This window comes from Eretmochelys imbricata, chromosome 1, assembly GCF_965152235.1.
Source record: "Eretmochelys imbricata isolate rEreImb1 chromosome 1, rEreImb1.hap1, whole genome shotgun sequence".
Classification (NCBI taxonomy): Eukaryota; Metazoa; Chordata; order Testudines; family Cheloniidae; genus Eretmochelys; species Eretmochelys imbricata.
Window position 1 is genome coordinate 219,191,576 of NC_135572.1, and position 144,179 is coordinate 219,335,754.

Consider the following 144,179-nt stretch of genomic DNA (forward strand, 5'->3'; position numbering starts at 1 on the left):
TAGCATTACACTGTTGACTCCTATTTAGCTTGTGATCCACTATGACCTCCGGATCCCTTTCCGCAGTACTCCTTCCTCGGCAGTCATTTCCCATTTTGTATGTATGCAACTGATTGTTCCTTCCTAAGCGGAGTGCTTTGCATTTTTCCTGATTGAATTTCATCCTATTTACTATGTTACCAGATTTGCCTGTTACTTTGGGGTATGCTCATTTATTAGGGTTACTCTTCTTGGGGGGGGAGGTGTTTCTATAATTCTATTAATGTACTGTTTGTGTCACTTGTGTTTTTATATGCAGCTCTACCTTTCCCTTCTGCAAGTACCCTCCCAATGGAGCTATCCCGCAGGACCTAGGTTCCCTAGGGCTGGGTTCCTCCAGCCCCAGAACCGGATGAACTCACACACACACACACACGTATTAACAGAGTAAGTCTGAGCGGACCGGGTCAATCAGCACTTTCAAGCTGTCACCCTTATATGTCCCTGGACTCAATGGGACCACCAGGTCACTGTGCTCTGGAACTACCCTCCGGCCCTCAAGGGAAACTTGATCCAGGACATGCAAGTCCTACCCCACTTCCAAGTACAAATAGTTACATGCCATGGATGGGGCCAAGCTGATTGCCTCCCAGTGGGCTCTGATCAATTCCGAGGCTCCTGATAACTTCATAGATGCTCAAGATGCTCAAGTGCTACAAATCCCTCTCTGTTTAAAGCTTACAGCTTTTCTTGTAGAAATGATATAGGGGTCCCTCCTGTCTTCAGGGCCAGTGTTACAGAAACAGTACTGCTAGGGACCATAATTCAGGGCCATTGGGAAGTGCTACAGTTCAATGTGATCTATTCTCCACACTTCTCCCTAATTCTCTGCATCACCTGACTTGAGCAGCATAAGCCTTGCATCTCCTGGTGAGAAAAGAGGATCAACTTCCTCTCTGAATACTGCCAAAGGGTCTGACTGCATGCACCTAGCCCCAGCCTTCTGGTCTGGGTCTCCTGCAGCCCATTTGAAGTATCTGTGTGGGAACTCCAGTTCATGGGGGCTAGACTGAAGTGGTCACTCCCAAGCCTCAGTCCCCATATCCCTGAAAAGTATTGGGATTATGCAGACATTTTTAAAAGAAGAATACAGACATGCTGCCTCTGCGCTGGGACTATGACTGCCTCATAGTCCTGCAGCCCAAGGCAAATGTCCCTTATGGACAGATCGATGCGATGTCTGAGCCAGAATTAGCAGCCCTTCATGTATACATCCAGGAGAACCTGGCCAATGGCTTCATCTGGTGCTCCACCTCCCCAGAAGGGGGGTGTCATAAATATAAAGGAAAGGGTAACCACCTTTCTGTATACAGAATGATAAAGTCCCTCCTGGCCAGAGGCAAAACTCTTTCACCTGTAAAGGGTTAAGAAGCTAAGATAACCTCGCTGGCACCTGACCAAAATGACCAATGAGGAGACAAGATACTTTCAAAGCTGGAGGTGTTTGGGGGGAACAAAGGGTCTGTCTGTCTGTGTGATGCTTTTGCTGGGAACAGATCAGGAATGCTCTTCATAACTTCTCAGAACTTCTGTTAAGTTAGTAAGTAATCTAGCAAGAAATGCATTAGATATCCTTTTGTTAAATGCCTGGTAAAATAGGTTGTGCTGAATGGAATGCATATTCCTGTTTTTGTGTCTTTTTGTAACTTAAGGGTTTGCCTAGAGGGATTCTCTATGTTTTTAATCTGATTACCCTGTAAGGTAGTTACAATCCTGATTTTACAGAGGTGATTATTTCACTTTTTCTTCTATTAAAATTCTTCTTTTAAGAACCTGATTGCTTTTTCATTGTTCTTAAGATCCAAGGGTTTGGGTCTGTGTTCACCTATGCAAACAGGTGAGGATTTCTATCAAGCCTTTCCCAGGAAAGGTGGTGTAGGGCTTGGGGGGGGGGATATTTTGTGGGGGAAGATGTCTCCAAGTGGGCTCTTTCCCTGTTCTTTGTTTAACAGGCTTGGTGGTGGCAGCACAGGCTTCAAGGATAAGGCAAAGTTTGTACCTTGAGGAAGTTTTTAACCTAAACTGGTAAGAATAAGCTTAGGGGGTCTTTCATGCAGGTCCCCACATCTGTACCCAAGAGTTCAGAGTGGGGAAGGAACCTTGACACGGGGCCAGTCCTTTGCTTTAAGAAAAAAGACCGAAAGTGACTTTGCATAGTCTATCAGGCCCTAAACTGGGTGACAGTCTGAAACCTGTATCTCCTGCCCTTAATCTCGGAGTGTGCAGTGTGCAGATAGTATGCAGCGTGCCTGAATTTTCACCAGACTGGACCTCTGTGGCACGTGTAAACTAGTTTGTATCAGGTCAGGAGACGAATGGAAGACTGCCTTTTGATCCCGTTATGGGCACTTTGAATATTTAGTAATGCCATTTGGGCTGACCAACACTCCTGCGACCTTTCAATACTTCACGAATGACATATTTAGAGATGTCTTAGAGCAGTAGGTAGTCATCTATCTCAATGACAATGTTACGTTTTCACATAATCCTGAACAGCATTGTTACCATGTTCATTCCATCCTGGAAAGACTACAGAAGTATGGCCTCGGAGAAGGGGTCCAGATGGACCCCCAGAAGGTATTCATAGTAGAAGCCAATGCCTCTAATGTAGCCATTGGGGCCATAGTCTCTCAGAGCCATGGTGCACAGCAAGTATTGCATCCGTTTGTCTACTACTCCTGAAAACTCATCCCTGCTGAGTAGAATTAGGATCTATAAGGAACTACTCACAATTAAATTGGCCTTCAAAGAGTGACAAAATTATCTCAAGGGAGCCCAACACACAGTGCAAGTCTTTTCTGACTGTAAGAACCTTGAATATCTGCATAAGGCTCGAGCCTTGAACTAAAGACAGCTCAGGTGGGCATTATTTTTCTCTTGGTTTGATTTCATCATCACCTATCACCGGGAACCAAGAATGGGAAAGCCAATGCCTTATCCTGAAAGGGGGAGTGCTACCAAGAGGGTGAGGAGCCTAACAAAGAACCACCCTGTCTCTGAAAACCTCACAACTTCCTTAATGCCACAATATACTAAGACCTGCTTGATCTGATCTAATCTGCTTTGTGGGGAAGTCCATTATCGCAGGAGGTGACAGAACAGCCTGAGCAAATGAGAGACAGAACCAAAATGCAATGTTCCACACATGATGGGATCACTTACCTCGATGGGTGCATATTCATTCCACCAGGATGCCCTGGCTAGAAGTGCTCCATCTCTGCTCTGACCTTTCATTGGCAGGCCACTTTGGCTACCTTAAGACTTTCCACACAGCTTTCCATTTCTTCTGGTGGCCCCACATGTGAACTGAAATCTGTGATAACATTGATTTTTGTGACCTGTGCGTGCACACCAACAGGCCGTGTACTGAACCCCTTAGTGCCCTAGTACCCTTGGAGACTCCACCTAGATCAGAGGTTACCACCCAGTCCATTGCGATCTCTGGATGCTAAAAGTCTGGTGGTGTGGCGGGGCTGCCGCTAAGGCGGGCTCCCTGCTTGCCCTGGCCCCACGCTGCTCCTGGGAGGGGCCAGCACACCCCTGCAGCCCCGGGAGAGAGGGGAGGCAGGGGTCTCCATGTGCTGCTCCTGCTTGCAAGCACCACCTCCGCAGCTCCCATTGGCCAGGAATGGGAAACTGTGACCAATGGGAGCTGCAGGGGTGGTGCCTGCAGAGGGGCAGCGCATGGAGCCACGTGCCACCCCAGGGGCCGCAGAGACATATCGGCCCCTTCCGGGAATGGCGTGGGCCCTGGGCAGGCAGGGACCCCGCCTTAGTCCTGCTGTGCCACTGCTTGGAAGCAGCCCGAGGTAAGTGTTGCCCAGCAGGAGCCCACACCCCAACCCCCAGCCATAAGCCCCTTCCTGGACCAGCACCCCATACTCTGTCCTTCACCCTGAACCCCCTTCTACACAGCAAGCCCCAGCCCTGAGCCCCTTCCCAGACCCAGAACCCTATACCCCCTCTTTCACCCCATACCTCATCCTGCACACCAAGCCCCTGCCCCAGCCCTGAACACCCTCCCAGAGCCAACACCCTGTACCCCCTCCTGAACCCCAACACTCTGCCGCAGCCCGGAGCCCCCTCCTGCACGCAAACTCCATCCCAGAGCTTGCATCCCTCAAACCCTCCTGCACCCCAACCCCCTGTCCCAGGATCAGCCCAAAGCCCTCTCCCACACTCCAAACCCCGCGGCCCCAGCCCAGAACCCACACCCCCTCCCGAACCCCAACCCCCTGCCCCAGCCTGGAGAAAGTTAGCATGGGGGAGAGTGAGCGGCAGAGAGAGGGAGGTGGAGTGAGCGGCTTGGGGCTTTTGGGAAGGGGCAGGGCCTAGCAGAAGGGGCAGGGTGGATCCTGGGCTGTACTTAAATTCAAAAAGTGATCTTGTGCATAAAAAGGTTGGAGATCACTGACTAGACCTTGGACCTCCATCACCTTGGACTTTCACGGTGGAACTCCCTGACTCTCATAACCACATGGTGTTCTTGAGTGTGGTGTGCCATTTTGATCAGTTGGTCTACTTCATCCCCTGTAACAGCCTGCCCTCTGCTGACTCCAAATGGTTCATGTGATCCATCTTGATGGACTTCCAGAGTGTATCGCATTGGACTGAGGCCCATAGTTTGCCTCACACTTTTGGCATGAAGCATTCAGGCTAATGGATATTCTCGTTTTTAACTCCTCCATGTACTGTCCCCAGATAGATGGGCAGACAGAGACGGTGAACTAAGTATTCGAGCAAAACCTATGGTGCTTTGTTAACTACCATCAATATAACCGGTTCTGCCTCCTTCCTTAAGCTTAGTTCTCATACAACAAGCTGAACACACCTCCATGGCCACAATCAATTCTTTGCAAATTATGGGTTCCACCCTAGCTTCCACCCAGACTTGATAGCAGCCTCCCCGAACCCAGCAACTGCCGACTGGATGCAACAAATTCACCATATCCGGGAGGAGCTTAAGGACCATCTCCAAGATGTGAAAAGGGGTGATGTAAGAATTCATTGACTAGAACCCAGGTCTGCAGAGCCCGGGACAGCTGATGTTCCCACAGTAGCACTGGGAGGCCCTGTGAGCCACTGCCAGGGACCACTGTGGACAGTAGGTGCCGCAGGAAGTATTGCTCAAGGGATCCAGAATGACAGTACCCTGAGGTCCTCTTATTGGCCAAGTGCTTTATTTAACCCTGGAGAGAGCCCCAGGAAGTCTCTGTCATGTGGAGCCCAGCCCAGCAGTGACCGCTAGGCCAGACCACCTACACCTCAGCCCCTAACCCTGCTGTTGGGCTGGAGGAGCGATGAGGAGGGCGGGATGGGGAGCAGTGAGATGTGGCTACTTCCTGGGTGAAGTTGGGGGGCCCATTCCATCTCGCTTGCGTCTCTGGGGGCTGGTGCATGTGCACCTCTTGGGAGGTGGTTCCCCCCTGCCTGCGCAGGGCGTGTGTGCTTGGGTCACACCGGGTCTGGAGGAGTCTGTGGCCTGTGGGTGGTTTGGACGAGGGAGTTCCATGGGTAACACCACAGAAAGGGGAGCCAATGGGCTGTTTTTTCCTACTCGGGCTGCCCACCTGGGGCATGTCCGAAGCAGGGGGTTCTCGTGGGCTGGGACCATTAAGGCATATCGGCTGATGTGGGCTCCAGGGCCCCAGGCATCCATGAAGTTGCTGTTTCTGCTTGGAGGGAGGGAGGCGCCTGGGGGACATGGGTCTCTGAAGCACGGTGGAGAATGACAGAAACATTTTGGGAATCTCTGAGCTAGTGAGTGTCCAGGATCCATTTTCCAAGGACCTGGTTTGGGGATGGAACTGAGGAAGAGCCTGGAGAAGGAGCAGCACAAAGCCAGGGATTGGAGTCACAGCGTGGTAAGGATCAGATCTGCCCATCATATTTATTATTACTTTTGGGGAAAGTGTAGTGTAAGAGGGAGGGATTTCTGTGTTGTGACCAATACAATTGTTGCAATGGAGGATATTGCTGGCAGTAGGATGGGTTTAGCTTCGCCTGAGGGTGGAAGCCACAAAATTTCCCTGGCAACCGTTTCCTCCCCCGCCCCCTCCGCGCTGCTTGTCCTTCTTCTTCTGTACATTTGTGTCATGCTGTATGGGCTGGAGTGGGAGGGGGAAGAAGGGAGAAACTGCTCTGTTACCTCTGCATCCTAATTCAGCATCCTGGTAATGTTGGCCCTAATTTTCCCCCACTCAAGGCAGGTGATGCCTGCACATATTTCATCCAGGAGAAATTCTGGATGGTCAGTCAAGTTCAGGCACAGCATAAAAACGCAAAAATGGCCCGACAGCGTCAGACCAAAGGTCCCTCTAGCCCAGTATCCTGTCTTCTGACAGTGGCCAGTGCCAGGTGCCCCAGAGGGAATGAACAGAACAGGTACTCATCAAATGATTCATTCCCTGTCCTCATTCCCAGCTTCTGGAAAACAGAGGCTAGGGACACCATCCTTGCCCGTCCTGGCTAATAGACATTGATGGACCTATCCTACATGCATTTATCTAGTTCTTTTTTGAGCCCTGTTATAGACTTGGCCTTCACAACATCCTCTGGCAAAGAGTTCCACAGGTGCATTGTGTGAAGAAATACTTCCTTTTGTTTATTTTAAACCTGCTGCCTATTAGTTTCATTTGGTGACCCTAGTTCTTGTGTTATGAGAAGGAGTAAATAACACTTCCTTATTCACTTTTCCACACCAGTCATGATTTTATAGACCTTAATCATATCCCCCCTTAGTTGTCTTTTTTCCAAGGTGAAAAGTCCCAGTCAGATTCATCTCTCCTCATACAGAAGCTGTTCCATACTCCTAATCATTTTGTTGCCCTTTTCTGAACCTTTTCCAATTCCAATATATCTTTTTTGAGATGGGGCAACCACATCTGCACACAGTATTGAAGATGTGGGCCTACCATGGATTTATATCGAGGCAATATGATATTTTCTGTCTTATCTATCCCTTTATTAATGATTCCCAACATTCTGTTTGTTTTTTGCCTGCCGCTGCACATTGAGTGGATGTTTTCAGAGAACTATCCATGACTCCAAGATTTCTTTCTTGAGTGATAACAGCTAATTTAGAGCCCATCATTTTATATGTACGGTTGGGATTATGTTTTCCAATGTGCATTATTTTGCATTTATCAACATTGAATTTCATCTCCCATTTTCTTGCCCTGTCACCCAGTTGTGAGAGAGCCTTTTGTAGCTCTTCACAGTCTGCCTGGGACTTAACTATCTTGAGTAGTTTTGTATCACCTGCAAATTTTGCCACCTCACTGTTTACCCCTTTTTTCAGATCATTTATGAACATGTTGAAGAGGACTGGGCCCAGTACAGACCCCTGGGGGACACCACTATTTACCTCTCTCCATTCCGAAAGCTGACCCATTTATTCCTACCCTTTGTTTCCTATCTTTTAACCAATTACCAATCCATGAAAGGACCTTCCCTCTTATCCCATGACAGCTTATTTTGCTTAAGAGCCTTTGGTGAGGGACCTTGTCAAAGGCCTTCTGATAATCTAAGTACACTATATCCACTGGATCCCCCTTGTCCACATGCTTGTTGACCCACCTCAAATAATTCTAGTAGATTGGTGAGGCATGATTTCCCTTTACAAAAACCATGTTGACTCTTCCCCAACAAAGTATGTTCATCTCTGTGTCTGATAATTTTGTTCTTTACTATAGTTTCAACCAGTTTGCCCGGTATTGAAGTCAGGTTTACTGGCCTGTAATTGCCGGGATCACCTCTGGAGCCCTTTTTAAAAAAATTGGCATCACATTAGCTATCCTCCAGTCATGTGGTACAGAAGCTGATTTAAATGATAGGTTACAAACTAGAGTTAGTAGTTCTGTATTTTCACATTTGAGTTCCTTCAGAATTTTTGGGTGAATACCATCTGGTCCTGGTGACTTATTACTCTTTAGTTTATCAATTTGTTCCTAAACCTCCTCTAATGACACCTCACTCTGGGACAATTCTTTAGATATATCTGAGGTTGGGTGGTCCATGAACAACTGTATGAGCTAGAGTGTAGAGATGTACTCCATGCACCCAACCTGCATCGTCTCTACAGCCACGTGCAACTTGGGCAACACATTCTGTTGTGGGCAGGAGAGCAAGGGGCACCCATCTGGCACCAAGTTCCACCACCAGGGTGACTGACTGTGCTGCCTCAGTTTCAGATAATTGCACTGAGCTACACTACTTGTCTTTCACTGTCAGGCATCAACCAGCAGTTCGTTTCTCTCTGCATATTGGTCAGTAGTTATTTGTGGACAAGCTGTGCTCCATCTGCAATGGCTTTAGTCATATTTCTTTTCTTTTCATTAGTTAGTTGCCTTAATAAGTCGGTTTGGTTGGAGAATACGAGGGTGTGGGGTTGTTTGCTAAAGAAGGAAGAGGCAGGAAGTTTTGTCTTAAGCTTTTCATAAAGTATTCAAATCTCATAATCATGATAAACGGTTACCTAAGTGAGAACAGTTGTTGTGATAGGTTTAGTATAACTGTATGAAACCTTACTGCATCACGTTCCCCCAGCACATGCCCCATCACTGCATTACAGGCTCCTATCCCGGGACCACATCTCCTCATCCCTGTCCACCCTGGATGTGGGCACACAAGGCATCCCTCATTTCCTTTGCTGGCCTGGATCCCGCCCCCGTGATGATAGAGGCATTGTCTGGTTGCTAGCAGATGGGGCAGGTGAACCAACAGGAAGCTCCAAGCTCAGTCAAAGAGAAGCTGCTGGGAACCCAGAAAGCAAAAGAACTCAGCTAGCGCACAGCCCCTGGAAGGAGAGCTGTGAAACCCTGATCTAAAGGGGTGAAATTACAGGCTGGAGAGGATTTGAACCTTACAGCCCCAGAAGGCAGAATGTAGAAACTCTGACCCGAGGAGCTCAGAGACCCTAAGAGATTAGGACTATTGCTTTGAAGACCTCTTGCTGTGAGTGGATTAATTTTGGGAATCACAAAGGGAAACTGAAGGGCCACCCCAGACCACAAAGGGGTGTCCTGGGACAGCACCTGTCTCTAGTCCGAATTTGAGATGGGATCTACATTTTATATTTTGAAAATTTGCAGGATGGGAAAACTGTTCCCCACCCACCAGCTCTACTATTTAGATTTGCTTGTTTCCTGGGTCCCCGTAACAGGGTTGCTGCTTCTGAGCACCCATCATGGCTTGGGATGGTTCTGCAGGTGCCTCTGCCTCAGTTTCTCCTCATCAGGGTTTTCCGTCTCTCCCAAGAATTCACATTTCTCAGCCCTCTGGCCAGGTCACTCTCAGAGTTCAGCCCCATTCAGGATACTCCAAAGTTCAAAATAAACACCACCTTCAGCAATAGTCTCAAGTTCTTCTCACTCTCATGGGAGCACAGACTCTCTGGGCTTTTCCCCACTGGAAGTCCAAGTACAACACAAACAGAAACAGTCTCCTGCCCCCTCCTGGGCTTCACACTCTACTGAAACAAACATTTTCTTACTCCTTACCACAGCCTGACTCCCAGGGCTTCTCCTGGAGCCTGGCCTCTTCTCTGCCTTGGCAGGTCACTTCCAGCATGACCTAGCAGGAGTCCTTTTCAGGGTCTCCTGCAGGAACCTTCTTGCTTTCTGCAGTTCCTGCAGCCATTTACCACTGTGATTCCCCCTTCCTGCCCATGCTGCTGGACTAAATGAGGCCAGATTATGTCATGTGACCCTCTATCATTGTCCCCACCTGGAGAGTGTCACAGGTGGGTTGGGCCCATTTCCCCTTTAAGGGGCTAGTCACTCTGCGACAATCCCATTTTCTTGTCACCTGTGGTTTTCATGGAGAAGAGGTGGGAAATATGACCTGCAGATTCATCCCTGGAACTTCACTGGTGATAGACATTTGTCTCCTGTCTACAATTCATAGACTCAGAGATTATAAGGCCAGAATGGACCATTGTGATCATCGAGCCTGACCAACCTAACACAGGCCACTGGAATTCCCTGAATGAACTCCTGTCTCAATAGTGCTTAACTTTTAGAAAAACATCCAATCATGGTTTAAAAATTACTTATGATGGAGAATTCACCACTGAACGTTTTAGGTTGTTCCAATGGTTAATTGTCCACATTATTAAAAAATAGTGCCTTATTTTTAGCCTGAATTTATCTACCTTCAACTTCCAGCCATTGGATCTTGTTCTACCTTTGTCTGCAAGATTTAAGAGCCCCTTATCATAGAACCATAGAGAGACTTTAGAAGGTCATCTCGTCCAACCCCCTGCTCAAAGAAGAACCAACCCCAACTAAATCATCCCAGCCAGGGCTTTATCAAGCCAGGCCTTACAAATCTCTAAGGATGGAGATTTCACCACCTCCTTAGGTAACCCATTCCAGTGCTTCACCACCCTCCTAGTGAACTAGTGTTTCCTAATATCCAACCTAGACCTCCTCCACTGCAACTTGAGACCACTGCTCCTTGTTCTGTCATCTGCCACCACTGAGAACAGCCGAGCTCCATTCTCTTTGGAACCCCCCTTCAGGTAGTTGAAGGCTTCTATCAACCCCCCCCTCACTCTTCTCTTCTGCAGAGTAAACAAGCCCAGTTCCCTCAGCCTCTCCTCATAAGTCATGTGCCCCAGCCCCCTGATCATTTTCGTTGCCCTCCGCTGGACTCTCTCCAATTTGTCCACATCCTTTCTGTAGTGGGGATCCCAAAACTGGATGCAATACCTGAGATGTGGCCTCACCAGTGCCGAATAGAGGGGAATAATCACTTCCCTCGATCTGTTGGCAATGTAGGTTCTTTGATATTTCTTCTTAAATATTGGGCACCAGAATTAGACACAGTTTATCCAGTAGTGGTAAAATCAATGCAAACGTCAGAAGTAATTTAACCTCCCTGCTCCTGCTCATTATTTCCCTCTTTATACATCTGAGCAATAATTCTTTTAGCCCAAGCATCACACTGGGAGGTCATGTTCAGCTGATTATCCACCATGAGCCCCACGTCTTTCTAGGGTTGCCAAATGTCTTATCACACAAACCCAAACACCCCTGCCCCTTCCCCAAGGCCATGCCCCTGCCGCACCCCTTCTCTAAGGCCCCACCCCTGCTCAATCCATTGCCCCTCCCTCTGTCACTCGCTTTCCCTCACCCTCGCTCACTTTCACCGGGCTAGGGAAGGCGGTTGGGGTATGGGAGGGATGCAGGCTTTGGGCTGGGGAGTGGGGCGGAGGAGTTTTGAGTGTGAGAGGGGGCTCTGGGCTGAGCCTGGAGCAGGAGGGAGTGAGGCATGTGGGTGCCAGGAGGGCGCTTGGATGCAGGAAGCGGCTAAGGTCTTGGACTGGGGGTTGGGGTAGAGGAGGAGGTGTGGGTCTGGGAGGGAATTTGGGTGAGGGAAGGAGCTCAGGGCTGGGGCAGGGGTTTGCGGTCCATGAGGGTGCAAAGGGTGCAGGCTCCGGTAGGGAGTTTGGGTGCAGGAGGGGGCTTAGGGCTGGGGCAAGGGGTTGGGGTGCAGGAGGTAGTGAGGGGTGCAGGCTCTAGCTGGGCGGCACTTACATCAGTTGGCTCCCGGAAACGGCTGGCATGTCTGGCTCCTAGGCTCAGGGATGGCCAGGTGGTTCTGCATGCTATCCCTGCCTGTAGGCGCTGCCCGCACAGCTCCCATTGACCACAGTTCCCAGCCAATGGGAGCTGTGGAGTTGGTGTCCCGGGCTGGGGCAGCGTGCAGAACCCCCTGGCCGTGACCCTGTCTACGAGACTGCCTGCTCCGCTGCATTGCCCGGCTTTTAGCCACCTAAAATCTCCTGGATTGGCTTCAGTAGCCTCCAGGAAATCGAGCCTGCTTCTGGGAGACTCCTGGCCAATCCAGAAGGGTTGGAAACCCTAAGTCTTTCTCAGGGTCACTGCTTCACAGGAAAAGTCCCCCATCCTATAAGCATGGTCTACATTCTTTGTTCCTAGATATATAACTTCACATTTAGCCATATTAAAACAATATTATATGCTTTATCAGTTTACCAAGTGATCCAGAGCATTTTGTATCAATTACCTGTCCTTTTCATTGTTTACTACTCCCCCAGTCTTTTGTCATCTTCAAACCTTATCAGAGATGACTTTATTTTTTTCAAGGTCTTTGATAAAAAAGGTTAACTAACATAAGGCCAAGAACTGATCCCTGTGGGGCCCCACTGGAAACACACCCACTCAATGATAAATCCCAGAATACAGTTACATTTTGAGACCTGTGTTGACCTGTAACACTGACCTAATCTGAGTGTGCAGGATTCGATTATATATCACGTGTTAAGGCATATTCAAATGCTTGAAGATCGTAAAATAGAAGCTATTGGAGCTGTAATGCAAGACTTGCTAGTAGGTTGACATAAGAATCTGTGTAACAACTAAGGAGGGCTTAAAAATAAGCTGAGGCCTAGTGGGTCTCTTAGTAGTCATGACAGCCTATGTAGGAAAGGGGTTAGCATGACAGCGTAACCTAACATTATAAGATTTAACAATAGTTCACAATACGTAGCTTGGGATACACAGGGACACCACAGAAGCTGGAAGTAATGGATTTCTAGGGGATTTATGGGGATTTGTAACATGGAGAAACCACATTTATGTATTGCAACCACTGAAAAAAGAATGACACCAAAAGAGCTAATGCTAGCAACCAGAATCTAACTTATTGGCCCCGGAATGACAAATATGGACAATGGGCGGAGACCTAAATCAAAGATGTGTGGGGGATGTGAGGAAAATGGTATAAAAAGATGTTTGCAGATAAAGATATTATCTCACCGATCTCATCCCTTTTATAAACAGATGGTCAGACCAACCCTTACTTGAGACATCGGGATGACAGTATGGTGGAAACAGATTGTCACAGCCAACTTTGGGTGCTCTCCACTTACTGTTCTCTTCATCTTTATCTCTAATGGTCTCCATAAGATTTCAAGAATGTCAGCTGTGGGGGTGTTGTGTTATATGTATTTGTTTTCATATAATTATGCTTGGATTTATTTGGATTTTAAATAAATGTAAATAAAATCTTCCTATTTCTATTTGTCTGATTCACCAATCTCACTTGATAATAATCTCAGGTAGCTCCCTGAGTAAGAAACCTGTTATTAGTGACCTGTGCAATGTGCACCTTAAACTTATCAATGGCTTCACTTTTTCAGGTAGCCAGTTTTTAATCCATAACCACGGTGATGCTATTTATCAACGAAACTTGTAATTTCACCAAAAAGAGATATCAAGTTAATTTGACAGGATCCATTTTCCATAAACCCACATTGATTCACATTAATTATATTACACTCATTTAATTGTGTCTTAAATGAGTTCCATATTAGAAGTTCTATTATTTTGCCGGGAATCGATGTAAGTCTCACAGGACTACAATTACTTAGGTCATACTGTTCAGCCTTTTTAAACATGGGCAAAACATTAGCTTTCTTCCAGTCTTGTGAAGCTTCAGAAGTGTTCCAAGAGTTCCTGAAAACCAATGTTTATGATTCAGGCAGCTTCTTGGCCACTTCTTCTAAAACTCTTGGTTGAAAGTTATCCAGACCTGCTGATTCTAAAATGTCTAATGGTAGCTGCTGTTTAACATTCTCCTGAGTTGTTTCTTCATCATCATCCTTATCTTCATGTGATATGACAACATCATCTGACTTTGTCTCAAATATGGAATAAAAATATGTAGGGAACACTTCTGGTTTTTTTCTGCATTGCTACTGATAATTCTACCTTTTCCATCTAGTAAATAGACTGATACCATTTTTAATATTATTTTTGTTGCTAGTATACTTTACAAATTGCTTCCAATTGTCCTTAATTCTGCTGGCTATAGATTTCTCCTTGTATGCCTTTGCTTCCCTTATCAATTTTCTACAGTTCCTGACTGCTCATATATACTCATTCTTATCATGTATATAATTTTAATAAAAGCCTTCAATTCCCCTCTAAGGGTATGTATACACTTTGAAATTAGGTAGATTTTATAGAAGTCAGTTTTTAGACAGGTTGGTTTATTTTTAACAAGTGCAGCCTTCTTCTTCTTTCAACCTCCTGGTAATAAAGCAGGAGGTATATTAATTATTATTAATAATCAAATAGTTATTTCATGTATATTATTGTAGCACCCAAACGCCCATTCAGGTCACAGATATAGACAACTCCAAGATCCAGAAAGCTGTCAGACCCATCAGACCCACTGATGTTAAAACACTCAAGAACAGTTGCAGGATTAGATATGGGAGAAATAACAAACAAGCAAATTCACATGGTGATGATTGGTGAGTAGTATAAGGGCACTACCCCCAATGAACTGTTAGCCCCGCCCCTTGACCCCTTAAATCCCAAACACCTGTCACAGGTAGTCCCGCCCCTGGGGGTATTATTCTGGGGTCAAGCTGGAAGTAAGGTGTGTCATGTGACCCCTCTAAGAACTCCTCCCACTGCCCTCTACCAATCAAGAGGGTTTTCAACAACTGGGGACCACCCCTGAGAGGAGATTTGACCAATCACAGGGAGTTCTAGGGTGGGGTGACCCATCTGGAAGTGGTTCATGTGACCCCTCTAAGAATTCCTCCCACTGCCCTCTATCAGTCAGGATGGGTTTCAGCTGCAGAGGACCCCCTGAGAGCAGATTTTACCAAAATAGGGCAGGTTCTGGGGCAGGATGAACCACCGAGAAAAGGGTCGTGTGACCCCTCTAAGAACTCCTCCCACTACCCTCTGCCAATCAGAGTGCGTCACCACCACCCCATAAGTCCCAGAGCCTGGCAGAAGAGACCATCCCTTATCAAGAATGCGTGTTTTAGAAATCATGGAAATGGGATTTCTGAGAGGAAACATGGACTCCTTCACCACCCCCATGAGAACTTCAGACTTTGTTTTAGCCCCGAGCACTTTTGGATTTGCGTGGAGAAAGCACTACATCAGCAACAGTTCTGATGAGGGCCCTTTGACTCAACTGTTGATGGATATGCCGGAACCTAACCCCAAAACCCGACCCCTAAACCCAACGGCTCATGAGGAAGACCGACGAGCATGACGGTGTCTCATTGTCCACCCCTATGGTGGAAGGCGACCCTGGCTCAGGGGCGTCACTGGTGGACAAGGTGAATGGAAAAGATGTCACTCAGGTAAATGAACAATTAAGAAGTAATGTTAGAGGATTTGTGTGTATAATGAGGTTAGGAACCAGGGTTACGTAAATCTAAAACAAGCAGTGGGAACTTACACTGTTTCTTTTCTGAAAATCTCTTGGCAGCTCGACTATGCCTTTCTAGAGGTCTTTGCGAACTTACACATTGGTAGCCCTGTGGGGGTAAATTTATCCTGTGTCAGCTGTTTTTGCTCCTGCCTGAGACAGGGACCTGGACAATCCCGAAAAAAAAACAAAATGGAGGAATGAACCAGCTCAGACTCCCTAACAGTAGAGGTCATGGCATCCATTTTTGCAGGCAGCTGTGAAAGGTCATGTTAAACCAAGCGATTAATAAAATTTATTTCAATGTGTCAAGGTGAATGTGTCCCCGCTCCACACTCGTGTTAGTAAAAGATGATACAAGTAACAGTCATGTCTACGCATACGGCTCTGTGAAAGAAAATATATTACACCCCCAAAGGAAGTTGGGAGCTTCAGTGGAGTGAACCCTCTTTTTCAAGTGGCCAAAAATCATATTAAAAGTTTAAATATAAGACAGGTAACAGCTTGGCTTTCAGACCAGGATGCTTACACCTACACACACTGGCTCGAATACGTTTTAAAAGAAACAAGACCTTTGTTTCAGATGTGGAAGTGCAGTAGCAGAGAGATTTGGCGGACATGCACCGGTTCTCCAAACACAACAGTGGTTTTAAGTACATCTTAACAGTGATAGACATTCTATCCAAATACGCCTGGGTCTTAGGCCTAAAAGACAAGACGAGTGGTGAGGTATCCAAGGCCTTTAAAGCTATTTTCAGTGAAGGTCGTGTGCCTCAAAAATTACAAACCTATCGGGGGAAAGAATTTTTCAACAAACATTTAAGCAGATTGATAAAACAGCATGGCATTCACCATTGTGTTACTAATAACTAAGTCAAAGCAGGGGTTGTGGAGCGATTTAACAGAACTTAAAAAATGAGGATGTGGAGTTATTTTCCGCCCATAACACCTTTTGCTACATTGACATGTTACCTGACTTTATGAAGAGTTACAACCACAGCTTTGACAGAACTGTGCGTACCAGACCCACTGATGTTAACCCTTCAAATTCTCTGAAGGTATGGAAAACATTTTATGGAGATGGTTTTAAAATCAAACTGGTTGTTTCCCCTTTTAGAAAAGGCGAGCATGTGAGACTGTCTAAAACCAAAGGAGCTTTTGAAAAAGGTTATGAACAGATGTTTACTGATGAGATATTCATAGTGGATGAAGCCTTAACCAGGGGCCAGAGACTTGTATCCTGATTAAAAGATTACAAGGGTGAGACAGTTACTGGATCTTTTACCCTGAAGAATTAGAAAAAGTAAACCCCAAACGAGACAGGATTTAAAGAATTGAAAATTTTCTCGCGGAGAAAGGAAAAGGGAGAAAAAAGCAGCTACTGGTGAAATGGTTGGGATGGCCTGGTAAGTTTAACAGCTGGGTGGAAGCGTCTCAACTCTTTGACATTTAGACACGAACAGAAAAGATTCCTCCTGCAAAGACAGAGAGAGAGAGAAGTGAGCGATGGTGGGTTTTACATCATTTTGCCCTGCAATGCCAGGTCTTCAGCTTTTCCCCAAAACACCAGCTCAAACTTTACAATACAGCTAATTAAGCCCTTTGATCTCCCGGGTGCCTGGGAGGTGTGGTTAGTGGAAATACAATACCCGCACAGCTGGAACACGGTCAATGAAGACACCCCTTTCAAAATCACCTTTGGAGATATGACGTGGAGTTTCATCCTGTGACGAGGTTATTACTCGTTCACACACAAATTACTGGATCATGTGAACAATACCGTGGCTTGTCACCCAGGATCGCCTGAGGTAATCATGAACTATGACCCCGTGGGTAGAAAAGTTAGACTTAAATCCATCGATTTTACTGACCTGTTTTCTACTGGCGATAAACCTCATTACATCCCTGTCAGTAAACACCACAATGACACCATCACCATTGAAATAAAGACAGATCAGGAGAAACACGTCTCATTTTGCTTCGACAAGGTGACCATCAAGCTGCACCTGCATCCCCGGAGATTTCTAAAAAGCAAAACATTATTTTGGCAATCCTAAAAATTATGGTGACCCCACCAACTACAGAAACTTTTCCAGAGCTCAGGCTGGATACGCCCTACCTGGATATCATGGGGCCCCCATGATGTACAGGGCTGGCATGGGCTGAATATTCCATAACCTCTTTCGAAAAGCCTTACCGCCTTTGAGGAGGGGGCTAGAGATTATTAAACCCTATGTAAAAACCGCCACTCAAAACATAGCTAGAGACGTGGTTGGCCATGTCTCCCACGCTGTTCTGGAGAAGGTTGGAAATCCAGCTTCACAGGAGGGATCGGGGCTGATGTACATTAAAAGGGGGAAGAGAAAGAGAAATGTGTCATACCCACGACGCATAGATCCCCCAAAACCCTTTAAAAGAAGGGCTTCGATGCGCAGGGCCCGCCATAAGCGAAAGTCCAAGAGGAAGCCTGGTAAAGAGGAGACGCTCTCTGCCTGTTAAAAGAGAGATATTTTAATCAACATGGCTTTTGTTCACTGCACGTCTGAAGAGTGCACCAAATCTGAACGAGACTTGTTTCAAATACCACTATGCAGACCAGCATTGAGAAAAGCATCTACATCCAGATGCAGCCTCTATAGGCTGTTACGGACAGTGGCGTAGGTAGGGGGGGAGCGGGGCAGTGGCCCCTCCCCCGCTGAGCACAAGTGGCGCCTTGTGAATGTCTTGGCGCCTTTTCAATTTTCCCCAGTTGAGGATCCCTCTTACTCACCCGGCGGTGCTCCGGGTCTTCAGCGGCACCTCAGTGCCGCCGAAGACACCCGGAGCGAGTGAGGGCCTGCCTCCGGAGTGCTGCTGGGTGAGTAAAAGCGCTGCAGCGGGTGGCCCCTTTTTTTTGGATCGCTCCCCCTGTTCCCTCCACCTGGCTACACGGCTGGTTACGGAGTCTGCCCCATTGACTTTTTATAGCAGGGAATGGCATCGATTTAAACAACATGCTGCTGTACCTGTGTTGCAAGATTGTAGAAGGAGACAGAACTGGACTTGCCAGGGACGCCGAGGTGGGGCCTGGTGAATTACCCAGTGGCCTCTATTTTAGCCAGTTGGACGTTCCACTAGGAGACCGCCCAGTAAGCCAAAGCGACAACTGTCACCCTGTAACGATGTGGCCTCTGGCGGGACGCAACTGAGAGTATCAGTTCAGGACAAATTGCTTAGAGCAGGGCAGTTACTCTCAAGGTTCTCCCAATCCCAAAGGACCAAGCCCCAGACCCAGGTCAATATACAAGTCGGATCTGACCCACAAATCATGCTGTTGCCAATCCTTTAGAATCTAAAATCTAAAGGTTTATTCATAAAAAGAAAGAAATATAGATGAGAGCTAAAACTGGTTAAAGGAATCAATAACATACAGTAATGGCAAAGTTCTTGGTTCAGGCTTGTAGCAGTGATGGAATTGACTGCAGGCTCAAATCAAATCTCTGGAGAACATCCACAGCTTGGATGGGTCATTCAGTCCTTTGTTCAGAGCTTCAGTGTAGCAAAGTTCCTCCAGAGGTTAGAAGCAGGATTGAAGACAAGATGGAGGAGATGCAGCAGCCTTTTATAGTCTCTTGCCATTTGGCCTCTGCTTCCTTTGTTCCAAAAACAAGCTATCCAGCACATGGCATGGAAAAACCTTAGAGTTCTGTTCATAGGCATGTCCCTGCATGCCTTGCTGAGTCACAAGGTGTATCTGCCTTCTCTCACTGGGTCACTTGAATAGCTGATGGTCCTTAATGGGCCACCAAGCAGGCTAGGCAGTGCTGACTCCAGCTTTTCTGGGGTGTCACCCAGAAGCATAGCACAAATTTGAAATACAGACAGTCTAGAGCCAATACTTATAACTTTAAATACAAAAATGATACATGCCTACAGATAGCATAATCATAACCAGCAAACCATAACCTTGTCATAGATACCTCATTTGACCCCCTTTATACAAGATTTGGTGCCACTACAGGACCTTGATTGCAACAACAATCTATACGGTCCCAGTTTGTGTCAATAACGTCACATACCCTTTCAGGGCCTTTATAGAATTGGTGCTCAATTACAGTTACGACACCCTCACCACACAATTTTCTGCCAGCCTGTTTTACAAAGACACTCCTGGACAAACAAAGAAAGGGAGTTGGATGGCGGGAATCTAGGATTTGTGAGGGGTGGAAAGCTGATGGCCAAGAGCAGGATGGTAGAGCTATTGGGTCATTTACACAGCGACCTGTTTTTTCAAGAAAACTTTTGTTGAACAGAGTGTATGTAAAAATTAAACTGACACGCAGCAAAGACTCCTTCTGTTTAATGGGTGATGTGGCCGAAGTCTTTAAACTGCCCATTTTATCAGCGTCCCTTTTTTATGTGAAGAAAGTACGAGTGGCCCCGGGCATCCGTCTGGGGCACACGGTGGCCCTGCTTACCACTAATGCTAAATACCCCATGGACCATGTGGGAATGAAAGTGTTTAGCATCCCCGTGGGCAGCAGGGTCAGTAACCAGGAGAATCTGTTTGGGGACAGTTACCCAAAATGCTTGTTCTAGGGTTTGTGGATAATGATGCCTTTAGCGGAAGTTACACTAAAAATCCCTTTCATTTTAAACGTTACGATATTAATTTTGGGGCTTTGTATGTGGATGGTGAACAGATACCAGCCAAGCCTCTGCAACCAGACTTCGAGGCCAGAGGCTGCATCAGACAATACATGAATCTGCTACAGATGGCTGGTAAACACATGAAAGATTGTTTTCTGTTAATCGACCGTGAGGAGTTTGCACAGGGTGACACCTTGTTTGCCTTTGACCTGTCTCCCGAACAGGAATGCGCCGATCACTATTCCCTGATTAAAAGCGGGAACCTGAGAGCAGAAATACGTTTTGGGATGGCTTTGACGGTCACCGTCAAGATGATCGTCTATGGGGTTTTTGATAATGTCATAAAGATAAATCAGAGGAGAAACGTTCTGTTTGAGTACAGGTGAATATGGACACCATGCAGCTCTCACGTGTCTTATCAATGGACCCTTACTCAAAAAAGAATTTCTTAGATGTGTTCCCTTGTGATTGGCTCCCTTGTGTCAAACTGTCTCAGAGACCCCTAGGTTTGGGGGTCAACACGCATCTGCACAACCAACAGGCTAAACACTGGCTCACCTTGTATCTGGTGGAGCGCAACCATGGAGAGCTTTTGACTCTTACCGGCATCCCCCAAACAGTGTGTTGTTTCCTAGAAGCAATATGAATTTTTTAAACAAAAATGCCACTGACATTGTGTTTCACAATAGTCAATTACAAGACCCCCGCTCCATCGCCTGTGGCTATCACTGGGTGTTTTTCTTTCATCTTTGTAGCAAGGGTTTATATTTTGACCAGATTTTAAAATTGTATTCTAACGACTTAGTGCAAAACAACCAGATGGTGATGAATTTTGTAAAAAATATAAAATGTAAATTCTCGGGCATGCCTAGCCTCACTCAAAACATGTTTCAACAAACCCAGACGTGTGTATCTTGCAAAGATTTTCATAGCTATGTTACCCAATAAAGCACCCCAGGTGAGGAGTTTAAAGACGATTGATGTTTGGTGGGTTTTTTTTTTTTTGAAGAATGACCAATTCAGAAAATTACACGTAGATTTTTTTTTAAGAAAAAAAAGTATAGAAATGTTTTATTTAAAGCAAAACATTGCCAGTTTTAAATATTTTTTTTAGAACATGAAAAACGTTACACACTGAGCCATTTGGGTCTTTTCGCCAATTTTTGTTTTTTAGATCGCAAAAAATGGGTGACGGTTTCTCGATCCACCCCCGGTGTTGGCAGTCAAGGCCTTTGAGTGTTCCAAAAGATCTCTGTTGGCCATGTTGCCCATGACGGAAGATGACACATTCAGTTCTGCCATGGCATTCATAAACACATCCCATCCTCTAGGTACACGTCTGCTAGGAACAGAGTGCATCTGGGTGATGGCCCTGACTAAAAGTCGAGCATGTTAGAACCATTAACCACAGAGCCTTTGTACACAAAAGCCCCTTTATTGTTATACGAAGAGATATTTTTATCCTGGCCCAGTTTATTTAGCAATACTAATGCATTTTTTCTTATTCACATTATCCAGAACCTCCTGAGCCACACAACTCTGAGGTCGTTGGTGTTTCTGGGGGTTTGGCAGTCACACTCTGTTCCTGTTCCGGTAGAAACAGACTTATTTTCCCTTTGTCCACATCACTCTGCTTCACATACGTTAGGTACCTTTGAAGCACGGCACTGTAAAGTTTAGCCTTATTGTATTTTGTATTCGGCTAAGTCAGTTCTTTGAAGAACAGACTTCATTTCAGCATCCAGGAAGTGAGTTCTGATATTTTCCTCCACAGGAAGGGGAGCTCTTAATTGCTCCAACTGGTGGCTGGGCACCAGGTAATTTTTTTCTGCATACTCCATTATCAATTAATCACATGCTCCGTTATCAGAGAGGTAGCAAAACTTAACAGAGGTCCAATAAACCGCCCACACTGCTTCACCAGATGCTTCTTTCTTTTAAGTGAAACCCTTTGCTTACACAGAGTTTTTATAAGCGCACTTGATCTTGTGTCAAAGGTACATTTCCTTTTAATGTACTGAGTGCTTTTTCTGAGATGGCCTCCACTAAATCGTCAGACGCCAAACACATTATAGCCCTCCTTTGCTGCAGGGACGATTTGCTAAGTAATTTTCAAAGGACCAGGTTTCTCTTCACGCAGCTAGACATGTTTTCGGTCAGCAACCCTGGCTGTTAAAAAGGGCCCTGCTTGTAATTCATCTCTTTTTATACCTGGCTGTTGTTCTTTTCAAAGTATAAATCGCAGGCCAGTCTGGAGGGAAAAGATCGGTTCTTAGGCTCTATGCTTCTGGTGTGGAAGCGTTTAAATCCACCACCAGGTAGCCATAAGGTCTTTTGGTAGCATCCTCAAAAGCTTCTAGACAGAACTGAGCTTTACCGGGGTACAATTGCCAAGCTAGCATTGCAATTTGTAATTCATCCCTGGGGTTTTTGAACAGAACCATGTACTTTGTGTTTAGGTTAATCGTACGACTCTTTTTTCCCTGACAAAATACGTTCCGGACTATATACATAATGCTCAGGTTCCTGTGATGCATGTACTTGGTAAAGACGTTCTTGATTTCATTGCTTTCACAAGCACAGTTCATCAGATCATCCATGATAATCATATTTACTTTATTGGTAGGAAACAAACGGTCATCCTCAAAAGCATCAGGTAGCCCCTCCACAAAATTGATAAAGGGATATTTACAGAGCAGTTCTTTATACAGAGGTTGCCAACAACTGTAACATCGCACAATAGTATGGAGGGAGAAGAGCTACTGTGTTAGGCTTAAAAAACATAAACCTGTACATAGCCATGCAGACAGATGCCAGCATTATGTACTGGAAAAGATCTAGACACAGTTTTATCTTGGTAAATTTACCAGGGCCTCGCTCTACTATATTTCCCATCTCCATCATTTTCATAATCTCTTTTCTGTGGAGGATACAGGCCTGTCTCAAAATTTTGACCTCCTGCTGACAGTAATATGTGGGCTCTTTCTGCAAGTCAAATGTCTCATATCTGTAGTCCTAATAACAGTTGAGAAACTCTGCTTTCTCCCTTGGCATTATGCTTTCCACACCATAGTGCTCAACACTGGGCATAGGCCCCATGTAATTTTGATTTTCTAAAGTGCTAAGAAAATGTGGAAAATACCCTTTGCACCCTTCAAACCCCATCGCCTGCAGGAGCTTGCTAAGCTTCATGGGCAAGAAGTTTAAAGAGTCTATAAAACGAATGCCCAGGGCCTTAACTTCCACACACATTAGTTTACTACCCTGAGTGATCAGTCCTATGCATATCTTTTCCTTCAGTAACTGTCTAACGACGAAGTACTCATCGTAACCTTTGGTACTGTGCGCTAGGAATGTGTAGTCCTGGAACTCTTTGCCAATAAAGGTCTTCACAAAGATAGAAAGACACTCACAGCCCTTAAATTCCCAGTTTTTTTCCAGCTTTGGGACATAGCAAAAATGTAATTGGGCACATGCAACCCTGTCTCCTGTGTGCATTCAAAATCGTAAAAAATATACTTTTGGGCTCTCTAATGCGATCCATAAAACAGAGGTGGCTGTGTACATCACCAGTGATCAAACCCTGGCACGGCTTACAGTGCCTCCCTTTACACCTGTGCCGCTTGTCCACCTAAGACTGACACTTATCACACAAAGTTTTAGGCCGGCATTCGACTGTTTTTTTCGATGCACAGTCGACGTGTCTGTCTAAACACTCCTTGGACCGACAATACAGTCGCCAGCTAGGACACATCAGCGGCACGCCCACGCTGTCCGAGCACATTACGCTCAAGCAGAGGCGGCAACGATACCTGCAAGAGTGGTTGTGACTGTACACCGTGTGGCAAAACTCACAATTTTTCTCACCCAACAACTTTTTCACATCCAGGACCCCATAGTAATGCTTATTGTACAACAGGATCAAAAAAGTCTTGGGATACACCGGGCCCCCCAGTTTAAAAAAGCCCCATCTCCCTTTCGCCGCATAAAGCACCACCTGTATGTTGACTCCTAAATGCTGTTCCACATTGCTATGTCACTGAGAAGAACCTTTTTTTGATCTGACTGTCCCAGTTTCTCATGCAACTTTCTCGCCCCCACTAACAATTCCGTGTCCGTAGGTTTACGGTCGGACATGACGGCCAAGAGCCCAACCGCAAAACACAGGTTGGTACCGGTGTAAGTCAGGTCTACTAAACATTGTCTCTTTTTATGGACGATTTGAGTACTGAGGATAGAATTTAAAACTCTACGACCGCCCACACCCCTGTTTTTACAACTGTCACAACAAGACGCAACATCCCATCGACATGCAACTCTCTATTGCTCTGTAGCAGCTTTGAGGTCTGGTTGAAGAAATCCTCATTACCTCTTTAACCCTTTCAAAATTTTTACAGTGACCCTTGCCTGGAAATTTTTGGCAGCCATCTGCTTATCCCCCAAGCGCTGTCCCCCGTTTTGTTTACACCTTAGCTGAGACTTGAGAGTGCCCTTTTACCCAAGCCCCTTTCCACGAATAGTCAGGCCTGCTCAGAGCCACCCTTGGAAAAATTGAAGTATTTTTTCAAAAAGTCACCCACAAGAGCTTTTGGATTTTTGATGTAGTTTCCAGCCCTCCCTTCTTTTAGAACCCCCGAGGATACAGCGTCCACCAGTTTTCTGAATGAAGCATCAGACTTTTCCCAAATACTAGAAAATGGGGGAGCTGTGATGATCTTATGGTGTTGAGAGAATGGTTTGTCAGTCCTTGTTTTTTTATTCACAACCCCTAGAGCGTGTGCTCCATGTTTGTGAATGTGGGCGCTTTCGCTCACAGTTTTCTGAGGGCTTGGTGTGATGGTGACCACTGAGGAACTGGAGTTGTGTTTGCATGGTTGCAATACCTCAGCATCGCAGCTTTCAGTCCTTGTTTTTTTATTCACAACCCCTAGAGCACGTGCTGAAGGTTTGTGAATGTGGGTGTTTTCACTCTCAGTTTTCTCAGGGCTTGGTGTGGTGGTGACCACTTAGGAACTGGAGTTGTGTTTGCGTGGTTGGTTTTTACCCAAGTCTTTTGTTTTGTCCTTGGGTTTGATGTATATGAGGTTTGGACTGCCCTGATGCTTCATCTGCACTCTTGTGCTGTTTTGTGTTGGTAAAGGTCTCAAAGGAGATTCCTGGCTCTTTGGCGGTTCTGCTGGAGGTGCCCCTCTAGCTCTGACTACAGCATTGTCAGGAGAGCTGCACATGCCTGATTTGGGGGAAAAAACATTTCACAAAACTTAACTTTACCATCTTTCTCACCCACCCCTGTGTATTTACTTAAAATACACAACCTCATAAAACAACCAAACCAATAAGCAAACTACATTTACTGGGCTTCATCCATCCATCAGTCACTGATGCTGGTGAATTTTCCTTTTCAGCTGTCTCTTTGCTTTTTCTTTTGAGCTTGTTTACCCTCTGGTCTAAGGATCTCTCATGTTTTGACCGTACTGTGGAGCAGACAACATGATTATTATAAAACACATGAAACTGTCTTGTAAACTTAAAAAATAAAATACTCATTAGGGTGTTTTTCTATTTAAAAAGTCATAGCTTTAAAACAAAATAATCCATTTCTGGCTGTACAACGAACACAGGTTTTGAGTTTATTTCTACCACTTTAAATTCATCTCATTTTGCAGAATAAAAACCAAACTGCTTTAAAAAACAATTTTTAAAATCCATTTTAAAACACATTTTGCACAGAAACTCCTGTTAGTTTGAAACACACCATACCATCAGCTTGCAGCCATAAAACCCCAGCAGTTTAAATCCAACAGTTTGCAACAATATACTTTTCAATAAACCCACATGCATTTAAAAGCCAATTGCAGAAAATTACCTTCTACCACAGGATGAAGGGTTGCTGGCACATGGTTGTTCTGTTTTCCCCCATGTGTCTTTGGGCCTTTGGGTTAAAGAACAAGCACAAATTTTAGTTTGTATTATTCCCGAAATGCATCAACCCCCTACACAATCTGTGTAATACCTGAAGTTTTTTAATTTAACAGTATTAAGCACAACTTTTGTTAAAAATGGTTTTTGGCTTTTACCACCTTGGCCTGGTGGTGAAATCAGCTTAAAGTTACTAGTTCTGTGCTAAACAGATCACACTGCAATTAAGATAGGTACCATTATTTAGTAAGGACAGCATGACCAAAGAGTGACATAATATATGTAATCCTTCTGCCCATCTGATTTGGCAGCAACAAGGGCCAGGTTCAGTATCTAGGGGTTCTGTTTCAATATCACGATGCAAAACCGTCTCAAGCCCCCACCTAGGGACCTGGGATAATTACATACCACCCACCCGGTGCACCTCTCAGAGGCAATACTTCCCCTCTCGCAAGCGCAGAGTCTGAATGTAGCAAAAGCCTTTTAATAAAGGAGGGAAACAATGTGGCATTATGTTGGGGAAACACCACAAACAGGATTCATAACACAAATCATGAGCAAAAGACCCACCCCCAAGTATGTTTGGCAGCGTCCTTTTCCCCTCAGGGTCTTAAGTCCAGCAACCCAAGTCACCCCACCCACAGTTTATGATCTTGATCAGTGCAACCTCTAGAGTTCAGAAGTTCATCTGCAGAGTTTACCTCCTAGCTTGGGTGGAAGCGGAGGGAGGTATGGGGGGCATCATACATACTCCACTGCTCGGGTCGATGGCCGAGTACCACACCTCTCCATAGAGTCCTGATGCAGTCTTCACCGCCAGCTGCACTTCTCTGCTGCTATCCTCTCTGCACGCCTCTCCACAGCCATCCTGCTGTCCACTCCACTCTGTGTGCCTCTCCACCAGCCATCCTGCTTTCCACTCCTCTCTGTCAGCCATCCTGTTATTTGCACCTCTTCACTAGACACCCTACTATCCACTAGCCACTCTCCAACTTGTCTTTAGGCTCCCCCCAACACAGCTCTCAGCAAGTTTAGTTAATAGTAGAAGAGCCTCAGTGCTGGTGCACCACTAGCCCAAGGTAAGTCTAAAGTTTAGACTTAAATATCACTGGTTTCAGCTCTACAGTATGTAACGAGACTCCTAATGAAGTCAAAAGGATCACAGTAAGGCTTAGGACTCTCAAAAGGCACCCACCCTACTAATTACACCTATCAATGCCCAATATCTCTCAAGGCATGGGTTTTGGAACCCATGTCCCTTGCCTAGCAAGTACTGCTTAGTGGAGGGTGAGTCCCTCCATCATAAAATGCCAAGTACAGTTCTACTGTTCTTGATTCACATAACCAGGATAACAACCCTCTATTACTCCTGCCCCAATAACAAAGAGATTGGGGATCCCACAGCAGCCAAAGTGACCATTTCGGCAGGCAGTCCATCATGCTAGGCAGGGTGGGTATGCCCATAGAAACGAGATCAGCCCCTGAAGTCCTTTTCCACAGCTCACCACCAGACGTCAGGGTAGAGCTCATTCTGACCCTGCTTACATATAATATATATTTTCAGAGTAAAAAACAGGGAGCATACCTCCTCTGGCAGTCCAGGAGCAATTCAATTCAAGATAGTTTCTGTTGAAAGAGGACAGTCTAAAAAAAACTGAGGTTTTTATACCATCCTAACTCTTTGTTTCAAACAGACTTCAAAAGTCTGCAGTTAGCAGGTTGATTCAATCACAACTCTGAATTAATAGATACTTAAGGACTTTAGGCCCCCTGTCCCTAACATTCCCTTTTGTGATCTGGGGTAGGGTAATTAAGTTGTCTGTACAAATGGGCTGCTTTTGGCTATTTTTTTTTCTTTTAGTTAAAATACATTTTTCTGTTTCAATGAAAAAAACAGTAAAGCACCATATACAACAATCCTTAATGTTATTGTACCCCATTCCCAAGTGTGGGGTCCCTTACAGATATCAATGAATGTCTTCGGGCTTGTTTGTTTGTTTTTTAAACATGTTTCTTTCATGCTTAAAGTTTGGAGGTTGTTTCTGAAATAAAATGTGTGTACCACAATCATAGTAAGCACCCTACAAATACCCAGAGCTTTTAAATGTTTGATTGTCTTTAGTGCAAATGCTTGTTCTAACAGATGGTGGAGGTTTGTGAATGCTTGAAACATTTCAGTTTTGGGTTAGACCCTGTCAAGGTTCCTCCCCCACGCTCAACTCTAGGGTACAGATGTGGGGACCTGCATGAAAAACCTCCTAAGCTTATCTTTACCAGCTTAGGTCAAAACTTCCCCAAGGTACAAAATATTCCACCCTTTGTCCTTGGATTGGCCGCTACCACCACCAAACTAATACTGGTTACTGGGGAAGAGCTGTTTGGACACGTCTTTCCGCCCAAAATACTTCCCAAAACCTTGCACCCCACTTCCTGGACAAGGTTCGGTAAAAAGCCTCACCAATTTGCCTAGGTGACCACAGACCCAAACCCTTGGATCTGAGAACAATGAAAAAGCATTCAGTTTTCTTACAAGAAGACTTTTAATAAAAATAGAAGTAAATAGAAATAAAGAAATCCCCCCTGTAAAATCAGGATGGTAGATACCTTACAGGGTAATTAGATTCAAAACATAGAGAACCCCTCTAGGCAAAACCTTAAGTTACAAAAAAGATACACAGACAGAAATAGTTATTCTATTCAGCACAGTTCTTTTCTCAGCCATTTAAAGAAATCATAATCTAACATGTACCTAGCTAGATTACTTACTAAAAGTTCTAAGACTCCATTCCTGGTCTATCCCCGACAAAGAACAGAATATAGACAGACACACAGAGCCTTTGTTTCTCTCCCTCCTCCCAGCTTTTGAAAGTATCTTGTCTCCTCATTGGTCATTTTGGTCAGGTGCCAGCGAGGTTACTTTAGCTTCTTAACCCTTTACAGGTGAGAGGAGCTTTCCCCTGGCCAGGAGGGATTTCAAAGGGGTTTACCCTTCCCTTTATATTTATGACAGACCCTTGTTTATTTTTGTGACTGTATTATTTTAATGACTTTGAGTTGCTAGAAAGAGTGACCCATAGCGTACAACTAACTCCTGGGTTATATTTAAACTGTCCAATAGCATTCAACCAACTCCTGGAGATATATTTAAACTGTCCAATAGCATCTGCAAACTCCTGAGGTTTTATTTCATTTCATATTAATCAGAGCTCCCCATCCTCACCCACCCACCTCCCTTACTGTGGGTGTACACCCATCAAATTTAATTACTGATCACTAATATGATTAACTCTGATGGCAACAAGGGTGGGTAATCTCAGTCACCCTGTCTATTCAGCAGGGGAGTGGTTAAAACCATTCAGTTCAACAGGGTGTGTCAGCTCTCTTGTACTCAAACACATGTCTGAACCATCTCTGTTTTTTTTAATTGTAAATGTTACCTGAAATTGAGCCAGCTGGTAAGCTTAGGGAGGACTAATGATCCACCAGAGTTTGGCAGAAAGCAGCACATTTATTATTCTGATAGCTAAACTCAAAAGAAGGGGGAGGGGGTCACACTCACATCCGCATACTCATGCTCACAGAACAGGCACGGCACTGGAAATGTCAGGATCCTTCAAGGTAAGTGTCCCACAGCACAGCGATGGATGGTGAGATGAAGGTAAGTCTTCCCGAGGCACGATGGAACGCAACACGGCGAACCACTGGCCAGGCGGTCTGGGTGAAGGGCCTTCATGGGAGGTACAAGCTTGTGAGTGCACTCCTGAGCACATGGCCCCTTCCCCTTTGAAGGACCTGCTCCTCATGGCCTGAGACTAGACATGACTTGGTTGCGTCTGGTTGGTCACACTCCACCTCAGGCAGTGTCCATCCAGTGTCCCTGCATTGGGTGTGTGAGTGCTGCCTAATTAGAGTCCCAGACACCTTGTCTACCTGGGAGCTCTTCTGATCTTCCAGCTGTTCAACCAGCCCATTCGTCCCACAAGCATTCCAGGAGGGACAGGGAGGGGGAAAGCCACTTCACAGGTATTCGAAGAGGGAGAGGAGACACAGTGGGGGAGGGGAATGTAACAGACCTTTTGAGCAAACAGGTTATACATAGCATAGCCATACAGAGCATACAGATCACTGCTGCTCCTAAAACAGTAAACACACTTTTAGGGTGTCTCCCCCTCACAAGATTCTACAACGTACATTTCAGCTTTTTGCTGTAAATGGGTCTCTTTTACACAAAGACACAAGAGCTAGGTTCTCACAAACTATTTTTTTTATTTGAAAGACATACAGCTCCTTGAAAACAAACCAAGATGCTCCATTAAAACTATTAGCTCACTCAAGGGCCACAGAGACCTTCTAACAGAAACACAGATAGTCACAAAGCCCTTTCCAATAGATTTTTTTACTTACAGCTACCAAGTTTTATATGGCATGTTTGTCCCCTCACCATTCTCTAACTTAATCCTTTTAGATTTCTTAAGCAGGGTTCTGTAACTTTTTGTGTGGACCAGATGATCAATATAACGCTATATAGATATATATAACACATCTTCCAGTTTGGTCATTTTCTTTAAAACACTTCAGGGTCTCCACTGAATTGCACAGCATTTATCAAGGTCACCCCTTGCACTAAATATTCTTGAGTTCAGCACAGACATTGCATAGCATCACCTATGGCAATAACAGTGTTTAAGAAGCTTTCCAAACACAGCTCAGCACACAAGCCCCGGAGCTTGCAGTTGATATCCACTGAAGTCCAGGCTACACAGTCATGGTGTCACTGGCCTCGTGCATCTATGACACAGCCCTCACAATCTTCGAAAATCTTTCCCTAAGACAGTGATTAAGGACAGCATAAACTGCAATGCGTACAAGAAAAGTATGACTTTTTTATGCTCACGACGTGGCACTGGCTCAGTTAGTTCCATGCCAAGCCTCCTCTTAAACTCCTCATAGCCGTCATCCTCCGAGTCCTCTTCAACAATTTGTGTCGGTATTGAACAAAAACAAGGCAGGCCCGGTTCGTCTTTGCTGTTTGATGCAACGCTGTCCAGGGCCTCCAGGGACTCGAGAAAGGCATCGTCTAGCTGTTGAGAGATTTTCAGAAAAGAAACAAATGTAAGTTCCCACTGCTTGTTTTTAGATTTACACAAGCCCAGTTCCTAACCCCATTACACACACACACTCCCACGCCCACACACACACACAAATCCTCTAATGTTCCTTCTAAATTGTTCATTTACCTGAGCGACATCTTTTCTGTTCACCTTGTCCGCCGGTGACTCCCCCGAGCTGCGTTTGCCTTCCTCCTCCAGAGGGGTGGACGATGAGAGGCCAGCACACTTATCGGGGTGTCTCATGAGCAGCTGGGTTTCGGGGTCAGGTTCTGGCATATCCATCAATGGCTGGGCCAAAGGGCTCCCCTTGGCTGCTCCCTCCTCCTCCTCAGAACTCTCGCTGTTGTAGCACTTTCTCTGCTGATAGTCGAAGGCCCTCAGTGCTAAAACAAAGTCCAAAGTTTTCATGGGGCTGGTGAAGGAGTCCATGTTTCCTCTCAGCATTTCCACGATTTCTACAACATGTGTTCTTAGTAAGATGCCTCTTCTGCCCAGTGCTGGGACTTATGGGGTGGTGGTGCTGCACTCTGATTGGCAGAGGGTGGTGGGAGGAGTTCTTAGAGAGTCCACATGACCCTCTTCTGGGCAGTTCATTTTGCCCCCAAACCTGCCCTATTTTGATCAAATCTGTTCTCAGGGCAGTCTTCTGTGGACAAAACCCATCCCAACTGGTAAAGGGTGGCGGGGGGAGTTCTTAGAGGGGTCACACAAACCACTTCCAGATGGGTCACCCTGCCCCAGAGCTCCCCCGATAGGTCAAATATCCTCTCGAGGCTGGTTCCCAGCAGCTGAAACCCATCCTGATTGGTAGAGGGCGGTGGGAGAAGTTGTTAGAGGGATCATACGGCCCACTTCTGGATGGGTCAACCCTCCTTGGAACTCCCCCCGATTGGTCAAATCACCCCTTGGTGCAGTCCTACTAGGGCAAAACCCATCCTGATTGGTAGAGGGCAGTGGGAGGAGTTCTTAGAGGGGTCACATGAGACACCTGGCTTCTGTTCATGTGTCCAGGTTGATCCCGGATGTAATACCCCATGGGTGGGACTTTCGGTGACAGGTGTGCGGGGTTTAAGGGGTTAAGGGGCTGGACTAACGTTTGATTGACAGTAGGACCCTTGTACTACTTTGGTGCAATTTCCTGTTTTGTCATTACTGTTTGTTTAAATAGTTGGAGGGCAGAGTGAGGAGGAATGGCATGATTGGGGCAGGGAGTTTAGTAAAAATAAGGAGAGGGAAGGATGGGGAAAAGGCACAGCCACACCTCCTCATCTGCCAAGCTAGTCACTCACTGTCAAGTGTTTTTCTGGAATCAAAACAGAGCGGAGTCTCAAGGAGGGATTCGAAGGAGGATCAGGTGTTGCTTGCACAGATTTTCTGAGGGAGTTTTCTCCATACAGAAAGGGCAGCATGTGAGAAAATGCAAAGGTAAAGAGTTAAAGACGTTTCCCTTAATCCAAGTATTTGTAAGAGTTCTCTTGAGGAAGAGCAGGAGGTAGGTGTGGTGCCAGCCAGTCATTATTCTGTGCTATTCCCTTCCCTTGTGCCTGTTCCTTGAATTGTTTGTCCCATGAATCAAGTAAACTTGTTTCCAAGGAGCCCTCCTGCTGCTGATAGCACTGATGGCCATGGTGTGTGCAGGACCTCCTCCTACTGCAAGAGAGGGTCATGGCCTACTCAGGAAGCCCTATGCTCCGCCTCTACCACTAAGAATCATGGTCTGGACAGGAAATCCCAAGGCTGGGGTGAAAGTAACATAAAGCCCTTACTGGTACAGGGGCCTGACTCTGGGCCCCTGGAAAGGGCGGGGCCTTGGGCAGAAGGGGTGGGGCTGAGGGGTCAGCCTCCACCAGCCAGCCCATCCGCGCTCCCTGGCCTGTGCTGCCTGGGGCTCCGTCGGTGATTTAAATTTTAAATTGCTGGCCCCGGGGCAGCTGCCCCTTTTGTGTCCCCCATTGGCAGCCTGGGTGGGGGGGCAATGATGTTAAAGCGCTGCCACGGCAGCGCTTTAACATCATCTGCGTACAGGCCAATACCGGCAGCCAATTTTTACTGGTATGTTGTACCGGCCCACTTTCCCCCCTGCCCCAAGGCCTATTAGTGGAAGAACTGACAATATTTCAGATGCTGCTGAGTAATTCTTCTTCTATAAAGCTGATCTGAGCAACACAACCTGGTTCTAGTGAGTTGTCTTTGTCTGAAATTGGGCATGTCCTGTACCGGGAATTGGTCTTGTAATGATCACCTTTGGCACAAGAGATTTCTTTCCTAGTTTATAAAATAACCTGCCTCGAATGACTCCCAATTCATGTTTAATATGATATAGAATCTATCAGGGCGAGAAACAGCACGGCTACAGTTTGTGCAGAACTTTTCCTTCCGGCTCTGGAGATTGGGGGTTACCCGATGATCTGAGGCTGTGGTAAACCTGACATCAGGAGGGGGCTCATCACTCATATATGGTGATGTTTGTTGCTTTCGAGTTTTATAGGATGTTTTAGCTGCATAAAGTCACAGATAAAACCACTGATAATAACTAAAAAGGCAGATGGGTTTGCTATTGGTTCCTTCCCGCAGCTGATGCCAGTCTCTGAATCTATATATTTCCCTTCCACTGCTTTGTTGTCACTTGTCAGACACAGAGGAGCTCTGGCAGGTGCTTAGGTGCAGCCAGTGCAGTGTGAGGAGGGGACAGCAAGTCAGGCTGGCAATGAAGGGACATCTCTCCACTCCAGTGCTGTGGCTTCTTCTCCTCTCATTTCAGGACACAGCAGGTAAGTCTCCTCTGTGCTTCACCAGGGGAGCTGGGTTAACTGGAATGAGGGTGGTAACTTTTACAGTCCGCTTTTTACCATTGGTGCCCATCTAGGAGCTTGTGACTTTTCCTTTCGGGGTTGGATCTTGACACTGTTATCGAGGCTTTTGTTACCTTGAGATTGGACTATTCAAATGACCCTAATGTGGGGCTGCACCTTAAAACCATTCAGAGAACGAAGCTGATGAAAATGGCAGCAACTCACTGAGCAGGGCATCATGCTGGGAGCATGTTACAGCCGTGCTGCAGGATCTGCACTGGCTGCCCAGCTCTGGGTGGAGGTTAAGGTGTTGGTTAGAATTTATAAAGTCCTTCATGGCCTGCGACCGGCCTCTCTGAGGGATCACCTCTCTCCATACGGACACAGCTATGGTTAGCAGGGACACCTGAGTTGGTTCCCCCTTTTTATAAAGGAGAGGGGTGGCTGGCAGGGTGTTCTCTGTGAGGCCTCCGGGACTCTGAAACTTGTTATCCTGTTTGGGCCATAATAGACCAAATTGGTTGACATTCTGGGCACACTGCAAAAGACACTCGTTTGGGGGTTGGGGGTGCGAAGGACCCAGGCTGTGCATCACATAATGAGAAAGGGGTGGGAAGGAGTTTCTGTAGGTATCTGGCTAGCTGAGTTCCTGTTGAAATGGTCACTTCATGCTGCTGGGATTTGAGTGTGTTATCAATGTCGTCCAGGTGCCAACAGTCTCAGTCCAGAATCCAACAGCTCCAAGGGCCAAGTCCTGGCTCCTCACTCCCCCATTCACTCACTGAAGCCAGTAGAAGTTTTGCAATTTTGAAGTGAGCAGGATTTATCCAAATAAACCCAGAGCTAATTCCTCCCAGAGAAGGGGTGTGTGCATGTGTTGGGGTGCAGTGTGCAATGCCCTGTTCCCATGGGGGTATCGGAAGCTCTGCCAGCAGGAAGATTTATCCTGCAGGAGCCCTGCCTCCCTCCCCCAGGGTTTCTGCTGGAGCAGAGAAGCTTTGAATCCTAGCTGGAGGTGAGAGAAGCCCGTCCAGCACAAGCTGCGTGGCAGAGGTGCTGTAGCAGGGCCTCTCACGGCCACATTGGTTTCATTCCCTCAAGGCCGCCCCTGCCCAGTTTCAGGGCTGCTCTCATTCCTCCAGCATAGAGGGGGCTGCAGGCTCCTTGCCATCCAGTGTCCCAGCTCCAGGAAGACTTAACTGCAATGGGGGAGGGGGGAGCAGATCATGAGGTACATCAGCATTTGCTGGTGCGTCTTAGGGAGTGAATCTGGCCCAAAGACTCCAAAACTGATCAGCAATAGGATTCAAATTGAATGTGGGACCCAGATATGATTCAAATAATGCAGTGATTGGAACCTGCTGGGCTGGTGTTAGCAGCACGAGAACGATCCATGTGTCTGGCAGGGCAGTGAACTGCTCAGCAGTAGCTGGTTCATGGGAACCCGATGTGCTGCTGCGCCAGCCTGAGAAACTGACCCTGACCTTGATAATCAGCAAGGTCAGTCTCAATTATTGTCTTCAAGAAAAACCTGCCCTGATGTATATTTCACAGACAGCTCAGTAACTGTGCGGTGAGTAGGGGGCTGGAACCCAGAAAATCCTGACAAAACCAACCCTCTAGCAGGTCACTTGAACTTATATTTCAGATTCCCAAGAAGTTCCTATATAATGTGCTGGGATTAGAGCCCATGACACAGCTGTACATGACCGGAAAGCATGGAATTCTGTGGTGACTTCTGCTGATCAGACTGACATTGCAGGGGATGGACAATTATTACCACGTGCGGGATAAATTACTGCACGATTGTGGGATGGTGTCATATAGTGATGCCAAGCACATGTTCAGCTCAATGCATTTTTGTTGGATTGCTGAGGAAATGTCTATCATCCCTTTGATATTTTTTATTTTCTATGGGAAATTTGAGTTTTCTTCACATGAACACAGACACAGTGATGTGTGTGGGGGGTGGTATACAGTATAGGGGATATCACCATGTAGCTTTCCCTTTCCCTCAGTGCCCGAATCCTCCTCCCTGAGCAGAGGCCAGGTCAGTCTTTGCCAGAAGATTGTGTTTCACAATCATTGACCTCTTTACATTGTGTGGGAAAACAAATTTGTAAAACGATGTGGGGTCCAGGCAAACAAATGAGAAAATATCAGGGGTGGGCCAAAGCGGCAGGTTTCACTCCCAGACCCAGATCTGAACTTCCCCAATGTTCAGAGTGCTCAGTGGGGTCATTATTCCAAGTTGGGTCACAGAAGTGGAGCCAGCATATGAGAGGTGCAGTATGTAAATGTGATTGTTATCCAGAAAGGTGCTGATGGCTGCCATTGAGGAGTCTTCGATCCTAAGATAATCACAGACCTCATGAAAGCCAATGGCAGGGCGAGAACTCTCTTTTAGGCTCAACAGACAGAGCAATCAAGATCCTTTACATAGTGAAAACAGATACAGACAGTGGGGGCTACTGCCAAAGGCACTGGGCACATGGGCAGGGCAGAGCTAAGCCAGGAGTTTCCATTGTTGCCAATGCAGGGGCTAGGATACTGGCGTCAGACTGTGTCTGTTGGGGGAGAAGCCAGTAGAAGGAGTTGTGACCGGGATCTTGGAAGCAGAAAGAAAACAAAGCCAGTTGGAGCTCACTGGAGGGGCAGGCTGGGGGATTTCTGAGCAAGGAAACTGCCGGCTGTTCTTAGTTTCTACTGGGTGCAGGGAAACAGAACTGTGTGTGCACTTAGCTAGAGCAGTGTTACAGCCTTTCCCCCTTCGCCTGGGGGAAGTGCAGGCTTCTCTAAGTGCGGGCTTCTCAATTGCCACAATTTGAGGCTTCTTATTCCTGGAAGTCTTAACTCGGTCAACGGTACTTTGCAGCTCAGCTATCCATTCCATCAGGACCTGCATTGGTTGGGCAAGTTCCTCTCTGGTGCTCACCATCAGTACACTGGCCATTTGCAGTGGTGTTGTGCTGGCTGGCTCCGATGTTTGGGCTTCCCAAGACTCACTGGCAGCCTGCCTTTCTTCCTCCTCTCTGACCTCTTTTATCAGCTGGGAGTAACGGGGGATGTTCCCGTCGTTCTCTTAGCTGGAGATGAAGTAGAATCGGGTTCTGATACTGAGTTCCTCTTACAATTTGAGCCAGTCTGGTCTGATCCATCTGCTCAGCAGTCACTGCTCCCCTCAGAACAGCTCTCTGAAGCAGTCTCTCCAGTCTCCGTATGTAGGCTGAAGCCTTCTCGCCCTTTTGTTGTCGGGAATTAAAGAACTTACAGTAGCTGTCTTCAGGGCCCTCTACGCTCCCAAAGTTGTGTTCAAGGGCCTCTAGGCAGTCCTTCACACTGATCCCAGGGTCAATGAGCTTCAGGGTGAGAATCACATCTAATGCTGGGCTGCCAAGGCTCTCTGTAAGGTATCTTCCCTTTTCTGCATCTGGTACGGCCCACTCTTGCAGCATTTCAGTGGTATGCTCTAACCAGGGTTCAAACTCCTCCTCCCCAGCAAATAATCTTAACTTATGACAAGAGTCTGACTCAGCATGGGACAGCACAACCTTTTCCAATGTTTGCCCCAGAGCTTTTGTCCAATCATCAGCCGAGGCTGCGGCCTCTGAGATAGAAGCTGCTGAGCCAGGGCCCAACAAACCTGACATATTAGCCATTATACAAACAGTAATTTCCTCAAAATATAAGCACAAACAAAAAAATATAAATTGTTTCCCCATGTAGTGGATCACTCAACAGGTGCTTGCGAGGGGTACTGACCCAGGCGATCCCGGACGAGCCCCCCAAAATGTAACCCTTCTGCCCGTCAGAGTTGGCAGCAACAAGGGCCGGGTTCAATCTCTAGGGGATCCATTCCAATAACACAATGCAAACCGGCTTGAGCCCCCACCCAGTGACCTGGGACAAATACATACCACCCCCGCTGGGCGCCTCCAGGAGGCAATACTTCCCCTCTCACAAGCACATAGTCTGAGTGTAGCAAAAGGCCTTTTAATAACAGAGAGAAACAATGTGGCATTATGTTGGGGAAACACCACCAACAGGATTGATAACACAACCCATGAGCAAAAAAAAAACCCACCCCAAGCAAATTGGGGCATGCCCTTTTCCCTTTGGTTCTTGAGTCCAGCAACCCCAAATGACCCAAAGTCCCAAAAGTCCAATGACCCAAAAGTCTCTGTCCGGGGTCAGGGCAGCCCCAGAGTTCGAAAGTTTATCTGCGGAGCTTTACCGCCCAACCTGGGTGGAGATGGGACAGGGGTAAGAAGCACCTTACATGACCTGAAGCTGACCACCCCATAGCTCCATAGCTTCGCTCCACTCCGCCAGCCGCCCCACGAACTCCTTTGCTCAGCTCCGCTCCACAGCCCACAAGCAGCTCCTGCCATCCACAAACCGCTCCACATCAAACTGCTTCACGAGCCTGTCCACAAGGCACTCCAGCCATCCCGCAATCTGCTCCACAATATACGTTCAGGCTCCCCCACTACATAACGCAACACTCAGTGATTTCAGCTCTTAGGTGAATTCAGCGTGTAGTAGGGGAGCCCCAGTGCTGGTGCACTGTTCGCCCAAAGTGAGCTCAGCAGCCTATAACTAGACTTCTAATGAAATGAAAATTAACTCTGATATTTCACAGTGGAGAGAGGAGAAAGTGGAATTAGCATGTAAGGCCCTCACCAAGGGGCCCATGCCACAAAGTATTAATACTTGACCCCAACCTCTCTCCATTCATAGAGTTTTGGAACCCATGACCCTTGCCTAGCGAGTGCTACTTAGTTGATGGTGAATCCCTCCATCATAACAAAAGGCCACATACAGTTCCAAGCACAGTTCCCATAATCAGGTTAATAACAATTTATTCTTCCTGCCCCAATAACAGAGACACTGGGGATCCCACAGCAGCCAAAGTGACCATTCGGGCAGCTATGGTCTCATTCTAGGCGGGGTGGGAGTGCCTATGCAAATGAGATCAGCCCCTGAAGTTCTTTTCCACAACTTGCCACACCTCACCACCAGATGTCAGGGCGGAGCTCATCCTGACACTGCTTACACAAACAACTCTAGAGCCAACTGGGGGCAGGAGGTGGAACTCATTGCTACTGGGAGAAAAGCAGCTTGCAGGGAGTGGGGGCAGAGTCTGCTGCTCATCTGGGGAAGGAGCAGCCTGTACATGCAGGCCAGAGAGGCTACGTAGAAAGGGGAGAAGAGGAGGGGGAAGAGCCCAGGGGAGGAAGGTGGGAAGAGACCAGTGGAAGAGGGAAATGTGTGGGGCAGGTGGGAAGAGGAAGCTCTGGCAGGGAGCACAAGGCTGTAATTCCAAGCTCCACAGAACAAAAGTTGCGAGGTTAAAAAAAAACATCCTGTCTCATTTTTCCATCCGTCTTTGGACGTTGGAACCCCCCCTCTAATCCTCTGCCAGTGTGGGGGCGAGAATCGCAGGCTGAAAAGTCACTCTTTAGTGCACCCGAACTGCATGACTCTCCCTGGCTGCTCAGCTGGAGACTGCGCTTACCCTCCCCTCACCCCTGAGACGGGGAACTGCCGTCCATTGCCCAGCACTGCCTTCGCTCTCCCCTCCTGGTTCAGTTCCTCTGACAGACGAAGGTCTGGCTGGGAAATAGCTTGACAGCCACTGAGCTAATTCATGCAGCGTAGTTCACACTCACACACAGAGCTTCTGTTACTTATCAGGGGTGAGTTACAGACAGAGATACCTCACTCTGATCTGACATTAATCCTTCACATAAATTATGTCACAGTATCACGACAGGTTTGGTTTAGCCTTTTGCAAACAGCAACACTTCCCTGACTTCCTCCACCCCACACTGCACCTGCAACTTCTCCACCTGAGACCGGGAAGCATTGCCCCCATTCTAGAGACCCCTACCCTTTCCTGCCCGTGTTTCCTTCGCTCTTGCCCCCTCCCACTCCTGATCCCATCCCCTGCCTACGCCAGACTCCATTCCCCTCCCCAATACTCCCTCCTGTCCCCCTTCCCCACAACCCCTCCCCTACCTCCTGTCCACTGGCTCCAGATTCCCCACTCCTCCATCCTCCCCAATCCTCCCTCATGTACCCCTGCTCCAGGCTCCCTCCCATCCTCTATTCCACACCCCTCCCCTCCTCACCCTCTTGCTGCCCTGCTTCAAACCCCCTCCCTCCTTCCCCCAAAAGTTCGCCCTTCCCCACCCCTCCCTCCTCTTCCCCCCTTATAAGACTCCTTCTTCTCCCCAATGCCTCCTTTTGCCCCCTCTCTCCTCTCTCCCCCTTCCCCTCTCTCCCTCCTGCCCCTGATTCCTCATCCCCTCCTCACTTCTCACTCCTGTCCCCCACACAAGACCCCTTCCTCTCGCCATGCAGACTCCCTTCTCTAAACACCCTTCTCCTCCCCTCCCTCCTGCCCCCTGCTCAATAACCCCCTCCAGCCCCTTGCTCCCTGCTCCCCACTCCAGACCACCCTGTGCTCCATCCTGCCCCAATTTCAGATCCCTGTCCCCTCCCCTCCCTTCTGACTCTCTTTCCTGCCTCCCTGTTAACTCCCAATGCAGACACCCATCCCCTCCCCACTTCTCCCTCCTGCCCCTGCTTTCTAACCTCCTTCCTGCCCCCACTTCAGTCCCACCTCCTCGCTCCTGCCCCTTCCTACGCCCCTTTCCAGACCTTCCTACCCTTTCCTCCCCTTCCTCCAGAACACCCTCCCCACCACTCCCTCCGGCTGTCTCATCGTCTTTACCCCATTCCCTTGCAACCCTTGAATCTGCCTCCTGTCCCCCCAGTGCCCTGCTCCCCTCACTCTCCCCATCCTCCTTTCACAGGGTCTCTGCTGCCCACCGGGGTCCCTGGGTCTTCTCCAGCCCCCTCAGCCACACAGAGACAGCCGTGTTCCCAGTGGGCTTTAAGTGAGAAGTGGCAGCCAGATTTACTCAGGGCGGCCTCACTCCCACATCCTGACAGACTGTAGGGAGATGGTGTCTGTGATGGTGCCCCCCATAAGTCTTTATGGAAATATACTTATGAATGTATATATGGCATAATTAGAATGTGTTTTATGCTACATATGCCATGTAACATATCTCTGTAAAGGTTATGAGCTACTGAATCTATTCATCCTATTTGTATGCATGTATCATTTTTGTATTCGAAGTTATGACTATTGGCTGCATACTTGTTTGATTCTGAGCAGGTTTTAGTGAAGCAGTTGGTCTATTCTCAGTAAGTGCCCAGTAAAGAAGCCCTTAAGCTAACAATGAACTTGGAAATGCCAATCCACATCTGGGCTTTCCCAGGAATGTGTCTTGGCTGGTAAGGAACTCAGTCATGCAGGGACATGTGACTTGCCCAGGTGACTCCAAAACTCCATTTTGTCTTCAGCTGGCTAAAGAGAGAGCCTCTCCACCCCCAAAGATACCTGAAAGAACCTGGAACAAAGGACAGTAACTACAGGGGGTGTAAATGATTGTTGGACCCAGACTAGAAGGAGAATAGTCTGTAAAAGAGAGTGTATGGAACTGGTGAGGTTTTCATCTGTATTCAGTTTTACTATGGTATTAGGCTTAGATTTGCATGTTTTATTTTATTTTGCTTGTTAATTCACTTTGTTTTGTCTGTTACTTCTTAGAACCACTTAAATGCTACTTTCTATATTTCATAAAATCACTTTTTACGTATTAATTAACCCAGAGTATGTATTAATACTTGGGGGGGGGGGGCAAACAGCTGTACATATCTCTCTTTCAGTGTTATAGAGGGCAAACAATTTATGAGTTTACCCTGTATTAGCTTTATACAGGGTAAAATGGATTTATTTAGGGTTTGGATCCCATTGGGAGTTGGGTATCTGAGTGTCAAGGACAGGCACGCTTCTGTAAGCTGCTCTTAGTTAAGCTTGCAGTTTGGGGCATGTGGTTCAGACCCTGGATCTGTGTTGGAGCAGACTGGAGTGTCTGGCTCAGCAAGACAGGGTGCTGGAGTCCCAAACTGGCAGGGAAAGCAGGGGCAGAAGTAGTCTGGGCACATCAGGTGGCAGCTCCCAGGGGGGGTTCTGTGATCCAACCCGTCACAGCAGCATCTTGCTGGCTTCAGCCCCAGTGACAGTGACAGGAGATGGCGCCATTTGGAATAAGGGAAACTCAGTGAGTTGGCACCTTTCAAAGTGTTATCATGGGATAGGTAAGAACACCCCAAATTGCCAGAGTGGGGATAAAATGGTGAGAGCTGCAGCAGTGACAGCCCCGAGTGGGAGGCCCTGAGACGTGGGAAGGTGGCGCCATGAGGCAGCTCTGGGTGTGTCCCATTATCCTGGCTCTTGGCGTGGATTCCCTGCTGCTGGGCATGGACTCTGCTGTTATAATGCTGCGGAGGGGGCTCCCTGCTCTCTCTGACCCTTCTCTGTGTCTCTCTATTTGAAGGTGCTGATGAGCTGAGGCTGGCGGATGGAGGCAGCCCCTGTGCCGGGAGAGTGGAAGTTAAACACCAGGATCAATGGGGGACAGTGTGTGATGATGGCTGGGACATGAAAGATGCTGGGGTTGTGTGTAAGCAGCTGGGATGTGGAGCTGCTGTCAGTGCCCCTGGAAATGCACGTTTTGGACAAGGATCTGGAATAATTTGGTTGGGTAACGTTCCCTGTGATGGTACCGAGTCTGCTCTCTGGCACTGCAGGATCTGGAGATGGGATGTGACTTACTGCGATCATGGAGAGGATGCTGGAGTGACCTGTTCAGGTAAGAATAATCCTGCTTAGTCCTGAAAGGCAAATCCCCTGAGAAAAAAGGGCTTGAACTCAGAGAGCGTCATGTGCCTGTGACCCTAACGAGAAATGAACAAAAGCCAGAGCAAGTCTTGTCATTGGTGTTATTACTGAACTGTAATTATTACTGTTCATGTCCCTGGCAACTGAGGATCCCCCTGTGTGACTGAAGCATTTTTGTTATGTCATTTCCAGTTGTTTTAATGCCACATCTTTCCTTTCCCTTTAAATGGCTCCCATTTTGCAGTTTGTTTTCTGAATATGAGTCAGTGACAGGGAGGGACCTGTGGCCAGTGGGTCAGGGCTCATTTGGGAGAGGTCTGTGACCCAGCCAGGAGCTTCCGGCTCTGCAGGGCTGAAGGTTTCTTTAGGATGCAGTTGTTCATGAGGGCACTAGCCGTGCTGGGGCTGTCTGTCCCACAGGGGCCTGTGGTGCCGTTGGCAGCTGCCATTTTGGAGGGAAAATATCTGGGAAACGTAGCCATCGTCAGGGAAAATTTTAAAGAAAATCATTGAATTAGCAAACTTGCCTGTTTCCCAATAATGTGTCTGTTTATCTATAGCCATTAACGTCTGTTTAAAGCTTTTATGTGATTTTCCATTGGGATTCCAAAGAGTCCAACAAGAGTTTGGTGCCCAACTGGCTTTTACTTTGAATAAGACAATTGATTCTAAGTGCCTACAGGCCAGATTTTTAAAGATATTTAGGTGTCTAAACCTGCAGATAGGTGCCCAGTGGGATTTTCAAATGTGCCTGGTGCCAAACTCCCAGGAGTTTTGGAAAATCCCACTAGGCACCTTTGTGCATTTCCAGGCAGCTGAATGCCCTTTGAAATCTGATCCTGAGTCATTTTTGAAAATGGCACATAAACCCCTAAGTCACTGAGGCACTTTTGAAAATGTTACCCTTAGACTCAAATCCAGACCCAGACGCCCAGCCAAAGGAGATGGGGAGATGCACAGAGGGTGGGGCATTTATGAAGATTCTGACCTCCGCTCCCGCAGAGGGTGATCAGGGAATGGGAGGATACTCCTGGCTTGACCGGAATTAGAGTTAGCTCAGAGCAGTCTCCAAACCCCCAGCCTGTTTTGTTACTTTTCATGTTTTGGACCAACCAGTACTAGAAAATTACAAAATCTCTGATACTCTCTAGGCCAGATCTACAGGGTATCATATTATGGAGACATTTGTTGTGACTTAATAGTTAACGTTACAACTACGGGCCCCTTAGAAGTTTTATTTTAAACTCTTTTTCTTAACATTTGTTTGGAATAATATCTTCCTCTGAATATAGCACATGGAAGAGAGGATATTTTCCTATAGTTCCAAAAGTTTTAGCAGCTCCCATGGTGATGATAGCTAAGGGTTGTGTTTAATCTTGGCCCTTTCTTGGATTTTGAGTGTTTCAATGACAAACCTTGAAAATCTCTTAACATGGGGGGAGGGGCAGTAGCGGGGGTGAGAGGATTTTATGCACTTTCCTAGTCTTTAAAAATAAATAAAAAAGATCGGAGAAAAGAACTTAGCAAAAAGGCACTTCATTGCCAGGACTTTGAAACTCTGCAGACGTAAAAAACAGTGGTCTCTTGCAGATGTAAACCCCCTAACCTGGTCCTAACAACGGCTCAATGCCTGGTGCTGCCCACCCAGCAAGTGCCCAGCAGGGCGTCCCTTTCCTCTGTACCTCAGCAAGAGGAGGGAGCTGCACACGAACCAAGGGGTATCAGAGCAGACGTCCCGTCTGTGCACCTTTCTGTAAAACGGCCGCTGCATCTCCGCTGGAGCTGCACCTTTGCAGTGGGGATAAAGTGAGGGTTGTTCCCCATCCCCGAGCTGAAGGCTGGAGAGGAGGAGGAGTCTTTCCATGCCCCGCATAGTTATGTCCATTCCTGTCACTAAGCCCCATCTTCCCTGGGTAGAGGTGCAGGGCAAGGATATAGGGCCAAACCCAGGGTTCTTTACTCAGGCAATCAGCCAGTGACTGTAATGTGAGTTTGCTTTGTACAGATTTAGTAGAAACAGAATAAAGGACTCAGGACTGGGACCATTCAGAATTATTCCAGAAATAATAAGTCATCTGTCTAGAAACTAGCCCTGTGCACTGGATATCACTGAGAAAAAACCCATACGGGAGCTGTGACATTTCTGCACCAAGCGATTTTTGAGAGGTGCTGTCCTGGCAGAATACTAGAAAACTTTCCAGAAAGGGTCAAGTATCAGAGGGGTAGCCGCGTTAGTTTGTATCCACAAAAGCAATGAGGAGGCCGGTGGCACCTTAAATCTGTTAGTCTTTAAGGTGCCACCGGACTCCTTGTTGTTTTTCCAAAAAGTGACAGTGATCCTCGTATATGCAGTGTTGTTGTACCTGGGTTAGTCCCAGGATATTAGAGAGACAAGGTGGGTGAGGCAATATCTTTTATTGGACCCACTTCTGTTGGAGAGAGAGAAATGTTTGATCTGACAGAGAAAAGCTGTGTGTAAGCTGAGAAGCTTGTCTCTTTCACCAACAGGAGCGGGTCCAATAAAAGTTATTGCCTCAGCCACCTTGTCTCCCTCAACCCCTTCTCATCCAGCTTTCACTTCTCATTTCCAGTTGGATTAATACCAAAGTTTGACAAAACGTTCTCCTCTGGCAAGGTCCCTGCCTCAGTCAGTGCACAGGCTGGATGGTGCCCTGGGAATGAATCAAGGCGGAGTAGTGAAGGAGGCTGTTGTCTGGAGGCCCACAGCCTCACTGGTTGCAGCAGTGGGAAGGTGCATAGCCAATAAGGCAGGGGATTGCAGGAAGACGGAGACTTTCCATGAAGATTTGCTCCTGGCTGCTGTGGGCGAGAGTGACGCCAGGCACCAGAACTGAGACAAGGGAATGTACCAGGATGTGCCCTTGCTCCTGTCTTCTTACCCTGCAGAAACGGCACAGACTCCACTAGTTGTGCATTGACCGTGCCATTGATTTTGAGTTAGCTCGACCAATAACGCTATAGTCCACATGCAACGGTCTGTTTACAATATCCTCTGTGTTTGGCCCCCTCGTCAGGACCTGAGGAGAAGAGAGATCTCCCTTCCCTGAGGCCTTTCAGTGACTGGGCTCAGCTCGCCCTGTTCTCCCTCTCTCTCTTCTCTCTGGGGCATCCTTCCTGTGCCACTTTATTAGATCAAGGCTCATGGGCTACTTGGCTCTTTATCCGACCCAGCCCACCAGCCTTCTTATCTAATTACTTTCTTTGGGGTACTAATTGGCGTCTAAGTGTTCAGAGTGCAGGCTCATCTATTTGCTCCCGGCCCCCTGTCCCAGGGAGACTGTCTTCCGCTATTGGGCCCAGGCTGTGCAGAGAGGAAGCCTCCTGAATTGAATGCAGAAGGGGCAAGAACCAGACTGGGGTTAGAGGGGGAGAGTAGATTGGCACAAGGAGCCTGTGGGGTGGCAGGGTCTGGGGGGATTCCAAGACTAGATACTGGTGTGGGGAGAGAAACTGGGACAGGGAGGGAAAGGGAGAGATGGGGACTGGCTGGGCAAGGAGACTAGGACAGGGAGGAGGGAAGGGGGAAGAGACTATTAGTGGCTAGGCAGGGTAAATAGAACAGGGAGTCGGGGATAGAAACTGTGACTTGCTGAGCAAGGAGATTGGGAGCTGGGGGAGACTGGGACTGACTGGGTGAGGAGTCTGGGACTGGGAACCAGTGGGGAGGAACTGGGGGTGGGTGAGGAGAGACAGACCAGATGAGGACCCAGGGTGTTGGGGGAGTCTAAGACTAACTGGGCAACAAGACTGGAATAAGCAGGCAGGGTGGGGTGGGGGACACTGAGAGCAGATCTACATGAACATTTAGTTTGTGGCAAGCTGGGGGGGTAAGTCTGTTGCATAATAAGTGTCCATGTGGTCCATGCTCGCAGGGAACTAACAGTTCCCTCATGTGCTTTGATCTACTCCCATTTTAAAGCTCAAAAGTCAGAGGTTGTGTTCCAACCCTCCTGATGACTCACGTGGGTGTCAACATGATTCCGCATCTTGGAAGTCTGTTTTTTTCAGTTTGTTTTTTTTTTAAATCCAGGGAATTATGCACAAAACATTACATGTAAGGAACATTAAATTTGCAAATTTGAACCATAAAAAAATAAGGAAATGGCAGAATTAAAGTTGTCTTTGCCACTTTATTTTGGCCCATCTGTACATATGCATTAAGATACAGTCTTTCATTACACGAAAACTTGCTATTTGCTCCACAGGACCCCTGCCTCATGCAGTGAACAGAATAGACACTGCTCTGAATCAGGGCTGTGGAGTGAAGGTTGCTGTTGTCTATAGGACCCCTGCCTCATTTGTTGCAGAAACTGTGTGCTGTGTGTGAGGCCGGGGATTGCAGAAAGAGAAAGGAGGATCTCTTGTTAAGGTGGGTGAATGCTGCCCTGGGGAACTGGATTCTACCCCTGCCTTTGCCACAGAGTTCCTAAGTGATACTTGGCAAGTCGCTGAAACCAAATATTTCAAAGGTGGTCATTAATTGTGTGTTCCTCATTTTATGGGTGGCCCACTTGTAACCAGGGGGGTCTGGTTTGCAGAAGTGCTGAGCACTCACTGCTGTAAACTGAAGTCAGTGGGAGCCGTGCTGCACAAGCCTAAGTACTCTGAAAAACCAGGACCTAGGGGTCTCAACCCAAAATCAGTGGATGCTTTTGATAATTTTGTCCATAGTGTCTCTGGGCTTCAGCTCCCTATAGGTAAAATGGAGAAAACAACACTTCCCTGCCTTCCAGTGATGTTGTTAAGAGACATTCTTTAATGTTTGTGAAGCACTCAGGTGGTATAGAAATAAGTACCATAGAAAAGCCCATGAGGAAATTAACAATTCTGTTGTGGGATTTCAGTTTAGATGGTGTGCAGTACATAAGGGCTGGGGACACTCATTGAAGCCATTCAGTGAGCACCATTTCTTCTGTGCACTGAACGAGGTGGGGGTCCTGTGGAAAAAATAGCATACAATCATGTAATTAAAGACAGTATCACAATGCAGAGTCACAAAATGGACTAAAAATGGTAAGTACAAGTCTGGCATTCTGAATGTTTGAATGCTTCTCTTTGCAAACTTTAACTTTCATTTTGATTCATAGCTATATAGATTTTAGGACCAGAAGGGAGCTTTAGTGTGACCTCCTGAGTAACAAAGGCTATGGAATTTAACCCAGTCACTCCTGTGCTTAATCTAATAACTTGTGTTTGGCTAAAGCACATCTTCCAGAAAGGCATACAGTTTTTTTCTGAATACTTCAGGAGGTGGAGAATCTTCTGTTTCCCTTGGTAGTTTGTTCCAATGTTTCATCACTATCACTGTGAAAAATGTATGCCTTACCTCTAATAGGAATTTATCTGACTTTAACTTCCATCCATTGGTTCTTCTTATGCCTTTCTCCACTTGATTAAGAAGGCTTTTAGTATGCAGTGTTTTGTCCATGCAGAGGTATTTATACACTGCAATCAAGTCACTTCTAGGTCATCTTTTTGATAAGGTCAACAGATGGAGCTCCATAAATCTCTCACTGCAAGGCTCATTTTCAAGCCCCAGAATCATTATTGTGGCTTTGACCCAAATATGCCCAGAGCTGATTCCTCCCTCTGAGGGGATGTGGGTGAGGGGATGTGGGTTAGGGTGCAGTGTGCAATGCCCTGTGCCCATGAGGGTACTGGAAGCTCTGCCAGCAGGAAGATTTATCCTGCAGGAGCCCTGCCTCCCTCCCTCTCCCAAGGTTTCTGCTGGAGCAGAGAAGCTTTGAAACCTAGCTGGAGTCTAGAGAAGCCCGACCAGCACAAGCTGCATGGCAGAGGTGCTGCATCAGGGCCTCTCACGGCCACATTGGTTTCATTCCCTCAAGGCTGCCCCTGCCCAGTTCCACGGCTGCTCTCATTCCTCCAGCACAGAGGGGGCTGCAGGCTCTTTCCCATGCTGCGTCCCAGCTCCAGGCAGACATAACACTAGTGTGAGGGGAAAGGGGGCATGGGGGGCTGATCATGGGTTACAGCAGCAAGTGCTGGTGCAACCCATGGAGTGAATCTGGACCAAAGTCTCCAAAACAGATTAAAAATCATGTTTAAAATTGAATGTGGGACCCAAATACGATTTAAATAATGCAGTGATTGGAACCTGTTGGGCTGGTGTTAGCAGCACGAGAATGATCCATGTGTCTGGCAGGGCAGTGAACTGCTCAGCAGTAGCTGGTTCATGGGAACCCGATGTGCTGCTGCACCAGCCTGAGAAACTGACCCTGAGCCTGATAATCAGCAAGGTCAGTCTAAATTATTGTCTTCGAGAGAAAAACCTGCCCTGATGGAATATGCTGAGGTGGTTTGTAAGCAGCTGGGATGTGGATTTGCTGTCAGTGCCCCTAGTAATGCTCATTCTGGAGAAGGATCTGGACAAACTTGGCTCATTCTGGTTGTTTGTGGTGGTGACCAGTCAGCTCTCTGGGACTGCAGTCTTGCAGGATGGGGTATATTCCAGTGCTCTCATTCTCGTGATACTGAAGTGATCTGCTTAGGTAAGAACTTGGCCAACCTGCCCCCGTCGGAAACTCCCCATGAGGGAGAGGGGACTGAACCCATGTGAGACATTCCTGTTGACTCAGAGCTGTATTGTGCCCTGCACTGGGCAGAAGGGATGAGCAGGCTGTGCCATCCTCTGGGCCCCTAGCCGGGGGCAGCTGGGGCAGATGTTGTGGGGTGGCCCCATTAGCAGGTGTGTGCTGATACGTGCCTGAGTACAGCAGCCCAGTGTCTCCCCGGGACAGCGGCAGCTGATGTGACCCTGCCTGTGGCTGCTGGAGCTGGGGCCGGGGGGCAGGGGGGTGAGTGCTGTGGAGCTTTCCCCAGAGTTCCCTGAAGCAGCGGGGGAGGAGCCCTGAGCCTGCCCGTGGCAAGGGGGAGGGGCCAAAACAGCTGGGGTAGGTGCAGGGGGCAAAAACTGGCTACACTGCACCACACGGCTCCCTCCTTCCCCAAATCTCCCCGCAGGGTCAGGCAGGGAACTCCCACATGGTGCGTAGCTCTTTGCTCCACAGTCTGCCTGGCAGCCTTTCCACGCAGGGTGGACTAGATTTACCCCCCAGCACAGTGTCATGGAGACTGCACCTGGATCCCTCTGCACTCTGCATCTGGGAAATAAACGTGCATACGTAATCTGGCTGCATCAAAACTAGTGCAAGAAATATGCCTGTGTTTGCACAGAGTGACTAATGCACTGAGAGAAACAGCCCCTGACGCAGGTAAGACTTAGTGTAGGAACATGGATCGCTACATCTGGCTGAACAGGAATAAAGCCTCTTTGTTCTGATTAGCTCAGTCTGCACCTCTCGGCTAGTCCCTGATGACCACCATTAGTGAGTTCACACCTGAGTGCTGGGGTCAGTGGTTTACGTCTCCCCCTCCCACCTTACTATCACTTACTACTCACTCACTCACTTACTATCCTCATTCACAGGATCTCCAGAAACGGTGGGGAATGTTCACCCCTGCCCTGTGCCCTCTCGGCCCCGGCTGTGTGAGCACAAAGGGGCCACATTCACCAGAAGCCCCCTCCCTTTCCCTCAGAAATATCCGTGGTACAGTGGGAACCTCCTCAACAGGCCCTTAAGTGGAGTAACCCCCAGCACACGGAAGTACGCTGGCTCCCCTCTCAGTCCTGGGCCAGGTTCAGCACTTCTGCAAGGATCTACTGGGGCCAAGGTTCCCTCTCTGGGCTTGATTCTGAGAGTCCCATGTAAGGGGAGCCCTGTAGTCAAATGTCTTGGCTGATTCTGTTGTAACTGACTGAGCTGCACTGTCTTTATTTTCCAAACTTTTTGTCCCTGAAATACACAAGTGCAGAGAGCAGCTCGTTTGCATAATGGGAGGAGCCAAAAGCAGTAACCTGGCAGCCACACCCCCATTCCCTGCTGGGCCTGTTCTTGTCTCTGCTGCAGCAACTCTGGGCTTGTAAACCCTGAATTTCTGGGCCTGTTGCTGCTGCTCGGGAGATTTGGAGAGTATCCAGAGGGTACAAAGGAACTTGACTGGCTATTTGGGAATTAGGCACAAGCAATTTCCAAGGCAAATGCTGAATAAACACAAAGTGGAAACCTATCTGTCTGAGAAACTTTCACTCCATCCATCCCACTCCAGTGCACCTCCTTTCAGGGATGTAACTCATCATGATCCCAAAACAAATGATGAGCCACATAAATTGTGTCCCCTCATGTTAAGTATTGAATATTATTTACCTCAGAAATAAAGAATTGTTGCCCTGAGGTTACAAAGACATTTACAGGTTTCAGAGTAGCAGCCGTGTTAGTCTGTATTCGCAAAAAGAAAAGGAGTACTTGTGGCACCTTAGAGACTAACAAATTTATTTGAGCATAAGCTTTCGTTTTTTGTTAGTCTCTAAGGTGCCACAAGTACTCCTTTTCCTTTTGAAAGACATTTATGACATTTCCTCAGCACTTTGTTTCATGTGTGAATGATCAGTTTGTGTCCTTTGTTTTCGGTCTTTTTCACACATTGGCACTTTGATGGGTTCGGTCACAGAGACCCCCTATGACTATCACCTGATGTGCTGAATTTACCTCTGAGCCCGTTTTCCCTGCCAGTTGGGGACTCCAGAACCCTGCCTTGTTGAGCCAGACACGCTAGCCTGCCGCAACACAGACCCAGGTCTGCTCCATGCCCCCAAAGCTCCAGTCCTTAGGTGACCTGCTGTGCACTTGTTGGTTATCTCCAGCACCCAGACACCCAGCTCCCAATGGGATCCAAACCCCAAATAAATCCATTTTACTCTGTATAAAGCTTATTCAGGGTAAACCCATAAATTGTTTACCCTCTATCAACTGATACAGAGATATGCACAGCTGTTTGTTCCCCTTGGTATTAATCACTTACTCTGGGTTTATCAATAAACAAAAGTGATTTTATTTAGTATAAACAGTAGGATTTAAGTGGTTCCAAGTAATAACAGACAGAACAAAGTAAGTTACCAAGCGAAATAAAACAAACCATGCAAGTCTAAGCCTAATACATTAAGAAACTGATGAGAGGTAAATCTCACCCCCAGAGATGTTCCAATAGGTTTCTTTCACAGACTAGACTCCTTCGTAGTCTGGGCCCAATCCTTTCCCCGGTACAATCCTTATTAGTTCCAGAAAGCATCTTCAGTGAAAAGCAGGGGCTTTCTCATGACTGGGACCGCCCTTGTCCTGCTCCACCCCCTTTTATAGCTTTGGCACAAGGTGGGAATCCTTTGTCTCTCTGGGTCCCCACCCCTCCTTCTAAATGGAAAAGCACCAGGTTTGAGATGGATTCCAGTATCAGGTGACATGGTCACATCTCACTGTAAGACCTCATTTTTCATTACCCATGGGCTGGCCTATACGTACACAGGCAAGCTTGCAGGTAAACAGAGCCATTTACAGTCAATTGTCCAAGTCAATAGGAGTCATCAGGATTTTACACCACCATTAATGGCCCACACTTTACATAATTACAGTAGGACCTCAGAGTTATACTTCATATTTCTAGTTTCAGATACAAGAATGAAACATTCATAGAAATAGGATGAATATATTCAGTAGATTATAAGCTTTGTAATGATATCTTACAAGAGACCTTTTGAATCAAACATATTCCAGTTACATCCTATTCACATTCATAAAGCGTGTAGAGCGCAACGTCACAGGCACCACATCTGGGCCTTGACAGGTGTCACAGATCTACAGGATCTGTGCTATGCCCCAGCTTTTAAACAATCCCAGGGAAGAACCCCTTCAGTTTGCCAGATCCCGCAAGGGTCCCACGCTTCCTTAAGGGTAGGTCACGTAGCCTCAACGCCTCCGAGACAGAGCCTCTGGGCTCCAACACTCCTGTTTCACCCCATATGCTCTGCCCAGTGGGTTCAACTGAGATAGACCCCAGCTTAGAGACTTTTATACTCATCAGGGACCAATGCACCTCAACAAGTATCTGCAGTGACACCCAGCAGCCTTTTCAAACCACAGCGGGATTTACTGGTCAGCTGGAACACACCTTCGGGAAGTTCTTCAGTTAGCACAGAGAAGAAGCAAAATTATGATGTGGTCCATACTGGCCAAGTCAGGGCTCCCATGAGCCATGCTGCTTGGACCCGTCTTGGTTTCCACTTTTTCTCTGTCTCTTTATCTCTCAGTCCCAGGTGAGCTCTCGTGTCTCTCCAAAGGCCAGCTCTTGTCCTAGACTCCTGTCACAGCTCCGTCCATTGTCCTTCTCCTGCTGACCCCTGCGGAGTTCACATGTTCTGCCTGCTGAAGTTTCCCAGGGTTAGTTGTCAGTTGTTCAGTCCCTGAGGTTCCCATTGTCTTTCAGGATCCTCCATTAATATAGGTGAGCTCCAGCCAGTCCTGTAATAACTCATTCATCCCACCCTAGACAGTTAAGTGACACATGTCTTCAGCTCTCCCCCAGTAGAGCTTTGTAATCTTATTGCACTGATTGGGTAGCAATCCTTAGCCAGGTAAGTCACTGCCCTGCCAAGCATTCATAAAAATATTACACAGAATCCCCACTTCATCAGCGCAGTTGAGAGTTCTGCTGCCCAGACACAGCCGCTGTAAAGTTGCCCAGTGTCTGTCTTAGGGCAAAGCTCACATGTACGAGCCTGCACAATGACCCTTCCCCATCTGGACAAGCACTGGTTGGATGTTGAAAGGCCCCACTTTATCAGTCAGTAATCTTCTCAGCTGCTTTGCCATTTTCCCTCTCTCTCATTTCTCCTGTCTGCCCCACGGCTTTCACATTCTGCACCCACATAGAACCTGCCTGGCCAATTATCCATATCGCACCAAGGCAAATACAACTCAGTTCCCATAGTTAGGTTCCTACCAAATTCACGGCCATGAAATCTGGTCTCCCCCCGTGAAATCTGGTCTTTTGTGTGCTTTTACCCTGTACTATACAGATTTCACAGGGGACCGACATTTCTCAAACTGGGGGTCCTGACCCAAAAGGGAGTTGCGGGGTGGGGGGGTCGCAAGGTTATTTTAGGGGGATTGTGGAATTGCCACCCTTACTTGTGCACTGCCTTCAGAGCTGGGCGGTCGGAGAGCAGCAGCTGTTTCCCGGGCACCCAGCTCTGAAGGCAGCGCCCCGCCAGCAGCAGTGCAGAAATAAGGGTGGCAACACCACACCAGGCCACCCTTACTTCTGCGCTGCTGCTGGCGGCGGCTCTGCCTTCCGAGCTGGGATCCTGGCCACCAGCCGCCGCTCTCCAGCTGCCCAGCCCCGAAAGCAGTGCCACCAGCAGCAGCAGCAGCAGCACAGAAATAAGGGTAGCAGCATCGCAACCGCCCCCTACAATGTCCTTGGGACCCTCCCGACAATTCCTTTCTGGGCCAGGACCCCGACAATTACAACACCCTGAAATTTCAGATTTAAATAGCCAAAATCATGAAATGTATGATTTCTAAAATCCTATGACAGTGAAATTGACCAAAATGGACGGTGATTTTGGTCGGGCCCTCCCCATAGTCTACACGCCAGGCAGCAATCCTATATACACATGCAGTACACGGGGCGGGGGGGGAGCATAAAAACAGACTTGTCTCCCCAGGGGAGAACAGCGGCAAGGTCAGCACAGAGCATGGCCTTGTTAAAAATGGTTATCGAGTAGGACCCCGGTATACCAGCTTTGCACGTACTCCAGCCACTTGCATCAAATTTACCCAGGCTTGCACTGGAGACTAAGCACAGTGTAGAGTTGTGCTAACCACTCCCTCCTTTGTTCAGCCTCATTCTCTTTTGGAGCGTGACTCTTGTCTCATTACCTGCAGCTAGACTGGTTGAGTTAAACCTTTTCACACAGGCAACAACCACTTCAGAGGTGGTGGGTCGGAGTAACTCACTAGTAGTGACATGTAAGGACCACTTTACACCACCTTTACATGAGTGCAGCTGCCTAACATAGCGCTATGGAGACCTGAGCCCTCTGTGTGCACATAGCCCTGCAGTCACTGCTAGAGTTAAACATTTCTCACACTGGTGACCAATTTATCATCACTGGAGCTCTATGAGTCCCGCCCGAGACAGGAGGTCTTTGTTCATTCATTGCAATGAAGGCCAGACTCTCCTTACTGCCTGTGGACAGACAGCTGCGCATGTCAGAGACTGTGGAGTTAAGTTAAAATTCCCTGACAAAGACTTCTTTCACACAGAGTTCAGGTTGCCCAAGGTATCCCATTCCCTTGGGTTGGGCAAAACTCAAACCCCTGAAAACCAGGTAATCCAGAGTTAAGGTGAATGCCAAGGCAGCCTTAACTCTGCCCCCTGGAGCTGGACTAGCCATTGCCATTGGGAATTGTTTTCAAGTGCTCCAGCTGCAGTCCCTGTGTTAGGTGTAGCTGTACTGAATGGTGGAGGCGATGAGTTGGAGCCACTTGGAAGAGCTGTGATTGTGATATGAGATCTGGTTCTGAGACACCCATGTGATCAAAGGGAAGAGATGCCAATGTACCCGGAGGGATCCAGTATGCATCATTTCAGCGCTGTGTTCTGCAGGGTGTGTCAGTGGCAGAGCATAGGCATCTTCTTGCCATGGGGATTGCAGCAGTGAGGTGGGAGATGGAAGCAGTCCATGTGTTTAATGATGGGACAGTGAAAGGACAGTGTAAGATGAAACACTAAGTAATGGGGAGGGGGTTGTGAGAAGGGGCAAAGGGGTTGTAAAATGTAACAAGTGTGGGGTTGTTTCTGACTGGGGAGGAGGGTCAGTGTTTGCAGGGCACTGGCCACTGCGGACCCTCCTCTGTGACTGTTAAATGTTTTCATTTTTTTGTTTGCAGATGCTCCTGTCCCAGGCCTTTCCTTTCCCTTACAATGGCTCCCATTTTCCAGTTCATTTGCTGAATGTGGGTCGGTGTCATGGAGGGTCTCAGCCCAGCTTTGGGACCTGTGGCCGGGGTGGAGGCTTAGGTGGGAGGAATCTCTGATCCGGCCAGGAGTTTGCCTGCTCTGCGGGGTGGAAGGTTTCATGTTGATGCCGTCGTTCAACAGGGCAGTAGTGATGCTGGTGCTGTCTGCCCCATGGGGTGCTGGGATTGGGGCTGCCAGTTGCCACTATTGGGGGAAAATATTTGGGAAACTTAGTCATGGTCATAGAAACATTTAATGAAAATCATTGAATTAGTGAATTTGCCTGTTGGCAAATAATGTGTCTGGTTCTTTATAACCATTAACTTCTGCTCAAAAATTGTTTATGAATTTACACTGGGCTGATGGGCGTTCAGTGCCCAATTTGCTTTGACTTTCAGTGAGACTATGGATCCTAAGTGCCCAAGGGCCAGGTTTTAAAAGATATTTAGGTATCTACAAATGCAGATAGGTGCTCAGTGGGATTTTCAAATGTGCCTGGTGCCAAACTCCCAGGAGATTTGGAAAGTCCCAGTAGATGCCTGTCTGCACTCCTAGGTGCCTGAGTGTCCCTTAAAATCTGGCCCTGAGTCACTTTTGAAAATGACATGTAGGCTCCTAGGTTACTGAGGCACTTCTGAAATTTTTACCCTTAGACTAAAATCCAGACCCCCGTACCCAGCCAGAGTAGCTTGGGATATGCTCAGGGTGTTTATGGAGCCCTTTCCCACCCTCATAGGTTGACCAGGCAATGGGTTGATCGTCCCCACTCTCTGATACCCTGTAGATCTGGTGTAGCATAGAGGGCTCAGCCAAAAGCATGTCTCAGCCTTACACAGCACAAGAATATTGTATTATGGAGGAATTTCCTGTGACTCCATAGTTAACGTTACAATTATGGGTCCATTATAAGTTTTATTTTTAACTTTTCTCTTTTTAAGGAGTAATAAATTCCTATTCAAAAGGCACAAGGAAGAGTAGAATATTTTCCTTTAGAATTTCAAAAGTTTTAGCAGCTCCCCCTGGCAATGGGAGCTAAAGGTAAGTGTTTAATATTAACCCTCTGTGGATTGTGAGTGCATTGGGGAATTGGCGAAGGGGTGGAATAGGGGCGGGACTGAGGGTGGAGCGGGAGTTGAGCACCCCCTGGGACAATTGGAAGCCAGCACCTATGCCTGGATTACAATAACAGTCTTACCATGGAGTCACAGACAGTGCCCTTAGACCAGTGGTGTTCAACCTGCGGCCTGCAGGCTGCACATGGCCCATCAGAGTAATCTGTTTTTGGGCCGCAAGACAGTTGTTTACATTTGCACGGCCACCCGCAGCTCCCAGTGACTGTGGTCTATAATTCAAAATTGTAGCAGAGATGTAGTCATCTGCCAGTTTCCCAAAACTCTCTCAGGGCTACCCAGAATAACTCGGGGGATCTCCATCTTTTTGTTTACTTATTCCACCCTGTTAGAATCCAGACAGTCCAGAGATGAAGGATCCTTGAATCCAGCCTTATAGCTTCATCTCACAGAAAACAAGCTGGCAGGGTCACTACGCACATGAACTCTTCCTTTGGTGATGGAGAGTGAGGAATGCATTTAGAGTGTTTGCCTCCGATCATCACACACAATGACCACTTGCTTTGAAATTAGCACTTTTCTGTGAAAGTTCTTCATTTGCATTCCACAAGGCTTCTTTCTCGTTTGATTAGTTATTTCGTTACCGGGCTATACACAGTGGAAATGTTTGCTGTTGCATTATAACGGGATACAGATAAGGGAGAACCATGCAAATAACAGGGTTAGTTTTCTTGAAGATTAAACACTCTTATACATTTACTAATCATTTTGATCAATACTAATGCACACGTGAATGGGCCAGGCTGTGCATTTGTAAGCTTTCAGTGAGACCTGGGGCTTTGGCATGAGCTGGCACCTGGTCTGCGAGCATCACAATCAGAGTGCAGGCTCATCTGTTCGCTCCCGGCACTCTGTCCCAGGGAGACTGTCTTCCTCTATCAGGCCCAGGCAGTGCAGAAAGGAAACCTCCTGAACTGAATGTAGAAGGGACAAGAATCAGACCAGGATGAGAGGAGGAGGGTAGATTGGGACAAGGAGCCTGTGGGGTGGCCGGGGGGGACAGACGGACATTCTGAGACTGGATACTGGTGAGAAGGGAGAAACTGGGGCTGGGAGAGAAAGGGGGAGATGGGAACTGGCTGGGCAAGGGGACTGGGACTGGGAGGAGGGAGGGGGAGGAGACTATTACTGGCTAGGCAGGGTAAATAGAACAAGAGTCGGGGGACAGAGACTGTGACATGCTGAGCAAGGAGGCTGGGAGCTGGGGGAGACTGGGACTGACTGGAGAAGGAGGCTGGGACTGGGAACCAGTGGGGAGGAACTGGGGGTAGGTGAGGAGAGACAGACCAGAAAAGGAGCAAGAGCGTGGGGAGAGTCTAAGACTAACTGGGCGATGAGACTGGAATAAGCAGCCAGGGTGGGGTGGAGAAGACCGAGAGCAGATTGACATGAACATTTAGTGTGTGGCAAGCTGGGGAGTAAATCTCCCCTGCTCTGGTCTGCCAGGCACCGAGTGTCCATGGGGCCCGTGCTGCCACGCTCTAACAGTTCCCTCGTGTGCTTCGATCTGCTCCCGGTTCCCAGCACTGGGGAACTGTTCATGCACAGCAGCAGGGTCCACACGGACACTCAGGGTGCAGCAGGCTAGTGCAGGGTAAATTTACACCCCAGTGATTTACACCCCGCTCTATCTGCTGGATCTCTGGGCAGAGGGGGTGTGTTCATGTAACTCTCTCCCCCTCCCAGCAGCTGTCAGGGAAGAACTCAATCAGACCCTGCTTACACCTGCCATTTCCTTGTATTTTTAAACAATAAAAAACTGGGTTGGGCAGGAACTTTATAAAAATGTGCTTTATTGTCAGGACTTTGAAACTCTGCAGAAAACAGATCGACCTTCACCAATGTAAACCCCCTAATCTGGTACTAACAACTGCTCAATGCCTTGTGCTGCCCACCGAGCAAGTGCCCAGCAGGGTGTCCCTCTCCTCTGAACCTCACCAGAAGGAGGGAGCTGCACACAAACAAAGGGGTATCAGAGCAAAAGTCCCGTCTGTGCACCTTTCTGTAAAACTGCCGCTGCATCTCAGCTGGAGCTGCACGATTGCAGTGGGAATCAAGTTCAAGTTTGTTATAGGGCGTTTGAAGGGCCAGACTGCCTAGTGGTTGGTGCCCCTGAACTCCAGCCCCTGGTTTTCAAGGTCAATTTCCTCAGTCTTTTAGGCAGTGAGGTAGGAAAACCCAGGCCCTCCCTCTCTATCAGGTCCCAGCCCAGGGTCCTGTATGCATCAACCCCTAAATAGGGGAGGCCTCCCAGCAAAGAGTCTAAATCCACTGCCCTGGGCTACTTTCTACCACTGTTCCTTTCATTTGGGGCATGGCCCCCTAGTCCCGTTTGCTGGGTGGCTTGCATACCATAGCGCCCTCTCGTGGATCTTGAGTGGCCCCATGCTGTGGTCCCAGGCTCCTTCAGGTGGGGCAGCCACAAGTTTTGTGAGACTGAACCCCACAATATCTCTGGGCTTCAGGGACCAAGTTACTTCAGTTGACAGAGGCTCCTTGGTCTCCTCCTCAGTCCCCCTTGGCCAGGGAGCCAGTGCTTACTCCCTGGTGACTGCCCCAGCTGGCAGGCTAGTGACCTTCCCCTCAAGTAGGGAGGCAGATAGCTCCTGCCGCTTCACCAGTCAGCCCTCAACTGAGCCAGGCTCTCTCCTTTTCTACACCCCCCAAGGCCTGCCATTGGCTGCAGGTACAGCGGGGTGGGGCTAGTTGGGCCCAAAGGCTCCCTTTAACCCTTGCCGTGCTGGCAGGGTACTTCCACATGCCTCTGCTGAAGGTTGGACAGGAGGATGAGTTTTTCCATGTCCCTTATAGTTATGTCCATTCTTGTCACTAATCCCTGTCTTCCCTGGATAGAGGTACAGGGCCAGCTCATAGGGCCAAACCCAGGGTTCCTTACTCAGGCTGTCAGCTATTGACTGTGATGTGAGTTTGCTTTGTCCAGACTGAGTAGAAACAGAATAAAGGACTCAGGATTGGGCCGATTAAGGATTATTCCAGAAATAACCAGTCAGCCCTCTACAAACTGCCCTGTGCACTAGATATCACTGAGAACAAACACATACGAGAGCTGTGATGTTTCTGCACCAAGCAATTTTTCAAAGCTGCTCTCCTGACTGAATACTCAAAAACTTTCCAAAAGGTGGCAGTCGTCTTCTTATATGCAGTGTTGTTGTAGCCGTGTTAGTCCCAGGATATTAGAGAGACAAGGTGGGTGAGGCAATATCTTTTATTGGACCCATTTCTGCTGGAAAGAGACAAACTTTTGATCTGACAGAGTAGAGCTGTGTGTAAGCTCAAAAGTTTGTCTCTTTCACCAACAGGAGTGGGTCCAATAAAAGATATTACCTCAGCTACTTTGACTCTCTCAACCCCTTCTCGTCCAGCTTTCACTTCTCATTTCTGGTTGGATTCATACCAAACTTTGCCAAAATCATTCTCCTTTGCCAAGGTCCCCTGCCTCAGATGGTGCCCAAGGAGTGAATCAGGGATTCAGAGTCAAAGAGGCTGTTGTCTGTAGGCCCAAGCCTCATCAGTTGCAGCAGCAGCATTGTCATCATCAGTGATCCCTCCATTCAAGGATGATCTCTACCACAGATTTACGTATGGGTCCTGAGATCACTGAGGAATCCGATCCTGGAACCATAGATCTGCCCGCAGTAGGTATAGACATTGCCTGACAGGTCAGCTGCCTGCTGGGAGAAATTTCTTTTTCTTTCCTTTCTTCTTTCTCTTTTCAACTTTGAGGGCAAGGCACTTCTCCTCGAAGCGGGCCACTGCCTGATGGAGGATGAAGTGGCATTGAGATTTGTTGGTTGCTTGGTCCTCCCACCTTCTGATATCCACATGAGTTTTCTTGAGATACGCTTTCAGTGTGTCTTTGTAGGGTTTCCTCTGATTACCACGGGATCTCCGACCATGGGTGAGCTGAGAGTAGAGGCCTTGCTTTGGGAGGCGAGAGTCTGGCATCCGCACACAATGTCCAGCCCAGCGGAGTTGATGAGTGAGGATCATTGCTTCAATGCTGGTGACATTAGGTTCAATGAGATTGCTGGTGTTAGTCCAGCGATCTTCCCTCTTGATGCAAAGCATCTTCCAGAGGCATCTTTTGTGATACATCTCCAGACTCTTGAGGTGCTGTTGATAGAGGTTTCACATCTATAAAGGAGTGTAGAAATAACAATTGTCTCCTAGACCTGGATTTTGGTGTCCTTCCGTAAGTCACGGTCTGTGAAAACGCTCCAGAGCAGTTTCCCAAAGGAAGCAGTTGTGCAATAGATCCTGTGCTGGATCTCACTGTCAATTTTTGCATTTTGAGAAAGTTGGCAACCGAGGTAACAGAAGTCCTCAACTCTCTCCAAAGTCTGTCCCTTGATGGTGATTTGTGGTAGGTCATGTATAAGGTCTTAAGCAGGCTGATGGAGCACTTTAGTCTTCTTGATACTGAGTGAGAGTCATAGGCTTCAGTAAGCTTGTGCAAAAAAATCCAGTGTGGACTGCAGGTCATTCCGAGTGTGCGTGACGACGACACAGTCATCAGCATACTAAAGGTCAGTAATGGATGCCTTGAGCAGTTTAGACTTGGAACGGAAATGTCAAATATTAATAAGCCGCCCATCCATTCTGTATTGAATGTCAACTCCAGTGGGAAGGCGGTCTTTAAAAAGGATCAAAATGACTGCTAAATACATGGAGAACAGGGTTGTGGAAATAACACATCCTTGCTTAGCCCCAGTTTTGATGACGAAAGGATCCATCTCCAGGCCATTACAGAGAATAGTGGCAGTCCTCTCATCATGAAGAAGCCTTAAGCCCTTAATACATTTTGGAGGGCAGCCAAATCTGGCCAGCACCTTCCACAGGGCTTTGTGATTGACAGAGTTGAAGGCCTTTGTCAAATCAATGAAGGCCATGTGCAGGTCCTAATTTTGCTCCCAAGACTTTTCCTGGGTTTGGTGGGCAACGAAGATTATGTCAGTTGTTCTGCGGGATGGCTTGAAACTGCACTGAGATTCCGGCAATATTTCCTCAACAAGGGGAAGTAATCGGTTTAAGAGGATACGTGTGAGAATTTTCCCTGCTGTAGATAGCAAGGCAATGCCATGATAATTTCCACATTCCAACTTATTCCTTTTTTAAAGCTGGTAACAATGTTGGCATTTTTCAAGGCTTCCAAAAGCTTCTCATTATACCACATTTGAAGAAACATGAAGCTCCCAACAGCATAGCTCTGAGGATTTTTGGAGCACACAAGCCGCTTCACCACAACAAGGTGACGGTCCCCGAAGAGGTGTTGCAGCCATGGCAAGATGTGTAACCAATAAAATTATGCTGAAATTATACTCTTGGCCGCTGTGCACCAGAGTGGCACCAGGCACTAGACCTGAGATGAGGGAGACTCTTTCCACCTATTGGGCCCAGGCAGTATGGGGAGGAAGCTACCTGAACTGAATGCAGGCCAGGGTGAGAGGGAAAGTAGATAAGGATAAGGATGCAGGGGGAATATTCTGAGCCTAGAGGCTGGTGGATGGAGAGAAAGTGGGACTGGAAAAGAAAGCAGGAGATGGGGACTGGCTGGGCAAGGAGACTGGGACTGGGGGGAGGGGGCAAGAGACTAGGAATGGCTAGGAAGGGCGATTAGGACAGGGAGTGGGTGGGGAGAGACTGTGACTTGCTGAGCAAGGAGATTGGGAGCTGGTGAGACTGGGACTGACTGGGTGTGACATTCCCCTCTGGTGTTATCCAGACCAGTGATCTGCTAGGTCACCCAATCCTTGACTCTGGGAGCCAGCCTTACCCTGCTCTGCTGTGAGAACCCCCACTCCTGGGTTGCTCACTCACTGCCTCTGGCATGTAAGCTGCTCCTTGGATTGTACAACCAAATCATACTAGCCACTATCCCCAGACACAACCTGAGGAACCTCCATCTTGCAGTGCCCAGTTATGCCCGCTGGACACTGCAAGCTTATCTGAGTTCATCAATTTAACAAAGAAATTGATATGGACCAGGCTTGTTATCCCAAGGGGAGTCCCTGACACACTTCAAACCAAACACACTGCTTCAGGTAGAATAAACAAACAAATTTATTAACTATAAAGACAGATTTTAAGTGATTATAAGACAAAACATAATGTAATGATGTTGCCTCTGGCGGGACACAGCTGAGAGTATCAATTCAGGACAAAACCAACAAGGAGTTTGGTGGCACCTTAAAGATTAACAGATTTATTTGGGCATAACCTTTTGTGGGTAAAACACCACTTCTTCAGATGCATAGAGTGAAAATTACAGATGCAGGCATTATATAATGACACATGAAGGGAAGGGAGTTACCTCACAAGTGGAGAACCAGTGCTGACATGCCCAACTTGATCAGGGTGGATGCAGTCCACTCCCAATAATAGATGAGGATGTGTCAATTCCAGGAGCAGCAAAGCAGTTTTTGTAATGAGCCAGCCACTCACAGTCCCTATTCAAGCCCAAATTAATGGTGTTAAATTTGCAAATGAATTGTAATTCTGGTGTTTCTCTTTGATGTCTGTTTCTGAAGTTTTTTTGTTCAAGTATAGCTACTTTTACATCTGTTATAGAATGTCCAGGAAGATTGAAGTGTTCTCCTACTGGCTTTTAACACCATTAATTTGGGCTTGAATAGGGACTGGGAGTGGCTGGCTCATTACAAAAGCAGCTGTTGCTAATCCTTTAGAAGCTAAAATCTAAAGATGTATTCATAAAAAGAAAGAAATGTAGATGAGCGCTAAAACTGGTTAAATGGAATCAATTACATACAGTAATGGCAAAGTTATTTTTTCAGGCTTGTAGCAGTGATGGAATAAAGTGCAGGTTTAAATCAAGTCTCTGGAGTACATCCACAGCTTGGATGGGTCATTCAGTCCTTTGTTCAGAGCTTCAGTTTGTAGCAAAGTTCCTCCAGAAGTAAAAAAGCAGTATTGAAGACAAAATGGAGGGGTTTCGAGGGCCTTTTATATTCTTTCCCTTTGTTCTCCTGTGCAAAATCACAGCAACAAGATGGAGTTTGTAGCCACCTGGGTAAGTCACATGTCCATGCATGACTCAGTTTGCAGGCAGCAGCCATTCCTCACATGCCACCTTGAACATCTCAGGAAGACTTCTCATATGTGGATTGGAGTCTCCCAAGGTCCATTGTTAGTTAAGTGTTTCTCGATTGAGCACTCAATCTGCAAATTCCTTTCTCAAGAAGCTGACCAAATGCTTCACTAATGCTACTTAATGACAAGTTTCAGAGTAGCAGCCCTGTTAGTCTGTATTCTCAAAAAGAAAAGGAGTACTTGTGGCACCTTAGAGACTAACAATGCATCCGATGAAGTGAGCTGTAGCTCACGAAACCTTATGCTCAAATAAATTTGTTAGTCTCTAAGGTGCCACAAGTACTCCTTTTCTTAATGCTACTTAGAATCAAACACATTGAGAAACAAGTACATAGCCAATATTCATAATTTCAACTACAAAATTGATACATGCATACAGATAGCATAATCATAACCAGCAGATCAGAACCTTTCCATAGACACCTCACACGACAACCTTTGTACAATATTTGTTGCAAATGTAACACAGTGGTTGCAACAATGATTTATACAGTCACAGTTTATGTCAATACATAACAGATAACAAGTCAGATTTGGTCAAAAGAAATAAAAGCAAAACCCATTCTAAGCTGATCTTAACACTTTCAGTGCCCTTACAAACTTAGATGTTTCTCACCGCAGGCTTCCTGGTTACTCTTCAGCCTGGCTCTCCCCTTTGATCAGCGCTTCAGTGGCTTGGTGTGGTGGTGTCTGTAGATGTAGGTGGAAAAGAGAGGAAGACCATGGCAAATGTCTCTTCTTTTTACCATGTCCTTTCTGCCCCCATGGTTTTGCCCCTGCCTCCCCCCTCCTTTTCAGAGTGAGGTGAGCATTACTGAATCTCTCCAAGGAAGATTGAGCAATTCCCCTGGTTTGGCCTCATGCTGGTGAGTCATTCATTGTAACTCCCTTCCTGGACAATGGCTGTTCATTGGTTGATTGATATCCTGCCCAGGCATTGGTTACTTTCCTTGCTGTTGCCTCTGGGGAGCTCATATCTGGCTGATTCCCCAATTTACAGCATGTTTTAGTGACAACCATACCACACAATTCTCATAACTTCATATGCATTAATGATCTACACATATGAATAGAGAAATGACTTTCAGCAGATCATAACCTTTCCCCTGATACCTTAGAAGGCATGCTTTATATGTAAGATCACAATTATATTAAAATGAGGATTATGGGGGTTACAGCACACCCCCCACCCCAAAGTATAGAATGCCACACTGGGTGAGGAGTCTGGGACTGGGAACCAGTGGGAAGGAACGGTGGTGGGTGAAGAAAAACAGATCAGATCAGGAACCAGGGTGTGGGGGGAGTCTAAGACTAACTGGGCAAGGAGACTGGAATAAGCAGTCAGGGCGGGGTGGGGAGACTGAGAGCAGATCGACATGAACATTTAGTTTGTGGCAAGCTGGAGTGTAAATCTACCCTGCACTGTCCTGCCAGGCACCAGGTGCCCATGTGGATGGTGTGGCTGTGCACTAAGGCCTTGTCTACACTGCTGCTTAAGTTGATGTAAGTTACGTCACTCAGGGGTGTGAACCCCTGCCCCCCGCCTCCCCCAGAGCAACGTAACTGACATCAACTTAAAGCGTTGTCCACATCTCACTATGTCAGTGGAAGACGCTCTCCCACCAGCAGAACTTCTGCCTCTTGATGAGGTGGGCTCATTGTACGGACAGGAGGGCACCAGAGGCGTAGCCCGGTGGAGAGAACAGGGGGAGCGGACAGATAAAAAAGCCCCACCTGCTTGTACTCACCCGGCGGCGCTCCGGGTCTTCGGCGGCACTTCGGTGGCGGGTCCTTCACCCGCTCCGGTCTTCGGTGGCACTGAAGGACCCCCCGCCACCGAAATGCCGCCGAAGAGCAGAGCGAGTGAAGGACCCACCGCCGAACCCACCACTGAAGCCCTGGAGCGCCGCCGGGTGCGTAAAAATTGAAAAGGCTCCAAAAAATTAAAAAGGCTCCACTTCTGCTCGGTGGGAGAGTGGCCGCTGCCCCGCCCCCCCCAGCTACGTGACTGGAGGGCGCTCTCCCCTCGACGTCACCCGTCTTCACCAGACGTGCCCAATCGGCGGCGCTGCATCGACACAGTGGCACTGATCTTCCGTTTTTTCAGTTTGCTTTTTTAAAACCTTAAAACGTTCCATTACTTTTAAGGAACATTCAGTTTGCAAAGTTCAGGGATAAAGAATAAGGAAATAGCAGAATTAAAGTTGTCTTTGCAGCTCTATTTTGGCCCATCTTTACGTATGCGTTAAGATTCAGTCTTTCATGACAGGATAACTTGCTATTTTCTCCACAGGACCCCTGCTTCATTCAGCACACAGAACTGACGGTGCTCTGACTCAGGGTTGTGGAGTGAAGGAGGCTGTTGTCTACAGGACCCCTGCCTCATTTGTTGCAGACGCTGTGAAGTGTGCTGTGTGTGAGGCAGGGGATTGCAGAAGGAGAAAGGAGGGTCTCTTGTTAAGGCAGCTGAATGGTGCCCTGGAGAATTAGAGTCTATCCCTGCCTCTGCCACAGAGTTCCTATGTGATGCTTGGCAAGTCACTTCAACCAAATGTTTCACAGGTGGTCATTAATTGTCTGTACCTCATTTTATGGGTGGCCCCCTTGAGACCATGCACATCTGAGCTGAAGAAGTGCTGAGCACCCACAGCTCTAAACTGAAGGCAGTGGGAGCTGTGCTGCACAAGCCTAAGTCCTCTCAAAAGCCAGGACATGAGTATCTCAGGTTGGGCACCCAAAATCACTGGACACTTTTGATAATTTTGGCCATAGAGTGTCTCTGGGCTTTGGTTCTCCATGTGTAAAATGGAGATAATAACACTTCCCTACCTCCCCAGTGTTGTCAGCTGTTGGCTGTGTGTGTTTTCAGCTCTGCGCAGACAGCTGACGCAGCAGGCCTTGACCAAACTGCCTAAGAAGACCACAGACTCGGTTCAGTGGCAAAGGCCCTCGTTCAGGTTTATTGCTGACGAAGGACGGTACTAGCTCCCCGGATCAACGTCTACAGTTACACTGGCACATGTAGGCCCCTTACCATGGGCTTGGCTCAGTGAGTGGCGAGACTTTCCACTCCCCACTCACCCCCTGCACCCAGGCCAGAAAAAGACACCCGCCCCCGTGACCTGTCTTTTGTACTGTGATAAAATCAAGTTACACATTCCCCCTCTGATGTGGCTAGTAACCACCCTTGACCTTGTCCATGTTGGTTTGACCAAAACATCTCTATCCATCACCCTGTCACCCTGACCTTATCTTTCGGAGGGAGTAATTTTTCCCTTTCACCATCTTTGGGGAGTGTGTTTACACCATAACCCTGTCTCAGGGGTTCTGGTCCCACCCTTCTGGAAGGTGTTTATGCAAGTGCCAGTGCCGAGCACTTCTCATGAGTGTTTGTGGTTTTGCAACACCAACCATGCCTTTGCCAGGTTCATGTTCTGGACAATGGACCCGCACGCACAGTCACAAAAGGGGCTAATGAAGGTTTCACAGGCAAGTGCAAGTCTGGCATTCTGAATGTCTGAGTGCTTCACTCTGTAAACGTTAACTTTCTTTCTGATTCATAGCTGTATAGATTTTAAGGACAGAAGGGAGCATTAGATCTAGTCTGACCTCCTGGGAAACAAAAACAATAGAATTTAAACGAATTACTCCTGTACTTCATCTGAACTTGTTTTTGGCTGAAGCATATCTTCCAGAAAGGCACCCAATTTTGTTCTGAATACTTCAGGAGGTGGAGAATGTTCTGCTTCTTTTGGTAGTTTGTTCCAATGTTTCATCAGTAGTACTGGAAACATGCATGCCTTGCCTCTAATAGGAATGTGTCTGTCTTTAACTTCCATCCATTGGTTCTTGTTATGCCTTTCCCCACTAGATTGAGAAGACCTTTACTATGCAGTGTTTTGTCCATGTGAAAATATCTAAACACTGAAATCAAGACACGTCTCGGTCATCTTTTTGATAAGCTAAACAGATTGACCTCCTTAAATCTCTCACTGCAGGGCACATTTTGAAGCCCTGGAATCATTATTGTGGATCTTCTCTGCACCCATTCCAATTTTTTAACATCCTTCTTACAATGTGGACACTAAAAGCAGATGCAGTATCTGTCTCCACGGTGCTGTACACAGAGGAAAAATCACCTCCCTACTGGAGCTCGTTGGAAATTATCTGGCAAACTAGAGTTTCATTGGAAAATGCCAGTTTGTTGAACTCAACATTTATCATGAAAGTGAACTGGGGTTCAATGAACTTTCTCGAAACCACAAGCACGATCTGGTGGAAATATCCATGGTTCCCTGCCAGGTTCCCTGGGGGCTTCTGTTTGTCCTGTCATGCAGATTGTCCCGGGGCTGGGTACTCCAGTCTTCTATGATCTGCAGCTCTGGGGCAGCCCCACCATACAGATTGCCCCAAAATTGGAGACCCTAGTCTTTCTAGGGTGTGGGCTCCAGGGAAGCCCTGCCAATGCTTTCAGGCTCTCTGCCATGGGATAGGAACCTGCAAGCCCTGGGAGCCCCAGCTCTAACCAAGGCTCGGCTCCAGGGTCTGCATCAGGGATCCTGGAAGTCCCGGGATGGATTCTGGTGTCCTAGGGTCTGTGGCTCGGGGCAGCCCTGCCTTGCAGAATGTCCCGGACTGGGCTATTTGCCTATTTTGGCTGCCAGCTGGCCAAGGAGTCTGGAAGCTCAGGGGTTCCCAGTCCAGGGCAGGCCACATGATGAGGCTGCCCCAGAGCCAGCAGTGGCTCTGAGAAATTGACATGCTTGTCCTGATGTTAACAGTGGTGAAACTGACAAGAATGTCAGTGTCACTCCGCATCTGTTGGGGTTCCTGGGAGCAAATTTCAAAGTTGGATACACCGTGGGTTGGAATTTCCAAAACAAAATTTTAGCCGGATTTCCAATTTGCAGGAAATTTTAAAATAGTGACATTTCCTGTACACTGGAAATCCTGCATTTCAGCCAGCTGTCCTCATTGCTCCCCTCTTTCTACATCCAAGGATCACCTTCGCCGTTTTTGCAGCAGCATCACACTGGGAGCTCACGTTCAGTTCTTTGTCTACTATGACCCCTGCAAACAACATGGGCTATATCTGTATTTCTGTGACTATTACGTGCACCTCAGTTCCTTTTACTGCTATTTTCACATTTCCTTCAGGGGTTCAAAGGGTAACCCCCGTCTGAGCTCCCCACATGTCCCAGGACGGCAGACAATGGTTTCATAGAACCCAGTTACTGGTATTTAACTAACAATACAGGTGTCAGGGCTTTGGAACTTTTGCATCTGCCCAAGCTGTGCACAAGTCCCCTTCCTTGGGATGGGCCCCTGAGATGAGAAATCTTAAACAGAGAGCTTGGGAATTGTTAACAGGGGAGCCCTGAGGAACAGAGGGGGTGAGGCAGGTTCTGTAGGGAGGGAGACTATAACACAGTCTCCAGGAGCAGGGGTTCCTTGGATAAGCTGAGTCAGCCTGGGTTTTGAGGGAAAAGCTGAGCTTTAGGTAAGACATAGGCCTGTAGGTCTTCAGTTGCTTTATTCTTTTCTCTGTGATTTCTGTGTTCCTGTGGATAAATAAAAAATAACACTGTCCTGGGTTCAGTACTCGTCAATATTTTCATAAGTGACTTGGTTGATGGAGTAGAGAATACTAGGACACAATTTGTGGGTGACACGAAGCTGAGAGGGGTCGCAAGCTCTTGGGAAGGAAGGGTTGAAAATCAAAATGATCTTGATAAACTGGAGAATTGCTCCAAAATCAGCAAATTGAAATTCAGTAAAGACAAGTGCAAGGTATGAGACTTAGGAAGGAAAAATCAAATAAAAAAAAATGGGGAATAACTCTCTAGGTAGCAGTTCTGCAGAAAATGATCTCGGAGTTATAGTGGATCACAATCTGAAAAGTTGTGATCCTCTTGTGAAAAAGAGAAATGTCATTCTGAATTATATTAACAAGAATGTTATATGTAATACACAGGAGGTAATTGTCCCTCTCTACTTAGCAATGGTGTGGTCTCAGCTGGAGTACTGTGTCCATTTTTGCTCATCATTGTTTAAAAAAGATAAGGACAAATTGGAGAACGTCCAGAGGAGAGCAACAAACAGAGTAAGAGGTTTAGAAAACATGATCTATGAGGAAATGTTGAAAGAATTGGACATTTTTAGTTTAGAGAAGAGCAGACTGAGAGGTGAACTGATAACAGTCTTCAAATAACTGAAAGATTGTTTGTTAACTGTTGTCCACATCCACCAAGGGTAGGACTCAACAATCATTTTAGATTGCAGCAAATGAGATTCAGATTAGATATTAGAAAAAAGTTTTGAACTATAGGGATAATTAAGGACTGGAACAGGGTATGTAGGGAGGTTGTGTAATCCCCATCATTGGTGACTTTGCACAAAAAGTTAGACAAACATCTGTCGGGGTGGCCTAGGTATATTTAAACCTCCCTTGGTGTGAGGAGATGGACTAGATCACCTCTTGAGGTTCCTTCCAACCCTACACTTCTCTTATTCTGTGGTTTTATCAGCTATTGAGGCCTGCTGATATAAAAATAGTAAAGGCTGTTTAACTTCCTCCTGAGTTACCAATGGACTGAAGAGTAGTTTATCCTTTTCACATAATATGATACATCCTGTTTCTATTCAAAATCAGAAATATTTATTGAATACTTCTGCCTTTTCTTCATCGTTGTTAACAATTTTACCATCTTGATTTGCAGTGGAACTCCACCACTGTTAGGATTTTTTGTTTGTTCCTAGTATAAAAATGCCTTGTGAATCTCCTTAGTGCAGCAACCCATGATTTTTTCCCTGATATCATTAGCTTCCCTTATCAATTTTCAACACATTATAACATCTAATGTATATTAATTGTTATGTAATACCACTGTTTTCCATTTGTTATATATTGCTTTTTTATTTCTAATTGTGGCCTGCATTTTGCCACTCAGCCACGATTGGGGTTCAGGCAAAATGTTATGGCTGTCGAGCATCTAACTCCCTGAGGCCCCTTTGTAAATTCCTGCCTTCATTAAATTTCTATGACACATTAAGCCCCGGCTGGTTGGAGGGCATAGTGCCTGTTCCGGACGTGTGGAAATAAGAGATGGAGAAACATGGAGCACAGTCTGTGATGCCCACTTTGATCTCAAAGCCGCCAGCGTTATCTGTAATGAACTACAATGTGGAACAGCTCTGTCTATCCCAGGAGGAGCTCACTTTGGAGAAGGACATGGACCAATGTGGATTGAAGCATTCCGGTGTGCGGGGAATGAGTCCCACCATGCGTACTGTCCCCAGATATCGCACATCAGTCAGACCTGCTCACATGCAAATGATGCTGGAGCCATATGCTCACGTAAAAATTCAATGCAAGGTTTTTAAAATCCCAGTGATGTGAATTCTAGATTAGGGTGAAGCAATATACAGATCTCACTGTGTAGAGAGCTAGGGTAATAGGATGGCACCAGCTTCTCGTAAAACACAAATGATCCAAGATAAATAGAATCAGATCAAATCCCCCCTGACTTTCCTTTCTTTAACTGTTTGGTATAAAATAGCTCCAAGGCTCCCTCTCTAAACCCCTTCTCCCTTCTCCCCTGGGCACACAGGGTTCCGTCTGGTGAACGGCAGCACAGCGTGCTCAGGGAGGGTGGAGATCCAGGTTCTTGGTGCCTGGGGAACCCTCTGTGACTCACGCTGGGATTTACCGGATGCCAACGTTCTCTGTCGTCAGCTCGACTGTGGCTTCGCTGTATCAACCCCAGGAGGAGGGTATTTTGGGAAGGGAACTGGCTTTGTCTGGACAGACACATTTCACTGCAAAGGGACTGAACTCCATTTGGGCCATTGCCCTGTTACTGCCCTGGGAGCCTCTCAGTGCTCCCACAACAATGATGCCGGTGTGGTTTGCTCAGGTAAGTGTAATGCTGGATTAATGGCACTGGCCCCTCAGTGTGTGACACTGACCCTAGAGCGGGGAAACCTCAGGGCACAGCAAGGGGAGAGGGAGCTAGATTCTAAACCACGTATAATAATGGTAAATGTATTAAAAATAAAATTAAAGAAAACGTGACCACAAAAAGAACAGTGATGACCCAGGAATGCCCTGGATTCTCCAGTAAAAACATCAGCAACTCTGTCCTTCCGCCGGGCAGTGGAGCAGGGGCAGCCCTTTGTCCTTCGGGTTTCATAAATGTCACCGATTCACTGTTCTCATCCTTCTCCAAATCACTGCTGTAGTAATTAGAGGGGGAGCTACTAGCAATTCCCAAGATGGAGGTTACATCACACTTTCTCTGATCAAATACTCATACCACCAGCTCTTGAGAAGATTGTATGCCTTCATTGTCTGCAGCAGGCCTTTGCAATTTGGCAAGGGATCAGTGCTGGGGCCAGGGAAGTGCCCTGCCCTAGTGCAGGGAAATCCCTTCCAGGTTTGGCTGAATTAGAAACTGCGGAAAATAAACTTTTCTCTTCTCTCACTTGAGTTCCTGAGGGTATTTTTGGGAGCTTGCCACAGAGAAAGTAGCACTTTATCTCACTTTGGTTTTTTTCTAACTTGTTCACACCTTTGCAGTTGAAAAAACCTCAGAAAGATTCCCCCCCCCCAGCCAGCTTTCTTACACTTTTCTTGATTTTTGCCAATTTTTTACAGTGGCAGAAAAGATGAAAAAGCAGAAAGGGGGAGAAAGGGGGAAAACCTGTAAACCCAAATATGAAAAGGAAAATTGATTTTTGCATTTTCGAAAAGTTAAAATGAATCAACGTTTTCGTTAGAATCTAAACAAAAATGCTCCTTCCATTTCCGCATGCCAGTCTCTCGGGTGTGTTTGGAAGCTGAAATCCTGCATGACCACACAGTACTTAGCAGGGAGAATGTTGGGTTGTCAACCAGCTCTAATATTTACCTCACATAAAAACGTTAACAAATTAAACAGTGTTATTAGTCAAAGCCAAAGGCACAAGAATTAGGAAATATCAGAATTAAGATTACCCGTGCAATGTTCATTCAGCCCCCCCTGTTCATCTACATTATGACACAGTCTAATTGCATGCACACGTCCTGTTATTCCTCTCCATCCCACCAGCTCCTGCCTCCTTCAGTGCCGTGGGAGGATGGTGCTCAGGGGATGGAGGAGCTGGAGAATCTTTGTTTTTATCCTCATCATTCAACCTGTGACCCAGGGCCTTATTCGCTCTACAGACCGTACAAACACTGCACTGAGTACAGAATTCTTCATTTCTTCATGGGCTTTTCCGTGGTCTCCTCACCGTAGTATCAGAGTGCACTACAAGCATTAGTGAATTTGTCTTCACAACACCACTGGGAGAGAGCAGACTGTTATAATGCCATTTCAAAAGTGACGTAGGCACTTAGAAGCCCAAGAATAACATTTTCAAAAGTGCCTAAGTGACTTAGGGACTTAAATCCCATTTTCTCCAGTGATGTAGGAGCCCAAGAACCCTGGAGACTTCACCTTCTTGTAGCCTAAATCACTGCTGAAAATGGCACTTCGGCTCCGACATCATTTAGCTGCTTTTGAAAATGTTACATACAATGATTAAAGCCAAACTTCCAAACTCGCTACTTATTTGGGATGATTGGGCACCAACCTGAAAGCCTCAGGGCCTGATTCTTCAGAGTGCTCACCATTTCTGTAGAGCTTTATGTGTTCAAAGTACTGTCCAGACATTGATAAACCCTCACCAAACTCCAAAGCTCTATTTTACAGCTGGTGAAACCGAGAGAGAAAAGCAAAGTGACATGCCCAAGGCCACCCAATGAGCCAGCCGCGGAGCCAGGATAAAGCTGAATATTTTGACTCGCAGCCCTGTGCTCGTTCCAGCCGATCATGTTGCCTGACTGTAGAAGAGCGGAGCAGCCACACCTTGTCTTGACCCGAGCAGCAGTTGTGAATACTCAGTACTTCTGCAAATCAGACCCCATAATTGGCTTCAGAGACCTGCTCAGCATCACCTGTGAAGTCTGCGGCAGAAACAGGAACAGAACTGAGCTCAACTGAATGACGGTCACTGCTCTTAACAAGAGCATCCTAGTTCTTCCTGCGCTCCCCTGCTTGTTCTCTTCAGGCCTTCCAGTTTCTAAAGTGAATGAGGCAGGGGCCATACAAGCAACAGCCTGATGCTGCACAACCCCGATTTATCCATCCTGGGCACTGAAAGTGGCCAGGGTCCTGCGGGAAAATAATTCACTAGAAAATTAATTTTAGTGGCCAGCCAATCTGGTTCCCTTGTGGCTAAATGGAGCCTGTGTTATGGGTCTATAGATCCGTAGAGTTTTAAGACCCAAAAAGGCCATTGTGATCATCTGCTTCTCCCCTCACCACAGGGACCCCTCCTGCTTAGTGAAGTTTCAGCTCCCCTCTCTGTCCCATCTTCAGATCCATGTACAGAGTCTCCATAGGGCTCCTTGCCTGACTGGAACTGGGATCTTTAAAGAGAAACCTACTGCAGAAGCCCTGGATTTCAACCTTCTTCCTAATAATGGGCACGTAGCTTCCAGGACTGTCCCCCACAGAGCCCAGAGTCACTGGTGCTGTTACACACCATGACTAAGCCTATGTGGCCCTGCCCAGACCTCTCAACAGACGTCTACTCTCCTCTTTACAACTAATACCTTTGTACCCTTGAGGAAAAAAACCTCGCAGTTCTCATACTTCTTACAGAGGCTGCTACTGACATTCCTAACTGAATTCCCTGCAGCCCTGCCCTGCCTCTCCTAACTAGCTACCCAGCCCAGACCCTGGTTCTTGGCGGGAACTCCTCAGCACATGAAGATGCTGATTTCTCCCTACAATTGCTGGAAGGAGAATCCCTTCTAAGGAAAAGCACCTGGTCCCTTCCATACGAGCTCCATCCACCATGATACCATGTGGCCTTCCTGAGGGGCTGTGGTATCCAGTTATACCCATGAGCCTCCTCGGAAAACCCCAAATCTACTCTCTACCCTCATACTACACTGGCTGCATGCAGGCATTCTCCTGCCCAATCTTAGGGTGAACTCCTGGTTCCATTGAAATCAATGGAGGTTTTTGCATTGCCTTCAGTGGGGCCAGGATTTCACTCTTAGCCTTGAAATGTTATTTGGGTTCCAAGATCCTTGAGCTGTTTGGATCCAGTGCACACACACTGCACCCGTCAGGTTGCCATACTAGTACATACTGTGCTCAACACAGCCAGTGGGTGTGCCCTGCACTGACTCTGCTGTTGTCTTTTCACATTGTCCTGGCTCCACCTGTGCCTGACTCAGTAATTCCTAACTTACCACCTTGCTGTAGGACTCTCTGATTCTGAGACACACGCAAACATTGAGATTCACATCCGAAGGGAGTCACAATATCCACCAACAGAGAATGTCCTCTTCCCCTCACCCCCCGCCCCCACAACCTGCTTAGTGTGGTGTGAATTGATCAGCTGGAATCTTACCTTGGACTCAGAGATGACACCACACTTCAGGGGACAGCTCCAGTCAGAACCACCAGTGCCGGGAACCATCTAACACTAGGAGCTCCTGCACTGGACTCAGGGGAACCAAGAAAGTTGCCACCTTCTGCGTAAGGATCAGAGGGAACGAAGTAAATTCACCAACAATAACCTGTTCCTGACCATCATGAGCCCTGCTCTTCCATTGGCCAAACTCCCCCAAGGCAAACTTGCCTAAATCATTCACGACCCACCTGCTAAGTGCTTGTGCAGACACCGTTCACTTGCTTCCAGGCATTTAAGCCTGGATAAAGTGACTACAAATCTCAGCAGCCGTTCCACCACCACACAGAGAGACTATTTTCCCAATCAGTAATCTGCAGGAATTCCCTCGCTCACTCATTTAGAGCAGCTGCTAGCAAGCCCCGCTGTCGAGCTCAGAGTGTTACAATCCTTACAGCACCTTCTACTTATAGAGTCAAAAAATAAGTGTCTTCTGACAGAGGTGGTTCCCTTTAACTCTGTGACACACTCTGATCACTGGGTGATAACTTCTTATTGAGAAACAGTCCATAATTTCATGCACACTCTGTATTATTTCTAGTGTATAACAGAGAGTGTTATTCAATGTATTTCCCATCTCTCGTGAGCCCAGGTCTCTCTGAATCACTCAGACTGCTGAATGGAGAGAGCCGGTGCGATGGTAGAGTGGAGATTTCCCTCCGTGGTGTGTGGGGCAGAGTGCTGGATGACCAGTGGGACATGAATGATGCCAGCGTGGTGTGCAGGCAGCTCCAGTGCGGAGTTGCTGAGAAAGCTTGTAACCCCCCTAAATCTGAGCGAGGAACAGGCCCCGTGGGGCTGAAAAGTGTCCGATGTGGAGGAAATGAGACTCATCTGACTCTCTGTGACAACTCCACGTCTGAGACAGCCCAGGCAGGAATTGCTGAGGACGTCGGTGTCGTTTGCTCAGGTCATTCATTTCCCAATCTAACAAACATTTTCTGTTCAGTAGGAAAATACATATTAACAGCTGGGATCCATCTCTGCAGGGAGCTGGCGGATCAGACTGGTGAATGGGGCAGGTCGCTGTGCCGGGAGAGTGGAGATTTATTACAATGGCAGCTGGGGGACAGTCTGTGATGATTTCTGGGACCTACCGGACTCCAATGTTGTTTGCAAACAACTGGGATGCGGACGCGCCATCAATGCAACTGTCTCTGCTTATTACGGGGAAGGATCCGGGCAGATCTGGCTGGACAATGTGAACTGCTCTGGGAAGGAATCCGATCTCTGGGAGTGTCCTTCCGGAGGCTGGGGCCAGCACAACTGCAGACACAAAGAGGACGCGGGAGTTCTCTGCTCAGGTGTGGTTTGTGAATGCTCTTCTGAGCCTGGTTACCAGGCAATTTAATGGAGGGGGCAGATGTTTAAGGAGCTCGCTGAGAGTGATACTCTCCCCGACTGTCTCTGCCTCCTTTTCCCCAGTGTAATTACCTGCCAGGGTCACCATTAGAAAGTCCTCATCTCCCTCCCAGAGGTATCGGAGATATTGCAAGATTTCCCTAATGTTAGAAGGCTGCGTCTCAGGTGTCTGAAGGAGACTGTATCATGGAAAGCAGTGACTGAAAAGGATGTAGGGTCCTAGTGGAGAAATACCTGAACATGAGCTCCCAGTGCCATGTGTGGCAAAACAGGCTAATGCGAACCTTAGATGTTTGAACAGGGGAGTAGGAGTGGGGATTAAATTTTACTGTTGTATATGGCACTGGTGAGACAGATACTGGAATACTGTGTCCAGTTCTGATGCCCACAAAAATTGGAGAGGGAGCAGAGAAAAGCCACAAAAGTGATCTCATGGTTTGAATAAAAACCTTATGGTGAGAGATTTAAGATGCTGAATCTGTTCATCTTAACAGAAAGATCAAGAGGTAACTTGATTACAGGGCATAAGTTCCTTCACAAGGAGAACATACCACTTACTGAAGGATTCTTTAATCTAATGGAGAAAGACAGAACAAGAGTCGACAGCTGGAAGCTGTAACCAGACAAATTCACATCAGAAATAAGGCCCACCTTTTTCACGGTTAGGGTGATTAACCATCAGACCAAACTACCAGGGAAATGGTGCATTCTGCATCTCTTGTAGTCTTCCTGTCTAGACTGGATGCGTTTCTGGAAGCTAGGCTTATGTCAGACTCCATTTATTGGGATCTATGCAGGTGCTTTACAGAAGGTCAGACGGTTTGATCTCATCATCCCTGTCATGCTGTCTGGAGCGGCTCACAGCTCTGAGTGCCCACCTCCGGGCAGACTGTGAAAAACAAGCAACTCCCCGAACTGGTGCTTTGTTCTATAATTAGATTTCACCAAACCAGTAACAGATGTGAACTTCTGGGTCACTACATCAAGCCTACCATGGGGTCACAGACAGTCCTCTTAGACCAGTGGTCACCAACCGGTCGATTGTGACTGATGGTCGATCCTAGAGCATCTCCCACTCAATCACGATCTCCAGTGGCACAGCGCGGCTGCCGCTAAGATAGGCCCCCTGCCTGTCCCGGCCCCACACCACTCCTGGCAGTGGCCGGCTTGCCCCTGGAGGCAGGGGGACAGGGGTCTCCCTCCGTGCGCTGCTCCTGCCTGCAAGCACCGCCCCCCAGAGCTACCATTGGGCGAGAATGGGGAGCTGTGGCCAATGGGAGATGCAGGGGTGGTGCTTGCAAAGAGAGGCAGCGTGAGGAGCCACATGCTGCCTTCCGGCCCCACAAATAGGGGCTGCAGGGACGCGTTGGCCCCTTCTGGGAGCGATGTGGGGCTGGGGTAGGCAGGGAACCTGCCTTAATGGGTAGGCGGGGAACCTGCTACGCTGTGCCACCGACCGGGAGCCACCACAGGTAAGTGCTGCCTGCTGGGAGGCGGCACCCCGACCCCCAGCCCTGATTCCCCTCCCACAGCCAGCACCCCAAACCAGCCCTGAGCCTCCTCTCAGAACCAGCTCCCCATACCCCCTCCTGCAGCCCGATCCCCCTCTTACACCCAAGCCCCAGCCCTGACCCCCTTCCCAGAGCCATGACCCTGAACCCCTCCTGCACCCCAACCCCCTGCCCCAGCCTTGTGAAAGTGAGTGAGGGTGGGGGAGAGCAAGTAACTCGGTGGGGTCAAAGCGATGGGAGGAGGCCTTCTGCATGTATTGCTCCATGGGTGTGATAAGGCGATTAACCAATTGTGATAATCCTTGATGGCCCATCTGATTTTGATAGTCATTGGGGATGGATAGGGGCGATGATTCCCATGCCTGAGTTCACAAATTCAGAGCAAACATTTTCAGTTATAAAGCAACATTTACATATTTTCTTGGAGCACGGACCACAGACATTACAATTGAGATTAATGCCTGCAGCAACTAACAACCATTTCATAGACTCTAAACACAAAATACATTCTTACAAGATTAACACATGTTTTGAGCAAAACTAACATACATGTGACCTGGTCAGTTCTTAGCTAATGCCTGCAGCCTGGGCAAGAGCTGGCATCTGGCCTGCCAGGGTCAGAATCTTTTCGGGCGTCAATCTATTACAACCTGTATGTAGCTGCTGGTAAATGGTGGCCTTCCAGAGATGTCCACTGTATTTCTAATGGGCCTGTGGTGCCTAAAGGTGTCTCTGATTCTTGGAGTGATTCTCTCTGACACTTGCTCCTGCAGAATGATGCACAGAATTGTTAGCAATCAATGGGATTTCACTCTTCAGACCCCAGTTCATTTCAGAATCAGATGATTTAAAATCCCCTTTTGTGCATTTCCTTCTAGAGTTCACAGATCTGAGGCTGGTGAGCGACAGTGACTGTGCTGGGCGGCTGGAGGTTTTCTACAACGGGACGTGGGGCAGCGTTTGCTCCAATGCGATGTCTGGAGTCACTCCAACAATTGTCTGCAAACAGCTGAACTGTGGGGACGGAGGGCAGATTGCAAGAGACTTTGAATATGGAGCAGGTTCTGGTCCCACGTGGCTGGACCACATTGCATGCAGTGAGCAGCACGGTTCCCTCTGGCAGTGCCCGTCAGAGCCCTGGGATCCAAACTCATGTGATAACCGAGCAGAAGAGACCCATATTTCTTGCACTGGTAAATCTGAAACTACCTGCATGCGCGTGTGCACACACACGATCGCGATGTGTTTAATTAATTGAAGGGTTAGCATAGAACGTGTTGTTGTTGTTCACATCTCAGCGCAGTGTTTAAATTCTCAGCACAAGATACAAGCATATTTTCATGGTCTTTTATAGGAACAAGCATTTGTCTGATTAACAACAAACATGGAAGTTAATCAATTCATTATAATAGAGACCGGTGTTGGACACTGCGATAAGGTAGTCTGAGAGCCAAGAAAAGCCTCTCCCTAGAGACCGTCATGAAGCAGCTCTGTGGTTATTAATCCTTTTGGGATTAACGATCAGAGATGGGCCCAGGCTGTGCAGTTTGGGTCAAGACTGGAATCCCCCACAAGTCTGGGTGCATGTCGGCCTGTGTGTCTGAGTAACAGCTGAATAGCAAATTAATTAGGTATTAAATAACCCAAAGTTCACATTTCAGTTCATACAGTGCTGAAATTAGGGGGTTAAAATACAGATAAATTCTACTCCCACATCACACGCACAGCCCAGTGCATTGACCTCTGCACTTTCTCTCCATAGGAAGAAAAGCAAAACCACCTCAGACCCTGTTTGTCGAATGCCCGAACTCTACAAGCTGCACAGGTATCTCTGCTTCTCACTGTTTCCCTCTTGGTCCCGAAGGACTTTCCCAGCTGTCCCAGTAACACATACGTTTTCTGCATTTCCAGACCAGGAGAAGTTACGCATCGTGGGAGGAGAGGACAGATGCTCGGGGAGAGTGGAGGTTTGGTACCGTGGCTCCTGGGGAACGGTTTGTGATGACTCCTGGGACATGGTGGATGCTAACATTGTGTGTAAACAACTGGGCTGTGGATTTTCTCTATCTGCCCTGGGCGAGGCTGCATTCGGTGAGGGGACTGGTCCCATCTGGGTGGAGACGTTGAATTGCAGAGGGACAGAGTCATCTCTCTGGGACTGTCCTGCCAAGCCCTGGGGTGAGAGTAACTGTGGTCATAAGGAAGATGCTGCCGTGAATTGCTCAGGTGAGTGACAGGAGATGTTTCTGCTACATGCTGTAATTTTCAGGTAGGAGGATGGATCAACCCCCCCCCCCCCGCCTCTTTGGTCCCAGACCAGGCCCTCCCATCTCCTTTGTGCTGGAGCATCCTGGATCTTGTGCGATGGATCCTTTCTCGGGTCAGATTGGCTCAGACATCAGTCCACAAGCACCCTGCATCCATCACAGGCCCCACTGTGCTGGTTTGTTACTAGAGTCCTCATTGCTGCACAGAGCACAAGGGACTTGAGCCCTAAATCACTAACAAACAGGCCCTTTGCTGCTGTGAAGGACTTTGTGGTGGTGACAGCTGCACAGTGCCCCCAGGGACTCTCAGAGGTGAGGTTCCCCCAGGGAACAAACACGTCACCTCCCCCTTGCTCCAGACTCCAACTCTCCTCCCTTTCCCTTTGCAGGTCTGACAGAGAGGACAGATTCTCTGAGTACCCCAGGTAAAGCATCCCCCTCCTCCCATCAAGGGTTAAATTTCCCTGGGGCTGGGTCAAGGCAGAGGAGCTGCAAGCTGCAGCCTGAGGGAAGGAGCTCCTTTCCATGGCCTGTGACATCTGAGGACAAATGATACCCGGGTGGGAGCTGCAGGCCCTGCTGAGCAGGAGGATTCCTGTCTTTTGGCTCCAGCTGACAGGGCAGGGCCAATGATTTAAAGAGCAGCCTGTGAGCTGCCCCCATGGTGCACAGACTCTGTCCCAGCCCATTACCCTGCTGTCCTGGGCTGTGCAATGGGTGACTGGGGAGCTCCCTGGGGGCCCCTGACTCTCACAGGATAATCTCTCCCTGTCGCATGTTCATTTCCATCCAGCTCCCCCGCGCCGCCCTCCGACTGACAGTGGGAGAGTCACGGTGCCCGTGGTCGTCTGCATTATCTTGGGGGCCCTGCTCTGCCTGGTCTTAATCATCCTGGGGGCGCAGGTGCAAAGTGCCAGGGCACAGCTCAGAGGTGAGTCCTGATTGGTGTCACTGTGTGAAATGTTTCTGCAATAGCAGGGGGGCTGCAGGGTGTCAGGGTGAGGGGCGATACCAAGCTGGGTGGGGTGGCCGAGGGTGCCTAACTCCTCTCTCATTTAATATTTCATTAACTGTCTGGCAGTGGAACTCCCCAGCCATCAAATCTGGAGATGAGACTGGCTAGGGACGGTCACAGTTTCAGAAAAGCTGCACCTGTATCCCCCCACCTTCCGGTGATCCATTCCAGGAGTGCCCAGTCAGGCCTCGGGCCTCCAGACATCACCTGTCTCTGGGTAGAACCCCCCATCCCACCTCCTACTGACCGGGGGCTTTAAGGCTGCACAGCCCCCTGCCTTCCACTGTGATACACCCAGCAAACCAGTCTGCCTACAGGCCAGCCCCATGCTGTGCGTTGTCCACAAGGGCTATGAGCAGTGTATTGCCAGCTGTCACAAGTCACCACCCAGCTCTCTCTCAGCAGACTGCACCTTGTTAGTAGGATAAAAGCCTCGCAGAGAAAACATAAAAAGAAAAGGAGGACTTGTGGCACCTTAGAGACTAACAAATTTATTTGAGCATAAGCTTTCGCGGGCTACAGCTCACTTCATCAGATGCATGCAGTGGAAAATAAAGTGGGGAGATTTATATACACAGAGAACATGAAACAATGGGTGTTACCATACAGCACTGTAACAAGAGTGATCAGGTAAGGTGAGCTGTTACCAGCAGGAGAGTGGGGGCTGGGGAATCTTTTGTAGTGATAATCAAGGTGTGCCATTTCCAGCAGTTACTGTAAATGGCCCACTTGATTATCACTACAAAAGGTTCCCCCCACCCCACCCCCCCCGGCTCTATCTGATATGCCCACATATCTATTCAGGGGACACCATCACAGGCCTAATAACATCAGCCACACTATCAGAGGCTCATTCACCTGCACATCCACCAATGTGATATATGCCATCATGTGCCAGCAATGCCCCTCTGCCATGTACATTGGTCAAACTGGACAGTCTCTACGTAAAAGAATAAATGGACACAAATCAGACGTCAAGAATTATAACATTCATAAACCAGTCGGAGAACACTTCAATCTCTCTGGTCACGCGATTACAGACATGAAAGTTGTGATATTACAACAAAAAAACTTCAAATCCAGACTCCAGCGAGAAACTGTTGAATTGGAATTCATTTGCAAATTTGATACAATTAACTTAGGCTTGAATAGAGACTGGGAGTGGCTAAGTCATTATGCAAGGTAACCTATTTCCCCTTGTTTTTTCCGACCCCCCCCCCCCTCAGACATTCTTGTTAAACCCTGGATTTGTGCTGGAAATGGCCCAACTTGATTATCATACACATTGTAAGGAGAGTGATCACTTTAGATAAGCTATTACCAGCAGGAGAGTGGGGCGGGAGGAGGTATTTTTTCATGCTTTGTGTGTATATAAAAAGATCTTCTACACTTTCCACAGTATGCATCCAATGAAGTGAGCTGTAGCTCATGAAAGCTTATGCTCAAATAAATTGGTTAGTCTCTAAGGTGCCACAAGTACTCCTTTTCTTTTTGCGAATACAGACTAACACGGCTGCTACTCTGAAACCTCACCTTACCTGATCACTCTGGTTACAGTGCTGTATGGTAACACCCATTGTTTCATGTTCTCTGTGTATATAAATCTCCCCACTGTATTTTCCACTGCATGCATCCGATGAAGTGAGCTGTAGCTCACGAAAGCTTATGCTCAAATAAATCTGTTAGTCTCTAAGGTGCCACAAGTCCTTCTTTTCTTTTTGCGGATACAGACTAACAAGGCTGCTACTCTGAAACCTGTCACTATGAAAGAAAACATAGAAAACAATAAAAAATTCCTCCACACTTACTGAATGTATCAGAAATCATCTGCCTTCCTCATGGGCAGCCTGGGAGACAATGACTCTAATCGGATCTCATGCTTCAGGGCTTCAGCCAGTCGCCCGCGGGGGTCTGGAAGGAATTTGGGGAAGCCCCTATATTTGTTTTTCGTCTTGTTTTGTTTCTTGCCCTCCCCTGAAGCATGAGACATTAGCTACAGAGGGATATGTGACACTGGATGGGCTGGACCACCGCTCTGAGGTGGTATAGAGAAACCTCTTTCTAAGATGTCTCCCTGGTGTGTCTTTTCCACATACTCAGGGTCAAACCAATTGCCAGTTTTGAGGTCAGGAAGGAATTTTGCCACAGATCAGACTGGCAAAAAGGGACCTTGGGTTTTTTTTATCTTCCTCTAAAGCATGGAGCCTGCCAGGATTATCTAGGCATCCCTCACCTCGTCAGTTCCCTTCCATTGTAGGGACCTTGGGCATCGGTGGTACCTTAGTCCCCAGGGTTGTCCCTATGGGTGTGCGGGGCCTGGGGCAGAAGTGACAAATCCATCACTTTCGGGACCAACCTGTCAATTCCAGGACCGACTGCCCCAGCCAATCAGTCTGCCCGTGGGGGCCTCCAAAGCACGGGGTCCGGAGAGGTCACCCCGATTCGCTGTACCCAAGGGATGGCTCTGTTAGTCCCTTGTGTTTTCGACCTGTGGCACACAAGAGTTTATTCTCCTGAGGACTAAAATGCTTTAGTCTAAGTGCATCTTTGGGCTCAAACCTAGGGGTATCTGGGTGAATTGCAGTGGCCTGTGTTATACAAGAGGTCAGACTAGATGTTCTAATGGTCCTGTCTGGCCTTAAAGTCGATGAAAAAAAAAAGGTTATCACCATTTTGCAGATGAGTGTAAACACCAGCATGGGTGAAGAATTATTTAAGCTGCTCCAAAGGGGAATAACCAGGAATAATGGGATGAGATTGAAAAGGGAACAGTTAAGATGAATTTGAGGAAGCTTTCTGACAGTGGTCTACCCCTGGGAACCATCATCAAAGGGATGCTGTGGAGAGGGATGCTGTCCCTGTCACCTTGCTCATTTAAATCTAGCCTGGACACAGCAGTGGGAATGTGCTGTAGGGCTCAGGCTGACACTGGGCCCATGGGGGAGGGGCTGAATGAGCTAACAGTGTTTCCCAGCTCTGGTTTCTCTGACCCTGTGCAAACCCTGCCCTTTGTTTTAAGGCTCCAGAAGACCCTTGGATCCCTTCTCTGAGGCTGTGTACGAGGAGATTGATTATAACCTGTTGAGAGAGAAGCAGGAGATGTTCAGTCGCTCAGGTCTGTGGGTCTCACTCCTAACAGGGAGTAGCTATCTAATGCCCTTAGATGGCCTAATGTCCATCGGAGGCCCTGACCCAGAGTTAAATCACTGCAGCTTCAGCCCTGTGAGCTTGTCATTGGAGCTGGGCACAAGTCTCCATTATGAAATGTTTTGGTGAAAAATGCAGATTCAGAGACACCGAAACATTTCACAAATTCCTGTCGATTTCACCCAATTGTTCCAAGTGCACACAGAACAATTCATTTCATTTCAACACTTTCTAAAGAAAACATTTTGGTTTTTTTTCAATTTGATATTACTTTTCCATCAGAAATTTCCTTTAATTTTATCTATCTATCTATCTATCTATCTATCTAATCCATTTAAAAAACCCACATATCCAAAAGAACATCAAATGGTTTCATTCAACATGAAACCATTTTTTTTTTACTTTTGCATTCACCAAAATTTCCAAAAAAGTCATTTTTGGCTCAACCCAAAACATTTTTTATTGTATTATTATTATTGTTATTTTTACAGTTGCCAAAGAACCAAAACATCTGTTTTTTGCCAAGCTCTAGCGTCTGAGGTGAGACCAGCAGTTACTCATGTAGACTAGTGATGCCAGGAGTCCAGTTTTCAACCAGAACCCCCAGTCGAAGAGGGACCCTGGCGGCTCCAGTCAGCATCGCTGACCGGGCCGTTAAAAGTCCAGTCGGTGGCACAGTGGGGCTAAGGCAGGCTCCCTATCTACCCTGGCTCCGTGCAGCTCCCAGAAGTGTCTGGCATGTCCCTGCAGCCCCTAGGCGCAGAGGTGCCCATGGAAGCTCCGCACGCTGCCCCTGCCTCAAGCGCCAGCTCCACTGCTCCCATTGGCTGAGAACCACGGCCAATGGGAGCTGCAGGGGCAGTGCCTGCAGGCACGGGCAGCGCGCACCGCGCAGAGTCGCCTGGCTATGCCTCCGCCTAGGGTTAAGACCTTCAGGGAACAGCGCAGAGCCAGGGTAGGCAGGGAGCCTGCTTTAGCCGCCACTGTGTCGCTGACCAGGAGCCTACTGAGCTAAGTGCAGCCCAGCCGGATCCCACACCCCGAATCCCCTGTTCCAGTTCAGAACCCCCCTCCCACATCCTCACTCCCTCCCAGACCCTATACCCTCCACCCGCATCCCAACCTGCTGCCTAGGCTCTGAGCCCCCTCCTGCACACAAACTCCCTCCTGGAGCCTGCACCCTGCACCCCCTCCTGAATCTCAACCCTGCCACAGCCCTGATCATCCTCCTGCGCTCGAAAACCACCAGCCCGGAGCCCCCTCCTGCATCCCAAACCCCTCATCCCTGGCCCCACTCCAGAGCCCACACCCCCAGCCAGAGCGTGCACCCCCTCCCACAACCCACGGCCCTGCTCCAGCACTGACCCCAATCCTGCACTCCAAACCCCTTGGCCCCACCCCAAACCCGCACTCCCAGCTGGAGGCCTCACTACCTCCCATACCCCAACCCCCTCCCCCAGGTCAGAACCCCCTCCCACATCCAAACTCCCTCCCAGAGCCCGCATCCTGATCCCCCTCCTGCACCCCAACCCCCTTTCCCAGCCCTGAGCCCCCTCCCACACCCAAACTCCTTCCCAGAGCCCGCACACCAAACCCCCTCCCACACCCGAGCCCCTGCCCCATCCCTGAACCCTCTCCCAGAGCCCGCATCCTGCACCCCCCTGCACCCCAACCCCCTACCCCAGCCCAGAGTCCCCTCCTGTACCTCAAACCTCTCATCCCCCACCCTACCCCAGAGCCCCTCCCACATCCTGAAACCCTCATTTCTGACCCCACCCCAAAGCCCACACCCCCAGCTGGAGCCCTCACTCCCTCCCGCACCCCGACCCCTTGCCCCAGCCCAGTGAAAGTGAGTTGAGGGTGGGGAAGAGTGAACAAGAGAAGGAGGGGAGCTTGAGTGAGTGGGGGTCAGGGCCTCAGAAAAGGGGAAGATAGGGACAGGGCCCCTGGAAAGCGGTGGGGCAAACATGTTTTGTTTTGGCTCCCTTTCCACCATGCTCTACGAGCCTCAATTGTAAGGACAGTTAATGTCACTATGCCCGTCCTGCAGCCTTGGTGTGTAACCAGTGAAGGGTCAGGAAAGTGACTGTCTGAGGCCAGGCTAAACTATCATTTGAAAATTGCTCTGGAGCTTTGGGGCAGGGGATGTTCTGTATCCCCCTCCCACCACAGCCACTGGTCTGCTGGGTGGGATCCTTCCTGACCCCAGAGCAGAGAGATCAGCCCAGGAGAGCCTCATGGCTTTGAGTCCCGGCCCTTTTATCCTTTGTGCCCTTTTGTCTCCATGTCTGATGGGAACATCCTGCCCCAGGGCTGTGCTGTGGTGGGGCTCTGGGAACATGCTCAGTGCATCTCCCAGCACCACTTCCAAGATCATAGACTATGCTCTGAGAGTGAATCACAGACTCTGCTCTGGGCCTGTCTTGGCCTAATCTGGAAACACCATGGAGAGCTGATGAACTGATTCATGGGGGAGGTGGATATTTACCCTTAAGCAGGAGGAGTCCCCTCTGTGGCTGAGGTGGCCAGGACCATTGTGGAAATTCCCTGGACCAGCAGCCAGACATGTGCCCTTCGCTCACCCCAGGATATTTCAGGTCAGATTGTAGAATCCCTTCAGTCACATTTACCCCAGTAACATGGAGATTTCTCTTGGGAACGCTGTGTCAGCCAGTCACTGCTCAGAATCGCTGTGATTCAGCATCTTCTCTGGAAGGAGGAATAGACTGAGACTGGAAATCCCGCTCCAGGCCCCGGATGTGTTCCCAGTCCCACAGTTCTGCTGTTCTCACTGTGATGAATTTCTGGTTCTTGTCTCTCCAGTCTCCTATTCAGATGACTCAGTGACGAAGCTGCAGTATTACACCGGGGACAGTGAGGGGGAAAACGATCCTGGATCAGAACAAGGTAATGGGGAGGAGTAGACTTAGGCTGAGAGACCCAAATCTGGGCAGAGAACAGAATTTCTATGATGCTTGCCAGCCATTCCCCTTCCCCTCCTCCCCCCGCCCTCCGCCCCACGGTTCCCATTTTACACAGTCGGGTCTACTCCCATTGAACAGGATTTCTGTCAGAATCTCAGGATGGAAACATGTGACCATCTCCTGAGCACAAATCCCTCTGAGTGGCTCCCAGTGGCCTCCCCAGGTGAGGAGCTGGAGGAGACGGGGTCGTTTCCTTGGGTGTCAGGCATCAGTGCCCAGCAGGGCTCATCTTACACCCATAAAAGAGAGGGGAAGATTGTCCTGTGTTGTTATTACAGATGGGCTCAGACCAACTCACTGATCTGAACCCACCAGAACTTTGTGGGAGGTGGGATTTGCAGATCTGACCCCAGCTTCGTATCTCAGTTTTGCAGCTGGCACCTGTCACTATATCAAGCTGAAGTAAAACCCTGGTTGTGAACTTCCTGGCCTAGGCCCATCTCTAACTATAAATGGGGCGGCATTTCTAACCCAGCTGCTCTCAAGGGGGTCTATGAATTTGGGCCCTGTGGGAGTTTTGCCTGTGGCTGGGGGAGGAGACACTGAGCAAATGAGCCAGTTCTCCTGAGAAGCTGGAGCGCCGCTAAGCTGAGCCCTGGGCTGCCTGAGAGGCTAGTGGAGAGCAAGAGCTCACAAAGGATCAGGCCAGTCACCTCCCAGCGGGAGATTTAATTCCCACGCATAAATGCTGACTTTTGGGTTTCCAGGTGGGTGCTTTCAAAGAGGCGTGTGTTGGGGGGGGGGGGTGGGAGGGAGCACTCTGCCAGTCTTTGCGGGAGGCTCTTTTCAGCATGTTTAGACACTTCTTTCATATTCTAGTTATTGAATGTTTCTAGCATTAATATCTTTACTATTTTAATAATGATTCAGTTGTTATGAACTACACAATTTCTTTCGCATGAATTACAGTCTATTAAAATCATTGCAATCACCTACAAGCTGTCTTCACTAACATCCCAATCTTATTTACATCTAGTTCCCTGGTATTGTCTTGATGCATGTTAAGGACAGCTACATTCTTCAGTTGCATCTGTCCCATTGATGACTGAAAATAATTTTTAAGTCTTCTGAAGCTGGAGAATGAGTTCAGGATGATATAGGCACCGTGAGAAGGATTCTTATAAATTTGCAGTGCTCTGGAAACATAGTGCTTCCAGAGTACTGCAAATGACTCCACGATCTCTTTCTTGAGGGGTAACAGCTAATTCAAGCACCCTCATTTTGTGTGTATAGTTGGGATTATATTTTGCCATGTGCATGACTTTGCATTTAACATTGAATTTCATCTGCCATTTTGTTGCCAAGTCACCCAGTTTTGTAAAATCCCTTTGTAACTCTTTGCAGTCAGCTTGGATTTAACTATCTTGAGTAATTTTGTATCATCTGCAAAGTTTGCCACCTCACTGTTTACCCCTTTTTGCAGATTATTGATGAATATGTTGAACAGCACCGGTCCCAGTACAGACCCCTGGGGGACATCACTGTTTACTTCTCTCCATTTTGAAAATGGACCATTTATTCCTCCCCTTTGTTTCCTATCTTTTAACTGGAGTGCCTGGGAACGCTTTCAGGATCACCATCAAGCGGAGTGCCCCAGGGGTCGGTCCTGGGGCCGGTTTTGTTCAACATCTTTATTAATGATCTGGATGATGGGATGGATTGCACCCTCAGAAAGTTCGCAAATGAGACTAAACTGGGAAGAGAGGTAGATACACTGGAGGGTAGGGGTAGGATCCAGAGTGACATAGACAAATTGGAGGATTGGGCCAAAAGAAATCTGATGAGATTCAACAAGGACAAGTGCAGAGTCCTGCACTTAGGAAGGAAGAATCCCGTGCACTGCTACAGGCTGGGGACCGACTAGCTAAGCAGCAGCTCTGCAGAAAAGGACCTGGGGATTACAGTGAATGAGAAGCTGGATATGAGTCAGCAGTGTGGCCTTGTTGCCAAGAAGGCCAATGGCATATTGGGCTGCATTAGTAGGAATATTGCCAGCAGATTAAAGGAAGTGATTATTCCCCTCTATTCGGCACTGGTGAGGCCACACCTGGAATATTGCATCCAGTTTTGGTCCCCCCCTCTACAGAAGGGATGTGGACAAATTGGAGAGAGTCCAGTGGAGGGCAACGAAAATTATTAGGGGGCTGGGGCACATGACTTACGAGGAGAGGCTGAGGAAACTGGGCTTATTTAGTCAGCAGAAGAGAAGAGTGAGGGGGGATTTAATAGCAGCCTTCAACTACCTGAAGGGGGGTTCCAAAGAGGATGGAGCTCGGCTGTTCTCAATGGTGGCAGATGACAGAACAAGGAGCAATGGTCTCAAGTTGCAGTGGGGGAGGTCTAGGTTGGATATTAGGAAACACTATTTCACAAGGAGGGTGGTGAAGCACTGGAATGGGTTACCTAGGGAGGTGGTGGAATCTCCATCCTTAGAGGTTTTTAAGGCCCGGCTTGACAAAGCCCTGGCTGGGATGATTTAGTTGGTGTTAGTCCTGCTCTGAGCAGGGGATTGGATTAGATGACCCCCTGAGGTCTCTTCCAATCCTAATCTTCTATGACTCTATGATCTAATTATCTTTAATTAATTTAATTTAATTTAATGAGAAGCCTTTTGTTGTCTTCATCACCCTGCCTCTGTTTATAATCAAACTCCTTGCCCCAAGGGCAGAAGTTGTTACCAGCACAGAACTCATCACTTTCCACGCTCAGGCTCGGGCTCCTGGGTGCTGAGCAGCCACTATTTTTTTCCCATGGGTGCTTGAGCCCCGGAGCACCCACGGAGTCAGCGCCTATGTGCAGAGGGGAGGTTCCCCCTCCTCAGTGTAACAGGAAAATTCAAACCTGTCTGCAGAGATCATCTGGATTCACACAGGCCGGCTCTGGCCTGGCAGTGCCCGTGTTCCAACCTGTTATCTCAGCACAGGCCCATATCCTGCTCCCCTGGAAACACATGAAAGTGCTGCTGTTGGATTCTGCAGGGACAGGATTGGCCCCGAGTTATTTCTGGGACTCCTGTTTTACTGTAGTTCTCTGACTTGTGCCCTTCTCACCCTGGGCCCCTGCGACTTCCCCTCTCACGTGCCATGATACACAGCTCTAGTTAGAAGGGCTACTTGCACTGAAGAGATGCTGCTGGTGCCATGAGCTGAGTGTGGTGTTTGCTGTTCCAGAGAGAGCTTCCCCGGGCGGGTCTCAGTTGAATTATGATAACGTGGAGGAGCCTGCCTTGAACGACGTCCCCCAGACTCCAGACGGCCGAGGTGAGCAGTGAATCCGCCTCCTGGAAGCAACGTCACCGTGACGAAAAACTAACTGTATTTTCCAGTAGGGACAATAGTGGTTTGTTAAGAAAACCAGGAAGTTCACCCACCAGTATTGTGTATTGCCGTAATGCTGGGGGCACTGACCAGGTGCATTACAAGAGCTGTGAGGAGGCCCAGGGGTAGGGAAGTGTGATGTCCTAGGTCATGACAGAGGCCCATTGCAGGGATGGAAGGGGCATTTGTGACCCTCACTGCCATGAGCGCTAAGGTTACTCACTATTTGTAAAGACAACTCACCGAAGCAGAGATCTCTACAGTGCAGCAATGTTCCTTGCCAGCCTTTCCTGACATGTGTCTATTGCAGCTTATATACACCTGTGTGAGAAACGTTGTGACAGGGGGTGGGTGGGATATGGAGATTTTAAACCCAAGGGCCCACATCCCACCCTTATTTGCTGGCTCAGCACCCACTGGTGTCAGTAGGTTGGAGACTGATGGCAGTTTATGGGGTGAACTTTATGAGGAGAACACACTGAAAAGACATTATCTTTAAAATGTCAAGTTTAGGAAGCCGAGAACAAATTCTGGGCAATTCCAAGTCATTTAAATTTGTAATTATGATAATAACATGCCTTGTGGAGTAATCCCTCTGGACTAGATCCCAGTCACCTCTTTCAATAACTCCCCCTCTGCCTCGTCATCTGGGAGCTCTAGGATCCACTCAATCAGCAATTGAAATGTATCAAATCAGTGTGATATGTGAAATCCCCCAGTCGAAGGGTTCCAGGGGACTTCTCCTCTTCCCGTCCTGAGGGTGGAAGTGCTGAGAGATCCCCAGGGACCAGTGAGGCTGGTGCATCTGCAGCTTGTAGATTATTTCTATCTTCACTGTGAATATTCTCTTAATTACTTCACATCTTCACATTAGATGCCCCTGCCCTGCCTGGAGATGTCCCAGGGGATGGTTATGATGATGCCAGAGAAGTGTCTGACCCTGAAGGTGACACTGGCTTGGGGCAGAATAATGAGGAAGGCACTGAGGCGAGTGACAGGAATGGGGATTCACAAACAGGTGAGTTTGCACTTCACACTGTCTCTGCAGAGTGGGAGGGCTGGAAATGTGAGGTGCGCAGCAAGGGAACAAACCCGGCCAACCCAGTGACTGTGAGAAAAACTCTCCTTCTCTCTTCTTTTCATTCCCTCAAAGCAGAGGCTTCAGTGCCTGCAATGGTGACAGGAAAAGTGGGGTCCTTGCTGTATGATATTTCATGGTCAAACCAGCAAGATCCCTCAATCTCTAGGTTCAAATCCTTGTGTGCCTGCCACACCCTGGATTACTGGATTGCTACCAATTTACTGCGCTTGTATCTTTTGGGCAGAATCTTATAAACCAAAGTCCTGTTAATGCTGCGCAAATGTTAAAGAGCTTGTGACGCTTCCTGTAAAAATTGGGCATTTGCCCATTATCCTTGGCCAATATCTCCCCTCCCCTCCCCATTGTGTCATGAGCAGAGACACCACCAGCTACCCCAGAGGAGGTGCAGTGGTGATGAAATGTGCATTACTTCGTACTTGATAAGAATTATGTGTTCATGTTTGTTGTTAGGGCAGAGTGAATTATACAATGTCCTTAACTAAGAGCTCCTTGCTCGTAAGTGATTGGGTTTTGTACATGAAGTGACAGGTAAATACAGTTGTCACTTGGCACCTTTAAATGGTCAGGAAACCAAGGGTTTTACTTCCAGAATACGTACAGAGGTGATGGATTAAAACTTGTCATGGACCCAATCAGAAGAACGAAGAGGGAACATTTTCTAACCCATATTGCAGAGTGCGCTCCACCCTTGCAATGCAGCCAGACCTCGCTATAAAATGGATCCACTGACTGGATGTGTCTCCCTTGGTATTTTCAGGTTGGAATCTGCACTCACTAAGGAATGAAGGTGTATCTGGGATGGAGAAGGAAACCCCGTTCCTGCCTCCTGGAGACACAACTTATGATGATGTGGGACATGGTGACTCTGGGGGTTCAATATCGTAACAATTTGATTGGACAAAATAACCTTGTGATGATGGAAAAGCTTTGCCTTTTTCCTCTGAGAAGTGTTTCCTTTGGCCTGATGCCCAGAGACAGACCCTGCCTGGTAGATAGACAAAGCAGGTGTTTTTATAGAATTTGTGAGAAGTTGCAGGAAATTCAATGGCGAGTCGGAAAAAGTTCACAAATTTCCTCTGTATAAATTCCCACTGATTGGCCAGGATGGACTTTTCCTGCTTTTTTATCCCTGTAATTTCTTCAGCTTCATTTTGTGCCTTTTTCTTATTAAATCCTTTCTGAAAGTCTTCCCCATAGTGGAAGTTTTTCTTGCCAGATGAATTGTGCAGTTTGCAGTGTTCATGATGGGGAGAGGCTGAGATTGAACAAACCAAAAGATAAGGATGGGCCACCTCTGGGTATGGCTGGCTGTTTGATGGGAGGTGAGTTTACACTGAATGTTCTATCAGGCATGTGGTAAAAGTGAGAAACCAGCAAGAGAACATTCTGAGATGAGCAACAAGGTTGTTCCTAAACTGAATTCAGATTTGAAACTTTCATTGAATCCAAGGAGATAAATGGGAAATGTTCCTTGGATAATTCACACCTGAAATTAAACAAATGGTGAAAAGAATTCCCCATTAGCGATAAATACAGAGGATGAATATTTCTGCTCAGATGATAAATGAATTTTATAGACAATAGTGACAAGGGGAAGGTTAATCAGAGTCTGGATTTCCACTGAACCAATAAGGCTACAACAAGTAACAAGTCACTGAATTCTCACTAGAAACCCTGTTAAAACTAATCGTCTTCGCACAGTGGCATGTTCATTTCCATGACAATCTACAAATATAGTTTACAATCAATGCTGAGCTGAGTACTGACCAGTGCAGAAGCCAAAAGTGTTTGAATGAATCCTCAGTGAAGTAAATACCAGAATGCTTGCAGAGCACATCGCTATTTCACAGAGGTGTCTGTCTTTCCTTCACCACAAATCCTGCATCCAGCTTGGTCACTTCATCTGTACATGGCTACAATGGAAATAGAAAAGGTCCAGTCGAGAGTCAGGGCTGTTCAGGCCGAGTGTCTGGGGTGCCTCTCCAGTCCAATCTCTAGTCAAGCAGGAGGAAGACTTGTCTGTGCCTGCCATGGCTCAGATCTCACCTCCACTGGCCCTGGGCAACACAAGTCCTCCCCTCTGTGCCTCACAGGCCCTGCTGTTACCACACAGCTTAGAGGTAGGTGTACACCAAGGCTCGTGCCCTCCAAGCGTCTCCCTGCACTGTCCAACTCAGTGTGAGATTTAGAGTTAGTGGGGCCCTGTGCTTAGCTTCAATTTTGGGGCCCTCCTTGGGACCCGGCCAAGAAAAAGGACATTGTCTCTTAGCTCCCTCCTGTCCCCATTTTTCTTCATCCTCCTCCTATAAGTAATAGGAAGTAAATGAAAATAAAGTGAGGTACCTTGATTGTTTTTGTAGTCTAACTTATTTTTCCACAGGCCACTTAAAAATTGCAGAGGGTCTCAACGGACCACTTAATGATCTTTCTAAATATTGTTTGTTCCATTAACTAACTATTGGAAAGTGCTTTGGATGAGAGCTCTTTATAAAAAATAATGTAAAAAAACATTGGGGTGCGGGGTCTGGCCAGGACTTAGGGTGTGGGAGGGGGCTCAGGGCTGGGGGTTCAGGGTCTGGGAGGAAGTTAGGGTGCAGGAGCAGGCCAGGGGTTGGGGTGCAGGGTCTGGCCAGGAGTTAGGGTGTGGGAGGAGGCTCAGGGCTGGGGCAGGGGGTTGGGCTGTGGAGCGCTTACCTGGGGCAGCTCTTGTTCGGTTCAAGGGGTGGAGGTGGGGATGTGGGGAGGGTGCAGGAGTCAGGGTGGGCAGGGGCCTTGGGGTGTGGGGGGCAGGTGTGTGGGGGGGGTTGCAGGAGTCAGGGAGGGCTGGGGGCTGGGGGTGTGGGGGCAGGTGTGTGGGGGGGTTGCAGGAGTCAGAGAGGGCAGGGGGCTGGGGGTGTGTGACGGGGTGCAGGAGTCATGGCTGGGAGTGTGTGAGGGGGTGCAGGAGTTAGGCCTGGGGGTGCAGGGTCTGGGAGGGACTTAAGATGCAGGAGGGGGTTCAGAGTTGGGGTAGGAGGTTGCGGTATGGAGCGCTTACCTGGGGCAGCTCCCATTCGGTGCGAGGGGTGCAGGTGGGTATGTCGGGGGGGTGCAGGAGCTCCTGTTTGGTGCTCAGGTTGGGGGTGGGGGGGTGCAGGAGTCAGGGCATGAGGTGTGGGGGGGCTGGGTATGTTGGGGCGTTATAGGTGTCAGGGAGGGAAGGGGGCTGGGAGTGTGTGAGGGGGATGCAGGAGTCAGGGCAAAGGGCTGTGGTTGTAGGGGTGGGGTCGTGGCGGTCCTCCCAGCTCCCTGCCCCATCCCACTCCAGCTCCCTGCCCCATCCCACTCCAGCCCCCTGCCCTGAGCAGCCCATGGCACGGGACTGGGGGGGTATGTGAAGGGGGAGTACAGGTGCCCCGCCTTTGCTCCTCCCTGCCCTGATTCCAGCCCCTGCCCCAAGGCCCAGCCCCCACGTCTTCTCCGCCTCCTCCCACGAGGGTGCTGTGGCCCCTCTCCTCCCGCTCCCTCCCGGAGCGACCTGAGTGCCGGCAAACAGCTGCTTGGCGGTGGGGGAAGCGCTGGGAGGGAGAGCGAGGGGCGGGAACGCAGCACGCTGAGGGGAGGAGGTGGGAAAGTGGCGGGGGAGGGGGGAGCCTGGCTGCCGGTGCCTGCAGAGTCTGCGGCAGGAGCCCCAGGAGTCGGCAGGACCAAGCTTCTGCCCCCACAGCTGCCTGGCCCTGGGGCCCCCTGTCATTGGGGGGCCCCATGCCAGGGCACCCTGTGTTTTACTGTAAATCCTCCTCCGGTCCAGCTCCTCATCCCAAGACACTCACAATATTCATGGATTCATTGCTTTAAAAGAAGCTGTGGAACCCAGCTTAGCAGTTACACCTCCGATCACTGCTCCACTTATCATACAGCACTTAGATATGCTTCCAGTTAAATCAAGTGTAAGTTTATTTAACAAAGACAGAGATTCAAGCAGTAGCAAGCAGAAGTATTGCAAAGAAATTATGTATAAAATAAAATAGTAACATGCCTTCTGCAGCCCAGATTTAATTAACAAGACACTCTCATGTCTTGTAGAATAATCCTTACCCAAAACACTTGCAGCGTTTTACAGCCTCGCTGGCTGTGACCTTCCTTTCATGAGTCAAGTACGCTGGCAGCTTGCCTCCAAAGTGAAGGATCCCGTGTGTTCCTTTGCCCCCCTAAAAATATACCAGTCCCATCCTTTGTCTTGATTCATAAAAAGGACACCCCCCGCTCTTTTGTTTCTTCTTGTAGAAGTTCTCTCTTGTAGATTTTGCAGACTTTCCACTTCCTCTGGCTCAGAAGACAAATAGGCTTCCATTGTGAGGAGTGCAATACACAATACAAACAACCAGACAGGGAGATAGGTGTCTGTTACCCGCTGCTTGAGAGGACCATTTCAGAGGTATGTCACCTCCTGGTAACCTGCCTTAACTCCTTAGGTATCATCTGTACAGACATTCTGCAATGGTTATGACAACTGCTGGGCTACTGGCTCTTGGTAGATGCCTCATATGCCACCCATTAGTGAACTATGCTGCCTATATCTGACCCAGGGAATCCTTGTGAAATACTGTGCACCATCGGGTTCCTGGCTCACACCAGTTCCTTCCTCCGGCATTGTGACCTGGTGCATGGGGTCGCAGAGCCACTTGGTTTTGGTCCTGCTGCCCCTCCATCATCTGTCATTATGAATGGGTGTCCAGTCCAAACCTGAGAGGTGCTGCAACACCGTGAGTCAGGCTGCGATGCCACTTACTCAAATGTGGCCCAGCCACCCCCTTGACTTGATGGAGGAGCGGCCAGGCCACACCTGGGAGGCCCTGCATCCCCATGTGCCAGGTCACAGTGCCCGGAGCAGGGAGCTGGGCCCAGCCCTGCAGGACAGGAACCACCACTGCAGGCTCTCCAACCCCAGAACCCGCCCCACCCGCCCCACCCCTCCTGTACAGGCCAGGATTTGGATTGTGGTGCCAGCGTGGAGGGTGCATATAGGTCGTGGTGGGTTGCAAGAAAAGCAAAGTGCAGTTAGTGGGTTGTCTTAGCAACAAGTTGGGGAACCGCGGCTCTAATCTACCAGCTCAGGTACCAGAGCAGTGACACTGGGGCCGCACAAGTTTCAACGCAGGCTAGTCCCACGGTAATTACCCAGGGTTCTGGGTGGGCTGGTAGAGACATGATGAAGCACATGATGCCTGATACCTGAGCTAGCTACATTAAAGCTGATGCTGGTACGTCCGCTCAAGCTGTGATCACACTTTGTGACTGCAGTGTAGACGTACCCTCCACAGTGAAAGGAAAGCAAAAGGCAGTGAATAGCGTAGCTGAAGTCGATGTACTTAGATCTACTGACCACAGTGTCTTCACTGCGGTGAGTCGACAGCAGACGCTCCCCCGTCAACTCCGCCTGCGCCTCTCACTCCGGTGGAGTACCAGAGTCGACAGTAGAGCGCTCAGCGGTCAACTTATTGTGTCTAGACTACATCGACCCCTGCAGGGTCGATTGCTGCCCATCGATCCAGCGGGTAATGTAGACAAGCCCTCAGAAAAGTCTGCAAAGAAGGCTGGACATAAGAGCAACATCAAACATCTCTATGAAGCTGAACTGGGTGATTTCAGATGATCTTAGCCTAGACCCCAGTCTGTTGTTGAAGGGGTCCAGACTAGTCATCCCCACATGGGGATGAAAAAGGACATTCTGCATAAACTGCACGGGGGCCACCAAGCCAGACCAAAATGTGCAGAAACAGCTCAACAGTGGCCCTCACTGAGCAACAAGTACCAGAGAGAGAGGTGAGAACTCTGAGACCTGCATTCACATGAGAACCAACCAACCAGAACCATCGTTTCCTTCCCTCTCCCAGACACACCATGGTGGAAAGATCTTCTCCAGCTGGCTAATGGAACCTCCCTTCCATTCACTGGCTGCTTGTCAAGATTTATTGAAATAGACAAGGTGCTGACGACTACATCACAGACAGTGGGGTCAGGAGGAAATCCGTGTTTCACTGCAATGGAATCCCACTGTAAGTCTGCTCTGATAACGATCCTCAGTTACTATCAGACACTGTTAAATTTACAAATCCCTGCCGTTTCACTCATTACATCAGTTCCCAGTTTTCATAAAACCATGGGGAAGCACAACTCTCCGTGAAAACAGTGGAACAAATTCTTACAATATCTGGCCTTGTTCCCCTGCTTGCCAGCATCTCTGGCAAATGGATTCAGGCCCAATGAGGAGCTGAGTTGAGTTCCATCATCCCAACCATCCCTTCACTATTAGATCTTAGTTGGACTGAATTTCTAATGCTACGAAGAAAAGAAGAACAATCTAAAAGCCGTCAGAAGAGAAACTTTGTCAGGAGTCACAGACTCAGTCCCATGAGGGAGCTGAACACAGGAGATCGAGTGTGGTTGAAAGGCTCTGCAGAAGAAGGAATAGGACAGGCACAGCTGAACACCCCTCGATCTTACCCTGTTGGGGTTCTGGAGTATCATTTCACACCAGGTTTTTTCAGCAGGTAAATCTCACGGACCATTCAGATCCGTACTTCCGGGCTGAACCTGTGAGTAATGAGCCCCGTGCTCAAATAAACCATCCACCATCTCCTCCAAATCTGACTGAAAGGAGATAGCCAGCTAGATCTAAGAGCCTCCCTCCTTCCTGAAAGATTAGGTCAGACCTTGGATACCTGAGAAACTCAGGGATTTAGTAGCCAAGTGCTTTACTTGGGCAGAACAATCCCCTGGCACGAGACTGAAGGGTCAGGCAGTCTTCCCAGCCTTCACTGGGATGTTTTTAATAGTCTGTGTTGATGTTTAGTGCATGGCTGGATCGATGAATGTTGTATTTTCATTCCCTCCTCACAGAGGAGGATTTTGTCTAGGGACACTTTTTAGACAGGCCACTAGGGGGCCTTACAGAAGAAGTACACAGCTGCAGGCAAGGAGGAAATTAAGGTTGTTCTGTTATTCACCCTCCCCTTAGTGTCCTCCGTGAATTCAGCCAGCTGGGCTGGAAGGCTGCACAGCAGCAATGAGATTGATTCAGGTCACTGGGATCAGGCAGGTGTTGAGATGCTAATGGCTCACTCTGCTGAAACTCATGCAGGAGGCTCTAGCTGTCTGCCACATCATCCATCTCTCCTGCAGGGAGCTGAGACCCTGCATTCACTATGGCACTAACCAGCTGTTGGCATCAGCACATCTGTGACACTGGACTAACACTGTGAACTTCCTGAGCCCAGCCTGGATCTGTGCTGTCGGTCACATGCACAGGGTGGGAGGGGTTCTCCAAATGCAGCCGGAGAGAAAAAATCATGATAAAAAAGGCTCACAAATGCTGAACCTCTTGTGGGAATCAGGCAGGCAGTGATGTAGTGGTAAAAAAAGGAGGTGGGAACTCCCAAACTAAACTCCGTATTCCCCAAAGGACACCTGGATAAACACTGTTTACCCTCGTTTACTTCCAACTACACGACTGCAGGCCGGTGCCGAAGGATCAACTTGGATGCCTAATTCAGGCTGCTGGTTTTGAAAACCAGGCATTGAGCGTGTTCCTCAGAGAGTTTGCAGGCCAGGGACTCTCTTTTATTATGTATTTGTACAGCCCGCAATGTACAATGGGGCCTGAATCCTGATTGGGGCTGTTGCCCCTTTTCCACCCGAGCAGCTCATCAGTGTTTGGGGCTCTGGGGATTTTCCAGCTGGAAGCAGAAATTGTTGGTGTCTGGTATTTTCTTTGGTGCAATCTTGGTTGTTTCCAAGGAATGTACAAAGTCTGAACACAGGAGGGACTAAGAACAGAAGGAGCCGTTTTTTAGTTTACTAGCCCTCAACTTCCTTAGCTAACGGACCCAAATACTCTCTTTAGCACAGAGGTCTGCTCTGTGAAGGGCCTGTCCAGCCAGGGAGCAGGAGGCTCTGGCCTAAGGAGAAGCTCAGCAGGCAAGTGTAGGGAACCAGCTGATCCAGCTAAGCAGCAGCTAATGAGTGGCTCCAGTTCCCAGCTGGAAGATGTAAGAGAGGACCCAGGCCTGGAGGGAACAAAAGACAAACACTTCCCTGAGCAGTAGGAGGAGGAGGCTGCAATAGTGCAGGGCCCTGTAGCCCCCTGAGGCTAAGGGAGGGCTGTGACCCTTGAGCTATTGGGGCTAGAGGACCCTGAAGTATCAGCCCAGGTCAGGACTATCACTTGTGTTACTTTTCTATATGCCTTGTCTTTGTGTGGCAGAGGAATAACAGAGGTGACTAAAGCAGAGTTGGGTGGGGCTGGTTGTTTTGCCCCCAGGCCGGTGGACAGGCCCAGCGGAAGGGTGGAGAATGCAGGCTGTGTCTGCCACTGCCCAGGAAACCATGGATCTTGAATCCTCTTTACAATGGAGGGGGGAGCAACTGTAGCTACAACATCAGCAGCTGCAGCAGATTGTGACCCAGCAGCAGCAGTTACACCAGAAGCTTCAGTTACAACAACAACAGTGCCAGCAAAAGCAGCAGGGAGCAACAGTGATTTATGCTTCATCTGGAGAACTGGAGCCCACAGGTGAGTGCGGGGCTGTGGTTTCCTGTGTGGGAGGGAGAAGCCCTCACCAAAATGGGGACAGAAGATGTTCTTGAGGCCTTCCTAGGGACTTTTGAGCAGCTGGCCAGGGCATACTATTGGCCCTGGGAGGAGTGGGCCACTAAGATTGCTCCCTACTCAGCAGGAGAGGCCTAAGCAGTGTGTCATGACCTGGCGGTTGAGATGGCAAAGGACAATGGGACACTGGAGCAACCCTACTAGCCTGTCTAGGACTTAGTGGAGAGGGCTATCATCGTCCATTCAAACATGAACCCATTGGCTCTAGATTCCCATCGAGGGCTGCAGCCCAATGCTTCCAGGATTTGTGTTCTCTCTGGCTGAAATCAGAGACTTATTTGCCAGTGGAAATGGTGATGTTAGAACAGTTTTGCCAAACTATCCTAGGGTGGCCCAAGTTGTGGGTTGGCTGCCACCGGGTGACTTGCCTGGAGGAGGCAGTCTGCCTCTTAGAGAACTTTCTGGAGACTGAATTGGATTGTGAGCCTCTGGGAAAACCTTGGCAATCAAACGCCCACAGATCTCTAAAGGGGCCAAACTGGTCTATGTAGAGTGTATTCACAGGGATGTTTGGTCCTACCCTGTGGCTAAAGTCAGGTTAATGGTGTGGAGCAGCAGGTTGAAATGTCAGTGGCGGTGGCCTGACACCTAGCTTAACCGATGGTATTGGGCTGGGACTGGGGACCTGTAACCAGTCTTGTGAGGGTAGCTGGGAAGGCAGGGTTGGCACTTAACCTCCTCTTGGCATCCCAGGTTAAGCTTAAAGAAATTTTCCCCTTTTCTGACCCTGAGCTGTTCGGTTCCAAACCAAAGTGCTGTTGGGAGCACTGTCAGGCCAGAAGGGTCAGGGTGCAGTGTAGTCTGGAGCTCCCTGAAGAGCAGCCACAGGCAAAGCCTCCTCCGACGGACAACCCACTGGCCTGAGAGGAGGGGCCCAACTTCATAGAATCATAGAATATCAGGGTTGGAAGGGACCTCAGGAGGTCATCTTGTCCAACCCCCTGCTCAAAGCAGGACCCATCCCCAATTAAATCATCCCAGCCAGGGCTTTGTCAAGCCTGACCTTAAAAACTTCGAAGGAAGGAGATTCCACCACCTCCCTAGGCAACGCATTCCAGTGTTTCACCACCCTCCTAGTGAAAAAGTTTTTCCTAATATTCAACCTAAACCTCCCCCACTGCAACTTGAGACCATTACTCCTTGTCCTGTCCTCTTCCACCACTGAGAATAGTCTACAACCATCCTCTCTGGAACTACCTCGCAGGTAGTTGAAAGCAGCTATCAAATCCCCCCCTCATTCTTCTCTTCTGCAGACTAAACAATCCCAGTTACCTCAGCCTCTCCTCGTAAGTCATGTGTTCCAGACCCCTAATCATTTTTGTTGCCCTCCGCTGGACTCTCTCCAATTTATCCACAACCTTCTTGTAGTGTGGGGCCCAAAACTGGACACAGTACTCCAGATGAGGCCTCACCAATGTCGAATAGAGGGGGACGATCACGTCCCTCAATCTGCTCGCTATGCCCCTACTTATACATCCCAAAATGCCATTGGCCTTCTTGGCAACAAGGGCACACTGCTGACTCATATCCAGCTTCTCGTCCACTGTCACCCCTAGGTCCTTTTCCGCAGAACTGCTGCCTAGCCATTTGGTCCCTAGTCTGTAGCTGTGCATTGGGTTCTTCCGTCCTAAGTGCAGGACTCTGCACTTATCCTTATTGAACCTCATCAGATTTCTTTAGGCCCAATCCTCCAATTTGTCTAGGTCCCTCTGTATCCTATCCCTGCCCTCCAGCGTATCTACCACTCCTCCCAGTTTAGTTTAGTATCATCCGCAGTTTAGTTTAGTATCATCCAAAGTCAGAGGGAGGAGCCAGTCTTGAGTCTTCCGTATGGCCGGTTCACTTGGGCACATGTATTGTTGGTTGCTCCTGACCAGGATGCCCAGAACCCCCATTTTGAACTAAAAGGGGATCTCTTGGTGTGTGTGATCTGGGACAAAAAAAACAGGGCCTGCCAAACCCAACTCCTGGTCCTTAAGTTGTATTGGAACTAAGTGTTAAAACTGGCCGAAAATGTACCGTGGTCCTGTCACTTGGGAGTGGAAAAGACCCAAGGGAGGATTCTGGCCCAGTTCTTTTGGCCCTTGGATTATTGCAACCTGAAAAATTATTGTTCATCCTTTCCAGAATGCCAACTGGTGGCCCCACAGCCAGCCCACAGGGCCCCTCAGCCCTTTTCTATTGCTGAGCAGCCCTTTTGCCACCATTGGAGTCGACCTCTTGTGGTCCCTGGAACCAAGTTCAATCTGATGCCAGTTTATGCTGGTGACTGTTCATTATGCCACTTGGTAACCCGAGCTATAGCCCTGTGCTCGGCAGTGTCCCAGACACAATAGCTACCCAATTAATGGATGTGTTTGCAAGAGGCGGGTTTCTAAGAGTTTTCCTGACAGACCAGGGGACAGCTTTCATGTCCCAGTTAATACCTCAGTTTTGTGGTCTCCTAAAAATGTACTCAGTTAAAACCTCTGTTGCCCGCAAACAGACGCTCTGGTCGATCAGCTTAACCCTACATTAAAAAAGATGTTTCAAAAATTTGTAACTAAGGTGTAACACTCTGCACCCTATAGTCACCATAGTAATATCATTATGAATATGGTTATGAGACGGTTGTGATATGTTTCAGAGAAAGTATGGCTTGAGAGATATTTAAAAAGTCTTAATCTGTTACAATTTAACAGGATATTAATGTTTCTGGGCTATCATTATATCTAGAGTCATGAAGTTTTGCTCAGCATCTGTCACTGAAATATGCTGTGAAGTTAAAAACACCCAAAACCAGCCTTTCAAGTACAACAATGAAAAGGCCAAACAGCGTTAATGGCCTATTGAGGGAAATATACTCACAAGAATTACCCCAGGAACTGGGTATCATAGAAACCTCTCAGAGATAGCACTACGCAATGAGGACTGTTTCAGTCAGGTCACAGCAAAAGATCTTTCCAGGAAGATGGAAGAAGTTGTAAAAGGGGGAAGTGATATCACTATGGGGCCTCACTCTCCCCCTACAGCACAACACCTGGAAACACCTGAGGAGCAAAGACTGCACTGGGGAAGGGGGGTCCCAGGCAGGAAATAAGGAAGCCTGCCTGTGTATGGAAGCTTGGTGGACTACTTGTACTATCCAACAGGGTGAGACGCAGCTTGATTCAAATCCTTTCCAGTTTAGAGAACTTAGATTGTGTTTTTTGTTTTATTTCCTATGGTAATCGACTTTGATCTGTATGCTATTACTTATAATCACTTAAAATCTATCTGTTTGTAGTTCATACATCAATTTTATACTTTACCTAAAAGCTGTGTGGTTTGAATGAAGTGCTTGGGGGAAAATCTCAGCTCAGTTAACAAAGGCGTGTGCATTGTCCTTTCCACATTGAGGGAGGGGTGGATTGGGTAATAAACTTACATACTGGTCAGGCTTTTGACCAGAGCAGGACACTGTAGTTCAGGGGTTCTCAAACTGGGGATTGTGACCCCTCAGGGGGTCATAAGGATTACATGGGGGGGTCACAAGCTGTCAGCGTCCACCCCAAAACCCCCTTCACCTCCAGCATTTATAAAAGTGTTAAATATTAAAAAAAAGGTTTTTAATTTAGAAAGGGGGTCACATTCAGAGGCTTGCTATGTGAAAGGGGTCACTAGTACAAAAGTTTGATAACCACTGGTGTAGTTCGTGGGCACAAGGCTGGTGAGCTGGGGGTATTTTGTCTGGAGTTTCTCGCTATTGTTAATTCATGAGTGTCTCTGGGAGCATTTATGCAATCTAGCTGGGTGTGGGGCTCCACATGCTATTGTACCGAGTGATAGTAGCACCTGGAGGGGTCTACTGCTTGTCACTAGCAAGGCATTATGAGAGACAGCGCAGGCTGGAGAGTTAAGGGAGCACAGCGGTACCCCAGTTCCAGGCTGCACCATGGGAATGCCCATCACATAAGAAATCCCAGAATTGGGACAAAATGTCCCTGAATATGTAGTTTGCAATTCAGGAGGACCCACAATCCTCCACCAGCTTTTCACCCTTTCAATTGCTGTACAGCAGACAACCCCGGGGGGTACTGGATCTTTCACAGGAGTCTTGTCAGGAACAAGGCACATCTAGCCAGAATGTAATCCAGCATGTCCTCAAGTTGAGAGAGAGAGATTGGATCTGGTAGGGGGCTTTGCCAGGGAGAAGCTGAGAGTGTCGCAGCACTCCCAGGAACAAGAGTGCAACAGAAACACCAGCCTCTGGGTTTACCAGCCGGGGGATGGGGTTCTCCTCCTGCTGCCTCTGCAGAATGCAGACTGCTGGGAAAGGGGCAAGGGCCTTTTGAGATCGTGTCGCGTGAGCTACAAGTTTCAATTGGTGGGCAAGCACCGGGGGTCCCAGATATATCATGTCAAGCTGCTGAAATCCTGGAGGGCCCAGAATGAGTGTCTTGCCCACGTCCCAACACCAGAGGCAAAATTGGGTCCCCAGGGGTCAGAGACCGGGTCATGCACAGAGATGCTTCTCGGGGAAAACCTGTCCCTGGTCCACCAGGAGGAGGCCAGAGAATTGGTCAAACGTTTCACAAATGTCCTTACTATTAAACCAGGGTGGACCCACCTTATCAAACACCCATACATCTGAAATCTGAGAGCCATGTCCACAAGGGCTGCATCCAGGGACAGGAGAGGTTAAAGGGCACAGGCAAGAAGGAATTACAAATTGTGTTGCAATTGGGTGTATCTGAGGAATCAAATAGCGACTGGTGCAGTCCAGTTGTGCTGGTCCCTAAGCCAGACCACAGCATTCACCTTCACATTGATTTTCACAAATTAAATGGAGTACCAAAGTTTAATGACATCCTATACCACGGATCAGCGAGATGCCTGAAGGCCCGGGGAAGGCTCATTACATCACTGCTCTCAGCCTTACAAAGGGCTAGTGGGAAATCCCCTTGTCACCTAACTCCAAGGAGTTTACTGCATTCGCCATGCCCTGTGGGCTGTACCACTTCCAGACCTTTTCATTCAGGCTCAATGGAGCTCTTGTGACGCTTCACAGACTCATGGATAAAGTACTTCTACCCCACAAAGCATATGGCGCTGCATACGTAGGCCGTGTCTGCACTTACAAGCTTACAGCAGCACAGTTGTACCGATACAGCTGTTGTGCTGTAAAAGCGTCCGTGTAGCCTTGTTATGCTGATCGGAGAGAGCTCTCCTGTCAACTTAATAAAACCAGCTCAAGAAGCTGTGGTAGCTACGTTGGAGGGAGATACGAGTGACATGAGCGCTTATGCCGGCAAAACTTATGTCACTCGGAGGGGTGAGGGACGGGGGGTGTTTTCACATTCCTGAGCAACAAAAGTTTTGCCAACATAGGTGCTAATGTAGACATGGCCTGAGATGATGTAATAGTCTATTCCACCACCTGGGCAGAGCACCCCCATCCTGTCTGTGCAATACTCCAGTCCCTTTGCGCTGTGAGTCTCACAGGCAACCCGGCCAAGTGCCAGACTGGCTGCACGGAGATGAAGTACCTAAGCTATACACTTGGGAATGGGAGGATCTAACCCTTAATAGGGAAGGTAAAGGGCCTCATAGAATGTCCTGTCCCCACCACAAAGTGGCAAATAAAATCTTTCCAGGGGTTGGCTAGGAGCCACCAGTGCTTCATACCCCACATTGCTATGATTACAGCCCCACTGGCGTAGCTATTGTGCAGCCAGGCACCCCAAAAGATGCTGGGAACCTCTGCGCATGCGGCTGCATATGGTGAAATAAAGCAAATTCTCTGCAGTGCCCTGGTACTTCACAGCCCAGACTTTAGTAAAGAGTTCACCTAACAAATGGGTGCATTGGAATGGTGCCTGGGGGCTGCACTCTCACGGGAATTGGAGGACAGAGACCATCCCATTTTGCACTCGAGAAAGAAGTTGCTGCCCCAAGAACAAAAAGACACAGTGATAGAGAAATAATGCCTTGTGGTAAAGTGGGCCACCCAGGATCTTAAATACTATTTACTTGTACTATTTATTTTACTCTTACCATACACCAGTCCCTTTTAAAATGGCTGCATACCAGGACAGACACAAACCCCAGGTTGCCCAGTGGTACTTGGCTCCGCATCCTTACGCATTTACACTTCGCCATCAAGGCGGTGCCACACATATGAATGAGGACTTTTTTCACGAGATGCAGGAGGGGCTGGTAAGATCAAGAGAAGTCTCCAAGTCCATTCCAGGAAGAGGCATGTAGCATGGCAGTCTACCCTTTAAGGGGCTGAGGAGCCAGGGAGCAGAAAGCCCTGGTCTAAGTAGAAGCCAAGCAGCAGATGTTGGGAACCAGCTGATCTAGCTAAGCAGAAGTTAATGAGTGTCTCCCATGTCCAGCTGGAACATATAAGTGAGGAGCCAGGTCTGTAAGGTGGGGGCACCAGGACAGACACTTTCCTAAACAACAGCAGGGCAGGCTGGCAGGCCAGCTCTCTGGTCCCCCTGAGGCTAAGGGAGGGCTATGAGCCTTGAGCTACTGGAGAATAGAGAACCTTTCTTACGAAAGGAGACTCAAGGAGCTTGGCTTGTTTGGCCTAAGCAAAAGAAGGTTGAGGGGAGATATGATTGCTCTCTATAAATATATCAGAGGGATAAATACCGGAGAGGGAGAGGAATTGTTTAAGCTCAGTACCAATGTGGACACAAGAACAAATGGATATAAACTGGTCATCGGGAAGTTTAGACTTGAAATTAGATGAAGGTTTCTAACCATCAGAGGAGTGAAGTTTTGGAATAGCCTACCAAGGGAAGCAGTGGGGTCAAAAGACCTATCTGGCTTCAAGATTAAACTTGATAAGTTTATGGAAGAGATGGTATGATGGGATAACATGATTTTGGCAATTAATTGATTTTTAAATGTTCATGGTAAATGGGCCCAATGGCCTGTGATGGGATGTTAGATGGGGTGGGATCTGAGTTACTACAGAGACTTCTTTCCTGGGTATCTGGCTGGTGAATCTTGCCCATATGCTCAGGATTCAGCTGATCACCATATTGGGGTCGGGAAGGAATTTTCCTCCAGGGCAGATTGGAAGAGGCCCTGGAGGTTTTTTGCCTTCCTCTGTAGCATGGGGCACGGGTCACTTGCTGGAGGATTCTCTGCTCCTTGAAGTCTTTAAACCACGATTTGAGGACTTCAATAGCTCAGACATAAGTGAGAGGTTTATCGCAGGAGTCGGTGGGTGAGATTCTGTGGCCTGCATCGTGCAGGAGGTCCGACTAGATGATCATAATGGTCCCTTCTGACCTTAACATCTAGGAATCTAGGAATCAGTTCAGGTCAGGACTATCACTCTTAGTTTTCTATATACCTTGTGTTTTTGGGACAGAAGAATAACAGCACCTGTGCAGAAAGCTAAAACAAAGTTGGGTGTGGGTGTCTGTTTTGCCCTCCACCTGATAGACAGACACACCAGACTACACACTCTCTTTGGATTTTTCCAGGGTCACATTCTTCTCATTCACAGACTACTGCTTGGCTCCCTTGCCTTTTGTCTGTGCCGAACCCACTCTTCTTGTCTGTTCTCAGTTTCTAAGTGAACTCTCTTCTCCCAAGGCCCTTTGTAAAACACTACTCAGCCAAAAGCTCCCGGGTGGTGTGATGTTGCACTCCATATGCTTTATGATGATATGCTTATGAATGTGAATAAGATGAAACTGTAATATGCAAAAAGAAAAGGAGTACTGGTGGCACCTTAGAGACTAACCAATTTATTGGAGCATAAGCTTTCGTGAGCTACAGCTCACTTCATAATATGCTTTATGCAAAAGGTCTCTTGTAAGGTATCATTACAAAGCTTATAATCTACTGAGTGTGGTCATCCTATGTGTATGCTTGTATCATTCTTATATCTGAAGCTAGTAATATGAAGTATAACTCTGAGTTCCTATTGTAATTATGCAAAGTGTGGGCCATTAATGGTGGTTTAGAATCTTGATGTCTCCCATTGACTAGGACAATTGGTTCTAAATGGCTCTGTTTACTTGCAAATCTTCCTGGGGATGTGCAGGCCAGCCCAGGAAGAATAGAGGCTGAGGTCTCAAAGGACATGTGATCATGTCACCTGATCCTGGAATCCATCTTAAATCTGGTACTTTTCCATTTAGAAGGAGCGGTGGCAACCCAGGGAGACAAAAGATTCCCACCTTGTGTCAAAGCTATAAAAAGGGGTGTAGTAGGACAGAGGGAGGCTGCCAGTAGTGAGAGTGCCCCTGCTTGCCACATAAGATGTCTGAGGGAACTAACAAGGACTGTACCAGAGGAAAGGATTTGGCCCAGACTAGAAAGGAGCCTAGTCTGTGAAATAAGCTTATTGGAACATCTCTGTGGGTGAGATATTACCTGTAATCAGTTTCTTAATGATTAGGCTTAGACTTGTGTGGGTTTTTTTGCTTTATTTTGCTTGGTGTCTTCCTTTGTTCTGTCTGTTGTTACTTGAAACCACATCAATCCTGCTTTTTATACTTTTGTTTGTTTGTTAATAAACCCAGAGTAAGTGACTAATACCTGAGGGAGGAACAGCTGTGCAGATCTCTCTATCGGTGTATAGAGGGCGGACAATTTATGAGTTTACCCTGTATACGCTTTATACAGAGTAAAATGGATTTATTTGGGGTTTGGATCCCATTGGGAGCTGGGTGTCTGGGTGCTGGAGCTAGGTGACCTGCTGAGCCGCTTTCAGTTAAGCCTGCAGCTTTGGGGGCGTGGCCCAGATCCTGGGTCTGTGTTGCAGCAGGCTACCATGTCTGGCTCAACAAGGCAGAGTTCTGGAAGTCCCAAGCTGGCAGGGTAAATGGGCTCAGAGGTAATTTCAGCAGGTGACAGTCCGAAGGGGGTCTTTGTGACCGAACCCATGACAGGTGGATTCACAGATACCTTTTGTCTTAGATGGGGACTTATGCTGACTGTTATGTTAACAGAAAGGTGAATTCATACATATCAGTGTCCAGGGGATTTAACTCAACCGATGATAAGGTTTCACGCAGTTCATATCAAGGGCCTTCTGAACACTACGCTAGTACAAATAATGATAAATAGAATGCCTCATTTTAAAGAGCTATGGATATTCTACAGCTCAGACTGTCTGGCCTATCTCAGTGCAATGGGTTTTGCAGGTTTTCATAATTTATATATCAAAAACAATATAGCGCCCCCCTCCCAATACTGCAATATCTTGGGTTGCAACATCTGTCACATCCATTCTGTAAATTCTCAGAACTAGGCGAAATCCAGACATTTTCTCTGTACTTTCTAAGAGCACATCTGCAACCAACATCTGCTAAACATCTAGTGTCTGCACCAACCCCCAGAACTGCTATTGGTGCTCAGGATAAGGTGGTTTGGGGGGTTGTTTTTTTGTTTTTGGGTTGTTTAATAATGATATAAATATATAGTTTATTTTTGTGCTCACAAACAGCTGACTCATTTTCACTAAAAACAAATGTAAAACCCCTTAAGTAGAGACCAGTTGTGGAAGAATTCAGCCTGAAACATAAAAAGCTATAAGGAGCTGAAAAGGGACCCTTTCAAATGGAAATGCTCAGGCAACATTGACCACAGCCTGCAGCGCAGGGGTTGCTCGGTGCTCCATCTACAATACACACAAGATGACCGCCATCCCGCCATACAGTTGGATGTGGCTATCAATGGTCAGATCTTGGAGTGAATTCACTCAGTTTCGGCAATTTCTGGGATAAATTTGATTCACTAGATCTGGTGACCTCAGTGACCTTAATTTCTCCCAAGTGGAGGCTTCCTAGTGGAACTGTTTGAATAAGGAAAAAGATTTACATATCATCTCAGACAAACAGCTCCAACTCCATTTGCTGTTGTTCATGAGGTCAGGCCACTATTCAGGTGACTGCTTGGGACTCTCCCAATTACTTCCCAATCTCATGAATATCATTAATTTGTCCTGGAAATACATTATTGGCAGGGCCATTCTTAGGATTTATGGGGCCCTATACAGTATTATTAAACCGGTGCCCCTATGCCAGTCTTATTAAACTGGTAACCCAGGCTCAAAACCCCAGAGGGGGGCGGGAGGGCCGAGGCAGCAAAGGATACCTAGCTGCCCAGCCCACCTTCCGGGGATGGAGAGTCACATTTCCCCACAGAGACCCCCGTACCCTCTCCCTCATGCAGAATGTGCAGCACCGACGCATACCACTCTGTGAATACGGTCCCTGCCTAAGGAGACTGCAGTGAGCACTGGGTGTGCGGGAGCCAACCTGTTCTTACCTGCTGTCATGGGTGGTGGGTGAAGCTGCCTCTTGGGAAGGCTAGCTCCCCAGCCCACATCTTCTGCCCGTGGCCCCGCCCATACTCCACCCCTGCTCTGCCCAAGGTCCCACCCATGCTCTGCCCAGGCCCCGCCCTCTCCCCACTGTCTCCCGCCTCTCTTCCCTCCCCATCCCTGATCACCCCCTTCCAGCGAAATCCCTGAAAAACCCAAATGAAGCAAATTACATTTGAAAAAAACCACTCTTCTGCAATTTCTTATTAAAGAAAATGGAGCATGTTTGCCACTGCATGCCAGAAGGTGAAGCCTGGACATGCAGAAGGTACCTAATTAAAAGCACTAAATTTGGGGTAAAAAATGTCAGTCCTGGGTTTTTTGATATACCCTGAAGTTTGTCAGAGATTTATCTGCAAAAACTGTGTAGTAAGGGCAAGTCAGCTGCCCTGCTGAATACAACATTAAATATGGAATACGTAACACAGCTCTTCTCTGTTTTACATTTTCTTAATCAGTATTTCTAAAATGATTTTATATTTTAAATGTGCTCTTAAGCCTTCATAAAGTAATCATTCCAGATTGCTACACATTTAACTCACTGAAACAAAGATATTGTTTTAAATTAATCAGAGAGGTTTAGTGTGTTCATAACAAGGTTCATTGCTTTTGGAAAAAGGGAACACTAATTTACTTTGTGTGATCTCCATAACGATAGACATGTTTATGAAATGTCACCAACTTTAAAAAATGTGTTTCCAAAGATTTTTGGCATAACAAAGGATTTTATATCTTACTAAGGTACTGATTTTGCTGGAGGGTTCTCTTAAAACTAGTTCAACAAATAGTCCGAAGTAAAGAAAGGGAGACTCGTTTGTCCAGCTATCTGTCAGGAAAGGGGTGTTGTCCCTTTAAGGGCTCTCTTCCACAGGAGGGTGAAGAGAGAAAAGGATGGACAGAAAGGACAGTGTTACAGGGCGGCCCAAGTTTCCTTCTCCTTGTCCCTGCTTCCTGTGCTTGGGCTGGCCAAAGAAAGGGTCTCAGACGTCTCTTGTAGGTGCTTCACCCGTGTTCTTTTATTTACAGTGGCGGTACAGCCCCACTATCCCCAACACCTGTCCCCACTCCAACCCCTCACTGGGTCATCTGGCCTTTGAGGCTTGTGTCAGCCAGCAGAGTCAGAGCCTCAACCCTCCTATCTTCCTCCCTGGCTATCCCCCTCCCTGAGCTTTTCCCCGGGTTTATACGCCTGCCAGTCATCAACCCAGCTGGTTCCACTCAGCTCAGCAGATCACCCTGAGCCTGCCCTCATTAGGGCCTGCAGCTGGGCTCCCTGCTAAGGGTCTTGGCCCACACACCCGGCCACCCTACAGGGAAAGAGGAAGAAGCCGGGTCTTTAGCAGCGCACTCAAAGGTTTTATACCTCTGCCCTGCGACAGACAGAATTACTTCTCTTGTCTTGCTTACAATACTCCTGCTAATACATCCCAGAATGATGTTTGCTTTTTATGCAATAGCATTACACTGTTGACTCCTATTTAGCTTGTGATCCACTATGACCTCCAGATCCCTTTCCGCAGTACTCCTTGCTCGCCATCATTTCCCATTTTGTATGTATGCAGCTGATTGTTCCTTCCTAAGTGGAGTGCTTTGCATTTGTCCTGATTGAATTTCATCCCATTTACTATGTTACCAGATTTGCCTGTTACTTTGGGGTATGCTTATTTATTAGCGTTTCTCTTCTTGGGCGGAGGGAGGTGTTTCTATAATTCTATTAATGTACTGTTTGTGTCACTTGTGTTTTTATATGCAGCTCTACCTTTCCCTTCTGCAAGTACCCTCCCAATGGAGGTATCCCGCAGGACCTAGGTTCCCTAGGGCTGGGTTTCTCCAGACCCAGAACTGGATGAACTCACACACACACACACACGTATTAACAGAGTAAGTCTGAGTGGACCGGGTAAATCAGCACTTTCAAGCTGTCACCCTTATATGTCCCTGGACTCAATGGGACCACCAGGTCACTGTGCTCTGGAACTACCCTCCGGCCCTCAAGGGAAACTTGATCCAGGACATGCAAGTCCTCCCCCCACTTCCAAGTACAAATAGTTACATGCCACGGATGGGGCAAGCTGATGGGCTCCCAGTGGGCTCTGATCAATTCTGAGGCTCCTGATAACTTCATAGATGCTCAAGTAGCTCAAGTGCTTCAAATCCCTCTCTGTTTAAAGCTTACAGCATTTCTCGTAGAAACGATATACAGGTCCCTCCTGTCTTCAGGGCCAGTGATACAGAGACAGTACTGCTAGGGACCCTAATTCAGGGCCATTGGGAAGTGCTACAGTTCAAAGTGATCTATTCTCCACTCCTCCCCCTAATTCTCTACTTCACCTGACTGGAGCAGCATAAGCCTTGCATCTCCTGGTGAGAAAAGAGGATCAGCTTCCTCTCTGAATTCTGCCAAAGGGTCTGACTGCATGCACCTAGCCCCAGCCTTCTGGTCTGGGTCTCCTGCAGCCCATTTGAAGTATCTGTGTGGGAACTCCAGTTCATGGTGGCTAGACTGAAGTGGTCACTCCCAAGCCTCAGTCCCCATATCCCTGAAAAGTATTAGGATTATGCAGACATTTTTAAAAGAAGAATACAGACATGCTACCTCTGCGCTGGGACTATGACTCCCCCATAGACCTGCAGTCCATGGCAAATGTCCCTAATGGACAGATCAATGCGATGTCTGAGCCAGAATTAGCAGCCCTTCATGTGTATATCCAGGAGAACCTGGCCAATGGCTTCATCTGGTACTCCACCTCCCGAGAAGGGGGGTGTCATAAATATAAAGGAAAGGGTAACCACCTTTCTGTATACAGAACGATAAAATCCCTCCTGGCCAGAGGCAAAACCCTTTCACCTGTAAAGGGTTAAGAAGCTAAGATAACCTCCCTGGCACCTCACCAAAATGACCAATGAGGAGACAAGATACTTTCAAAGCTGGAGGGGGTGGGGGGGAACAAAGGGTCTGTCTGTCTGTGTGATGCTTTTGCTGGGAACAGATCAGGAATGCTCTTCATAACTTCTTAGCACTTCTGTTAATTTAGTAAGTAATCTAGCTAGAAATGTGTTAGATTTCCTTTTGTTAAATGGCTGGTAAAATAGGTTGTGCTGAATGGAATGTATATTACTATTTTTGTGTCTTTTTGTAACTTAAGGGTTTGCTTAGAGGAATTCTCTATGTTTTGAATCTGATTACCCTGTAAGGTAGTTACAATCCTGATTTTACAGAGGTGATTCTTTTGCTTTTTCCTCTATTAAAATTCTTCTTTTAAGAACCTGATTGCTTTTTCATTGTTCTTAAGATCCAAGGGTTTGGGTCTGTGTTCACCTATGCAAACTCATGAGGATTTTTATCAAGCCTTTCCCAGGAAAGGTGGTGTAGGGCTTGGGGGGATATTCTTGGGGGGAAGACGTCTCCAAGTGGGCTCTTTCCCTGTTCTTTGTTTAACACGCTTGGTGGTGGCAGCATAGGGTTCAAGGATAAGGCAAAGTTTGTACCTTGAGGAAGTTTTTAACCTAAACTGGTAGGGGCCAGTCCTTTGTGTTAAGAAAAAGGACCGAAAGTGACATCTTTGCATAGTCTATCAGGCCCTAAACTGGGTGACAGTCTGAAACCTGTATCTCCTGCCCTTAATCTCGGAGTGTGCAGTGTGCAGATAGTATGCAGCGTGCCTGAATTTTCACCAGACTGGACCTCTGTGGCATGTGTAAACTAGCTTGCATCAGGGCAGGAGACGAATGGAAGACTGCCTTTTGATCCCGTTATGGGCACTTTGAATATTTACTAATGCCATTTGGGCTGACCAACACTCCTGCGACCTTTCAATACTTCACGAATGACATATTTAGAGACGTCTTAGAGCAGTAGGTAGTCATCTATCTCAATAACAACATTATGTTTTCACATAATCCTGAACAGCATTGTTACCATGTTCATTCCATCCTGGAAAGACTACAGAAGTATGGCCTCGGAGAAGGGGTCCAGATGGACCCCCAGAAGGTATTCATAGTAGAAGCCAATGCCTCTAATGTAGCCATTGGGGCCATAGTCTCTCAGAGCCATGGTGCACAGCAAGTATTGCATCCGTTTGTCTACTACTCCTGAAAACTCATCCCTGCTGAGTAGAATTAGGATCTATAAGGAACTACTCACAATTAAATTGACCTTCAAAGAGTGACAAAATTATCTCAAGGGAGCCCAACATACAGTGCAAGTCTTTTCTGACTGTAAGAACCTTGACTATCTGCATAAGGCTCGAGCCTTGAACTAAAGACAGCTCAGGTGGGCATTATTCTTCTCTTGGTTTGATTTCATCATCACCTATCACCAGGAACCAAGAATGGGAAAGCCAATGCCTTATCCTGAAAGGGGGAGTGCTACCAAGAGGGTGAGGAGCCTAACAAAGAACCACCCTGTCTCTGAAAACCTCACAACTTTCTTAGTGCCACACTATACTAAGACCTGCTTGATCTGATCTGATCTGCTTCGTGGGGAAGTCCATTATCGCAGGAGGTGACAGAACAGCCTGAGCAAAATGAGAGACAGAACCAAAATGCAATGTTCCACACATGATGGGATCACTTACCTCGATGGGTGCATATTCATTCCACCAGGATGCCCCGGCTAGAAGTGCTCCATCTCTGCTCTGACCTTTCATTGGCAGTCCACTTTGGCTACCTTAAGACTTTCCACACAGCTTTCCACTTCTTCTGGTGGCCCCACATGTGAACTGAAATCTGTGATAACATTGATTTTTGTGACCTGTGCGTGCACACCAACAGGCCGTGTACTGAACCCCTTAGTGCCCTAGTACCCTTGGAGACTCCACCTAGACCAGAGGTTACCACCCAGTCCATTGCGATCTCTGGAAGCTAAAAGTCTGGCGGTGTGGCGGGGCTGCCGCTAAGGCAGGCTCCCTGCTTGCCCTGGCCCCACGCTGGTCCTGGGAGGGGCCAGCACACCCCTGCAGCCCCGGGAGAGAGGGGAGGCAGGGGTCTCCATGTGCTGCTTCTGCTGGCAAGCACCACCTCCGCAGCTCCCATTGGCCAGGAACAGGAAACTGTGACCAATGGGAGCTGCAGGGGTGGTGCCTGCAGAGGGGCAGTGCATGGAGCCACGTGACACCCCAGGGGCCGCAGGGACACATTGGCCCCTTCCGGGAATGGTGTGGGGCCTGGGCAGGCAGAGACCCCGCCTTAGTCCTGCTGTGCCACCGCTTGGAAGCAGCCCGAGGTAAGTGTTGCCCAGCTGGAGCCCACACCCCAACTCCCAGCCCTAAGCCCCTTCCTGGAGCCAGCACCCCATACCCTGTCCTTCACCCTGAACCCCCTTCTACACAGCAAGCCCCAGCCCTGAGCCCCTTCCCAGACCCAGAACCCTATACCCCCTCCTTCACCCCATACCTCATCCTGCACACCAAGCCCCTGCCCCAGCCCTGACAACCCTCTCAGAGCCAACACCCTGTACCCCCTCCTGAACCCCAACACTCTGCCGCAGCCCGGAGCCCCCTCCTGCACCCAAACTCCATCCCAGAGCTTGCATCCCTCAACCCTCCTGCACCCCAACCCCCTGTCCCAGGATCAGCCCAAAGCCCTCTCCCACACTCCAAACCCCTCGGCCCCAGCCCAGAACCCACACCCCCTCCCGAACCCCAACCCCCTGCCCCAGCCTGGAGAAAGTGAGTTAGCATGGGGGAGAGTGAGCGACGGAGAGAGGGGGTGGAGTGAGCGGCTTGGGGCTTTTGGGAAGGGGTAGGGCCCAGCAGAAGTGGCAGGGTGGATCCTGGATCCTAAATTTAATCCTCTTTAAATTCATAAAGTGATCTTGTGCATAAAAAGGTTGGAGATCACTGACTAGACCCTGGACCTCCATCACCTTGGACTTTCATGGTGGAACTCCCTGACTCTCATAACCACACAGTGGTCTTGAGTGTGGTGTGCCATTTTGATCAGTTGGTCTACTTCATCCCCTGTAACATCCTGCCCTCTGCTGACTCCAAATGGTTCATGTGATCCATCTTGATGGACTTCCAGAGTGTATCACATTGGACTGAGGCCCACAGTTTGTCTCACACTTTTGGCCTGAAGCATTCAGGCTAATGGATATCTCGTTTTTAACTCCTCCATGTACTGTCCCCAGATAGATGGGCAGACAGAGCCGGTGAACCAAGTATTAGAGCAAAACCTATGGTGCTTTGTTAACTACCATCAAGATAACCGGTTCTGCCTCCTTCCTTAAGCTTAGTTCTCCTACAACAAGCTGAACACACCTCCATGGGCACAGTCAATTCTTTGCAAATTACGGGTTCCACCCCAGTTTCCACCTGGACTTGACAGCAGCCTCCCCGAACCCAGCAACTGCCGACTGGATCCAACAAATTCACCATATCCAGGAGGAGCTTAAGGACCATTTCCAAGATGTGAAAAGGGACTACAAGCCATACGCAGATCGTTGACACCAGGAAGGCCCAGCTCTCAGGGTGGGTCAAAAGGTCTGGCTTTCAGCAAAACACCTCCATATGAACCAGCCATACTGCAAACTAGACCTCCAGTTCCTTGGACCCTTCCAGATTTGTCAACAAATTAACCCCATCACCTTCAAATTGCAGCTCCCTCGATCACTTAACTTACATCCCGTTTTCCATGTATCCCTCCTGAAGACTTACACAGAGGACCGTCGCAACAGCCGCCCCTGCAGGTCCATGTCCAAGGGTATGAGGAATACATAGTCCATGCTATCCTCCGCTCTAAACTGCAGAGGGGGAGACTGTACTATGTAATCAATTGGGAGGGCTACGGTGCTGAAAAATGCTCCTAGGAACCCACTGCCCCTGTCCATGCCCCATACCTAGTAAAAAGGTTTCATCAAGACCACCCAGATATATCAGGCCCAGCTCCCATCCAGAGGAAGGGTGTCCTGAAGAGGGGGTGATGTAAGAATTCATTGACTAGAACCCAGGTCTTCAGAGCCCGGGACAGCTGATGTTCCCACAGTACCACTGGGAGGTCCTGTGAGCCACTGCCAGGGACCACTGTGGACAGTAGGTGCCGCAGGAAGTATCACCCAAGGGATCCAGAATGACAGTACCCTGAGGTCCTCTTATTGGCCAAGTGCGTTATTTAACCCTGGAGGGAGCCCCAGGAAGTCCCTGACCTGTGGATCCCATCCCAGCAGTGACCGCTAGGCCAGACCACCTACACCTCAGCCCCTAACAATGCTGCTGGGCTTTAGGAGCGATGAGGAGGGAGGGATGGGGAGCAATGGGATGTGGCTACTTCCTGTGTGAAGTTGGGGGGCCCATTCCAGCTCGCTTGCCTCTCTGGAGGCTGGTGCATGTGCACCCCTTGGGAGGTGGTTCTGCCCTGCCTGCGCAGGCTGTTGGGCGTGTGTGCTGGGGTCACACCGGGTCTGGAGGAGTCTGTGGCCTGTGGGTGGTTTGGATGAGGGAGTTCCATGGGTAACACCACAGAAAGGGGAGCCGATGGTCTGTTTTTGTCCTACTCGGGCTGCCCACCTGGGGCATGTCCCAAGCAGGGGGTTCTTGTGGGCTGGGAGCATTAAGGTATCCCGGCTGATGTGGGGTCCAGGGCCCCAGGCATCCATGATGTTTCTGCTTGGAGGGAGGGAGGCGCCTGGGGGGCATGGGTCTCTGAAGCAGGGTGGAGCATGACAGAAAAAGTTTGGGAATCTCTGGGCTAGTGAGTGTCCAGGATCCATTTCCAAGGACCTAGTTTGAGGATGGAACTGAGGAAGAGTCTGGAGAAGGAGCAGCACAGAGCCAGGAATTGGATTCACAGCGTGGTAAGGATCAGATCTGCTCACCATCTTTATTATTACTTTTGGGGAAAGTGTAGTGTAAGAGGGAGGGATTTCTGTGTTGTGACCAATACAGTTGTTGCAATGGAGGATATTGCTGGCAGTAGGATGGGTTTAGCTTCGCCTGAGGGTGGAAGCCCCAAAATTTCCCTGGCAACCATTTCCTCCCTTGCCCTGCTTGTTCTTCTTCTTCTGTACATTTGCGTCATGCTGTGTGGGCTGGAGTGGGAGGGGGAAGGAGGGAGAAACTGCTCTGTTACCTCTACATCCTAATTCAGCATCCTGGTAATGTTGGCCCTAATTTTCCCCCACTCAAGGCAGGTGATGCCTGCAAATATTTCATCCAGGAGAAATTCTGGATGGTCAGTCAATTTCAGGCACAGCATAAAAATGCAAGAATGGCCATACTGCGTCAGACCAAAGGTCCCTCTAGCCCAGTATCCTGTCTTCTGACAGTGGCCAATGCCAGGTGCCCCAGAGGGAATGAACAGAACAGGTAATCATCAAATGAACCATTCCCTGTCCCCATTCCCAGCTTCTGGGAAACAGAGGCTAGGGACACCATCCTTGCCCATCCTGGCTAATAGCCATTGATGGATGTATCCTCCATGAATTTATCTCATTCTTTTTTGAGCCCTGTTATAGACTTGGCCTTCACAACATCCTCTGGCAAAGAGTTCCACAGGTGCATTTTGTGAAGAAATACTTCCTTTTGTTTGTTTTAAACCTGCTGCCTATTAGTTTCATTTGGTGACCCTAGTTCTTGTGTTATGAAAAGGAGTAAATAATACTTCCTTATTCACTTTCTCCATACCAGTCATGATTTTATAGATCTCAATCATATCCCCCCTTAGTTGTCTCTTTTCCAAGCTGAAAAGTCCCAGTCAGATTCATCTGTCCTCATACAGAAGCTGTTCCATACTCCTAATCATTTTGTTGCCCTTTTCTGAACCTTTTCCAATTCCAATATATCTTTTTTGAGATGAGGCAACCACATCTGCACACAGTATTCAAGATGTGGTCCTAGCATGGATTTATATAGAGTCAACGTGATATCTTCTCTCTTAGTATCTATCCCTTTCTTAATGATTCCCAACATTCTATTTGTTTTTTTTTTTTTTTGGCTGCCGCTGCACATTGAGTGGATGTTTTCAGAGAACTATCCACGACTCCGAGATTTCTTTCTTGAGTGGTAACAGCTAATTTAGAGCCCATCATTTTATATGTACTGTTGGGATTATGTTTTCTAGTGTGCATTATTTTGCATTTATCAACATTGAATTTCATCTCTCATTTTCTTGCCCAGTCACCCAGTTGTGAGAGAGCCTTTTGTAGCTCTTCGCAGTGTGCCTGGGACTTAACTATCTTGAGTAGTTTTGTATCATCTGCAAATTTTGCCGCCTCACTGTTTACCCCTTTTTTCAGATCATTTATGAACATGTTGAAGAGGACTGGGCCCAGTACAGACCCCTGGGGGACACCACTATTTACCTCTCTCCATTCCGAAAACTGACCCATTTATTCCTACCCTTTGTTTCCTATCTTTTAACCAATGACCAATCCATGAAAGGACCTTCCCATTTATGACATGAGAGCTTATTTTGCTTAAGAGCCTTTGGTGAGGGACCTTGTCAAAGGCCTTCTGATAATCTAAGTACACTATGTCCACTGGATCCCCCTTGTCCACATGCTTGTTGACCCCCCCAAATAATTCTAGTAGATTGGTGAGGCATGATTTTCCTTTACAAAAACCATGTTGACTCTTCCCCAACAAAATATATTCATCTATGTGTCTGATAATTTTGTTCTTTACTATAATTTCAGCCAGTTTGCCCGGTATTGAAGTCAGGTTTACTGGCCTGTAATTGCCGGGATCACCTCTGGAGCCCTTTTTAAAAAATTGGCATCACATTAGCTATCCTCCAGTCATGTGGTACAGAAGCTGATTTAAATGATAGGTTCAAACTAGAGTTAGTAGTTCCGTATTTTCACATTTGAGTTTCTTCAGAATTTTTGGGTGAATACCATCTGGTCCTGGTGACTTATTACTGTTCAGTTTATCAATTTGTTCCTAAACCTCCTCTAATGACACCTCAATCTGGGACAATTCTTTAGATTTGTCTGAGGTTGGGTGGTCCATGAACAACTGTATGAGCTAGAGTGTAGAGATGTACTCCGTGCACCCAACCTAAATACAACCTGCATCGTCTCTACAGCCACGTGCAACTTGGGCAACACATTCTGTTGTGGGCAGGAGAGCAAGGGGCACCCATCTGGCACCAAGTTCCACCACCAGGGTGACTGACTGTGATGCCTCAGTTTCAGATAATTGCACTGAGCTAGACTACTTGTTTTTCACAGTCAGGCATCAACCAGCAGTTCATTTCACTCTGCACATTGGTCAGTAGTTGTTTGTGGACAAGCTGTGCTCCATCTGCAATGGCTTTAGTCATATTTCTTTTCTTTTCATTAGTTAGTTGTCTTAATAAGTCGGTTTGGTTGGAGAATACGAGGGTGTGGGGTGTTTGCTAAAGAAGGAAGAGGCAGGAAGTTTTGTCTTCAGCTTTTCATAAAGTATTCAAATTTCATAATCATGATAAACCGTTACCTGGGTGACAACAGTCGTTGTGATAGGTTTAGTATAACAGTATGAAACCTTACTGCATCACGTTCCCCCAGCACATGCCCCATCACTGCATTACAGGCTCCTATCCCGGGACCACATCTCCTCATCCCTGTCCACCCTGGATGTGGGCACACAAGGCATCCCTCATTTCCTTTGCTGGCCTGGTTCCCGCCCCAGTGATGATAGAGGCATTGTCTGGTTGCTAGCAGATGGGGCAGGTGAACCAACAGGAAGCTTCAAGCTCAGTCAAAGAGGAGCTGCTCGGAGCCCAGAAAGCAAAAGAACTCAGCTAGCGCACAGCCCCGAGAAGGAGGGCCATGAAACCCTGATTTAAAGGGGTGAAATTACAGGCTGGAGAGGATTTGAACCACACAGCCCCAGAAGGCAGACTGTGGAAACTCTGACCCGAGGGGCACAGAGACCCTAAGAGAGGAGGATTATTGCTTTAAAGACTTCTTGCTGTGAGTGGATTATTTTGGGGAATCACAAAGGAAAACTGAAGGGCCACTCGAGACCACAAAAGGATGCCCTGGGACAGCACCCGTCTGTAATCCAAATTTGAGATGGGATATATATTCTATATTTTGAAAATTTGCAGGATGGGAAAGCTGTTCCCCACCCACCAGCTCTACTATTTAGATGTGCTTGTTTCCTGTGTCCCTGTAACAGGGTTGCTGCTTCTGAGCATCCACCATGGCTTGGGATGGTTCTGCAGGTGCCTCTGACTCAGTTTCTCCTCATCAGGGTTTTCCGTCTCTCCCAGGAATTCACGTTGCTCAGCCCTCTGGCCAGGTCACTCTTAGAGTTCAGCCCCATTCAGGATACTCCAAAGTTCAAAATAAACACCACCTTCTGCAATAGTCTCAAGTTTTTCTCACTTTCATGGGAGCACGGACTCTCTGGGCTTTTCCCCACTGGGAGTCCAAGTACAACACAAACAGAAACAGTCTCCTGCGCCCTCCTGGGCTTCACACTCTACTTAAACAAACATTTTCTTACTCCTTACCACAGCCTGACTCCCAGGGCTTCTCCTGGAGCCTGGCCTCTTCTCTGCCTTGGCAGGTCACTCCCAGCATGACCTAGCAGGAGTCCTTTTCAGGGCCTCCTGCAGGAAGCTTTTTGCTTTCTGCAGTTCCTGCAGCTGTTTACCACTGCCATTCCCCCTTCCTGCCCATGCTGCTGGGCTAAATGAGGCCAGATTGTGTCATGTGACCCTCTGTCATTGTCCCCACCTGGAGAGTGTCACAGGTGGGGCTGGGCCCATTTCCCCTTTAAGAGGCTCGTCATTCTGCGACAATCCCATTTTCTTGTCACCTGTTGTTTTCATGGAAAAGAGGTGGGAAATATGACCTGCAGATTCATCCCTGGAACTTCACTGATTATAGACATTTGTCTCCTGCCCACAATTCATAGACTCAGAGATTATAAGGCCAGAATGGACCATTGTGATCATCGATCCTGACCAACCTAACACAGGCCACTGGAATTCCCTGAATGAATTCCTGTCTGAATAGAGCTTAACCTTTAGAAAAACATCCAATCATGGTTTAAAAATTACTTATGATGGAGAATTCACCACTGAACTTTGTAGGTCGTTCCAATGGTTAATTGTCCTCATTATTGAAAAATAGTGCCTTACTTCTGGCCTGAATTTATCTCCCTTCAACTTCCAGCCATTGGATCTTGTTATACCTTTGTCTGCAAGATTTAAGAGCCCCTTATCTAAGAACCATAGAGAGACTTTAGGAGGTCATCTCGTCCAACCCCCTGCTCAAAGAAGGACCAACCCCAACTAAATCATCCCAGCCAGGGCTTTGTTAAGCCAGGCCTTACAAATATCTAAGGATGGAGATTTCACCACCTCCCTAAGTAACCGATTCCAGTGCTTCACCACCCTCCTAGTGAACTAGTGTTTCTTAATATCCAACCTAGACCTCCCCCACTGCAACTTGAGACCATTGCTCCTTGTTCTGTCATATGCCACCACTGAGAACAGCCGAGGTCCATCCTCTTTGGAACCCCCCTTCAGGTAGTTGAAGGCTGCTATCAAATCCCCCCTCACTCTTCTCTTCTGCAGACTAAACAAGCCCAGTTCCCTCAGCGTCATCTCGTAAGTCATGTGCCCCAGCCCCCTGATCATTTTCATTGCCCCCCGCTTGACTCTCTCCAATTTGTCCACATCCTTTCTGTAGTGGGGGTTCCAAAACTGGATGCAATACCTGAGATGTGGCCTCACCAGTGCCGGATAGATGGGAATAATCACTTCCCTCGATCTGTTGGCAGTGTAGGTTCTTTGATATTTCTTCTTAAATATTGGGCACCAGAATGAGACAGTTTCTCCAGTAGTGGTAGAATCAGTGCAAACGACAGAAGTAATTTAACCTCCCTGCTCCTGCTCATTGTTTCCCTCTTTATACATCTGAGCAATAATTCTTTTAGCCCGAGTATCACACTGGGAGGACATGTTCAGCTGATTATCCACCATGAGTCCCACGTCTTTCTAGAGTTGCCAAATGTCTTATCACACAAACCCAAACAGCCCTGCCTCTTCCCCGAGGCCATGCCCCCGTCTTGCCCCTTCTCTAAGGCCCCACCCCTGCTCAATCCATTTCCCCTCCCTCTGTCACTCGCTTTCCCTCACCCTTGCTCACTTTCCCCGGGCTAGGGAAGGCGGTTGGGGTATGGGAGCGGATGCAGGCTATGGGCTGGGGAGTGGGGCCGAGGAGTTTTGAGTGTGGGAGGGGCTCTGGGCTGAGTCTGGAGCAGGAGGGAGTGAGGCATGTGGGTGCCAGGAGGGAGCTTGGATGCAGGAGGGGGCTCAGGGCTGAAACTGGGGGTTGGGGTACAGGAGAGGGTGTGGGTCTGGGAGGGAATTTGGGTGAGGGAAGGAGCTCAGGGCTGGGGCAGGGGTTTGTGGTGCATGAGGGGGCGAGGGGTGCAGGCTCCGGTAGGGAGTTTGGGTGCAGGAGGGGGCTTAGGGCTGGGGCAAGGGGTTGGGGTGCAGGAGGCAGTGAGGGGTGCAGGCTCTAGCTGGGCAGTGCTTACAACAGGTGGCTCTCAGAAGTGGCTGGCATGTCTGGCTCCTAGGCTCAGGGACGGCCAGGTGGTTCTGCGCGCTATCCCTGCCTGTTAGGCGCAGCCCCCAACACTCCCATTGGCTGCAGTTCCCGGCCAATGGGAGCTGTGGAGTTGGTGCCCCGGGCTGGGTCAGAGTGCAGAACCCCCTGGCCGTGCCCCTGTCTAGGAGACTGCCTGCCCCGCTGCATTGATGGACTTTTAGCCACCTAAAATCTCCTGGATTGGCTTCAGTAGCCTCCAGAAAATCGAGCCCGCTTCTGGGAGACTCCTGGCCAATCCAGAAGGGTTGGCAACCCTAATTCTTTCTCAGGGTCACTGCTTCCCAGCAAAGGTCCCCCATCCTATAAGCATGGTTTACATTCTTTGTTCCTAGAAAAATAACTTCACATTTAGCCATATTAAAATAATATTATATGCTTTACCGGTTTACCAAGTGATCCAGATCATTCTGTATCAATTACCTGTCCTTTTCATTGTTTACTACTCCCCCAGTCTTTTGTCATCTTCAAACCTTATCAGAGATGACTTTATTTTTTCCCAGGTCTTTGATAAAAAAGGTTAAATAACATAAGGCCAAGAACTGATCCCTGTGGGGCCTCACTGGAAACACACCCACTCAATGATAAATCCCAGGATACAGTTACATTTTGAGACCTGTGTTGACCTGTAACACTGACCTAATCTGAGTGTGCAAGATTTGATTATATATCACATGTTAAAGCATATTCAAATGCTTGGAGATCGTAAAATAGAAGCTATTAGAGCTGTAATGCAAGACTTGCTAGTAGGTTTACACAGGAATCTGTGTAACAACTAAGGAGGGCTTAACAATAAGCTGAGGCCTAATGGGTCTCTTAGTAGTCATGACAGCCTATGTCGGAAAGGAGTTAGCATTACAGCGTAACCTAACGTTATAAGATTTAACAATAGTTCACAATACGTAGCTTGGGATACACAAGGACACCACAGAAGCTGGAAATAATGGATTTCTAGGGGATTTATGGGGATTTGTAACATGGAGAAACCACATTTATGTATTGCAACCACTGAAAAAAGAATAGGAGTACTTGTGGCACCTTAGAGACTAACCAATTTATTTGAGCATGAGCTTTCGTGAGCTACAGCTCACTTCATCGGATGCATACCGTGGAAACTGCAGCAGACTTTATATACGCACAGAGAATATGAAACAATACCTCCTCCCACCCCACTGTCCTGCTGGTGTGTATATAAAGTCTGCTGCAGTTTCCACAGTATGCATCCGATGAAGTGAGCTGTAGCTCACGAAAGCTCATGCTCAAATAAATTGGTTAGTCTCTAAGGTGCCACAAGTACTCCTTTTCTTTTTGCGAATACAGACTAACACGGCTGTTACTCTGAAACCTGAAAAAAGAATGACACCAAAAGAGCTAATGCTAGCAACCAGAATCTAAATTATGGGCCCCGGAATGACAAATATGGACAGTGGGCAGAGAACTAAATCAAAGATGTGTGGGGGATGTGAGGAAAATGGTATAAAAAGATGTTTGCAGATAAAGATATTATCTCACCTATCTCACCCCTTTTATAAACAGATGGTCAGACCAACCCTTGAGACATCGGGATGACAGTATGGTGGAAACAGACTGTCACTGCCAACTTTGGGAGCTCTCCACTTACTGTTCTCTTCATATTTATCTCTAATGGTCTCCATAAGATTTCAAGAATGTGAGCTGTGGGGGTGTTGTGTTATATGTATTTGTTTTCATATAATTATGCTTGGATTTAATTGGATTTTAAATAAATGTAAATAAAATCTTCCTATTTCTATTTGTCTGATTCACCAATATCACTTGATAATAATCTTAGATAGGTCCCTGAGTAAGGAATCTGTTATTAGTGACCTGTGCAATTTGCACCTTAAACTTATCAATGGCTCCACTTGTCAGGTAGCCAGTTTTTAATCCTTAACCACGATGATGCTATTTATCAACAAAACTTGTAGTGTCACCAAAAAGAGATATCAAGTTAATTTGACAGGATCCATTTTCCATAAACCCACGTTGATTCACATTAATTATATTACACTCATTTAATTGTGTCTTAAATGAGTTCCATATTAGAAGTTCTATTATTTTGCCGGGAATCGATGTAAGTCTCACAGGCATACAATTACCTAGGTCATGCTGTTCAGCCTTTTTAAATATTGGCAAAACATTAGCTTTCTTCTAGTCTTGTGAAGCTTCCCCAATGTTCCAAGAGTTCCTGAAAACCAATATTTATGATTCAGACAGCTTCTTGGCCACTTCTTCTAAAACTCTTGGTTAAAAGTTATCCAGACCTGCTGATTCTAAAATGTCTAATGGTAGCTGCTGTTTAACATTCTCCTGAGTTGTTTCTTCATCATCATCCTTATCTTCATGTGATATGACTACATCATCTGACTTTGTCCCAAATTTGGAATAAAAATATACAGTGAAGACTTCTGGTTTTTTTCTGCATTGCTACTGATAATTCTACCATTTCTGTCGAGTAAATAGACTGATACCATTTTTAGTATTCTTTTTGTTGCTAGTATACTTTACAAATTGCTTCCAATTGTCCTTAATTCTGCTGGCTATAGATTTCTCCTTGTATGCCTTTGCTTCCCTTATCAATTTTTTACAGTTCCTGACTGCTCATATATACTCATTCTTATCATATACATAATTTTAATAAAAGCCTTCAATTCCCCTCTAAGGGTATGTATACACTTCAAAATTAGGTAGATTTTATAGAAGTTGGTTTTTAGACAGGTTGGTTTATTTTTAACTAGTGCAGCCTTCTTCTTCTTTCAACCTCCTGGTAATAAAGCAGGCAGTAAATTAATTATTATTAATAATCAAATATTTATTTCATATATATTATTGTAGCACCCAAAGGCCCATTCAGGTCACAGATATAGACACACTCCAAGATCCAGAAAGCTGACAGTTTAAAACACTCAAGAAGAGATGTAGGATTAGATATGGGAGAAATAACAAACAATCAAATTCACATGGTGATGATTGGTGAGTAGTATAAGGGCCCTACCCCCCATGAAATGTTAGCCCCGCCCCTTGACCCCTTATCTCCTGCCCACCTGTCACAGGAAGTCCTGCCCCTAGGGGTATTACTTCTGGGGTCAAGCTGGAAGCAAGGTGTGTCATGTGACCCCTCTAAGAACTCCTTCCACTGCCCTCTACCAATCAAGAGGGTTTTCAACCACTGGGGACCACCCCTGAGAGGAGATTTGACCAATCGGGGGGAGTTCCAGGGTGGGGTGACCCATCTGGAAGTGGTTCATGTGACCCCTCTAAGAATTCCTCCCACTGCCCTCTACCAGTCAGGATGGGTTTCAGCTGCAGAGGACCCCCTGAGAGCAGATTTTACCAAAATAGGGCAGGTTCTGGGGCAGGATGAACCACCCAGAAAAGGGTCGTGTGACCCCTCTAAGAACTCCTCCTACCACCCTCTGCCAATCAGAGGGCGTCAACACCACCCCATAAGTCCCAGAGCCTGGCAGAAGAGACCATCCCTTATCAAGAATGCGTGTTTTAGAAATCATGGAAATGGGATTTCTGAGAGGAAACATGGACTCCTTCACCACCCCCATGAGAACTTCAGACTTTGTTTTAGCCCCGAGCACTTTTGGACTTGCGTGGAGAAAGCGCTACATCAGCGACAGTTCCGATGAGGGCCCTTTGACTCAACTGTTGATGGATATGCCGGAACCCAACCCCAAAACCCGACCCCTAAACCCAACGGCTCGTGAGGAAGACCGATGAGCATGACGGCGTCTCATTGTCCACCCCTATGGAGGAAGGCGACCCCGGCTTGGGGGCGTCACTGGTGGACAAGGTGAATGGAAAAGATGTCACTCAGGTAAATGAACAATTAAGAAGTAATTTTAGAGGATTTGTGAGTGTAATGGGGTTAGGAACCACGGTTACGTAAATCTAAAACAAACAGTGGGAACTTACACTGTTTCTTTTCTGAAAATCTCTTGACAGCTCGACTATGCCTTTCTAGAGGCCTTTGCGAACTTACACATCGGTAGCCCTGTGGGGGTAAATTTATCCTGTGTCAGCTGTTTTTGCTCCTGCCTGAGACAGGAATCTGGACAATCCCAAAAAGAACAAAATGGAGGAATGAACCAGATCAGACTCCCTAATGGTAGAGGTCATGGCATCCATTTTTGCAGGTGGCTGTGAAAGGTCGTGTTAAACGAAGCGATTAACAAAATTTATTTCAATGTGTCAAGGTGAATGTGTCTCCGCTCCACACTCGTGTTAGTAAAAGGTGACACAAGTAACAGTCATACCTACGCATACGGCTCTGTGAAAGAAAATATATTACACCCCCAAAAGAAGTTGGGAGCTTCAGTGGGGTGAACCCTTTTTTTCAAGTGGCCAAAAAGCACATTAAAAGTTTAAATAGAAGACAGGTAACAGCTTGGCTTTCAGACCAGGATGCTTACACTCTACACAAACCGGCTTGAATACGTTTTAAAAGAAACAAGACCATTGTTTCAGATGTGCAAGTGGAATAGCAGGCAGATTTGGCGGACATGCACCGGTTCTCCAAACACAACAGCGGTTTTAAGTACATCTTAATAGTGATAGACATTCTATCCAAATATGACTGGGCCTTAGGCCTTAAAGACAAAACGAGTGGTGAGGTATCCAAGGCCTTTAAAACTATTTTCAGTGAAAGTCGTGTGCCTCAAAAATTACAAACCGATCGGGGGAAAGAATTTTTCAACAAACATTTAAGCAGATTGATAAAACAGCATGGCGTTCACCATTTTGTTACTAATAACGAAGTCAAAGCAGGGGTTGTGGAGCGATTTAACAGAACTTTAAAAATGTGGATGTGGAGTTATTTTACAGCCCATCACACCTTTTGCTACATTGACATGTTACCTGACTTTATAAAGAGTTACAACCAGAGCTTTGAGAGAACTGTACGTACCAGACCCACTGATGTTAACCCTTCAAATTCTCTGAAGTTTTATCCTGTGACGAGGTTATTACTCGTCCATACCCAAATTACTGGATCATGTGAACAATACCGTGGCTTGTCACCCAGGATCGCCTGAGGAAATCATGAACTATGACCCTGTGGGTAGAAAAGTTCGACTTAAATCCATCGATTTTACTGATATGTTTTTTACCAGCGATAAACCTCATTATGTCCCTGTCAGTAAACACCACAATGACACCATCACCATTGAAATAAAGACAGATCAGGAGAAACACATCTCATTTCCCTTCGGCAAGGTGATCATCAAGCTGCACCTGCATCCCCGGATTTTTCTAAAAAGCAAAACACTATTTTGGCAATCCTAAAAATTATGGTGACCCCACCAACTACAGAAACTATTCCAGAGTTCAGGCTGGATATGCTCTACCTGGATATCATGGGGCCCCTGTGATGTACAGGGCTTGCATGGGCGGAATATTCCATAACGTCTTTCGAAAAGCCTTACCGCTTTTGAGGAGGGGGCTAGATATTATTAAACCCTATGTAAAAACCGCCACTCAAAACATAGCTAGAGACGAGGTAGGCCATGTCTCCCGTGCTGTTCTGGAGAAGGTGGGAAATCCAGCTTCACAGAAGGGATCGGGGCTGATCTACATTAAAAGGGGGAAGAGAAAGAGAAATGTGTCATACCCACGACGCATAGGTCCCCCAAAACCCTTTAAAAGAAGGGCTTTGACGCGCAGGGCCAGCCATAACCGAAAGTCCAAGAGGAAGCCTGGTAAAGAGGAGACGCTCTCCGCCTGGTAAAAGAGAGATATTTTAATCAACATGGCTTTTGTTCACTGCAGGTCTGAAGAGTGCACCAAATCTGAACTAGACTTGTTTCAAATAGCTCCTACGCATACCAGCATTGAGAAAAGCATCTACATCGAGATGCCACCTCTATCAGCCGTTATGGACAGTGGAGTAGCTGGGGGGGGGGGAGCGGGACAGCAGCCGCTCCCCCGCTGAGCTCAAGTGGTGCCTTGTGAATGTCTTGGCGCCTTTTCAGTTTTCCCCTGTTGAGGGAACGGGGGAGCGATCCCTCTTACTCACCGGTCGGCGCTCTGGGTCTTCGGCGGCACCTCGGTGGCGGGACATTCACTCGCTCCGGGTCTTCAGCGGCACCTCAGTGCCGCCGAAGACACCCGGAGCGACTGAGAGCCTGCCCCCGGAGTGCCGCTGGGTGAGTAAATGAGCCGTAGCGGGTGGCCCCTTTTTTTGGATCGCTCCCCCTGTTCCCTCCACCTGGCTACGCGGCTGGTTACGGAGTCTGCCCCCATTGACTTTTTATAGCAGGGAATGGCATCGATTTAAACAACATGCTGCTGTATCTGTGCTGCAAGATTGTAGAAGGAGACGGAACTGGACTTGCCAGGGACGCCGAGGTGGGGCCTGGTGAATTACCCAGTGTCCTCTATTTTTAGCCGGTTGGACGTTTCACTGGGAGACCCCCTAGTAAGCCAAAGCAACAACTGTCACCCTGTAACGATGCGGCCTCTGGCAGGACGCAACTGAGAGTATCAATTCAGGACAAATTGCTTGGAGCAGGGCAGTTACAGCCCAAGGCTGGGTTTCTTTTATTATCAAGGCACACCAAACCAGCCAAACAGAGAGGACTTTGTTCTCACCCCACTGGCTAACCATAAGTCATACAAGCAATTCCCTTCGACACTCCAGTTTCCCAGTATCGCCAAATCCACTCTTTATGGGGACGAATGGTTGTGAAAACCAATACCCCAGTAAAAGAAAAATGGTTCTCCCGATCCCAAAGGACCAAGCCCCAGACGAAGGTCAATATACAAGTCGGATCTGACCCACAAATCATGCTGTTGCCAATCCTTTAGAATCTAAAATCTAAAGGTTTATTCATAAAAAGAAAGAAATTTAGATGACAGCTAAAACTGGTTAAAGGAATCAATTACATACAGTCATGGCAAAGTTCTTGGTTCAGGCTTGTAGCATTGATGGAATTACCTGCAGGCTCAAATCAAGTCTCTGGAGAACATCCACAGCTTGGATGGGTCATTCAGTCCTTTGTTCAGAGCTTCAGTGTAGCAAAGTTCCTCCAGAGGTTAGAAGCAGGATTGAAGACAAGATGGAGGAGATGCAGCAGCCATTTATAGTCTCTTGCCATTTGGCTTCTGCTTCCTTTGTTCCAAAAAACAAGCTATCCAGCACATGGCATGGAAAAACCTTACAGTCCTGTGCATAGGCATGTCCCTGCATGCCTTGCTGAGTCACAAGGTGTATCTGCCTTCTCTCAATGGGTCACTTCTACAGCTGATGGTCCTTAATGGGCCACCAAGCAGGCTAGGCAGCACTGATGGCAACTTGTCTGGGGTGTCACCCAGAAGCATAGCACAAGTTTGAAATACAGACAGTCTAGAGCCAATACTTATAACTTTAAATACAAAAATGATACATGCATACAGATAGCATAGTCATAACCAGGAAACCATAACCTTGTCTTAGACACCTTATTTGACCCCCTTTATACAAGATTTGGTGCCACTACAGGACCTTGATTGCAACAGTGATCTATACGGTCCCAGTTTGTTTCAATAACATCACATACCCTTACAGGCCTTTATAGAATCGATGCTCAACTACAGTTACGACACCCTCACCCTGCAATTTTCTGTCAGTCTGTTTTACAAAGACACTCCTGGACAAACGAAGAAAGGGAGTTGGATGGCGGGAGTCTAGGGTTTGTGAGGCATGGAAAGCTGATGGCCCAGAGCAGGATGGTAGAGCTATTGGGTCATTTACACAGCGACCGGTTTTTTCAAGAAAAACTTTTGTTGAACAGAGTGTATGTAAAAATTAAACTGACATGCAGCAAAGATGCCTTCTGTTTAACGGGTGATGGGGCCGAAGGCTTTAAACTGCCCATTGTATCAGCGTCCCTTTTTGTGAAGCAAGTATGGGTGGCCCCGGGCATCCGTCTGGGGCACACGGAGGCCCTGCTTACTGCTAATGCTAAATACCCCATGAACCATGTGGGAATGAAAGTGTTTAGCATCCCCGCGGGCAGAAGAGTCAGTAACCAGGAGAATCTGTTTTGGGACAGTTACCCAAAATGCTTGTTCTAGGGTTTGTGGATAATGATGCCTTTAGCGGAAGTTACACTAAAAACCCCTTTCATTTTAAATGTTACGACATTAATTTAGTGGCCTTGTATGTGGATGGTGAACAGATACGAGCCAAGCCTCTGCAACCAGACTTCGAGGCCGGACGGTGCGTGAGAGAATACACGAATCTGGTACAGATGGCTGGTAAACACATGAAAGATCGTTCTCTGTTAATCAACCGTGAGGAGTTTGTACAGGGTGACACCTTGTTTGCCTTTGACCTGTCTCCCGACCAGGAATGCGCCGATCACTATTCCCTTATTAAAAGCAGGAACCTGAGAGCAGAAATACGTTTTGGGTCGGCTTTGATGGTCACCGTCAAGATGATCGTGTATGGGGTTTTTGATAACATCATAGAGATAAATCAGAGGAGAAACATTCTGTTTGACTACAGGTGAATATAGACACCATGCAGCTCTCACGTGTCTTATCAATGGACCCTTACACAAAAAAGAATTTCTTAGATGTGTTCCCTTGTGATTGGCTCCCTTGTGGCAAACTGTCTCAGAGACCCCTAAGTTTCGTGGTCAACACGCATCTGCACAACCAACCAGCTAAACACTGGCTCACCTTGTATCTGGTGGAGCGCAACCATGGAGAGCTTTTGACTTATCCAGGCATCCCCCAAACTGTGTGTTGTTTCCTAGAAGCATTATGAATTTTTTAAACAAAAATGCCACTGACATTGTGTTTCACAATAGACAATTACAAGACCCCTGCTCCTTCACCTGTGGCTATCACTGGGTGTTTTTCTTACATCATTGTAGCAAGGGTTTATCTTTTGACCAGATTTTAAAATTGTATTCTAACGACTTAGTGCAAAACGATCGGATGGTGATGAATTTTGTAAAAAAGATAAAATGTAAATTCTCAGGCATGTCTAGCCTCGCTCAAAACATGTTTCAACAAACCCTTGTATCTTGCAACAATTTTCATAGCCATGTTACCCAATAAAGCACCCCAGGTGAGGGGTTTAAAGACAATTGATATTTGTTTTTGTTTTTTTTTAAAGAATGACCATTTCAGAAAATTACACAGATTTTTTTTTTAAAAAAGTATAGAAATGTTTTATTTGAAGCAAAACATTACCAGTTTTAAATATATTTTTTTAGAACATGAAAAACATCACACACTGAGCCAATTGGATCTTTTCGCCAATTTTTGTTTTTTAGATCGCAAAAAAGGGGTCACGGTTTCTCGATCCAGCCCCGGTGTTGGCAGTCAAGGCCTTTGAGCGTTCCAAAAGATCTCTGTTGGCCAGGTTGCCCATAACGGAAGATGGTACATTCAGTTCCGCCATGGCATTCATAAACACATCCCATCCTTTAGGTACATGTCTGCTCAGAACAGAGTGCATCTGGGTAATGGCCCAAGTCGAGCATGTTAGAATCATTAACCACAGAGCCTTTGTAAACAAAATCCCCTTTATTATTCCACGAAGAGATATTTTTATCCTGGCCCAGTTTATTTAGCAATACTAATGCATTTTTTCTTATTCACATTATCCAGCACCTCCTGAGCAACAGAGTCTGAGGTCGTTGGTGTTTCTGGGGGTTTGGCAGTCACACTCTGTTCCTGTTCCCATAGAAACAGACTTATTTTCCCTTTGTCCACATCGCTCTGCTTCACATACGTTAGGTACCTTTGAAGCACGGCACTGTAAAGTTTAGCCTTTTTGTATTCAGCTAAGTCAGTTCTTTGAAGAACAGTCTTCATTTCAGCATCCAGGAAGTGAGTTGCGGTCATTCTGATATTTTCCTCCACAGGAAGGGGAGCCCTTAATTGCTCCAGCTGGTGGCTGGGCACCAGGTGAATTTTTTCTGCATACTCCATTATCGATTAGTCAACTGCCCCGTTCTCAGAGAGGTAGCAAAACTTAACAGAGGTCCAATAAACCCCCCACACTGCTTCACCAGATGCTTCTTTCTTTTAAGTGAAACCCTTTGACTACACAGAGTTTTTATAAGTGCACTTGATCTTCTGTCAAAGGTACGTTTCCTTTTAAGGTATTGACTGCTCTTTCTGAGATGGCCACCACTAAATCGACAGAGGCCGAACACAGTATAGCCCTCCTTTGCTGCGGGGACTATTTGCTAAGTAATTTTCAAAGGACCAGGTTTCTCTTCATGCAGCTAGACATGTTTTCGGTCAGCAATCCTGGCTGTTAAAAAGGGGCCTGCTTATCATTCATCTCTTTTTATACCTGGCTGTTGTTCTTTTCAAAGTATAAACCGCAGGCCAGTCTGGAGGGAAAACAGCGGTTCTTAGTCTCTACGCTTCTGGCGTGGAAGTGTTTAAATCCACCACCAGGTAGCCATAAGGTCTTTTGGTGGCATCCTCAAAAGCTTCCAGAAAGAACTGAGCTTTATAGGTGTACAATTGCCGAGCTAGCATAGCAATTTGTAATTCATCCCTGGGGTTTTTGAACAGAACCATGTACTTTGTGTTTAGGTTAATCGTAGGACTCTTTTTTCCCTGACAAAATACATTCTGGACTATATACATAAAGCTCAGGTTCCTGTGATGCATGAGTAGTATAATGGCCCTACCATCAATCAAACCCTAACCCCGCCCCTTGACCCCGCCCCTTGACCCCTTAGCCCCGCCCCCAGCTCAAGGGGGCCCTACCATCAATCAAACCCTAACCCCGCCCCTTGACCCCTTAGCTCCGCCCCTTGATCCCTTAGCCCCTCCCCTCACCCCTTAGCCCCGCCCACCGGAAGTCCCACCCTCATGAGTTATTACTTCCGGGGTCAAGGCCACCACATGACCGGGAGCAAGGTGTGTCATGTGACACCCACCCCACCCCTTGACCCCTTAACCCCACCCCTTGGCCTCTGCCCCACCCTCCACCGGAAGTCCCGTCCCATGGGGTATTACTTCCAGGGTCAAGGCTGCCATGTGACCGGAAGCAAGGTATGTCATGTGACCCCTCTAACAACTCCTCCCACTGCCCTCTACCAATCAGGATGGGTTTCGCCCCTGTAGGACCGCCCAGAGAGGAGCTTTGACCAATCAGGGCGAGTTCCGGGGTGGGGGTGTCCTCTCTGGAAGTGGGTCTTGTGACCCCCTCTAACAACTCCTCCCACTGCCCTCTACCAATCAGGATGGGTTTCGCCCCTGTAGGACTGCCCAGAGAGGAGCTTTGACCAATCAGGGCGAGTTCCGGGGTGGGGGTGTCCTCTCTGGAAGTGGGTCTTGTGACCCCTCTAACAACTCCTCCCCCACTCCCGCTACCAATCAGGAGGGGTTTTGTTCTGATAGGACCAAGAGGAGATTTGACCAATTAGGATGAGTTCCGGGGGCGGAGTGACCCGTCCGGAAATGATTCGTGTGACCCCTCTAACAACTCCTCCCACCAACCTCTACCAATCAGGCCGGCCCGAGAGCAGATTTGACCAAAATAGGGCAGGTTCTAGGATGGGGTGAACCGCCCAGAAGAGGGGCGTATGACCCCTCTGCCAATCAGAGCGCAGCATCATCACCCCATAAGGCCCAGCGTCGGGCAGAAGAGGCTGTCTTTTACCGAGAGCGCGTGTTTTAGAAATCGTGGAAACATGGACTCCTTCACTACCCCCGTGAGAACTTCGGACTTTGTTTTAGCCCCGAAGGCCTTTGGACTTGTATGGAGAAAGCGCTACATCAGCGAGAGTTCCAAGGAGGAGGGGGCGATTGAGGGGAGCCCTTTGGCCCAGCCATTGATGGATACCCCAGAACCTGAAACCCAACCGCTTGTGGGGCCCCGCGATGAGCGTGATGGCCTCTTGTTGTCCACCCCCCTGGAGGAGGAAGGTGATCGCAGCTCGGGGAAGTCACTAGTGGACAAGATGAACGCTCAGGTAAATGAATGCTTAAGAAGTGACGGTCGGGGTGGGGGTGTAACGGAGGCTAGAAACCAGGGATTCTGTAAATCAAAAACCAAGCAGTGGTGTGCTTACGCTGTTTCTTTTTTGAAAAAAAAATCTCTCAACAGCTCGATGATGCCTTTCTAGAGGACCCGGAGACTCTGGACAGCGTTGCACCAAGCAGCGAAGATGAACCGGGCCCACCTTGTTTTTGCTCAACGCCGATACAAAATGTTGAAGAGGACTCCGAGGATGACGGCTATGAGGAGTTTAGGAGGAGGCTTGGCATGGAACTGACTGAGCCAGTGCCACGTCGTGAGCGTAAAAAAGTCATGCGGACTATTGTACGCGTTGCTGTTTATTCTGTTCTTAATCACTGTCTTAGGCAAAAGCTTTTTGAAGATTGTGAGGGCTGTGTCATAGGTGCACCAGGCCAGCGGCACCATGACTGTGTGACTTGGACTTCAGTGGATATAAACTGCAAGCTCCGGGGCCTGTGTGCTGAGCTGTGTTTGGAAAGCTTATTAAACACTGTGATTGCCATAGGTTATGCTATGCAATGTCTGTGCCTAACCCAAGAACATTTAGCACAAGGGGTGACTTTGATAAATGCTGTGCAATTCAGTGGAGACCCTGACCATGTTTTAAAGAAAATGAGCAAACCGGAAGATGCCTGCTTAGAGCGTTATATTGACCGTCTGGTCCGCACAAAAAGTTACAGAACCCTGCTTAAGAAAAAGTCTATTTGTAAGAAATCTAAAAGAATTAAGTCAGAAAATGGTGAGGGGCCAAACATGCGATATAAAACTTGGTAGCTGTAAATTTTAAAAAAAAATCTATTGAAAAGGGCTTTGTGACTATCTGTATTTCTGTTAAAAGGTCTCTGGCCCCTAAGGGAGCTTAAAGTCTTTTTTTCTTTCTTTTTTTAATGGAGCATCTTGGTTTTTTTTCAAGGAGCTGTATGTCTTTTAAATAAAATAAAATTGCTTGTGAGAACCTAGCTCTTGTGTCTTTTGTGTAAGAGAGACTCATTTACAGCAAAAAAAAAAAAAAAAAAAAAGCTGAAATATATGTTGTGGGAAGGGAAAAAAATCCTAAAAGTGTGTTTACAATAAAACAAACAGGGATGGTTCAGACATGTGGTTGAGTACAATAGAACTGACTTATTCTGTTGAACTGAATGGGTTTAACCATCCCCACCCCTCACTGAATAGCCAGGGTGACTGTGATTACTCACCCTGGTTGTCGTAGGGTTAATTTTGATGGGGGCGCACCCATAGTAAGGGAGGTGGTCCCCCCAAAAAAATACAAACAAGTCCCAAGACATTCACTGATATCTGCAAAGGGTCCCTCACTTGAAATGGTTACTATAAGAAGGCCTTACAGGGGATGGGGAAAAATAAAATGTATTTGAACTTAAAAAAAAAGGAAAAAAAAAAAAGAAGAAAAAACTTATACCCAACCCTTCCCCAGATCACAAAAAAGGGAATGCTAGGGAGGGGTGATCTAATCAACCTGCTAACTACTTTGAAACAAAAGAGTTAGCGTGGTATAAAAACCTCAGGTAGCTTGGAGACTGTCTCTTTCAACAGAAACTCTCTTGAATTGCTGCTGGACTGCAAGTGGAGGTATGTGCTCTGTTTTTAACATTGAAAATATATATTCTATAATGCCATGCTTTGGCCATGCTGTCTGAGTAAATAAGGATGTCTATCTTTATTACAGTGTGATCTGTTTACAATGGAACCAGTAACTTTAAGTTGCAGTTCATCACCAGGCCACGGTAAAAACCATTTTAAGTGTAGTTATAACTTAAGTAATAACTTCAGGTATTACTTAGTTTGAATAGGGATTTGGGGCTAATACTAAGTAACATTTTGGCTTGTTTTTTTTTTTAAAAAAAAAGCCAAAGGCCCCAAGCCCACATGGCTGTGGGGTGGGGGACAGAACAACCAGGGGTCTTTTTAAAAGCATGTGGGGGTGGGGGCGTATTGAAAAGTATTTTGTTGCACAACTGTTTTAAACTGATGGTAAGGGTGTGTTTATAAAGCTGCTGGGTGTGTGTGTGTGAGAGAGAGGGGCCTGTGAAAGACCTAGATGCAGGGTTTTAAAAGTGCTTGGTTGCAAACTGATGGTTTGTTTCCAGTTAACAGGGGCTTTTTACTGTGCCCAATGTTGTTGTTTTTTTAAATGGGAGGGGGGCATTTGGGGCTAATACTAAGTAACATTTTGGCTTGGTTTTTTTTTTAAAAAGCCAAAGGCCCCAAGCCCACATGGCTGTGGGGTGGGGGACAGAACAACCAGGGGTCTTTTTAAAAGCATGTGGGGGTATTGAAAAGTATTTTGTTGCAAAACTGTTTTAAACTGATGGTAAGGGTGTGTTTATAAAGCTGCTGGGGTTGTGTGTGTGTGTGTGTGTAAAACGTAAGTGGTTTTTAAAAAGTATATGTCTACAAACTGATGGTGATGGTGTGTTTCCAATTAACGGGTTTGCTTTACAGCACGGTCAAAACCTGGGGGGGTAAAAAGAAAAAGGAAAGAGACAACTGAAAAGAAAAATTCACCAGTATCAGTGACAGATGGGTGGATGAAGCTGGGTAAATATATTTTGCTTATCAGTCTGGTTAATTTATGAGGTTTTGTATTTTAAGTACATACATAGGTGTAGGTGCGAGAGGTGGCAAAGTTACGTTTTTGTAAAATGCTCTTTTTTTCCCCTGCCCCAATCAGTCATGTGCAGCCCCTCTGACAAGGCTGTAGTGAGAGCTACCAGGACATCCCCTCGAGAACCATCAAAGAACCAGGAATCTGCTTTGAGACCTTTAACGGCGCAAAGCAGCACAAGCGTGCAGATGAAGCATCAGGCCAGTCCAAACCTCATTTACGTCAAACCCAAGGACAAAACAAAACACTCTGGTAAAAAACGCCCCTGCAAACACAACTCCAGTTCCTCAGCGGCCACCGCTGCACCAAGCCCCAAGAAACCTGTGAGCAAAAACGCCCACGTTCACAAACCCGGAGCGCGCGCTGTAGCGGCTCTGAATGTGCGCAGAAACACACACGTTCACAAACCCGGAGCAGGAGCTCTAGGGGCTGTGAATAAAAAACCAAGGACCGACAAGCCATTCTCCCAAAACCATCAGCTTGTCACAGATCCCCCATATGATAGTATTTGGGGAGAGATTGATGTGTCATTCAGAAAACTGATGGATGTTGTATCCTCGGGGGGTCTAAAACCACGACATTCTAAAAAGATTTGGAAAAAATACGCTTTGTTCAGAAAACTGGTGGAGGCTGAAGCCTCAGGGGTCCTAAAAGAAAGGGGGGCTGGAAAGGGTGGCTCTGATCAGGCCTGTCTAGGTGTGGAAAGGGGTACCTTCAAGGATGCACATCAGCTCACGTGTAAACAAAAGGGTGGACAGCGCTTGGGGGATAAACAGATGGCTGCCAGAAAGTTCCAGGCCAGGGTCGCTGTAAAAATTTTAAAAAGGGCTAAAGAGGTAATGAGGAAAAAAAAACAAAAAGAGACGCCCCCTACTGGAGGCTCTCAGACTGGCCTGTCTGAAAATGGGGAGGCAAAATCAGACTCTGGTTTAGAAAATTCCCCAGCGAGTTCTCTAGATTGTGTCCCATCTACTCCCAATGACCCACAGGGAGGCGTCTCAGGGTCTGACTCTCAATTAGTATCTGATGTAGAAGATGCCATTGATGGTTCCGTAGAGGAACCCCCAAGTAACCCTAAAAATGCAGAGGTGTACATGGAGAGAGTGAGAAGTTGGCAACGTGAATTACCTAGATTTGGGGGGTTGGTGTATTGTGAGGAGTTTCGTTTTGTCCATCTTGAGCAAATAAATTCAGCTCAACAGGCTGTTGAAGCCATACACAGAGGGATACAGCTAGTTCTCGATGACATTAATGGTAGGGTAGGCCCTGATGATTACGTACAGTTACGTTTAGAGAGCCGTCGTTTAACTAACCCTTTGTTTTCGGTCAGAAGAACTAGGGATGAGCTGTCCGCTGAGGATTTCTTAAATCAGACCTCAAAGCTGCTTCAGAGCAATAGAGAATTGCATCTCGATGGTACGTTGCGCCTCGTTGTGACAGTTGTAAAAAATAGGGGTGGGGGCGCTCGAAGAGTTTTAAATTCTATCCTTAGTAGTCAGATTATTCATAAAAAGAGACAATGCTTAGTAGACCTGACTTACACCGGTACCAATCTATGTTTTGCGGGAGGGCTCTTGGCCGTCATGGCCGGTCATAAACCTACGGATGCGGAACTGTTAGCAGAGGCGAGAAAGTTGCATGAGAAACTGGGGTGGTCAGATCAAAAAAAGGTTATGCTCAGTGACGTAGCAAAGTTTGAACAGCATTTAGGAGTTAACATACAGGTGGTGTTGTATGCGGTGAAAGGTGGCTGGGTTTTTTTTAAAACGGGGGGCCCAGTGTACCCTAAGACTTATTTTATCCTGTTGCACGATGAACATTACTATGGGGTTCTGGATGTGAAAAAGTTGTTCGGAGCAAAAAATTACTGTGAGTTTTGCCACACGGTGTACAGTCACGACCATTCTTGCAGGTATCATTGCCATCTCTGCTTGAGCGCAACATGCTCTGACAACGTGGGTGTGCAGCTGAGGTGTCCTAGCTGTAAACTGTATTGTCGGTCCAAAGAGTGTTTAGACAGACATGTCAACTGTGCGTCAAAAAACCAAGTTGAATGTCTGTCTAAAACTTTGTGCGATAAGTGTCAGGCGTACGTGGACAAGCGGCACAGGTGTAAAGGGAGGCGTTGTAAGCAGTGTCAGGGTTTGATCGTTGGAGATGTAGACGTTCACCTCTGTTTTATGGACAGCCTTAGAAAGCCCGAATAATCAGAAAAGTATATTTTTTATGATTTTGAATGCATGCAGGAGACAGGGTTGCACACTCCCAATTATATTTTTGCGATGTCCCTAAAGCCGGAAAAATCCTGGGAATTTAAGGGTGACGAATGTCTTTCTATGTTTGTTAAGACCTTTATTGGCAAAGAGTTCCGGGACTACACGTTCCTAGCACACAATTCCAAAGGTTATGATGCGTATTTCTGCGTTAGACAGTTACTGAAGGAAAAGATGTGCATAGAACTGATCACTCAGGGCAGTAAACTAATGTGTGTGGAAGTTAAGGCCCTTGGCATTCGTTTTATAGACTCTTTAAACTTCTTGCCCATGAAGCTTAGCAAGCTCCCACAGACGATGGGGTTTGAAGGTTGCAAAGGGTATTTTCCACATTTTTTTAACACTTTAGAAAATCAAAATTATGTGGGGCCTATGCCCGGTGTGGAGCACTACGGTGTAGAAAGCATGATGCCCAGGGGAAAAGCAGAGTTTCTCGACTGGTATCAAGACCGCAGCTCTGAGACTTTTGACCTGCAGAAAGAGCTTGCGTATTACTGCCAGCAGGATGTAAAAATTTTGAGACAGGCCTGTATCCTATACAGAAAAGAAATTATGAATATGACAGAGAAGGTCGATCTAGTAGAGAGAGAACCCGGTAAATTCACCGAGATAAAACTGTGTATAGATCCGTTCCGGTACATAACGCTGGCATCCGTCTGCATGGCTATGTACAGGTTTATGTTTTTGGAGCCTAACACGGTAGCTCTTCTCCCTCCAGACAACTATCACAGACAGAAAAAGAGATATTCGACCCCATCTATCCAGTGGCTGTTGTATATCTCTCAAAAAGAACATATACAAATACGGCACACTTTACAGGGTGGGGAACTACAAGTAGGCCCCTACTTTTTAGATGGTTATGCCAATATTGACAGGATACACACAGCCTTTGAGTTTAATGGGTGTTTTTTTCACGGCTGTGTCACCTGTCATTGTGAAAAAGCACAAAACCCTATGATGGGTACAACTTTTGGGTTTCTTTATTACAAGACGCAGCTCAAGACCGACTATCTAAAACAGCTCGGTTTTGTAGTGAGGACTCTTTGGGAGCACAAGTGGGTGGTGATGAAAGAAACAGACAGGGAGCTTGTGAGCTTTTTAAACCGAGCCCAGTTACCCCAACCTCTCATGCCTACGGATGCTCTTTTTGGGGGGAGGACGAACGTCATCCATCTATATTATAAACCTAAGCCCGGGGAAGAAATCCACTATTATGATTTTACCAGCTTGTACCCTTTTGTAAACAAAACCAAAGACTACCCTATTGGGCACCCCGATATAGTTTATGACAAATTTGGACCCCTTGCAAATTATTTTGGAATTGCAAAAGTTAAAGTGTACCCCCCACGAGGCCTCTTTTTCCCATTGTTACCTGTCAGAGTGGGCGGCAAGCTTATGTTCCCGCTATGCCGAACCTGCGCGGAAACCGTGCGGCGGGAGACGTGCACCCACACTGACAAGGAGAGGGCCATCCTGGGGACTTGGTGCACTGTGGAATTGAACGCAGCCATAGCGAAGGGGTACGTGGTGGCTAAAATCTATGAAATCTGGCATTTTAATGAAAAATCTGATGAACTCTTTTCTGAGTACATAAAATTACACCTCCGCCAGAAACAAGAGGCGTCTGGGTATCCCAGCTGGTGCACAGACGAAGACAAACAAAATAAGTACGTTAACGATTTCTACCAGAAAGAAGGCGTGCTTTTACGCCGACACGAGATCAGGCTAAACCCCGCTAAACGCCAAATTGCTAAACTCTTTTTAAATTCTCTGTGGGGTAAATTCAGCCAAAGAACCAACCTACCCAATACCAGCATCGTGAGAGACCCCGACGAACTCTTTCAGTACCTATTTTCCCCCAACTACGAGGTTTCATCCTGTGAGTTTATCGATGATGAAACAGCGTGCGTATCTTGGAAGCACGCAAAAGACCGTTATTCTGTCTCTGGCAATACCAATGTTTTCATAGCCTGTTTCACCACTGCTTATGCCCGCTTAGAACTATACAACCTCCTAGACGGATTGCAAGAGCGGTGCCTGTACCACGACACTGACTCGGTGATATTTGTGAAAAGGGAGGGGGCCTGGAATCCCTCTCTGGGGGATTATTTAGGGGACCTCACGAGCGAGATCCCACCAGATCAACACATCACCGAGTTTGTGTCAGCAAGCCCGAAAACATACGGGTATAAACTGTCGGGAGGAAAGGCTTGTATGAAGGTCAAAGGTATTACCCTGAACGTAGCAAACTGTGAAAAGATCAACTTTGACAGTTTGAAAGATCTAGTCCTGAACTATTGCACGGATCTGCGAGAGAACCCCTCAAAAAAGATAGAGGTGCAGCAACCCTCTATTGTAAGAAACAAAAATCAGTGGCAAATAGAGACAAAAACCCTTAAAAAACCACAGAAAGTCGTTTACAACAAGAGGGTCCTAGGAGAAGGGTTTAAAACCCTGCCCTACGGCTTTTGAAAAATGGATACGAGGTGGAAACACCCCTTTTCTGCAATTCTCGCGGGGCCTAGCAACTGCGGGAAAAGTTACTTTATAAAAAATGTATTGGATAATGCCAAACAAACGTTGTCTGTTACGCCTGAGAATATTGTGTGGTGTTACAGTTGTTGGCAACCTCTGTATAAAGAGCTGCTCTGTAAATACCCCTTTATCAATTTTGTGGAGGGTCTGCCTGATGCTTTTGACGATGACCGTTTGTTTCCTACCAATAAAGTGAACGTGATTATCATAGACGATCTGATGAACTCCGCTTGTGACAGCGATGAAATCGAGAAAGCCTTTACCAAGTACGTGCATCACAGGAACCTGAGCATTATGTATATAGTTCAGAATGTATTTTGCCAGGGAAAGAAGAGTCGCACTATTAACCTAAACACAAAATACATGGTTCTGTTCAAAAACCCCAGGGACAGATTACAAATTGC

At 47.6% G+C, this 144,179-nt stretch overlaps 1 protein-coding gene across 1 annotated transcript; it reads left to right on the top strand.

Annotated features, from left to right (window-relative positions):
* The first annotated feature begins 33,612 nt into the window (after positions 1–33,612).
* On the top strand, positions 33,613–92,708 carry LOC144268937 (antigen WC1.1-like). Its single transcript, XM_077824296.1, has 17 exons — positions 33,613–33,676; positions 42,112–42,426; positions 61,388–61,398; positions 70,664–70,985; positions 71,221–71,526; positions 75,711–76,028; positions 76,108–76,422; positions 78,870–79,184; positions 79,754–79,816; positions 79,903–80,217; positions 80,648–80,683; positions 81,052–81,189; positions 84,293–84,388; positions 87,244–87,327; positions 90,575–90,664; positions 91,596–91,739; positions 92,581–92,708. The coding sequence occupies exons 1-17, from the start codon at positions 33,613–33,615 to the stop codon at positions 92,706–92,708; spliced, it is 3,060 nt and encodes a 1,019-aa protein (XP_077680422.1).
* Positions 92,709–144,179: the final 51,471 nt, after the last annotated feature.

Coding starts and splice junctions, on each gene's coding strand:
- LOC144268937 (XM_077824296.1), top strand. CDS start 33,613: ATGAAGGGACATCTCTCCACTCCAGTGCTGTGGCTTCTTCTCCTCTCA. Junction 70,986..71,220: donor ACGTAAAAATTCAATGCAAG/GTTTTTAAAATC, acceptor CTGGGCACACAG/GGTTCCGTCTGGTGAACGGC. Junction 91,740..92,580: donor GAATGGGGATTCACAAACAG/GTGAGTTTGCAC, acceptor TGGTATTTTCAG/GTTGGAATCTGCACTCACTA.